The sequence below is a fragment of the Rattus norvegicus genome, chromosome 8 (assembly GCF_021556685.1).
Source record: "Rattus norvegicus strain SHRSP/BbbUtx chromosome 8, alternate assembly SHRSP_T2T, whole genome shotgun sequence".
Taxonomy (NCBI): Eukaryota; Metazoa; Chordata; class Mammalia; order Rodentia; family Muridae; genus Rattus; species Rattus norvegicus.
Window position 1 is genome coordinate 54,258,922 of NC_141541.1, and position 141,080 is coordinate 54,400,001.

A 141,080-nucleotide genomic window follows, 5' to 3' on the forward strand; every position below is an offset into this window, starting at 1 on the left:
GGTCCGGTTCCCTCTGCCCATGCTGTCCCATATGTGACTTTCATATCTACTGGGAACTCCACATCCTGCTCCTCAAAAGACTCTTCTTCCTGGGGCTTCCTTCAGTGATCTTTTAGTCCAAGGGGAAAACCCACTTACACCTATTCTATTCCTCCCCGAACTCCATATTTATCCCTGCTCTTCTCTCTCACTGGCCTGCAGGGGGCGGAGCCTCTTTTCCACCCAGGGATGTGGCCACAGTGAGTGACTTGCACCCAGAGGGTTTACAACCAACTCCAGTTCCAGGGCTCCGATACTCTCTTCTGGTTGCAGATACATGCACAGTGCACTCACGTACATATAGACGAAACACCCATACATATCAAATAAAAGTAAACACATCTTGCCAGGCACCGGTGTGTGCATCTTTAATCCTGCACTCGGGAGGCACAGGCAAGCGGATCTCTGTGAACTTGAGGCCTGCCTGGTTTACAAGTGAGCTCCAGGTCAGCCTGGGCTGCGTGAAATCCTGTCTCAAAATACCAAAGTAATAAATTAATTAAAAATAAATAAAATAAATCTTTGTTTCATTTTTTTTAAAGATTTAATTTATTTATTATATATAAGTACACTGTAGCTGTCGTCAGACACACCAGAAGAGGGCATCAGGTCTCATTACAGATGGTTGTGAGCCACCATGTGGTTGCTGGGATTTGAACTCAGGACCTCCGGAAGAACAGTCACTGCTCTTAACCGCTGAGCCATCTCTCCAGCCCCCGTTTCATTTTTTTCCTTTTATTGGCTATTTTTTTTTTTTAGTATATGTGCTGCCGAAGCGAGCACTTATTGGCTATTTTTTAAATTTACATTTCAAATGTTATCCCCTTTCCTGGTTTCCCCTCCAGAAACCCACTATCCCACCCCCTTCTCCTGCTTCTATGAGGGTGCTCCTCCACCCGCCTGCCTCCCCACTCCCTCCCACCTCCCTGCCCTGACATTCCCCTACACTGGGGCATCAAGCCTTGACAGGACCAAGGACCTCTCCTCCCATTGGTGCCCCACAAGGCCATCTGAGAAGGAAAGCGAAGGGCCATAGGTTTCGTCCCGCATACCTGTGAGACAACTCAAAGGACCAGAGGGCAGAGTGGTGGCTTCTTCCCCTGTCTTCACAGAAATCTCCCCGATGGATGACAGGTCCCTCCCCTACGGGCTCATGGGCAGACAGTCAGATTTAGCTAAACAGCACATGTTGCGCCCAGATTTGCCCTCAAATATGTAAACGTATCCTAATTGGCTGAAAAACAGCATATAAGCTTAGTGTACTAAGCAATAAAGTTAGATCTGGAGCCCGTGCTTGTTTCCAGAGTTCAAACCCCAGGGAATCTTTGTGGGCTCTGCTTTCACTTTGCCCCCGTTTCCCAGCCTCTGTTCCCACACTTGGCTGTCCTGGAACTCGCTCTGTAGAGCAGGCAGGCTGGCCATGAATTTACAGAAATCCACCTGTCTCTGTGTCTCGAGTGCTGGGATTAAAGATGTGCTCCCTGACCACACCAGTTAAAAGGTCTTACCTTCATTTTACAAATGGGGGCAAAGACCTGAGGAGTTGCAACATTCTAACTTTTCAGCTCAGCTCTGTGGCCTCAAACTGTGTAATCTGGCAGTGGTCCGTGCCCAATTTCTGCCAAATCACTCTGCATTTCCTATTGTTCATGGCGTTCCTTTGCTTTTTTTTTTTAATATTAACGTTTTCTTTTTTTTAAGATTTATTTATTATATATAAGTACACTGTAGCTGTCTTCAGATACACCAGATCTCTTTACAGATGGTTGTGAGCCACCATGTGGTTGCTGGGAATTGAACTCATGACCTCTGGAAGAGCAGTCGGGTGCTCTTAACCACTGAGCCACCTCTCCAGCCCGTTCCTTTGCTTCTTATATTCAGTAGCATTCTGTCCTTTGACCGTATTTGTGTTCCCATGTTAGTCAACAGGGCCATATATCCCAGGCTGGCCTTGAACTCACTGCATAGCTGAGGAAGACCTTGAAATTCTGACCCTTCTGCCTCCACTTCCCAAGTTTGAGGACTATAGATGTACACCAGCGTCTCCAGTTTCCGTGGTGCTGGGGATTAAAGGCAAGGGCTTGTGCCTGCTAGTCAAACTCTCCACAGCTGAGCTACACCTCCAGCTTATTAATGAACATGTCTTTTTTGTTGTTTAATCTTTGTGTGCATGTGTGCACATATGTGCATGTTCAGGTATGTGAGTAAGGATGCACATGTACCACACACAGGCAGAGTGAGGATGCACATGTACCACACACAGGCAGAAGTCCCGGAACAATCGCAGTTGTTGGTCCTTGCCTTCTATCTTGTTTGAGACAGCCTGTCTGTTGCTGAGGGCTAGCTGGCCCCTGAGCTAACTTCCAGGGACTCTCCAGTCTCTGCTTTCCGCCTCAGCACTGCTCTGCTGGGACCACAGACATGGGCTACTGGTCCAGGTTTACATGAGTTTTGGGAATCTTCATGTTTACCCGCCTGAGTTATCTCCCCAACCCAATTTGCTTTTTCATTGCTCTGACGAAATGTCCAAGGAAATGGTCTAGGGGAGGGAGGATTGATCTGGGCTCCTGTTTCCAGGATTTCAGTGCCTGGTCAACGGGCTCTATGTCTCTGGGACTCTGGTAAGCAGAGCAATATGGAAAGAAGGAAAGAGGAGTAAGGATGCTCACCTCAGAGGTGCAAGAAGAAGAAAGACAGAGAGAGGAATTGGGGACCAGGTAGACCCTTCACGGGCACAACCCACAACTAAGTCCCACATCCCGAAAATTACAACCGACTGAGAATTGATCCACTGACTCAGTCAGTACCCTGGGACACAGTCACTTCCCAGAAGCCCCACCTCTGCAACGTCTGTACACTGACTGGAGACAAAACATAATTTGGGGAAAAACATTTCATAGTCTGCCCCTAACCTCCCCACAAAGGCCCACAACTCATAACACAAAACGTATTTAGCATCTTTCTTTCTTTTTTGTTGTTTTTATTGCTGCTTGTTTCTTTGTTTCAAGACAGGGTTTCTCTGTGTAACCCTTGCTGTCCTGGAACTTGCTCTGTAGACCAGGCTGGCCTCGAACTCAGAAATTCACTTGTCCCTGCCTCTTGAGTGCTGGGATTAAAGGTGTGATCCACCACCACCCTGCAGAATATTTCCTAAAGTCCTCAAATTCTCACCAGTTCTATGGTACAAGAGCCCAAGTCCAGAGTGTCCTGACACTCTCAGCCAATACCTAGCAATGAGCACTATAAGAATAGAAATAAAAGCTGGAGAGATGGCTCAGGGGTTAAGAGCACTGACTGTTCTTCCAGAGGTCCTGAGTTCAAATCCCAGCAACCACATGGTGGCTCACAACCATCTGTAATGAGATCTGATGCCCTCTTCTGGTGTGTCTGAAGATAGCTACAGTGTACTTATAAACAAACAAATAAATAAATCTTTTAAAAGAAAGAATAGAAATAAAAATAAAAAATATAAGTTACAGACTTCCATGTGATGAGACATAAATATCCCTGTTCCAAAGGGAATGGGAGACACATAAAAATGGAGGCTGGGGTCAAAGCAAGATCCAACACCAGCAGGGGAAACAGCAGATCCTGTACCCTGTGTCTGCTACTGAGGGCATGTGGTGCTATGATGTGGGCTTGGGATGTGGCTTTCCTTGGCAGACATTCCACTGCTGGCATCGCTGACTTCCTGGAGTCACAGCAGCATGGCACCCATTGTCACTGTTTCACCATTGCCCTCCCAGGGGGCTACAAGATTCAGATGCTACCATATACTGTCTCCTGCCTGCACTCCCAGATCTCGAAATCTGTGTGGAAGCATTGGTGACCCCATAACCCTCCCTTCTGTGTGTTGCAAAACTATTATCACATGGCTGACTCCAAGATCTGCCAAAAGCTCTAGCAGGAGCCAGGCCCACTTGGACCACACTGCAGTGGACTCCGGGTGCCTGGATGGCTGTGGGGACAAGTCCCCTGGCAGCCCTGTCTGAGCAGGGGTCCCTGGGGAATCTCTGCTCAAAGAAAAGGTCTTCAACAGAGTTTGTGGCTTTATACTCCAGAGGTAGCTGTGGGATTGTCCAGCCAATCCCTGAGATGTATGTGTGGCTTCTTCTGTATTTTTTTTTCTTTTTTTCTTTTGAGACAGAGACTCATCTACTTCTGCCTCCCGTGTGCTGGAATTAAAAGTTTATGTCACCATTTTTGCTCATGTTTGCCTTTTTTTTTTAAAAGATGGGGTCTCACTATGTAGAGAACAGGCTGGCCTCAAATTCACAGACATTTACATGCATGCATGCCTCTCTGCCTCCTGTGTGCTGGGATTAAAGGCATGTGCCACCACGCCTGGCTATGCCGGGCATCTAGACTATTGCCGCCATTAAAGAAAGCTTCAAGGAGCCCTTCACACTGGTACCTGAGGAAGAAAGTGGGCAATCTCCTTTAACACCAGGAAGCAGTGGGTCTTGTTCTAATTCTGACTCCCAAGTTCAAAATGGTGTAAGGTAAAGTTGATGGCCTAAATACTAAGCAACATTCTATATAACAAACAAACGACAAACAACAAACAACCACATTAAGCAAAGTAAAAGAAAACCTGGCTGGGGAGTTGCCTCAGTCAGGGAGGTGCTTGCTGGCTCCCATGAACTAAATTCCATCCACAGGACCCACGAAGTGGAAGGAGAGAACTGACTCCAAGACTGTCCACGAACCTCCACATCATGGGATGTACACACACACACACACACACACACACACACACACACACACACACACACACAATAAATGGAGAAAAAAAGAGAAGAGACTAAAAGATGATTTGCATCTTTTATCACTGTGGTGGCTGGTTCTGGTTGTCAACTTGACTACAACCGGAATTAACTAAAACCCAAGCAGCTGGCATTTGTGAGAGACTTTTCTCAATTAAGTCATTTGAAACGGGAAGACCCACCTTCAACCTGAGTCACATCTTCTGATGGCCACATATATTAAGGACAAGGAAGGAGAAAGCTTTGCCCTTTGCCTGCTCGCCCTTGCTTGCCAGTCCATCCCTTCACTGGCACTAGAGCCTACTTGTTTGTGATTCCAGCATCTACTGACAACCAGTTGAGACTTCAGCCTCAGGCACTGAACAACTACTGGATGCTTGGCCTTCCATTGGCAGACAGCCATCGTCAGGCCAGTTGGGCCTAAGTCTGTAGGAAATCATACACATCACATACATGGTGCATAAATACTATATTTTTTCATGGTATCAGTTCTTGTCCTCTAGGGAACTGATGCAATCACGCATAAGAGTCAGATCATCACTATATAAAAAATGAACGTCGTGACTATAAAAGAAAAGATTTTCAGTGGAAAATAAAGCAAAGAGATGAGCAAAACAGTCACAGGAAGGTCAAATAACCAGTAAGACAAGAACATATGCCAGTTTTACCCATAGTGGGAGGAACGGCAGAAGTACATAAAAATAGATTTTCTCATGTGTCAGATTGTCAGGCATGCTTTTGTTATATTCATTTAGTGATGTGTGTGTGTGTGTGTGTGTGTGTGTGTGTGTGTGTGTGTGAGAGAGAGAGAGAGAGAGAGAGAGAGAGGTATATGGTATATGTATGTATATGATATGTGTGTGTATGTATATGATATGTGTGTGTGTATGATGTGGGGGGTATGGGTATGTATGGGATGTGTGTGGGTGATGTGTATGTGTGTGTGGTATGTGTATGTATGTGACATGTGTGCATGTGTGTGTGATGTATGTGTGTGTGAGAGAGTGATGTGTATGTACGTATGGTATGTGTATGTATGTGATGTGTGTGTGCATGCATGTGCACATGCCAAGTGTGCATATGTGGAGATCAGGGGACAGCTTGTAGGGGTTGGTTTTCTCCGTCCCCAGGGGGTTCCTGAGGATCAAATTTAGATAGTCAGGCTCCGCAGGAGCACTTTTACCAGCGGAGACATCTTGCCAGCCCAGTTTTTTTTTTTTAAGATTTATTTATTTATTATATATAAGTACACTGTAGCTGTCTTCAGATACACCAGAAGAGGGCATCGGATCTCTTTACAGATGGTTGTGAGCCACCATGTGGTTGCTGGGAATTGAACTCATGACCTCTGAAAGAGCAGTCGGGTGCTCTTAACCGCTGAGCCATCTCTCCAGCCCCGTCCAGCCCAGTTTTGAGGTTGTTTTTTACTGTGTCTGTATGAGACAGACTCACATGGCCCAGGCCTCACACTGGATTTGTAGCTGAGGATGACCCAAATTCCTGAACCCCCCCCCCCCTTCATCTCTCTAGCTCTGGGATTACAGGCATGTGCCACCACTCCAGGCAGGTAAGGCAAAACCAAATGAGCCAAACAGACAAACAAAAGTCACTTTCCTGCAGGGTTTGTAGACTCACAAAACAGAACAGTTCCTTTAGTGAGAAATATCAAACAATATCCAACACTTGTGCTTGATCCAACACTCTGACGTCTAGGCATCTACCCAAAACTAACATCTCCAAACATGAATGAAACAAGAGACTAGGAAAATCACTCACCATGCCATATCATGTCGCTATAACATGGTGGACCTGAGTGGCATATGCCCCGGAAGCCAGTGTGTTGATGGCTTGGTCCTAGTTCCTGCTTTGCTTCTCCTACCATGAATGAGTCTAGATTTTACCACGGGGTAAGGCAATCACAAGCAAATTGTTTTAGTTGGAAAAATTTTATTTTGTCTTTAAATTTTTTTCAATTATAAGTCAGATGTGGTAGCACATGCCTTTAATCCCAGCACTCTGAAGGCAGAGGCAGGTGGATCTTTATGAGTTCAAGGCCAGCCTAGTCTACATAGTGAGCTCCGGGGTCAGCCAGGACTATGTAGAGAGACCTTGTCTTAACTCTTCCTCCCCATCACCATTTAAAAAAAATCACGATTTTATTCTATGCCTGGTAATGTTTTTCCTGCACACATATATGTGCACCTCATGTGTGCCTGGTGCCCGCAGATGCCCAGGGAATGGAGTCACAGACAGTTGTGAGTTACCATGTAGGTGCTGAGAATTGAGCCTGGGTTCTCTGAAGGAGCAGACAGTGTGCTCTTAAGCACTTTGTCATCTCTCCAGCTCCATTGCTGTCTTTAGGAGGTGAAGAGTCACCACTTTTAGTATCCCCAGACTCTTGGCAACTGACGAATTTGGGATGTGAAGAGATATTTGTGGGAGTGGCTCAGCATTTGCTGTCCAGCCTGATGACTTGACTTGGATCCCACGTGATGGAAGAGAGAACCGACTTCTGTCTGTTTAAAGGTGTGTGCCACCACCCTAGGCGTGAGGAGAGACATCTAGAAAACAGGCATCTGGTGTTCCGTTGTCCTAGTGGAGGGGCAGTGACTTTACTAAGGAGAGCCGAAGGAGACAGCTGCTTCTCCCACAGAGTTTGAGCCACGTACTGCTCCTTTGGGGCCACTGTCTCCTGTACCTCCAGAAGGATCTGTTGCTGCTGTCTCTGAACTTTGGGAGGAGTCTGAACAGTAAACCCAACAGGTTCTTGGCCTTCTGGATTGCCGGTTCAAAAATCCATCATTTCATGTGTTTTCAGTAACTACGATTTGGCGGTCTAGAAGTTTCACCGTTTTCCAGAATGTTGCTGCTTTTGTCTCCCTTTCTATCCTCGTGGACTTCTGCTTCTTTAAAGGGAGCCCTTCAATGGTTTTTCATTGGGCTTTCAGGAACAGGTTGAGGTGAGCATCGATCAATCTGTCAATCAATTGGCACCCTTTACTAGTGGCCAGCCCAACACTTAGTCTCTCTCCCCCACTTACCAGTTTGCAAGTTATCCTTTCTTTCTACTCATTTAATGGATCCTCTCTAAAACTTTAATAATGCTGCCTGACGTAAAAAGTAAGGGGCGATCAATGTTCCTATCTTCTCTCTGGACAAAGCAAGGCTGGAGGACGCTCTCACTTTGATCTTTCCTTTCCATTTTCTATATTACTTTGGTTTAATATTTTAGCTCCCCATTGTGCAGTGCCATCATCAATGTGGTGCCTTTTCAGCGACCCCACCTTTGTCATACAGACAGATCCACACACTAAGAATGCTGCGGTGCACTAGACATGCTAAATCACATACGGATGGAACCTGTTAGGTAGAACTACATGAAATTGCCAACATTTGATCATTTTTTTTAGTCATCAGAACTGATTTCATTTGCACAGATCATAAAACAAATATACTTCCAACCATCCTAAACACGTCAACACTAAAGCCATAAGGGGCTGGCAAACAAGAAAGCGTGGCGATGCCTTGCATTCACCCTTCCCAGGTTCATCCAGGAAAACAGAAGCTATTCCATGTGCTTCAAGTGCAAAGTCTTCTGTGCGGAGATGAGGTGTTATAATAGTCAGGGACCCAGGGACTGGCTGAACTGGGTCATGGTAAAGGGTGGAGGGAAGAAGGAGAACTGTAGCTGTAGGAGGCTCTGAATGCAATTGAGGAGAAGAGCGACCGTGACCATGTGTGGATGGAGGCAGGGGTGCTGATTGAAGGTTGGGGGCATTTAAGAGGAAGGACGAAACACTCAGGTATGTGTGTGGGAGCGTGTGGAGGAAGCTTGTAAGAGAAACATTTGGGCTTCCAGGCTTCTCTCCTCAGAAGCCCGGAGAGGAGGGGCGGACAGTGGGGGAGGACTCCTGAGGGGATTAACCCCCTGACACCCAAAGTCCCTGACCCAGATGCAGCTTGCCCGTCCATCTTCAACTGGGCCTGGTTTCTCCAGCTCAATCCAGGAGAGACAGGAGGGTCTGTAACCCTGTAATTACTGACTCTTCTCAGGCTGTCACAGTGGCCATGGTGGGACAGGGAAGGCTAGCCCAGGCTCTAGCCAGCCCTGGACAATGTTCCTCTGGCTGGATGGCTAGTGCAGAAGGGGCTGGGGAGTTGAGTAAAGGCAGGGCCCTTAGTGGACAAACAAGTAGTGTCTATTGGCAGGCCAGTCAGCAAGTAAGTGAGGCGGTTGGTGGTCACAGGATTGTGAGTTCTGCCCACTCTTAGTAAAGGCTCCAGGGAGCCACTTGTCTACTGGGGCAGCCTCCTGAGGTTGGGGGAGCTTATTAACCCCGACAGCACCAGGAAAAGGGAAAAAGGCGAGTGCTAGTAGTCAGCTGAGGTCATCCTTCTTTGAACCTCCACGTGGTGTTTGCTCAGAGGAGTTTTTGTCAGACTCCCTGACGCCTAGCGTATAAAACAGAATGTCTGCTCTCTGTGCCCAGAATTGAGCAGGTGAGCTTGCATGGCATGGGGATGGTGGGGGTGGGGTGAGGGTGGCGGCTAACAGAATGCCCGCCGGGTTATCAGCCCTGAAATGGGCTTGGGAGCAGGAAGACAGGCAAACAAAGGGAACTAGACTGCACTGAGGTGGATGGGTAATCTCTGTAGGGCAGCCTGTGTTCCAGGCTCGCTACTTTGTGACAGAGGTAAGGAGGTTGTCTGAGGAAGACATCTCTTCCCTCCAGTCCCACCCTCCCCTCTCAAGTGCCTAGTTAAGTTCTCTGGAGCTACACACTGGGGAAGGGTTGTCAGGATTTGAGGCAGACAGCCCCAGAACAGGCTTCCCAGATCCAGTCCCTTGCCTTGTCTCTCCTCCTGACCTACCTTCCTTCTCAGAGAGCATCGTGGAAAGCATGGCTGCCGTCATCACCTGGGCACTCGCCCTCCTCTCAGGTGGGTCTTCCGGCTGACTTGGGTGTGGTCTTGGAATGGAGGATGGGCTGAGGGGCCTGGCTCTTAACTGTCTCATCCTCTCTGCAGTGTTTGCAACTGTACAGGCGAGGAAGAGCTTCTGGGAGTACTTCGGCCAGAACAGCCAGGGCAAAGGCATGATGGGCCAGCAGCAGAAGCTGGCACAGGAGTAAGTAGCCTGGGCAACGGTGCTGTGAGGGTACGAGACAGCGCTACTGTGGAATGATTCCTCAGCTCCGTAGTTAACACAGAGCTCCACTGAGGGATAGAATGGCAAGGTGGTGTGACTATTGGCATGCGTATGACACCTTCTTGGATGGGGTGACAGCTTCTTGGATGGTGCTGTAAGGCCAAATGCCTTTTTGTGCCCTGAATGTAATGATGCAGTTGGTTGGGGTCAGGACTAAAGACCCTAGCTCTGGAGCCATTCTTCCTGCCCTGGTTTCTGCAGAGTATTGGTGTCCTACAGCGATAGGGCAAGGGAGATTTCAAGGCTAGCCGTCTAATGGCCTGGTTCTGTCTTTCTCCTTCTCCAGGAGCCTGAAAGGTAGCTTGGAGCAAGACCTCTACAATATGAACAATTTCCTAGAAAAGCTGGGACCCTTGAGAGAGCCTGGGAAGGAGCCTCCTCGGCTGGCACAGGATCCAGAAGGCATTCGGAAGCAGTTGCAGCAAGAGCTGGAGGAAGTGAGCACACGCCTGGAGCCCTACATGGCTGCAAAGCACCAGCAGGTCGGCTGGAACCTGGAGGGCTTGAGGCAGCAGTTGAAACCCTACACGGTCGAGCTGATGGAGCAGGTAGGCCTGAGCGTGCAGGATCTGCAAGAACAGCTGCGCATGGTGGGAAAAGGCACCAAGGCCCAGCTCCTGGGGGGCGTGGATGAGGCGATGAGCCTGCTGCAGGATATGCAAAGTCGAGTGCTGCACCATACGGACCGAGTCAAAGAACTCTTCCACCCTTATGCAGAACGCTTGGTGACTGGAATTGGGCACCATGTGCAGGAGCTGCACCGGAGTGTTGCTCCTCACGCAGTTGCCAGCCCCGCGAGACTCAGTCGCTGCGTGCAGACCCTGTCCCACAAACTCACACGTAAGGCGAAGGACTTGCACACCAGCATCCAACGCAACCTGGATCAGCTGCGAGATGAGCTCAGTACCTTCATCCGTGTCAGCACAGACGGGGCAGACAACAGAGACTCCCTGGACCCTCAAGCTCTCTCTGACGAGGTCCGCCAGAGACTCCAGGCTTTTCGACATGACACCTACCTGCAGATCGCTGCATTCACTCAGGCCATTGACCAGGAGACCGAGGAAATCCAGCACCAGCTGGCACCACCCCCGCCTAGCCACAGCGCCTTCGCTCCAGAGTTGGGACACTCAGACAGTAATAAGGCCCTGAGCAGACTGCAGAGCCGGCTGGACGACCTCTGGGAAGATATTGCCTATGGCCTTCATGACCAGGGCCATAGTCAGAATAACCCTGAGGGTCACTCAGGTTAACTCTGCAGCTCGTTGTCTGGACCCTGAGCCTTCAGCATGGCCTAATAGGCAGAGGGTGGAGGGTCCTGCATACTATTGGCGAGGCCACCAAAGGTGCTGCTGCCCCAACCTGTCCGGCCTCCTCAACTCCCCCACTCAGGTGCATTACACTCAGTAGGTTTGGCAAACACAGCTTCTGGTGCTCATTTGGGATCCTAAGGAGCAAGAGTGGGGTGAAGGGAGTGGGGAGATGGTGTGCGGGGGAGACTGACTGCAAGCCAGTACTTGACCGTTGCTAGAAACCTGTGTCACTACAACCTGGAGCCCGGCTCCTATTACTTCATGCCTGATGGTCGCTGTTATAGTCGGTCTACAGAGGGGAACTCCTGTCTCCCCAGGGTTGTCATGACAGCCTTTGTTGGAAGAGAGCAGGAGAACATGACACGTATGATGGAGTGTGTACATCCCTGCCAGTGGTCCTGCTGGGGGAATCAGTGATGGGATAAATGTGTGCATCCCTGCAGTGGTCCTGCTGGGGGATCAGTGATGGGATGGGGCAGAGCCCCTATTTCCTTAGAGAACTCTAACCCAAATAAGGAACTGAGCCCTCTGCAGTGAGGGCTTCTGAAAACCCTGTACATAGCAAACTGTGTGCCCTCTTCATCATGCAGTCCCCACCTCCTGATTCTCGGGATGGAACTGACTTTTGGTTGGAATGAAATAGACGCTCATGATGGAACTTTGCTGGTCTGGTGTGACTCTCATTGGGCCATGTCTGAGAGCAACTGCCTTCCCTCCGCCCCAGAACATACCCACCATCCACTCATACTCCTTGCTTGCCCTTTCTGTCTCTTTTCCACTCTGGGTGAGTTCTGTCGTAGGACTCCTGGCTATACAATAGCTGTCACGTTTGGCGGGTAGGGTAGGCTGTCTTGTTCCATTAAAGGACAGTGTGCATGCTGTCACTGGAGAAGCATGCCCTGATCCTCTTACCCTTGGTCCTGTGTTCCAGATTCTACATGCCTTCTCTCTCTCTCTCTCTCTCTCTCTCTCTCTCTCTCTCTCTCTCTCTCTCTCTCTCTCACACACACACACACACACACACACACACACACACACACACACGCGCGCGCGCGCGCGCGCGCCTGGGACACATTATATAAATAAGGTTAGTCTTAAATGACTAGAAATCTACTTGCCTCTGTCTCCTAAGTGCTAGGATTAACAACACGCTCAGAGACCTAAAAACTCTTAACTCTCTTGTATACACACTCACTCAGCTATCAAAGATCATCTGGCAAAGACACAAGAATGGTGTTGGGGGAAGGGTGAGAGGGGAGAAAAGCAGGGTCGGGGGTGGAGGGTGTGTGTGGAGCACAAACACTTCTTCCTATATTTCTCTGCCCTGCCCAGCACCCTTTCTTCCCAGCTCAGCCTGCCCTGCACAGGATTCTTGATACCTCCCCACCTCAGATCCAGTATGAAGCTGGGCTCCACGTAACTACACATTATTATCCTCCATATTGGAGATACAGCCAGTTTCAGTCATGGAACTGGGGTGTGGTCCAAGACATGGAGAGGAAGTGCTAGAAAGGAAACATGAAAGAAACCGATAAAGTAGGGTATTTTGTTTGGAAACAAGGAGAGATAAGACAGTGAATACGGTGGGGATGAGAAGCAGTAAAAAGAAGGGCTGTGTGCATTTAGTGTTATGGGACGGTGCTTAAGAGGGCTGAAATGAGGAGCTGGGGGGTGTGGATAAAAGGCAGGGAGGGGAGAAGCTAGATAACAGGAGCGGGGACCCAGGCAAGGTCTGGCCAGTTTTGAGGGTACAGCCAAGGCAAGCCGGTACCCTTGTCCTCGGCCATTTTACATAGACCTGGGGACAAACAGGCTGCCCGTGTGGAGGAACCACAACCAGCAAGCCAAGCACTGAATTGGATCCAAGCGGCCGGGTCTTATCTGGCACGGAAGTACAGCCCAGGAACCGGAAATCTTTGTCAGAGACTGACCTAGGAAGCGCAGGGTCTGCGGCCTCTTTAAGAAGGGGCGGGAACAGCGGCTGAAGGAAGTGAGGCTGCGGGGCCACGGAAGCCGGAAGCTTTCACTCGAGTAGCGCGTGGGGTAATGTCGGCCAGCGGGGCTGTGCAGCCCGGACCTCCGGGGGCTGCCGTCGGCCCCTCGCCCACCGCGGCTGCGTTATCAGACACCGGACCTTTGTTCCGGCCCCTCAGCGCCGAGGATGAGGAGCAGCAGCCCACTGAGATCGAGTCACTGTGCATGAACTGTTACCGGAACGTGAGTCTGAGGCCGAGGGACCACCCAGCCGTGCACCCAGAGGCAGCTCTGGCGTACAGGGTGCAGACTAGTTGAAGTCATTCTCCCCAACTCTGCTTCTGCTTCCTTAGGGCACGACGCGACTTCTGCTCACTAAGATCCCCTTCTTTAGAGAAATAATCGTGAGCTCCTTTTCCTGTGAGCACTGTGGCTGGAACAACACCGAGATCCAGTCAGCAGGAAGGATCCAGGACCAAGGAGTGCGCTACACCTTGACCGTTAAGGGCCAAGAGGTGAGCATAGACCAGAGAAGGTACCCTACGGTTTCAGAGAGAACAATTACTCTAGTCCGGACCATCGGAACTTCATCAGACCTGTGGCCAAGCCCTTAGTGCCCTCCTTTGGCAGTAGTATCGGTGGTGCTGGCCTCTGTTCAGCTGCTTTGAGTGGTGAATGTGCTTTGCGAATTTTGTGGGAGTGATGGAATGAGTGAGCAGGACTTTGTGGGTGGTGTTCTTACCTTGTAGGTAGTCAAGCTGACACGATATGCACTCTCTAGAAGTAGTCTGGCGTCTTCTGAATGGAAGGTGGGAAGGAGAAACATCTGGTTGGCATCTGATGGAGAGATGGTCAGGTTACTTCCCAAGCTATATTGCTGACCTCTTTCACTAGAACGGTTTCCTTTCCGTCCAGGACATGAACAGAGAAGTGGTGAAGACAGACTCAGCCACCACAAGGATCCCCGAGCTGGATTTTGAAATTCCAGCTTTCAGCCAGAAGGGAGGTGAGTTTTAATGTCAGGTATGAGAGCCGTTCACACATGGCTGAAATGTTTCCTACTTTCTTGCAAAGCCTGGTGTCAGGTCAGGCCTAGTGGCTTGTGTTTGACCATGTACTTTTTTATAATGGGTTTTTCATGCTTTAATGTGAGTAGAAAGTTACAGTAAACTCTCGAGTCCCAGTAAGACGGGCCGTGGTGTGCTTGGTTTAGAACTGATGAGGAGCTGGAGAGATGGCTCAGTGGTTAAGAGCACTGACTGCTCTTCCAGAGGTCCTGAGTTCAATTCCCAGCAACCACATGGTGGCTCACAACCATCTGTAAAGGGATTCAATGCCCTCTTCTGGTGTATCTGGAGACAGTGACATGTACTTATATACATAGAACTGATGAGGAAGAGAAGACCTGCGGAGTTGAGGTAAAGTGCTGAGGGTCACGCTAGCATTCACTTGTCGTACATTTCGTTCACAAGCTCTGACCACTGTGGAAGGACTCATAAGCCGCGCAATCTTGGGCCTGGAACAGGACCAGCCGACACGACGGGTGAGCAGGGATGAGCAGGGATGAGCAGGGATTTTTATCCAATCGTAGCAATCAAGGGGTCATTAAAGTTTGTGCCCAAATAGAGTCAGATTTCTATGTAGTTCAAACTGCATCGGACCACATGCTGGGGAACTTTTTGACAGAGCACATACAGGAGCTAGTTCTCCATGTTGTCCTGTCCCGTCCCGTGTCCTGGTACGCACCCCCCACACCCTCCCTTACACTCATGCCTCGCTTCAGATAATGTAAAGTTACCTTAGAAGAGTCTTTGGGTTATCTACAGCTTCCTGAGTATTCTTTTATATCAATACTTATTGTTATAGAAATAATATAATTGCACATACCGACAGTCGTCTCTAACTGGCTAGAGAGGCATAACGGAATTTGGATTTTCGAAGGAATTTATTTCTTGTCATGTGCCTGTGTGGGGTGTGATTCATACGTGATGGCAGATGGGTCTGTAGGCCAGAAGCAACAGCTCCCCATGGAGACAGAGATAACAGTGAAGCGACAGGATAAATAAGAAAATAAGTCCCACCTCCATGGCAGCATCATTTATAAACTTCAGATGTGCTTCTCGTGTCTCACTGTGAAATCTGGGTCCCCGAGCTCCCGTTTTAAGATGGATCTTAAGCATCTGACAGAAGTGACGCAGCTGTCAGAGGGTTGGGGCATGAGGCGTACTGCCCAGTCCTCAGTTTTCATTCTGTTCCTGGTAGGCAATGGAAGGTGCTATAGCCGAAAGAATTGATGAGTTCATTGGCAAACTGAAGGACCTAAAGCAAATGGCTTCCCCGTTCACGCTGGTAAGTACTGAGCGACTGCAGCTGCTCTCAATGTCAGGAGGGAGGGGAGTCCATTGACGCTGACTGGTGCCTGTAACCACGGAGCTTGGCGAGTGGAGGCAAGAAGATCAAGCAAGGGTTTGGACTCATCTTTGACTTCATAGCAAGGTCTAGGCCAGGCTGGGCTACCCTGAAGCCCAGTCTCAAAATACAAAAACCTGACCATTATTTTTCTAGTGTGGTCTGGTACTGGATGGAAGTTCTTTTTTTTTTTTTTTTTCTTTTTTTCGGAGCTGGGGACCGAACCCAGGGCCTTGTGCTCGCTAGGCAAGCGCTCTACCGCTGAGCTAAATCCCCAACCCCTGGATGGAAGTTCTATATAGTTTGCTTTCTCTTTCCTCTCTTATCTGTTAGATCATTGATGATCCCTCGGGAAACAGCTTTGTAGAAAACCCACACGCTCCTCAAAAAGATAGCGCCTTGGTGATCACATACTACGACCGGACCCCACAGCAAGCTGAGATGCTGGGGCTCCAAGTAAGTGGACTGACTGAGTCAGAGGAGTGCTCTGGACTTGTCCTGTGTTCTGGGTTGCCTGAAGTCACTAAAGTCACTTTGCTATTGCTGCCACCACCACCTAGTGCATCCTGTCACGGGCCTCTCATCAAGTTCACCATGAATCGTAAGCTCATATTACGGTTCATGGTGAACGCCGTGTAGCAGGTGTCAGTCACAGGAACCCAGCCTTGAGCCCTGTCTTTCCCTTGACTGGGGATTTGCTTTGGCTTCTCTATCTGTGCATCCTATGAGTTGGTACCTTATAGGGAACAAAGGCATCCTCTCCCTCTTTGGGTATGGCAGGGTGTTGGGGAGGCTGAGGTCTATCTGCCAACTTGTGGTTTGTGCCTCTCTTGTTTTAGGCAGAAGCACCAGAAGAGAAGTCGGAAGAGGAAGACCTTAGAAACGAAGTGCGTGGTGTTGGCTCCCATGGAACACGTAGTGGGGTTATGGGTTGAGTCTGATGAGTATCCAGTGTGTCACTGTCACAGCTCACGTGGGTAACCACCAGCGGAATGTCTCAGCTCGAATGGGCGGGAGTGCTCAGTCTGTGCCCTGTATTATGTTGTAGGTGCTCCAGTTCAACACAAACTGCCCAGAGTGCAACGCCCCCGCTCAGACCAACATGAAGCTTGTCCGTATCTTTCATCAATCAATTGGGTTGTTCTTCAGCCGACTCAGGCATGAGTATTATATTACAGATGGGAGCCTTCCCTTCAGGGAAAGCCAGTGCTTCATCCTCAGTGGTGAGGATGAACCTTTGATGAGACTACATGCTACATGCCTGGGCTTCTGGGTGTGGCCAGGTCTTCATGTTTGTGAACACAAGACCTGTTTATTGTAGTCTTGGGCAACATCTCTTTGTGTGGAAGAGGGAGTGGTTTTGCTCTCCTTGAAGCAGAGACTTCTTTAACTCCATCTTCCAGAAATCCCCCACTTTAAAGAGGTTATCATCATGGCCACCAACTGTGAGAGGTGTGGGCATCGGACTAATGAGGTGGGTGGGCTCCATTGCTGGGGAAGAAGATTGGCATAAGGGCAACGCCTTGGTAGCAGTCCGCCAGCTTCGTGGATCTACTTGAGGATGGGCATAAGCTGTCATTGGGCGTTTGGGCGTGGGGGGTGCTTAGTGTTGGGGAGGAGACACTGAAGGAGCTGAGAATTAGCCTAGAGAGAAGTCGGGAATACAAGATTACAAGATGGATGGAAAGCTGACCTCGTGGAAGGGGCTATGGTTGCTTAGAGACCTGAATGTTAGACGGATCGTGAGTGACTCAGTGAAAAACTGGAGAGCCGTCGGGAATCAATTGGTGGCTGCTGTGTAGGTTGTAAGCCCTCCTTCCCCAAGCGAATTGAGAATAAGCGGATTAGAGTTACTTTTGGTTGGGGGAACAGTGGACAGCAAACCCCCACTTTAAAGAGGTTATCATCATGGCCACCAACTGTGAGAGGTGTGGGCATCGGACTAATGAGGTGGGTGGGCTCCATTGCTGGGGAAGAAGATTGGCATAAGGGCAACGCCTTGGTAGCAGTCCGCCAGCTTCGTGGATCTACTTGAGGATGGGCATAAGCTGTCATGGGGCATCATGCAGACTAGGCAAGTGCTCTGTCAGCGGGCTACGACCTAGCCCTGATTGAATTCTTAGACCAGGACAGCCAACAGTGATGGGCTGGAATGCCTACAAGTTTCCTTCAACCCTGACAGTCCCAGTTTTGTTTTTGTTTTTTTAAGGTATAGTCAGGGTTTCTTGGCAATTCAGCCTCAATTTGGCGTGCTCCCAGGGCTGAGCACGGTGTCCCTGTGGACTCTTGAAGTGTTTTGTTTCCATCACCGATGGATGCCCTTGCTGGATTAGAAGGCTGGCGTGGGAAGCCGAGCAAAGTCTTTCTGGTACCAGGTGAAGCCTGGGGTCTTCTCTGGGGCTGCTCTTGACCGTCATTTCCGCAGGTGAAGTCTGGAGGAGCTGTAGAACCTTTGGGTACCAGGATTACCCTCCACATCACAGATCCCTCAGACATGACCAGAGACCTCCTCAAGGTAGCGGCCTACTTGGAAAATAGCTGTCGTCATACAGCTGCTTCTATCTAGAGGGAATGACCTTCTTAGTGTTTAAGAACACAAGGAACCCCATAACTCCCCTGGGCTCAAGTGACCCTCAGGAGTCCCTCCATGATTGGGATTACAGACGCAGAAGGTGGCCATAATCTTCCTGAGCAATGACTTGGCTGCGTTTAGTTTCCACTGACTGTATAGGCTCCTCTCTGGCCCTAATGACTAGGTCGGGTAGCTTGGACCTGTGACTCAGTTTCAGTTTACTATGCTAGTTTCGTGTTGGTTCAGATGGGGGAGGGAGTTCCTGGCTTTTTAGTAAACTAGCTTTCTAACTTTGTCCTCAAACTGTCACTGGTTTTTAATTTGGTTGGCTTTCTTTGTTCCTAGTTTAAGTCAGTTTGTCTCTGTCCATCTTTCTGGTGCTATGTAATACTAGACAAGGGCTCTTGGATGAAGCTAGACTGCCATCCTGTGATTTAATTCTTAATTTTTCTTATAGTCTGAGACCTGTAGTGTAGAAATCCCAGAGCTCGAGTTTGAACTGGGAATGGCTGTACTTGGGGGCAAGTTCACCACTCTCGAAGGACTGCTGAAAGACATCCGAGAATTGGTGAGTGCAGGGTGTGGAATATAGCTTCTGTAGCATTTTGGCAGGGGAGGATAACACAGTTTCTCCAGTACAATGACACAGACCTCCAGTTCCAGCACTTGAGAAGCTAGGGCAAGAAGATTGAGGCCCTACCTCAGCTGCCCCTACCAAAAGAAAAATTCAGTTTTGCCGCTTATAACTGGGGGTTCTTTGCCTTAAAGCTGGCTCAAGAGATTGAAGTATCGATTATGAAGAGAAGTTGCTTATAGGAATTTTAATGGAAATTCTCAAGGCTAACAGCGGGGCAGTATCGTTATTTTGTGATCTTAAGTCATTTATCTCATTACAAATAGGAGAGGGTCTTTTTGGCATCTATAGTAAATATGTGAAGACTTTTCTTGTCGGTATTTTCTGAACAGTAGTGCATAATTCTATTAGATCTTATAAGTTTATTTTATTTATTTATTTGAGAGATGGCTTTGCCATGTAGTTGAGGCTAGCCTCGAGTTCCCTGTCCACCTGCCTCAGCCTTCCATGTGCTGGTACTGCAGGCTACTGTATAACTGTGCCTGGCTTCTCTTTGTAGGTTGTACATTGTGTTTCTTTTCCACATTGGGATTAGATATTGTAAGAACTCTTCTGGAGTCCATTTTCTATTATTGTCAGTTTCCTTCTTGGCAAAGCCGCCTCAAACATCTTCTATCCTGTTCTCTACCACCTTCCTCCCCTCCCCTAAGTCAGCAAGGCATTGTGGGAAATGGAGACCTGGCTTCTCCGACTGGGCGCCCACTGCTCCCACCCCTGGTTTGTGGTTGAGCATAATGACCCATAGAGTCGGTGTTGTGGTAATTTAATTGTTGTGTGCTGCAGGTAACCAAAAACCCATTCACGCTGGGCGACAGCTCCAATCCTGACCAGTCAGAGAAACTGCAGGAGTTTAGCCAGAAGTTGGGCCAGGTAAGAGGCCCCAGGCCATTTCTGTAATCCTAATTTCCCTAATCTAACCTGGATTGCCTCTGGTCTGGCAGCCTCAGCTCCTTCCTTCTAGGGTCATTGTAAGAGTTACCTGATAAGTCCTCCTCTCTCCTGTAGATCATCGAGGGCAGGATGAAAGCCCACTTTATCATGAATGATCCAGCAGGAAACAGTTACCTGCAGGTATGTTAGTTAGGCCTTCCTCGTGGATCTGTGGAGATGTAGTTTCTGAACTTAATAGAATTTGCATGCGGGGTTGGGGATTTAGCTCAGTGGTAGAGCGCTTGCCTAGGAAGCGCAAGGCCCTGGGTTCGGTCCCCAGCTCCGAGAAAAAAGAACCAAAAAAAAAAAAAAAAAAAGAATTTGCATGCTAGCCCTTAACAAGGAAGGCCTGGCTTCTAAGTCTTTAATTAGGACTTTGGGCAGGACTTGGAAGGTAAGGAAGAAAGGGGAAGGGGGTGGTAGTGGGATTTCAAGTGTGTGTAACAAAGGCAAATAGGCCAGACCTAGTGCCGGCCTGCAATCTTAGGTACTCAGGAGACCATGAGGATGGAAAGTTCAAGACCAGCCTGTGCAATTTATCAGGACTCTGTCTTAAGATAAAATAGTGTGAGTGAAGAAAGAGCCAAGAGTATATGTAGTGTCTGCCTGGTGGCGTGCTCAGCGCCCTAGGCATAAGAAAGTGGGATCTTTTCTTCCTGGGTCTGCTTGTCTTGTTCTTATTCTTGCCCTCAGCATTGGATTTCCGTTCTGCATCTCTGACTATGAAGTAAGGAGCAATAGGGACCTGTCTGGAGGTCAGGACAGGAAAGCTGAGAAGTATTAGGCTGACTGGGCAAGCAGGCATCTAGCAATTGATATATATGAAATACAGCAAAACTTTGTTGTTGGTTGAGGTGTTCGGCTTGAACCTGGGTCCTTACTTTAGTATTAATGAGTGCCGATGGCCATGGCAAAACTGGCCTAATGTATTTACATCATGAAGACTTGTAGTTCTCTCTCTTCCACACCCACCTTTTTTAATTTTCTTTCCTTTTTTCCTTTTTTTTCTCTCTCTCCTTTCTTTCTTTCTTTCTTTCTTTTTTTTTTTTTTTTTTTTTTTTTGAGACAAGTCTTTGTTATGCAGCCTGGCTGGCTTTGAACTTGGAACCTTTCTGCTTCAGTCTCCATAGTGCTGGGATTATAAGCAATCACCAGCTTTGGCTACATTTTTATAGGAAGGCCCGTATATAAAAGTGATTAGAACTGGGGGATTAAATACTTGTATACCATGTACAGTGGCTTGGGTTTGCTACTAGTACACACACACACACACAGACACACACAGACACACACAGACACTCACACTCACACACACTTTTGTAGACTATGTAGTCATGGGCTCTAGAGACCCCACAAATCCTACGTAGTTCTAGGAGATTGAGAGTTAGCAGTGGAGGGGATGGCGGGATGCACGGGCGCTGATTGTCCCCCTTGGCCCTGCAGAACGTGTATGCACCTGAAGATGACCCGGAGATGAAGGTAGAGCGGTACAAGCGCTCCTTTGACCAAAATGAGGAGCTCGGCCTCAATGACATGAAGACAGAGGGCTATGAGGCAGACCTGGCCCCACAGCGGTAGCAGTGGGCAGCCCACAGGCCAGCTGCAGGGCACTCACACTGCAGGGTTCTTTGTTACTGTTGGAGAAGGCTGAGTGTTCAAGCCCTCCTCCGTGGTGAGGAGGAAACCACCTGAGTTAGAAATCTAAGCACACGAGGTTAGCAGCTGACAATGATGCGGCTGCAGGCCTACTGTGCTTCTTGACCTTCCTTTGGCGGTTTTAAGTCAGTGTGAGAAGAACGCCACAAACACCATGCGTCTGCCATCACCTTTTGTCTGTCAGCTCTCTGGCCTCCAGTGCTGGACCTTTGAAGTCTGAAGTGTGGAGAAGCGAAATACAAGTTGCAGCTGGCTTTGGGCTTATGCAGTGCTAACTTTCAGCATAGAAGAATGACTGAGGGCAGGCACAGGTAAAGGAGCTTACATTAAAGTGATGGCTTTTAAACAACACCTGCCTCGGCATTTGTGTCCTTCCTGAATACCATGGTGTTAGAGCCCAGCTGCCTAAGTTGGGTCACACTGAGTCACACACACCTGCAGTCCCAGCATGGAGGATAGCTTGAGCCATAGTGAGATTCTGTCTAAATGAAAAGAAAATAGGAAAAAAAATTAGTTTCCCAAACAAATCTTCAGGTGGCTGCTGTCACTGGGCTGTCAGAGGCAGCATTTCAGTTACTCCAACAGACCATCGTGCCTGCTCTGAGCCCGGCACACGTGTGGAGTCCAGCTGTTCTCATGCATCTTAAAGTAGTCTGGAAAGCAGGGTGGCACATACCTTAATCCCAGCAGAAGCAGGCGGGTCTTTGGGCCAATCTGGTCTACAGAGCAAGTTCCAGGACAGCCTGGGCTACGTGGAGAAACCCTGTTTTGAGACAAAACAAATCAGACTGGATAACCTGCAGCACCCGTGGTTGGCCCCTGCTAGCAAAAACCAGAGCCGGGCAGTATGAAGATGTATGGGTTCCTGTACTTAAACAAACTTAGCATCTATGAAGGAGGCTAATAAAACTGATGGCCATGTCATGGTTTATACATAGTCCTGCTACTTGGGAAACTGGGGAAGAAGGGAAACAAATTTAGGGGCAGCCTGGGCAATTTAATTTAGTAAGGTGTTCAACATTCAAAAAGGGGTGGGGATGAATTTATCCTATAGAACTCTTGCCTACCATGTGTGAAAGGGCTTGGGTTTAATCCTCAGCACCAGATGAAGAAAAAACAGTTGTGAGCGTTAAGTGAGTCACAAACACTTAAGTCTATAGAAGAAAGGCTAGAATCTTCCTAGCTTTCTTTTCTTTGTCGCTGAATCCATGTCGTCTTCACTGGGAAGATTCCACATCATTTTCTTGAGAGACAATACCAAAGGTGAGAAGGTCAGTACAGGTTTGATAAAAACCTATCAAATTTTCATAGTCACAATACTAGGGATGGAGTTTGACTTCCCCTAAGTGGTACCTGGAAGCCTGTTCCAGACTTCCCACCAAAGGTATTTATACCATTAAAAGTGGTTTAGATAAACTAATAAACTGGACACTAGGAACGTTTGGCACAGCATTCATTACTAAGGCACTGATCAAGAATTTGCCACTAGTGGTATAGCTATGATAGTTCCCACAATCATACAGGTGTTCTTTCTTACTCTGGCGCTGAAGCCGCCAGCGCAGGATCTTGTGACATCAGCTTGTGGCTTCTCAGCAGGGGTAGTGTGGGCTGCTGGCTGTTTCACGGATGCGTCGTCACAGGAAAGCCTAACCAGTTTGAGATCCATGCATGTGAGCTCGCCAAAGCTCACACCTAACAACCCAGAAGTTCAAAATGCCACCGTCCTAAAACTTCCGCTGCTGGCTCCACCTCTACCGTTTCGCGTTGAAGAATTTTGTCCCACACGCCGAGCTGTTGCCCCGCCCTCACCGCTGCCATGGCGGCAGCTCCGCCGCTCTCCAAGGCTGAGTATCTGAAGCGTTACTTGTCTGGGACAGATGCTGGCTTGGAAGGAGGTCCAGAGTCCGGTCGCAAGCGGCGCAAAAAACGGCCGAAGCCGGGAGGCGCTGGCGGCAAGGGGTGAGTGGGCCGGTGGGGTGTCGCGCTGCCCGGCTGCGCCCTCGGCCGCAGCTCTTCCTCGTCCTGGCCCGCGCGGTGCTGTGAGAGCTGCTGACCCCGCTCGGAGCCCAGGCCCCGCTCCACTGCCCTGAGGCCGGCCTGAGGCTGCCCCTGGCAGCTCAGACCTCATCCTCTGAGCAGCGTCCTCCTTGTGTTAAAGGCAGCTAGAACTTAACTCACTTTCCCCCCGCATTTGTAGCCTTACGTCGTTCGGGTACAGGTTGAAAGTCGTGCCCCAAGAATAGCAGAGATAATTCAAAACCTTTTTCTTTATTTTATTTCTTTTTCTCGCCCTCCCTCCCTCCCTCCCTTCCTTTCTCTTTTTTTCTCTCTTTTTTCTCCTTCCTTCCTTCCTTCCTTCCTTCCTTCCTTAATTTTAAGATCCAAAAGTCTATTTTTCTGGGGGTTCCAAAGTACCAGGAACTGATCTGGGAATCAAAAGACCCCGTGTCCTGTTACTCAAACCTACTATTATCATTAACAACTAACACGGGGACAGTTCACATCATGTGACTGGCCTCTTTCTAAAAATTTTGACCATGTAACTTTCAGGACATTGTAATAAGGCAGACGTTTGTTTTAAATACTATATACTTTCAGTTTTGAAAGAGCTATGCTGACAGAGTCCAGATGAAATATCCCTGTAGTAACTTGGCCACTGGAATCTGGAAACGTTGGGATAGGATATCTAACATGAACCCACATACAAAGGAAATTTCTGTATTTGTAGACTTTAGAGCAGCAGCCCTAATTTTAGCAGCTTACTGAAGGTACTATTTTGGATATAAAGTTGAAAACTCTGGAGGCTAATTCCATTCTCACCTTCCCCGCCCCCTTGGGTCTGCTAAGAGTTAAAGAAAGTACTGGATAGAATATAACGTGTGGCTCATCCTCTCTATGAGACTGCATCGTGATCTAACAGTATTATTCCCATATGACCCGTTGTACTGGGTAGAATAATTCCCCTATTGCCCAAATTTATCTTCACTGAGAACTTGAACATGACATCATTTATAGGTGGAATCTTCGTGGTGTTATCAGTTAAGATGAGCCTATATTCAGTTAAGGTGGGTGCTAAATTCAGTGTGGCTGATGTCCTTGGGAGAAGGGGCAATGCCAAGCAGGGGGGAGCGTTCACACTTTGGAGCGATACCGATTAGAATTAGAGTCCTAGCTGAGTTACTACAGCCTGAGTGGTCCAGGGCAAGAGGGTTAGTTTATCTCTCTGAGACTCATGTCCTAGTCCTCACAGTGATCTTGTCTATGCTACTTGTCTGAAATGGTTGCTGTGATTAGAGCTGTACCATGTGTGCCTGGCATTTCAAATAACCTCTCTGTAGCACAGTTCATCTAGGCCGCACACATTTATTGGATGTCACCACCTTACAGTAATTAGGGACCGGTTCCTGAAGTCCCCAGGGACTTAAGTGCCTTCACACAATGATACACTGGTTCCTGTAGATGCTTCATGTCCTTTTAAAATCATCTCTAGGTTACTTAAAAGCCCACTACAACTTAGATGGTATGCCAGTAGTTACATTATTTAAGCCACTGTAACCAAAGGAAGCCTGTATCTATTTAATGCATTAGCTATTCTTTTTTCCCCTGAGCGTTTTTTTAATCTGTGGCTGGTTAAGTTTGCAGTTGTAGAGTCCATGGGTATGGAGGGCTGAATACCTCCTGTGACAGTTATGTTGAAGAGGACTTGATGAACAAAAAAAAAAAAAAAAAAAAAAAAAGCATTAGGCAGCAGGGTGTGGTGGTAGATGTCTAAAATCCCAGCCCAGGGGAGGCTGGGCAGGAGCAGAGCTGAAAGCTAGCTATATAGCGAGATGGTCTGGGAACAACAAAAAGGCAGTAAATAACAGAATGCCTTAGCCCTTGGCTGTTGGAGCATAGAAGTTAATGGGAATACGGGCTTATAAACACAAATCAAAGCATTCTAAGCGTGTGTAGAGGTATTTCTACTCCGGGACTAGGAGACAGTGAGCAAGAAAGAGAGGTCCAAGGAAGTTATTCAGGGCTGGGGCCCAAAGGAAATACGATTCGTGGTTAACCGAAGAGTAGGTCTGGCAGAAGGAAGGGGGTCCATCTGTGAAGAGTGATATTGCCAAAAGGTGGACAGTGACAGAGGAGTACACAAACACTGAGCCCATTGTTTAACTTCAAAAGCCAGTGGGAAGCTGGTGACAGTGGCTCTGACATGCCTGACAGCCTGAATTCAATCCCCTGAACCCACATGGTGGAGGGAGAGCACTGACTCCTACAAGTTGTCCTCTAACCTCCATGTGCATGCAGTAGCACATGGATACACCATCACACACACACACACACACACACACACACACACACACACACACACACACACTATACACTAAATGTCAAAGAACAACAGGCAAATGTGCATCGGTGTGTGTCCCAGAATGAATTCCTTTTTGAGCTTTTTATTGTTCTCATCTAGAATGCGGATCGTTGATGATGATGTGGGCTGGGCGGCTATCTCTACCGATAAGCTGGAAAAGGAGGAGGAGGAGGATGGAGATTTGCCTGTGGTATGTATCTTGTGGAGACTCTTGTCAGGACTTGAAATGATCCACGCTTCTTGGCCTTGGTGCTGAGCAAGGGGAGAGGTGACACTTAGAGCTGCTTGGCACTGTTTTCCTTCTATGGTGCTTATACAAATGGTCCCAACTTACTGTTTTGACTATGCAGTGTTGTGAACATGATACATTTTCAGCAGTATGTGGTTTTGAATTTGATTTTTTTGGTATGATATTCTTACGGTGGGTAGTGGAAGTCAGTCAATGTGATCACAAGGAGAAGCAGACAATTCTCTGCATGTAAGAATGACTGATAGAGGGGCTGGAGAGATGGCTCAGCGGTTAAGAGCACCCGACTACTCTTCCAGAGGTCCTGAGTTCAATTCCCAGCAACCACATGGTGGCTCACAACCATCTGTAAAGAGATCCGATGCCCTCTTCTGGTGTATCTGAAGACAGCTACAGTGTACTTATATATAATAAATGAATACATCTTTAAAAAAAAAAAAAAGAAGAAGAATGACTGATAGACCTAGTGATTGAACACCAGCCATGCTAAATAAGCATAGAGGGTCTCACTCGGTTGTCAGCGCAGTCCTCTGAGTCCTGCTTTTAGAAATAAGGGCATTGAGACTTGAGATACTTGCCACAGGACACACAAGTGACAGAGCTATGACCCAGATCTCAGCTCATCTGTGTTTTGGGAAGCCCTCAGTGCCCAGAGAGAGTTGAAGCTTACATGAGGAATGAGCTAGCCTGTGATGTTGAATGCCATTAACTTCTCTGAGGCAGTTTGCTGGTTGATGGCCTTGGTTTGTCCTCAAAGGATTATGGTGAGAATTGAATAAGATAATTGTGAGATAGTGTCTTGCACAGCTGTTCTCTGTGACTACAACCTATTATCCCAGCCATTTTGAAGGTTTCTTCTGTAGAAAGGGATGAGAGGTCAGAGTAAGGGTGGAGGGAAAGAGCTTACATGATGGTAGATGTAAATTAAGAATGTTGTAACACGGGGTTGGGGATTTAGCTCAGTGGTAGAGTGCTTGCCTAGGAAGCGCAAGGCCCTGGGTTCGGTCCCCAGCTCCGAAAAAAAAAAGAACCAAAAAAAAAAAAAAAAAAAGAATGTTGTAACACTGTTCAGAAGCACAGTGGGCTGACTTGAAGGATGAGTTCTCTTGAAGGGACGTTTCTGTGAATGAACATTAGGAAGTTTGGAGGCAGCTATCCTTGAACGTTTTGTAATTTGGTGTATGACCTATCATTGTGCCTGCTCACAGGAAAGGTTTCAAATGGGTCATAAGCTTTGATTGGTGATAGGCACGTTAGGAAGGCTGTGCTCAAACAACATGAAATAATAAAAATGTAAAGGAATGGAGCTTTTTGCTTACAATTGGCAGTTGTATGCCAGCATGTTACTAGAAAGGTTTGTAATGAAAGGAATTTATCTTTGGAGAGAGACTGACTAGTTAGAGAAAGGTCTCCGTCAGTTATCACAGTGACATTGAGATGTTTATGGGACAAGAATTACTGAGGACCACTGCATGTTTCCTTACAGCCACACTGGTGTGTGGGCACTGGGTGTGTTAGGTTAGGAACTGGAATAGCTACAGCTCCAGGCTCTTGGGATGAGTACTCCTTGGCTAGATTCTGTGGTTTTTCCTTACTGTAGTGTCCCTACTCCTGCAGGTGGCCGAGTTTGTGGATGAGCGTCCAGAAGAGGTAAAGCAGATGGAGGCCTTCCGCTCCAGTACCAAGTGGAAGCTTCTGGGAGGTGAGTGTTAGCAGCAAATACAACTGCACGTCTCACTTCCAGTGATTATGAAAAACATGGTGGGAAAAAGATGTCAGGACTTCAGAAGGGCGTGGTCACATGGTCAGAGCCCACAGTTTTATCCATTTATTTTGTGACTGTTTCTCTGTTCTCCTGACTTTTCATAAACAAGGCTCTCCCATCTCCTCCTCCATCCCCCCTGTGTTTTCCTTTCTTGTACTTTAAGCCTCTGAGACAAAGTCTCAGTGTAGCCCAGGCTGCTGTGACTGGATCTTACTTACTGAGATCTGTTTAACTACAGAACATTCCTGGTGCCTGCTCATTTCTCATACATAGGTGACGAAAGAATTGTCTTGTAAGTGGGGTTTGTTACCCTTTATGCCATTAGGCCAGAGCACATTGTGGGAATCTTACCATTTGCTTTTGTGTTTAGGCTACAGTGAAGATGGACATTTTCATAATGATGACCAAGATCCATCTCCTCCCAGGAAGGCCCGTCATGATACCCCAGATGCATCTCCTCCCAGGAGGGTCCGTCATGGCACCCCGGAGCCATCTCCCCCAAGGAGGGTCCGCCATGACACCCCGGATCCTTCTCCCCCAAGGAGGGTCCGCCATGACAGCCCGGATCCATCTCCCACAAGGAGGGGCCATGACAGCCCGGATCCATCTCCCACAAGGAGGGTCCACCATGACAGCCCGGATCCATCTCCCCCAAGGAGGGTCCGCCATGATACCCCGGATCCATCTCCCCCAAGGAGGGTCCGCCATGACACCCCGGATCCTTCTCCCCCAAGGAGGGTCCGCCATGACTCAGATGCTTCTCCCCCCAGGAGGTCTCATCGTAATTCTTCAGCTGTATCTCCTAAGAGAGGCCATCATGGTTCCTCAGGCACCTCATCCCCAAGACAGGCCCATAACCACTCCCCTGCTGCAGCCCAGCATAGAAGGACTCTTGACTCTTCTGGTGCGCAGCACCACAGGAGGGCCCGTCACGATTCCCCTGATTTGGAACTGCCTAAAGCCAAGAGTAGCAAAGCTGCAGAAAGACCCTCTAGCAAGACAGTATCCCAGAGTGGGCTAGGACCCCCACACCCATCACTCTCCATGAACAGCAAGTACGAGCATGACTCTGACCTTTCTCCTCCACGGAAACGGCAAGCAAAGGCCCATTTTGGAGCCAAGAAGCAGCTTGACTCTAAAGGTGAGTGCAACACTGTGCATGAGAGCAGCTTCATCCCTGTGAGGGTCAGGACAGGTTTCTTTTGAAAAGTCCTGAAAAATGAGAGACTACACTAAGAGTTGAAAAATAAAAGGGTTTTGGGGAAAGTTTTGTGTCCTTTTGCTCACTCACCCTGCCCATAACAAGGCACAGATGGGGTGGGCTCAGAGGCTCAGGGATAAAGCATTGTCTTCACCAGTGCAGTAAAAGGAGAAAACTGACTTCTGAAAGTTGTCCTGACTTTCACATGTGGACGCCTGCACTCATATACACACATGTGCACATACAATAATAATAAATACAAATACACTTATGTACAGAAATATATAGACACAAAAGTGTCACAAAATGTGTCCGTTAGACAACATCACTGCTAGTGTTGTAGCCAGTGTCCCTGGGTGGCCTTTGGCATGCAGGTTGGGTGTAGTTGTGCCTGGCTGTGCAGAACATGTCTGTTGCCTGTGTAGTCTTGCCTGCTCTCTCCACTTAACAGTTTTCCCTGGGTTTGCTCTTAGGATATTTGTCAGCCATCCTGTACTGATGGCACAAAAGTGAATTCTTTCTCTCCCTCCCTCCCTCCCTCCCTCCCTCCCTCCCTCCCTCCCTCCCTCTCTCCTCCTCCCTTCCTTCCTTCCTTCCTCCCTCCCTTCCTCCCTTCCTTCCTTCCTTCCTTCCTTCCTTCCTTCCTTCCTTCCTTCCTTCCTTTAGATTTATTATATATACACACACATACACACACACACACACACACACACACACACACACACACACACACACACACACACATTATGAGTACACTATTGGTCTCTTCAGACACACCAGAAGAGGGCATTGGATCCCATTACGGTTGGTTGTGAGCCACCATGTGGTTGCTGGGAATTGAACTCAGGACCTCTGGAAGAGCAGTCGGTGCTCTTAACCACTGAGTCATCTCTCTAGCCCTGGACTGTTTTTTTATCTTAGATCTCCTGGAGATTTAACTGATGGTTCCTGGGAAGCTGAGCAGTTATTTACTAGGTCAGAATGTGTGGCTGTTGCTACAACCTAGTACCCTCTACAGGGAGGCTTTTCAGGCAGTGACCGGTGACACTGTCATCTAGAACAGGCCCATTCAGGAAAGGTTTTTTACTTCATCATTTGTTCTAGCTACAGTTTTAATTTTAAAGTGAAATTACTTTGTTATTCTTGAGTCTGGGGACATCGGCATATACTCCAGGTCTTTCTGACTCTGCCACACTAAAGAGGACACTCAGCTCCTCTGCCAGTTCTGGAGAAGGTGGCAGTGGAGAGAAGATAGCATAGACCAGTGTCTGAGATCTCATATACTTTTCAAAGTGTCCAGACACTGGTGGCCAAGAAACAAAGCCCCTGCCTTTGTTCTCTGTGTCACTTGTGCCTGTGTTTTGGTTAGTCATTTTTTTTTTTTTATAGGATAGCTAAATAGACTGTACCCCAGCTCGGTAAGTTCTCTTAAACATTCTTATAGGGAGATTAATTTATCCTCCCTCTCCTGTGCTGGGGACCAGAACCAGATCTGACACACTAGGTAGGCAGGCACTTCACTACTGATTCATCCCCATCCTTAATTCATTCTTTAATCCCTGGATTCTCTTAGACTCAGGAGATTTCATAGATGCTTTTGACCTAGGAAACATCATAGTCATTCTTTGGTCTTTTCTACCTAGGTGTCTGCCAAAAAGCATCTGATTCAGATCTTTCTCCTCCACGGAAAAACAGTAAGTCAGGGCACCAGGATTCTGATTCAGATCTGTCACCACCACGGAATAGACCAAGACGCCAAAGCTCTGACTCTGACCTCTCTCCACCACGGAGAAGACAGAGGACCAAATCTTCCGACTCTGACCTCTCTCCACCTCGAAGGAGTCCCCGTTCTGGGAAGAAGGTGAGTTTCTAGGAGTCGTGTCTTTGTCACAGTGACTTCTCCCTTCTAGCTTTCCAGACACTGCAGAGGTTCCACAGAGAACGAGAAAAGTGGTACAGGAACTTGGAGTTAGAAGCATTCCTGGAACTTTCTCTGAAGGTGACATGGGTATAACTGGTCTTAGCTGGGCTGGAGCAGAGGCTTGGGGATCCAGAATGTTGGAGGTTTGAAGGCTGTGCAGTTACTGCACCCAAATGGTGCTCAAAATGTTTGATTTTGGACTGTTGCATTTCTGGTTTTGGATCAGGAGTGCGCAACTGGACCAGATTTCCCAGGAGGCCCCTGCCTCTCATCGCCTACAGTGTTCCAGTCCCATCTTAGTGTCTCCAGGAAGTCTCAGTGTCTTGTCTTTGTTGTTTTGAGTGCTCTCCAAGGCTGGCCTTGAACTTCTGACACATCCTCTTCCCACCTGGTGATACACAGGCTGGCACCACCTGTTTTCCTATTAGCAAATTGAGCCTTACAGATTATAGAGTGCAGTTAGTGCAGGACCCAGTGAAACCAACCATAGCTCTAAGGTCTACTCTGCTACGTAGTATCTGTGAGATCGGGCAAGAAACTCTGTTCCTCTAAATCTCAACTTTCTGTGTTTTAAAATGTGCATAACTGTGCTGTAGGGGACTCTATCTTAAAAAAAGAGAAAAGTCATACAAATTTGTAGCTCCTTCAATGTGCCCGATGTTTGCGTTTCTGTTTTCTTTAAAATTTGATACCATAAAGTGTTCTGCGAGATTAGATGTTTCCCACTCTTTGTCGTGAGCTCTGTGGTCAATTAATGAGAATATGAAACTAGAGGTTTTGGTTTGGTTATAGCTGACAGCCAGGCACATGGGCCGCTGTTTGCCTCCTGGCCCACTGGTGTTGCTGTCGCCTCTTATCTTGCACAGACTGCATACATGTCTTCCTCTTGCACAGACTGCATACATGTCTTCCTCTTGCACAGACTGCATACATGTCTTCCTCTTGCACAGACTGCATACATGTCTTCCTCTTGCACAGACTACATACATGTCTTCCTCTTGCACAGACTACATACATGTCTTCCTCTTGCACAGACTGCATACATGTCTTCCTCTTGCACAGACTCCACACATGTATTCCGGAGCAAAAACTGGGTTGGTCGCCGATGTTCAGCGGGAACATCAGGAGCTCAAGAAACAGGACCAAGACGCCACCGACCTCGGAGGTACCATTGTGAGCGTGCATGGGCCTCTTTCGGCTCATGTAGCTCTCTTTTCTCTGTTTTTAATGTGTCTGGTTGTATTTGCTAGCTGAAACGTCCTTGCTTCTATGTCTCTGCCCTGCTTGTGTGTAGTACTTTAACCTCAGTAGTCCAAGCACTTCTTTCCTTCCTAATATGTTAATGTTGGTAGGAGCCACTACAGTCTGTCTGCAGAGTTCTTCCAGCAAAAGACCCCAAGCAGTTGGTTTCTAGTATATGTGCTGCCGAAGCGAGCACAAGCAGTTGGTTTCTAGTGCTAGAATGTTACCTCTGACTGCGATACCTGGTGTTTATCTTTAAAATGTGATTTTCTCTTTCTTTTTTTTCTTTTTTTTGGAGCTGGCGACCGAACCTAGGGCCTTGCACTTGCTAGGCAAGCGCTCTACCACTGAGCTAAATCCCCAACTCGTGACTTTCTCTTTCATAGCTCAGTTTGAATTCACTGAAACTGTATTTCGAGACAAGTCTGGTCGGAAGAGGAATTTGAAGCTGGAGCGCTTGGAACAGAGGAGAAAAGCAGAGAAAGACTCAGAGCGAGATGAGCTGTATGCTCAGTGGGGGAAAGGGTAAGGCGCCCCTAAGCACAAAGCTGGACTGCAGGACCAGAGCCAGCAGTTGCCTTGCTTTTCTGGGAGCTGATACAGTGAGCCTCAGGTGCAGAGTCTCCTGAGATGGTCGGGATTCTGTGGCTGCTACAAAGAGGGAGTTCTGCAAGGCAGCATTGTGGTCTCTCAGTGTCAGAGGGAGTGAGAGTTCTCAACCAGGATGATTCTTTTTTTCCCAGGCTTGCCCAGAGCCGGCAGCAGCAACAGAATGTAGAAGACGCAATGAAGGAGATGCAGAAACCTCTGGCTCGCTACATAGATGATGAAGATCTAGATCGGATGCTGAGAGAGCAAGAAAGAGAAGGGGACCCGATGGCCAACTTCATTAAGAAGAATAAAGCTAAGGAGAACAAGAATAAGAAAGGTGAGACTTGGGGTTGCTGGAGCCTGAGGTAGTTGAGAGAGTTGTCAGAGGGCTGTGAGTAGCTTTTCCCAGAGAAGGCTGCCCCACACTACTGTAATGCCCCAGTGTTGGGAAGTTTGGGTCAAAATAATAGGAACTTTCATGAAGAATTTTCTTCCCTAGCCAGCTATCTCTGAGTTAAATTGTGTCAGTAGCTAATTTCCTTTTTCCCATTCCTGTCTTTAGTGAGGCCTCGCTACAATGGTCCTGCTCCTCCTCCCAATAGATTCAACATTTGGCCGGGGTATCGCTGGGATGGAGTGGACAGGTAGGTCTATTTCCTACATTTTTGTTTTCTCTTCTGCTTAACCTTAACCTTTTCTGTTTTCTTTTCCCTTTTTTTTTTTTTTCTTCTTGATACAGGGTCTCACTACATAGCCAGGCTGACCTCATAGGTACTGGAAATACAGCATGGGAACCACAGTAGGCTTTGTCCATTGTCTTAGATCCCTCTCCATGTGTCCTCTCTCTGCAGTCACAGGGAGTAGTGTGCAATGTGTGCTTCAGTTCCTGAGCTCTAAGTTCCCAGGGCCTGGATTTCTCGTTTCCTTTCCATGTACTGAAAGAGCTCAGGATGAGCACCTGGCACCCAGACACACTGAGTGTGTGTACCTCTGTAAAACTTGGAGACCCCAGGAAGCCTTGCTTATGTTTATTATACACTTAGAGTTATTATATGAAAAATTAAACAATGTTTTAAAAGCATTTATTATATGCTAATATAATTACTATTACTTTTAAGGAAAAGTAATTATTTAAAAAAGAAACCAAAATAATTGGTTTAGCTTTTTTGTAAATATCATTAATGACTAGACTAATAGTAGACAGCTGGGTTCTGAATTTGACTATTGGGCAGTGTTTCTCTGAGATGCAGGAGAAGGACCCAACCTGCCATGTCACTAGCAGAAGAGGAAGGTGTGGCACACAGAAAAGCTGTCTCCTTTAAGGCTGCTATGTGGGTCTGAAGCCATGGAAGGAACTATTGAAACTTTTGAGGCTTTTTTTTTTTTCTTTGAGACAGGGTCTCTGTATAGTCCTGGCTCACCTGGAACTCTAAATAGGCAGGCTGGCCTGGGACTTGTAGATCTACCTACCAAGTTCTGGGATTAAAGGCATGTGCCACCACGCCTGTATAATTCATGGTCCTTTTTTTTTCCTTCTTTAATTTTATTTTTTACGTATGGGTGTTTTTGCCTGCATGTAAATCTGTGCAGGAAGTAATCTTGGCAGCCTGAAGGGTGTGTCAGATCTTTTGAGACAGGAATTACAGTTAGGTGCTAGGAATTGAACCCAGGTCCTCTGGAAGAGCAGCTCCTGAGCCACCTTTCCAGTCATGGTCTTTTTATACTTTACGTCTTTTACTGGTGCACACTGTGAGTCATATATTGGTCATGTAGCATGAAGGTTTGCTGAGTTTTACAGACCTTCCAGATGTTGACGTTTTTAATTCTACAGCATCAGAAAAATCACTTGGTATGTTGAGAAGGTTCTCTGAGACACATACTGGGCTTTGTTCAGATTATTTTCACATTCTTCTGATTCTGCCTCGTGACTGATGCCTTAGTGTACACTAAGCAATGACGTGGGATGGTGGATCAGTTAGGCCAAGGTGGCTCGAGTTTACAGAACTGTCCTGATATCTCAGTTGTGTTCTGTCAGTTGCTAGGACGACGCTCCAGCTGCTCTGAGTCCAGAATTCCCATTTGATGGCTTTCAGGTCTCCCTTGAGATTTCCCATCTGCTCACCCACTTGGAGACAGTTTTTTCTTTTTGGAAAATATTTGTAAATGGTTTTTGAAGTTTTGCCTGCTGATTGCAAATTCTGTTCACCATAGAATTGCTTTCTGTTTATAACCTGTCTCCTGCCTCCCCTTCCTCTTTGGGACAGGGTCTCTGTAGGCCAATCTGGTTTAGAGCTGGCAATGTAGCCCAAACTGACCTTGAACTCAGACCCTCCGGCCATAGCCTCCTGACTATTGAAATTATATGTGGGTGACACTGTAACTAGCTAACTGTTTTTGAGTACACGTTATTTTCCTGTGGTTTATTTATTAGCTCTTTTATTTGTGAGAGATACACAGTGGAATTTTGGGTCCTGCTGCATTTCTCTGTTGGTTTTTGTCTGTAGAATTTTACTCTACCTCGAACCCCTGTCTCCCTTGCAGTGGGCAGCAGCTAATATCTCGGCTCAGGTCTTGCTCTGGTGCTGCACTCTTAACAGGGCTGGTAGTGGTCCTCTGGGCATGCATAGTGAGTCACCAAAGCTTGGGGTGACGTTGCTTTAGATAACCAGGGCTTCTCCCCTTTGCAGTACCTCGCTCCCAGAACTTAATTTTGTAGCCACTCTTCCACTGCCACTAACACCTCAACCCAGTCAGCCCATGGTTCTGCCTGTGGTCTACTTGAGCTGTGTGGACTGAGAACTTACCCTCTGGCAAATCCACTCCTATTGGATTTTTTCCTGCTTTAACACTCACCCATTTAAACCACTCACAGTTTAAACCACTATTTATTTTGTCCAGGTTTTATAGTTGCTACTTAAGGGTCAGAATCCACTTCCCACTACCCAGCCTAAGTCATAGTCCTCTGTCCCTCAGGCTGCTTCTAGATCTGACTCCAGCTCTTCCTGAGGTCAAAGCCTTGGAGGGACTGCTGTTGCTGGCTGCTGTGCTTGCTGGTCACCCTGCAGAATCCCTGCCAGCAGGGTTTTCCTGAACTCCCACTTGCTCTGTAGCCACAGGTAGATCTGGTCAGAGTAGTGCCTGCCTGTCAGCAGAGTGCCTGCTGCGCAGTTCATTTCTTTGGCTTTATTGGAGTCCCAAATGTAAACTCTATCTGACCTAGCTTTGTTTTTTTTTTTTTTTTTTTTTTTGGTTTGTTTCATTTTTGTTTTTAACTTTAATAATTGTCCATCATCATCCTACATCATCTGAGTACATTTACATTTTTAGTATTCTTGAAATGAATATATCATTTCACCAGGTTTCTCATCTATATACATAAACACAACATTTATATGTGCACAATGTTTTGTCTCACAGGAAAATAAATGAATAAGATGATAAATAATAAAAAAGGAGGGGTTGGGGATTTAGCTCAGTGGTAGAGCGCTTGCCTAGGAAGCGCAAGGCCCTGGGTTCGATCCCCAGCTCCGAAAAAAAGAACCAAAAAAAATAAATAAATAAAAAAGGAGGGGGTGGCAATTCAGAGAGAGAAAAGTGTGAGGTGGGGAAGGAATTTGAAGTTTGTGGTCTGCTCACCATTTACTTGAACCTCACCCAGAATTGGCTTCCATAATGACCCGTTCCTGTTCTTTGTTCTGTCTTGGCCCCTGTGAATGCCTTCCTCTGTTACCCTGCAGTGTTTTTCAGTTCTCCTTCTGGAACCCTCACTGCCCTCACTCCTGCTTCTTCTGGTTGCCTCTTTCCGAGCCAGGCCTTCAGCCATTGCCTGTGTAGTTCAGCTCTGTAGTCCATCCTCTGTGCAGTTCACACGTGCAGAGCATCCCTGCCTGGGAGGTGTCATTGTCATTCATCTGGTCTCTCAGACTGCTCACCCTGAGGCACACTGACCCCTCAGTTACCCAGTCCTACTGTTCTTACCTCAGGTGGCCCCTGTTGCATCCCTGCCTGGCATCACTGTCTGATCACTGCCTGCATTCATCTGTCTCACAGGCTGCTGTGCTGACTTTCTTACTGCTCTTCTCTAGACATGTCTCTGAAATGGCGTTTTAAGTCCATATTCCCTGGGCGAAATCTTTATTTGTCTGTTTTTATGATGTCTTAAACTCACTGGGATTTGGCTTCTGCCTGTCTTTGCAGTGTTGACTCATGGCCACACCCTTTGTCACAATGTGGGCTCTGGCCACACCAAAGAAACCCCCCACCCCTTACCCCTTGCAGACCAGGGCTCTTGTTTCTGTGCCTGTGTGTTTGTTATTTTCACGCATAGCTTGCGGGCCACTCCCACAAAGGCCCTCGCTCAGTCCTTCCCAATCCTTTTACCGTCCACTATCCCCACCCCCACTCCCATGAGCTCATTCTGTTTTCTTTGATATCCCACACACATTCCTAACACAGTTTTTCCTTTTATTTGTTTCAGTTTTTAATTTAACTTTATTTTATTTATTTATTTATTTTTTTTTTTGGTTCTTTTTTTCGGAGCTGGGGACCGAACCCAGGGCCTTGCGCTTCCTAGGTAAGCGCTCTACCACTGAGCTAAATCCCCAGCCCCTTAACTTTAATTTTTTGTTTGTTTTTGTGGGTGCTTTAGCTGTATGTCTGTGCACCACCCCCAGGGCAGAGCAGTTTTGGATTCCTGGGACTAGAGTTGCAGATGGTAGTGAGCTGACATAGGGGTTCTCTAGAGGAACCCCAGTGTTCTTAATCGCTGAGCCATCTCTGCAATCTTGTGTGTGTGTGTGTGTGTGTGTGTGTGTGTGTGTGTGTGTACACTTGTGTGTCAGAGTCTGTAATCCAGAAGTGGGTCTTGGATCCCCTGGAGCTGGAGTTAAAGATGATTGTGAGCCCATGCAATAATGCTGGGGATGAAAGTTTGGTTTTGCAAGAGCAGCAAATGCTTTTAATGCCTGATCCTTTTCTTCAGCCCTGGCTTTTGCTTATTAGTTACTTGTTTAACTGTCTGTGTCACTTGTCTGAGTTTGTCAGGACAGGGGCTGTGTCATTCACTTTCCTGCCCTGATCCTTCCATAGCACCTAATGTCCAGTGAGAACCTGGTACGTATGTAAGCAGTGGTTAAATTGTGGTGCCTATCGGTGTCGGCCACGAGTGAGTTGTGCTTTGTTTTTGTACGGTGTATTGAGCTATGGCTCTGTCTCTACCACTGAGTTACACCCCAGCCTTCTTTACTATTTATTCTGAGGCAGGGCTTCATGAAGTTGTCCAGGTTAACCAGGAGCTAACTCTGTAGCCATGCAGGCCTTGAATTTGTGATCTTCTTTCCTTTGGAGTATCTGGAATTTAAGGCCAAGCTGTGTTGAGTCTCTGTAGAGAGTGTGAAGGTTTGAAATAGTTGTCCAAGAGTCTGATAGTTGTCTAATAAGCCTGATCCAGGACTGAGAAAGAGGGCTAATTTGTGGGCTGGAGAGATGGCTCAGAGGTTAAGAGCACCCGACTGCCCTTCCAGAGGTCCTGAGTTCAATTCCCAGCAACCACATGGTGGCTCACAACCATCTGTAAAGAGATCCGATGCCCTCTTCTGGTGTATCTGAAGACAGCTACAGTGTACTTATATATAATAAATAAATAAATCAAAAAAAAAAAAAGAGGGCTAATTTGTGTGTATTGTTGCTTTGGTTTTTTAGCATATGGTTTAAATATTTTCCCATGAACAGCTTTTCCTTTCTTTTTGTTTGTTTATTTGAGACAGAGTTTCTCTGTGTAGCTCTGGCAGTTCTGGAACTCTCTGTAGTCCAGGCTGGCTTCAAACTCAAATCTGCCTGCCTCAGCCTCCTGAGTGCTGGGATCAAAGGCGTGTGCAACCACTGCCTGTCTCCTCTCCACTTTTAAAATGAACGTTGAGAGTTTTGGCTGACTAGAATTTTTCTTTTGATTGCAGATCCAATGGCTTTGAACAGAAGCGCTTTGCCAGGCTTGCCAGCAAGAAAGCTGTGGAGGAGCTTGCCTACAAGTGGAGTGTTGAGGACATGTGACCTCCTGAGGCCGTGCGATGCTGAGGTGCCTGTAGCAGCACCTCGCACCCAGCTCTAATGGAGTCTTGCTAAGAGACACGGACAGCAACTTGCTGTCACTCTGACCTTTGGGCTAGACACCTAATCTTGGCTGTGTCCTATGTGTCTGTTGTTTTGGCAGGACACGGTGACTTCTTTATCCCAGTGTTTGTTCTTGGCCAGTGCTTTTCTTTTTCTTAAAAATAAACACATATTTATTTTTTGTAATCATTTCCTAACTGGGTATTCTGCTTGGGAAAGAATTCCAGCTAATATCAAAGTTCTGGGGGTCATGGGAGTAATGAGTGATTGGAGTTTTCATTAACTGTGTGAGTAAAAGCACACACTGTGTGTGAAAATCAGAATTTGGCGTTAAACCAGGTTCAGGAGTATTGGACCTTATGTGTGATACATGTTAGTGGGAAAGGTGGCTACTGAGGCCCAGAAAATTTGGTTATATGGACAAAAATGAAGTGGGATCCCTTTCTCATATCACGTCAGCAGTCCTAAAGCAATTAAGGACCCAGATGAACTGAACAGTGAAGCTAGAACGTGGCTCATATGGGGCCCTGGGTTCTGAGCCCCAAAAAGAAATGATAAAATCTGGTAGGAACACATTGATGGTAGTACCACAGGGTAAAGGCAGCTCACACAGACTGATCACTCTGGCTACCGCATAAAGAGGCTTCTCTGTGCAGCAGAGCAGGTCCTGTCAGAGTTAAGGATGACTACAGTCGCCCAGAAGACACTGGCAATGTTTAACAGTGAGGGATTGCGGACATGAAGGATCGACTGCGTGACAGAACTCTACAAATCAACTGAAATAGAATAGAGAAACACAACTGAAAATACAATAGAGGAAACGAAACCTAGACATCAGGTCAGCACAGTCTCACTCCCAGTTAACTATCCTAGATAGCTAGTCAGCACAGTCTAACTCCCAGTTAACTATCCTAGATAGCTAGTGAGCACAGTCTCACTCCCAGTTAACTATCCTAGACATCTAGTCAGCATAGTCTAACTCCCAGTTAACTATCCTAGATAGCTAGTGAGCACAGACTCACTCCCAATTAACTAAACCTAGATAGCTAGTCAGCACAGTCTAACTCCCAGTTAACTAAACCTAGATAGCTAGTCAGCACAGTCTAACTCCCAGTTAACTATCCTAGACAGCTAGTCAGCACAGTCTTACTCCCAGTTAACTATCCTAGACATCTAGTCAGCACAGTCTCACTCCCAGTTAACTAAACCTAGATAGCTAGTGAGCACAGTCTAACTCCCAGTTAACTAAACCTAGATAGCTAGTCAACACAGTCTAACTCCCAGTTAACTATCCTAGACAGCTAGTCAGCACAGTCTCACTCCCAGTTAACTAAACCTATATAGCTAGTCAGCACAGTCTAACTCCCAGTTAACTAAACCTAGATAGCTAGTCAGCACAGTCTAACTCCCAGTTAACTATCCTAGATAGCTAGTCAGCACAGTCTCACTCCCAGTTAACTAAACCTAGATAGCTAGTCAGCACAGTCTCACTCCCAGTTAACTATCCTAGATAGCTAGTCAGCACAGTCTCACTCCCAGTTAACTATCCTAGATAGCTAGTCAGCACAGTCTCACTCCCAGTTAACTAAACCTAGATAGCTAGTCAGCACAGTTTCACTCCCAGTTAACTAAACCTAGATAGCTAGTCAGCACAGTCTCACTCCCAGTTAACTATCCTAGACATCTAGTCAGCACAGTCTCACTCCCAGTTAACTATCCTAGACATCTAGTCAGCACAGTCTCACTCCCAGTTAACTAAACCTAGATAGCTAGTGAGCACAGTCTAACTCCCAGTTAACTATCCTAGATAGCTAGTCAGCACAGTCTCACTCCCAGTTAACTAAACGCACATAAAAACATTTTCTATTCTGCAGCTGTTAGTACGGCAAAACCGGCTCTCATGGAGGAGGGAAACTCCGTTTCAGCTGGTGTCTGTTGGATGCAGATGAGCAGGACATCTGGGAAGTAAGATTGGGAAGCCGTCCTGTGTGGTCGGTCGTTGAGAGTGGGCACTGGGGCATGCTGCGAGAAACAGCCTCAGCCACATCATTCGCTAACTGAGCCTGTGAGCTATTCAACTTCTCTGAGCCTTAGCTACCTCTGTGAACCAGAAGAGTGCACCTCATGTTTACCGTGAGTTTAAAACTGCCTGGCCTACAGTGACTGACTGTCCTTAGCTGTCAGCATCCTTGTATCAAGTGTGGTAAGCATCTTCCAGGGTGGCTCTCTAGCACCCAAGCCCTTGGGTGCTCCCCTGCCAGAGTGAATAGGGCTGGCTTGTCATCATGAATGATGTGTCAGAACTATGAGACTCCTGAAAGGTCATGAAAGACAAGTATACTCCGCTCTGTCTTGGATGGCTTGGTGTGAAGAAAGATCTCCCTGTTGAACACTCCAGCCCTCCAGGGGGTCATGTGAAGACTGAGGCTTTCCCCCCTGGGCAGCAGCAGGCAGAAGCCAAAGTTAGGTGCCTACAGCCCTCATCTGTAACTTGACCCAAGCCTTTATGGGTAGAGCCACTGGCTCCAGCTCTGTGACTCATAAAAGCTACGACAATAGATGTTTTACATCTTCTTAAAAACAGAACAAGTCCATAACATTATTGAGTTAAATTACAGTGTATGATCCTTTGAGCGTAGACTCAGTGGGTTTTGATAAATCATGGAGATGTGCAACCGTCAGCATAATGAATCTGAGACGTTGCGTTGTGTTCCTTCCTGGTCAGTCTGGACAACCCTGGCCCACTTCCTACCTCCCCAAGAAGATTTGCTGCTCTGAGACTGATGTGATGTGAGTGCGACCGTCATCTAATCTGTGGCCTTTGTGTCTCTGGCTTCCACAATGCCGAATGTGTCCCAGTCCCATCCACGTCTCTCCTTTTGACTGAATAGCTCCACGTGTATGCTCATCACACATATTTTATTCATGTGGTCCACACTCTTGATTGTTACGAATACTGCTGCTATGTCTAATTGATATACACGGTTTGGGGTGGATGCTTTTATTTTCTCTAGTGATGTGTGTGTGTGTGTGTGTGTGTGTGTGTGTGTGTGTGTGCACAGACTTAGGAGTGGGATCATGGAGTCACATAGAACTCAATGTTTTGACTTGTTGAGTCAAACGTGTATGAGAGAGAGTTCTGGCTTCCCTGCAACCTTGCCCGTACTTCCTGTTTTTACTGCAGCTATCCTCATGGATGGATGGTAGTAAGTCTGTGATACTGAGCTCCACAATGGATGACAGTGTTGAGCATCTTAACATATCTTCATGTTTATTCAGGGACTTCACCCATTGTTCATGTATCTATAAGGACCCTGTATATGTATACACACATGTACATCATATGCATAAATATATGTATATGCACATTTTTCTTTTTTTTTTTTTGTAGACAGGGTGTTAGAACCAATGCTGGTGTTTAAGCCTCACACGGGGCACAGCACTAGATACGTAAGCAGAGCATGGTGACCCATGACACATCCTAGCACTCGTGAGGTGGACGGAGAAAGACCAGGATCATGGATCAGCCTGGACCTCGGGAGACCCTGTCTCAAAAACAAGCAAACGTATACATGAGAGTGGTTTCCTAGCTGTGTCCTTCAGAGGAACCTGTCTGAACTAGTTCCATGATGAATATCTCTATGTAGTTTGGATAGCAGGAATCAAGAAGGGAAGTGATGCAGGTACTATTTTTTAAAGATTTGTTTATTTTATGCATACAAGTACACCATATCTGTCTTCAGACACACAGAAGAGGGCATCAGATCTCATTGCAGATGGCTGTGAGCCACCATGTGGTTGCTGGGAATTGAACTCAGGACCTCTGGAAGAGCAGTCAGTGCTCTTAACCGCTGAGCCATCTCTCCAGCCCATGGGTACTATTGCTAAGGGAGTTGGTAAACAGATGAAGTTCTATGGTGGAATGTTATTTAAAGTCGGGGCCAGGGGTTGGGGATTTAGCTCAGCTGTAGAGCGCTTGCCTATCGAGCACAAGGCCCTGGGTTCGGTCCCCAGCTCCGAAAAAAAGAGAAAAAAAAAAAAGTCGGGGCCAGTGAAGTGGTCCGGTGGATAAAGGCACTTGCTGCCACACCTGACAGCCTGAGTTCGTTCCTGGGGATCCACACAGTGGAAGGAGCCTTCACACACTCACGGGTGTACATGCTCACAAACACAAAATTAAGGGTAATTTTTTTTTTTTTTTTGGTTCTTTTTTTCGGAGCTGGGGACCGAACCCAGGGCCTTGCGCTTCCTAGGTAAGTGCTCTACCACTGAGCTAAATCCCCAGCCCAAGGGTAATTTTAAAAAGAACAATGAAGGCAGAAGCAGGGCATGGTGACATGTTTGTAATTCCAGACTTTGGGAGACAGACAGGAAGATGAGGGGTTTCAAGGCCAAGTTAGGCCACCTTCTCAAAAAACAAGTCAGTGCTCTGTCTCCAGGGAATAATGGAGGGCCCCTCCCCAACCTTGGCCCCCATGAGAAGTTAGCACAGGCTTCTCACAGCAGCTGTGTCGTCCTTGGGCTTCCGTTACTCCTGTAAGAAGATTATACCTGTAAATCCCCACAGCCGGCAGCCTGGTACTGTGTTATTTAGGAAGGTGAGGGAGGAACAAGGAGGGGGAGGGGGCGGGGAGAGGGAAGGAGGGGGAGGAGGAAAGAAAGAAAATGATTATGTATAAAATCAATATTTATCAGATGAAAAATTCTGCAGTTAGACTGTGGCCCCTGGGACCAGAAGCTCTTGCTCATCTTGTCCTCTGAGAAGCCAAGGGGATAGGGATGCAACTCAGTTGCTAGAGAAACCAATGTTCAATCCCAGCACGGCATATCCCAGATGTGGCTGTGTACTCATCACTCGGGAGGTATAGGCAGGAGGCTCAGAAGTCCAAGGTTTTCTTGGACTTGAAGGTCAGTCTAGGGGCTACCTGAAACCCTGTCTTTAAAAGAACCCCCCCCCAAAAAAAAACCAGCCAAAACAGATTATTAGTGGAAAAGTCTAATGGTAAAGCCTATAGTTTTTGTTCATAGAGATTACCAGTGTCCTGTGTCTCAGTTTTCTAATGTCCTTTAGTTACTTAAGCTGTTACATTCTACTGTCTCTACAAATATCTTTCAGTGTAAAATTATCCTCTGCCCCTAAAAAAAGAAGAGACCTTTAGGACCAGCAAGATGGTTCAGTGAAAAAGGCACGTGCTACCAAGTCAGATGAGTTCAAGCCCCAGTTCCACGTGGTAGAGGGAAAGAACCAACTGCAAATTGTCCTGGAACCTCCATATAGGCAACATGGCGTGCACCCTACCTGCCCACGTATAACAAGGAAATAGAGGTATAATTTTAAAAACTGTTTTTAAAAAGTGTTAAAAATGCCTCCAAGAGACTACAGGAGGAATCTTCAGGCCGCCAATCCAGCCCCTTTCCTTGGACACAGGCGGAGGCCAGCACGTTCAATTCCTAGCCCATCGTCACAGCCCTTCCGTGCAGGGTCTTCTCGATGTACGAGTTCACGTTCTAACTGCAGTTTTAAGGGTTTCACAATTTCCTTGGGGTTTATTATGTTTTCAAGCAGAGATTGAAGTGTAGGAAGAGAATAAAGATTCTATTCTGGGTGTGCTCTGTGGCTAGTTGGCCTTGATTAAGATGTATGCCGGTTCTCTGCCTTAGAAGAATGCGGGAGACCACAGTCTGCCTTGGCTGCAGCAGGCTGTCATTCCCTAGGGTGGTCACTAGAGGGCAGTGTGGCATGCCTTTTCTCAATCGAAGCTAGCAGTGCGGTGGTTCGCATAAACTTCAAAATATTAGGTGTAGCAGTGCACACCTTTAATCCCGGTACTTGCAAGGCAGAAGCAGGTAGATCTCTGTGAGTTTGAGGCCGGTCTAGTCGGCACTGTGAGTTGCAGGTCCGCTAGGGCTATGTATAGAGAACCTGTCTTAATGAAAATGGGGGTGGGGGTGGGGTTTGCACAGTTTCAAGGCTATTGAGGCTAAATTTACTTCCTGTACCTTGACTTCCCAATCACACCTAAGATCATATTTTCAAGATGGTCACCTAGTAGTAGTTATATTTTAATCAGAGTCTTTCTTGGGTTTGGGGGACCTTTCTTCTGTACCTGGAAGACATTTGAAAATTTTTCTTTATTGTTATTCTGTGGTAGTGTGTGTGTGTGTGTGTGTGTGTGTGTGTGTGTGTGTGTGTGTGTGTGTGTGTGTGAATGCAGGGATGGACATGTCATATATATATGTGGAGATCAGAGGACATCTTTGGGTAATCAGGTCTCTCCTTCCACCATGGTTTTCAGGGCTTACACTCAGATGACCAGGTTTGTGCAGCCAAGCCCCTCACCCCGGAGCTCCCTTCCCCCACTGTTGTTTCCCTTTGATAAAATTCAGACCCTTTTTCCCTCTACTTCATCTCGTGCCTTCTCCTCTACCCTCAGGTTTAGGCTTAATTTTTTTTTTTTAATTTAATCTTGTTTTGTTTGAGACAGGGTTTCACTGTGTAGCCCAGGCTGTCCTTGGAGTCACAGAAATCCTCCTGCTTCAGCCTCCCAAACACTGGAATTATAAGTGGGTACCACTACCACACTGATTTAAGCAATGAACCACAGAGCTGTACGTGCTAAATGGGTCATGGCGTGTGGATGTTTAAACCTTGGTTTAAAAGGAAAAACAGAACAGGGGCAGCCACTCTCGTGGCTTGAACGGAGGATAATTCACGGGTAGGGCTGACTTTCAAAGCCTGGGTGCTTCGCCACTGCCTCAGTGATTACAAAAATTACTGACCCTTCTTCTCAGGTCTTCTGGGACACATGAGACAGCATTCCTTCCCAAAAGAAACGATTCATTCTCGTTCTGCTACGTCACAGGACACTGCATAAAAGCTGAAAGCTGAGTCTAGGATGGGGTAGTTCTTTTAAAGACTTTGGGTTTGTTTGCTTTCCTCCGTCCCTCCCTCCCTCCCTCCCTCCCTCCCTCCCTCCCCCCCTCCTGCCCCCTCCCTCCAGGGTTTCACGTAGCCCAGGCTTTCTTCAAACTCCCTAAGTAGTACAGGGATCCTCCTGCTTCCGCCTCCTAAGGGCTGTGATTACAGTTGTGTCCCGTCATGCCTGGGATTTCTGTCTGCGTGACAGCATCTCACACTACAGCCCACGCTGGCCTAGAACTCACAGCAGCCCTGCCTCAGCCGAGTGCTGGGATTGCAGGCTTCTGTTAGGATTTCCCAGATTTATTCAGGCAGTCCTTTTTCCAGATGTTCTCTTCCTGAGGTCCAGTTCCTGAACTGACCTGGGAAAGCTGGCAGAGAGATTGTGGGTCCAAGACGGGAGCTGAGTGGCTAAGGTGCTGTGCCTGGGGATGACTGGGTCTCACCCTCATACCTGGTTGATTTGTCCTACTCAGTTGAGAATGTGTTTGTTTTGGGTTTGACACAGCTGTCTTGGGGCTTACAAACTTCACTTTTTCAGTAAACAAGGGCATATATGTGACCCTCGTGTTGACTTGATCTTCAAATGGCGCCTGTGAAGCCAGGGACAGAGCAGTCAGCTGATGGAGGACTAAGTCCCCTCCTCTGCATCACAGGCTGAGCCCACATCTTAGTTAAGGGACCACAAGGATTGTATTGTGCCCCAGGTAAAAATGGGATCTCGGGTCTGGGGATTTAGCTCAGTGGTAGAGCGCTTACCTAGGAAGCGCAAGGCCCTGGGTTCGGTCCCCAGCTCCGAAAAAAAGAACCAAAAAAAAAAAAAAAAAAATGGGATCTCTAGGGCTGGACAGATGCTCAGTGGTTAAGAGTATCTGTGCCTTTTGCAGAGGGCATGAGCTTGGGTCCCAGCACCCACATCAAACAGCTTACAAACCATCCAACTCCGGCTCCTGAGGATCAGACATCTCTGGCCTCTGAGGTCACCTGCACTCAAATGTACATATCCCCACACAGACACAGACGCATAGACACACATGTATAATAATAATAATAACAATAACAATAATAATGATGATAATAGACACACATGTGTAATAATAATAGTAGACACACATGTGTAGTAATAATAATAATAATAATAATAATAATAATAATAATAATAAATGTAAAAATTGGGTCTCCAGTACTTATAAGCAGGGTTAGGAAATAGTCTTGTTCACAATTGCTCTGATGGCAAATGAGACATTAGCTCAGTTGGCAAAGCCACCCACTCCCTGGCAATGGGTCTGGAGAGATGGTTCAGTGGTTAAGAGCGACAGCTGCCAGCTCACAACCATCTGTAACTCCAGTCCCAGGTGATCTGGTGCCTCCACAGGCACCAGGCACACGTTGCACAGACATACATACACGCAGGCAAACACCCATGCATATAGAATAAAATAGTTATACACAACGTATTATTTGTGTGTGTGTGTGTGTGTGTGTGTGTGTGTGTGTGTGTGTGTGTGTGTAAGATTAGCTTCAACTGCTTTGCAGTTCCTACCAGGAGTCTTTCGTCACTTCCATAGAGCCCTTGGGGCTGAGCTCTCCAGTCTTGGAAGATCCCAGGTGTGTTGGGGGGACACCTACTCTTCACTTTTTTCTCCAGGAGCTTGAGAGGCGGCAGACAGGACATCTGGGAAAGAGTGACAATTTGAACTGCAGTTGTCGGCTGGGCGGCATGGGGTGCTTGTGGACTAGAGAAAGCCAGAAACGTATTTCTGCATTTCCCAAGATAATCGAAGTGGTGGCAGGCTCCACTGCTCTCTTTCCCCTGAAGTAGGAATTAGGACCCCATCCCTCCTAGACAGGGCATCTCTGGGTGGCCCTGGCTGTCCTGGTACTAGCTCTGGTGACCAGGCTGGTGTCAAACTCACAGAGATCTGCCTGCCAAGTTCTGGGATTAAAGGGGTGTGCCATCACCACCTGGCCTTTAAAAAAAAATAATAACAAACACAGAAACAGTATCTTGTAACTTAAGCAAGCCAATATGTAGTCAAAGATGACTTTGAACTTCCGACTCTCCTGCTTCTGCCTTCCAAGGGCTGAGACCACAGACACGTACCGCACCACTATGCCCAGCTTTTATAGTACTGGAAATCGAGCCTTGGGCTTCATGCTTGCTGAGTAAACACTCTGCCAATGGAGCCCCAGCCCTGGTTACCTCTCCACGGAAAGCTTGAGCACGTTACCCTGGCTGTTGTAGCAACATTAAACTTGGCGGTTCCCTTCGTCTTCAGGAAGGCTGGTCCTTGCTTTGCCTGGCCCATCTCTTGAGGTGCATGGGTCATGGACCAACCAGATACCATTTCCCTCTCCCTCGACACATGCTGGGTGCATTGGCTGCACAGGGAACAAAAGATTCTACTGGCGGTGATCGCTCCCCCTGAGCCAACCCGGGTGACCTAAGGTGACAGAAAGGTCCTGTGATATGGATTCCCCTCTTTGCCTTCTGTTTGTGGGTCTGCCTAAGTGAGACAGTATCTTATCAGCTACTTTCAAAGGAAAGATTTCTTTATTGCTTCTCTAGAAAGAAAAAAAAATAAGTCATTTATGTTTCCTTTTCATATTTCTCAGTTATGCTGTGACTTAGCAGGGAAGGTGAGTCACCTGCTGCCACAGGGTTGGGCCACAGGGAGTAGACCTCCTCCCCCAACCCCCAGCAGGTAGCTAGGGGCTGCAGTTTGAGACTGGGGGGTTGGGAAGAAGGGAGCTTGGAAGTTTGTAGCTCCTTTTGTTACTGGGCTTGTGACTGGGTCACTTCGAGATGAACATCATCTCTTCAATCTACAGCCGTGGGACATTTGCAAGGCACATGGTGGCGTCTCTGGGTTCAAGTTGGGCTTCCTAACTGGGTAGGGATGAGGAAAAGGACTGTCAGGAGCCATAGAGGACCACAGAGGGACAAAGATACTCTGTACTCCAGTGAGACTGGAAGGCCTGGGCCTTCCTAACTTACATGGAGGCCTTGTGTCTTCCAAGAATGCACAGGGGACAGGGTTGACCATGAACTTGGGACCCTCACTCCCCTACCAGTTTGTCCTTACTCAAATCTCAGGTGATGTCATCAAAGGTCAGGTTAAAGCTGAACTAGAAGGAGGAAGTCTAAGATTCCCTTTGCTCTACTACTTAACAGCTGTCCCCGCGATGACAGACGTTGGACTTCTGATAGTAACTATGCCTTGGGAAATAGCCCCTCCTTGCCCCACCCCCGCCCACACAGCGCTGCCTCCTGGGCATGGGTTTGGTTTCAGCTCTGCCTACTCACATGACTCCCTGACTGCTCTTGTCTAGACCAGGGAAGAGGGCTTGACTCCACACTGGGGATTGGGTGTCCTGGTCCTGGCTGTCATATTCCACATGTCTCCACTGTGCTCTTGGTGTCATCCTTCTGCCCTGGGTATGACCTGGAAGTATTGTGTATGTAGCTGAGGAAGGACTTGAACTTCTGACCCTTCTTCTTCTACCTCTCAAGCGTCGGGATTACAGATGTGCATCACCATGCCTGCTTTATGCAATGTCAGGTCTGGCATGGCCCTGGTGGGGACAGAATGACATGGTTCTTGCCCCTGGGACAGGGCCAGCAGGCATGGGCCTCTGTGAGTGTATGCATAGAGCTTTCTGTATAATAATGTACATATTTTATATTTCTCCTTCAAGGATTGTCCTCTCTGTTGACGTTAATGACTCCGTGATAATCAGACAGCATGAGTCTGGAAGGCAAAAGTGTGGTTAATGTCTCAGTAACATGGTAGACGCTGGGACCTTCAGGACAGACCTTAAGGCTGGATTCCAGAGCTCCTGAGTTCAATTCCCAGCAACCACATGGTGGCTCACAACCATCTGTAATGGGATCCAGTGCCCTCTTCTGGTGTGTCTGAAGAGAGCTACAGTGTACTCATGTACATAAAATAAATAAATAATTCATATATGTGCATTTATTTTTTTTCTCCAAAAAGCAAGGACACAATATAAATTATATAAGGGGCTTCATGAGTCTAAAGGAACAAAAACAGCTGTATGGTGAGCCAGCTTGTTAGAAAAAAGATACTAAGACAGAGAAAAAGAGATTTAGGGAGTGGTAATTGGGGTCCCATCCAACTAGTTTATGCTAGTCTGTGCTTAACCGAGGCAGGCAGATCTCTGAATTCTTTCACAGCGTTAAAAGAAATTGTGTGCTTGCTGTCTCCTAAGAATTTAGCAGCTGGGGTTGTAGGGTGCTGGTTCATAGGATAATCAAAAGGGAACCTGGGGTAAATGAATGGATTGGTATGTAAAAGACAGGGCTTATGATCTGCAGATGAGCTATCCAGAGAATTGTTTAGAATAGCAAGAGAGATCTGCTAGAACTGTCTGTAGCAGGAGAGAGAGAGACAGAGAGACAGAGACGAGACAGAGAGAGACAAAGAGCTGTCTGGAGATCTCCAGAGAAAGCAGAATGGAGAGAAAGCAGGCTGGAAAGCTGACTTGAGCAGAGCATAGGCTGCTAGCTTTGACCCACAGCGTCATTTTCATCACTCCCAGAAACCCCTTCTCTCCGAACCTTTCTCCAAGCCAAGGCTGGGCCTTATCAATGCAATAATGGGGCTCGAACCCAGGACTTCACACATAGTAGACAATCAATGTGCCACTAAGCTACATTGGAGCCTCAGTCAGTCCCTTCATTACAAAAGCCCGGACTGCGGGGCTGCCATCAGGCCCAGCCAAACAAGAAGGAGGGGAGGCAAAGAGGGATGGTGGGCAGAATGACACCTTCCAGAGAGATCCTGGCTGACCTTGTAGCCAGGCAATGCCTGGAGGACTACTGAAGGGAAAGATCCAAGTGTTTGCTTTGTGCTGTACTCTACTGGGTTGGTGGCCCCAGCATTGGGATCTGACTGGGACAGGGATCTTGTATAGGATTAGACTAGGGGTCTGGGGACCAGGGGCTCAGACTTTGCTTTAAGTTCAGTGCCATCTCCTGCCCTGCCCCCACCCATAAATCCTACCTGAATGGGAACGCTCATTCTCGGGATATGTCATATCCATTTTCCAGGGTTTGAACCACTCTCTGTGGGTTTTGCTGGATGGGATCCATCCAGGCTTGTGGCCCTGGCTTTGTACACTGGAACTCTTGCTCCGCAATGGGGCCTCATCGAGCAGCTGCAGGCGGTATTTCACATCTGTCGGGGCGATTTCCTGCTCTTCCAGATCCTCAAGGACAGCCCCGGGCTGCTGCTGCTTCTGCTAGGGGGTTCACTCAGTCAGAGGGGTCATTCCTGGGTTCAGTATGGGAAGTGAGTGTGGATATGTGTGTATGTGGTGGGGAGGGCGGTTCGTCTCCTAAACACTTGCCGCCGTCCCCTAGAAAGTTACTCGTCTGAGCTACAATGTCCTTACTTGCGAAATCAGTAAAATGTGTCCCTTTCTGGGTTGTCAAGAAGATCAGCGCTTTGGGTTTGGCATCGTGCTTGGCATGACAGAGCTACACTGGTGGCATGTGTTGAGGCTTGACTGGAGTCCTTAACTTTACCTGACCCCTGGAGCCACTGTCCTCAAGCCCCATGGGGACAGCCAGGGACTCTCGCTGGATGGAATTGGATAAAGAGTCATCAAGCAGGTAGGATCTTCTGTCTCCAGGAGAAAAAATCTCTAGAGTAGGGAAAAGAACTGAGGACCATCTCAGCCCTCCTACCCATGGGCAGTTTCCTCACCCTCCAACGGGAGAGGAAGGGAGGGAGGACGGAGAGGACGATGTCTGGACGGGTCCAGTTCTAATTTATTTGAGACTAGATCAGTGTGAGGACAGGAGTGGAAAGGTTGGAGTGGAATGGGGCTGGCGCTCTCCATTAGGGCCACATGGTAAAGGCCATCTGTCTCCCTTCCTTTCTTCCTTCCCTCTTCTCTCTATCCTTCCCTCTTCCCTCTGTCCTTCCCTTCTCCCTCTATCCTTCCCTCCTCCCTCTGTCCTTCCCTTCTCCCTCTATCCTTCCCTCCTCCCTCTGTCCTTCCCTTCTCCCTCTACCCCATTTTCTACTCCTCTTCCTCCTCCCTTCTTCTTTCCTTCCTTTTCCCCTCTATCTCTTCCTCTCTCCTTTTCTTCCTCCCTCCCTCCCTCCCTTCTTTCCTCCCTCCCTTCCCTTCCCTTTCCTCCCTCCCCCTTCCTTCCTTCCTTCCTTCCTTCCTTCCTTCCTTCCTTCCTTCCTTCCTTCCTCCTTTTTTCCTTTTCTTTCAAGAGAGTCTTTTGTAGCTAAGGTAAGCCAAGAGCTTCATACATAGCCAAAGACAGCCTTGAGTTTCTGATCTTCCAGCCTCCACTTCCCAAGGGATGGGACTACAGGCCTGGTGTGTTCAACAAATGTAACCCAGCACTCCGTGCATGCTGGATGATTGCTCTAAAAGCTGAGCTACATCCCAAGCTACCAAAACAGTTAGGCATTCCAGGATTGTTTTGGTTCTTTGTTTTGGCCTCCAATTTTGCAGCCGTTGAGAACGGGTGGCTTACGGTAAAGATGGCTGACACTGGGCTCCTGGAGAGTCAAGCAAGACAGCCTTTCAGAGATGTTGGAGTAGGCACGGCGGTGTCCATGTCTCCTAAGGGGTACAGAAAGGAGAACATCGGGGCTTTTGTTCCTTGCTTTCGTCAAAGTCACAAATGTATATGCCCCAGGACCCTGAAGAGGCCACTCTGGTTCCACAGGGACAGGAAGGAAGGAAGGGTCTGTGAGCTGAGTTTTGTGGTCAGATGTCAGACCTAAGGGGAAGGCCAGGTGTTTGGTGCTCGAGAGAGACCTGCAAAGAAAGGACAGACAGCCTTTAGCTGTTAAAGAAAGGGGCATTTTTGATTGGAGTGTGTCAAGCAGTGTCCATCGATTGTGTGGGCAGACAAGGTGAGAGTGAGCGAATCCTCAGACAGAACCAGATGCCTTAGGCTGTTAGCTGCCAGCATGTGGGCAACTTCTGCTGTAGTGGGGACAGGACAAAAGCCTGTGTCCTCTGCCAGCATTAGAGGGGGTAGGAATTTTGGGGGTGGAGAAGGGTTGAAGAGGTGGGATATCAGGTTGGGAGAGGGCCAGAGGACAGCCACCCACAGCCACAGATCGTTCATAGACGGCTGAGGGGAGGGCTGTGACCCACTATCAGCTCACTTTGTGCTCTGTTCCCCAGCTCTTGAGTGATACACAGACGTTAGCTCTGAGGTTAGTGTCTTAGCTGCCGTGTAACTTCTCTGTATGTTAAGACCACTGCACTGGCTTCAGGAGAGGAGCAGGAGGGAGCCATGTCCCCAACAATAGCCTGTTATGACCAGCATCTAGGGGAATGGGTGATTGTGGAAATAATCAGGCCTTGAGCTTGCTGAACTTGAGATCTGAGTCTCAGATCTAGCTGTGAGTTCTTACTGTGTGTGTGTGTGTGTGTGTGTGTGTGTGTGAGAGAGAGAGAGAGAGAGAGAGACTATAGTGAGTCATAGTTTTTACTATACATATGCTCAGAACCATAGGTGTGTGTGTGTGTGTGCTCAGTAAAGTATGCATGCATGTGTGTGTATGTGACTGTCCTCTGTGTGTGTGTGTGTGTGTGTGTCTGTCTGTCTAGGAGGATGTACAGCATATCCAAGCTCTGACCCTTCAAATATATTTCCTGTCCTTATTTTCCTGTCCAGTCCGCCCGGCCCTGCACACCCACCAAGTGTCCTGAGAGAAAGGGTTGAACTGCATTCGGCCGGTTGTGTTGGTTAGCCAGTACCTGGCTCCTTTTCAGAACCTGCAATCACAAAATAGGACCTTGAATCTGGAAGATGACTTACGAGGCTGATTCATTCAGCCTTCCTACCCAGTGAATCTAAAGCATTTGCTGCTCTCTCCTAGCTCAAAGTGCGTGGCATGGCAGTGTTAACTACACTAATCCTACATGCAGAGTTGGAGAGGGACTACAGTCTGAGTCCTCACACTGACTCCAGAGCAGTATCTGTTCATTGCTACTCCCCCGAATCTGAGCACTTCCCACTCGGTCGCCCCTCTTGGGACAAATGTATATTCCACTCTGGAGCAACATTAGCCATTTTCAATTGTCTTTCCCTGTGACTTCACCATTTGTCTGAATTATCCATCCAAGGCTTATAAAAACAGACTATCTCTTTTTTAGTAGAATCTTCCAGCTGAGCTAACACTTCTGCGAGCCAGGATGTTTGCAAGCTCAGGGGTCCTTGATTGGAGTATGATCTGGGTAACGTCTCACAGGGTCAGAGTTTAATCAGTGTTTTTTTTTTTTTGTTTTTTGTTTTTTTTTCTTTTTTCTTTTTTTCGGAGCTGGGGACTGAACCCAGGGCCTTGCGCTTGCTAGGCAAGCGCTCTACCGCTGAGCTAAATCCCCAGCCCCTTAATCAGTGTTTTTAAAATTTAAATTTTATCATTATTGTGCATGTATGTATGATGTGGAACATGCATGCCACGTGTGTAGAGGTGGGGGGGGGACAGCTTTGTTGAGTTGGTGTGTGTGTGTGTGTGTTTGTGTGTGTGTGTGTGTGTGAAATATATGTGTGGCCAGAGGACAACTTATAGAATCTATCCTTCCGCCATATGGTTCCAGGCATGCAACTCAGGTTATCAGGCTTGGCCACAGGTACCTTTCTTTATGTGGCTTTGAACTTGCTATGTAGCCAAGAACAATCTTGAACCCCTGACCCTCTTGCCTCCACAGCCCATGTGCTGAGATTAAGGGCAGAAACCATCATGCCTGGCCAGCGCTTAGCTTCTGAGTCACAGTTTGGAGCCTCCTTGTGAAAGTGTGGCAAAGTCACCACTCAAGCTGCCCCCTGGGTTACTAGGTGATGTCCAGCTTGTCAGGGATACAGAGGAGTCCTGTCATCCAGTGCTACTTAAGAAATTTGCGCTTTCTGTGTTCTCCGTAGACCCATGAGCAGGGACAGCCTCGGTATGCAGAACGACGCCGGCGAGTTTGTGGACCTGTACATGCCGTGGAAATGCTCCGCGAGCAACCGCATCATTGCTGCCAAGGACCACGCGTCCATCCAGATGAATGTGGCCGAGGTTGACAGGAGTACAGGCCGATTTAATGGTCAGTTTAAAACCTACGGCATCTGCGGGGCCATTTGCAGGATGGGCGAGTCAGATGATTCTATTCTCCGATTGGCTAAGGCTGATGGAATTGTCTCAAAGAACTTTTGAGCCAGAAGAAATCGGGAATAATTTGTTATAAATAAAAGTGATAATAAGTAAAAAAAAAAAAAAAAGAAATTTGCAATGTCCCCAGCACAGGATCTGCTGAAAGATTGAGTCTTTCCTGAGTTTCAAGGGACTGTGAAGGCAACATTTATCCTGCTTGAGGATTGTGGGGCCCTTGGGTTCATAACCAGCGGGGTGGGAGGAGACCAGGGTGCATACAGATCTTTGCTCTCCAGTTCCTTAGAGGAGATCTCATTAGCTAGGCTAACTGATGGTCCTATGGCTGGGTCACATAACTGCCACATTAGCACACGGAACTGCCCAATCAGATATTGATGGGATAGCTTCGCCAGGCCCAGAGGCAGGGACTCTGTGGCATTTTGTGAGAACCGGGAGGGAGAAGCAGGAACGCAGACACCAGAGAGAAGGCAGTAGTTTCCGAATGACCTGCTGGAAGCAGATTCTGGGCGAAGCCCTTACGTAAGGTTCAGCATCGTCAGTCTTTCTCCAGAGCCTCCACAGCCTGTGGGGCTTCTCTACTTCCTCCCGACATTCTCTGGACTACACACCCTGAGCGAGCATCACTTCCAGGCCTCTACTTCCCCCAATCCTCCCTCTCGTAGCCTGCTCAAATGTCATTTCCTTCCTGGAGATTCTCCCCGACCCCTGCTGCTGACACAGTAGCATCAAGGGCTCGCTCTCACAGTGAGTTATATTCCCGACTCTAGTAGAGGTCTCTGTAGCACAGTGAACTTCATGTTTTCCTTTGCCCGTGGACTTAGAGTTTATTAAAGATAGAGGCCGCAATCTCCAGCAACCAGAACAAAGCCTGGCCCATATGGGGCATTTAATATTTGTTCAATTCAACCCGAGGCTAGAGTAAGGTTTCTCTGTAGGTAAGAACAGGGTAAGCAAGGGTGAGCTTGCAACCTGGGCATGGTGGCCTTTGCTTGTAATCTCTGCAAGTTGGGAAGCTGACTCAGGAGGATTATTGGGAGTTTGAGGCCAGCTGGGGCTAACATCCGGGGTTTGAGGCCGACCTTCAATACAAAGCGAGATTAACCAGCTAACCAGCCAACTAACCGAGCGTGAACTTGAAGACTTAGTGACTGGTTCATGAAGTGCGGATGTGGGCTGAACATCTCTGAAAGGCATCAGATCTTCCTGGGATTTGGAGATCTTTATTATTCCTTTTCTGAAAAACCCCCTTCTGCCTAGGGAACAGAAGACTCCAAATTTTCTCAACCCACGTGCCTAGGATGGAGAGTGGCCTGGGACTGGGGCCCTAGGGCAGCAACCTCCTCTGTCGTAATATGCGTGTGTAGTGGGGTGTGCCGTCTGGGACTTCTCCTTGGAGGGAACTCAGGAGGAGGAAACGCTGGAGATCTGTGGGTAGCAGCTCAGGTTCTCTCTGCCGGACAGACAGACGCTCTATGAAACTGTGGCTGCTGTTCCCAGATCCTCAAATTCTGCAGGTCCTGATGCTAAGTGGCTATCACCCATCACCGTGCTGCTAATCTGCACGAACATCTCTGAATGGCAGGACACGGAGACGGTCCTCAGACGGCACCTGTCTCCTCACTCCTGTACTCAGAATCCCTGACCCAGCGCGTGAAGGGAAGAAGGGTTCCCTCAGAGATTTTGCCTCATCCAGGCACAGGTAAAGGATGGAGGACTCCAGAAATCTGGCCTCTCTTCCACTTTTCCTCTCCTGGGGAGGGGAGGCACATGGGGCTTGCGAAATGTATTCTTTAGCAATTTTGTAGTTTAGCCATTTTAGCCTAAGGACTCATCTGGGGGAAAGTGGACCAAGAACACACACACACACACACAGAGAGAGAGAGAGAGAGAGAGAGAGAGAGAGAGAGAGAGAGAGAGAGAGAGAGAGAGAGAGAGAGAGAGAGAGAGAGAGAGAGAGAGAGAGAGAGAGCGCACTGCAGGACACCAAGGACATCAGGCTCAGAAGCCAGAAGCCAGTCCTGGCTCAGGCAGGTCCCTTTCCACAGGCCGATGCAGACTGCTCAATGTTGCCATCTGCTGGACACATGCGTCAATAGCATGTCACACCCTTGGCGCTTCTGCCCTCTGGATACTCCTGGTCTCATCCCTTCTGCCTTCTCTAGGCTCTTCTGCCAAGGTCCCTCCCTCCTACTCAACACACACCTGCTTTCCATCTTCTCTGCGGTGGGTGGGACAGTCAAGGAGCCTTAGTCCTGGCCCAGGACAGAGGACTCTGAATTATTCACTCCTGTGGTCTGATGAGAGAGATGCTTTGCCTCCGGGGTCAGAGATCTTCTTAATGTGCCACCTATTTCTCTGTGCTCTTGCAGGCATTTTGGGACCTGGGGCTTGGCTGTGATTGTAGGCTACTGAAATTGTGTCTGAACTGGGATACTTCTGAGAACGAGTCCCCGGCGTTAACAGTGATGCTGAGGCAACAGGACCATCCCACAGGACTGGGATTCAGGGCTCCTGGCACAGCGCGGGACGCTAAGGTGACCAGCAGAGACTGCTGTAGCACTAGTGATGGGCCTTACTACTTCTAAAAGCTCCTTTCTTACTCCAGGGTGTGAAGACACAGAAACAGGGCTGTACTGGTTAGAGTTGATTATACAAGTCTGGGTTTTCCTTAGTGCTGATGTCCCCGAGTGATGTTCTGCCTTCCCCTAGTCTGCCTGGGGCTGAGGGGCTGAGTGCTTTCTTTGGCTTGGCCTGGGGACACAGTTCACAGCCCCAAGCCTGGCTTCTCACTGCTTCCCTGTCCATCCTGGATTGGGCTGTGTCTTCCCTAAATCCCAGTGGCTCTTATTGCTTTTGCTTTCCCTTTGGGCAGACGCTAGGTGTGTGGGCTCCTAGATCGACCAGCTCTGAGGCCATTGTCTTCCAAGTGTATCAACAGGAATTAGTAAGGGGGCCACGTATGCTCAGGTCCTGAGCTGAAGCGGATCCAAAGAAGGCTGTCCCCTCTGCCTGGCCTGACCCACTGACTGTAGGGGGCTTCAGAGCCACTTGGAGGAGAAGGGTGCTGGCAAACTCTTCCTGCCTAGCCAGACCCTTTTTCTTCTTTCCCTTCTGGGGAGACTTTCCCTATTCTAGTCCCCGTGTGCAGAGTTGAAAGCCCTAGTCTGCTGTGGGGGAAGAGCTTGGTGGCTGTGTTAGAGAGTGTGGTTTCCAGCCCCGTGGCTGTGATGGCTGGCCTGACTCGTTTGCGCAAAGCCCATCTCTGGGATCCGTTGTCTCTCCTGACTCACCTGTGTGGACAAACCGCCGTTGGGTTTTGCAGAACTTGAGCTTATCATAGTAAAAAGGAAGGTGTTCTAAACCGGCTGAAGGGAGAGCTGCTCCGCTCAAGCAGAGAATTCTGGAGCAGCAATGGGTATCCTGGGTAGCCTAGGGATCACCATGGCAACACGAAAGGCAATCCAAAGGGAGGTAGTGATGGAACAGGCCCTCCTCCAGGCCGAGGCTGAATCCCTGGCGTGATTAGAAGGCGGATTTAGGGTTAGAAAGTGATCTGTAGACCCACAGCTGCCTCTAATTTAAGGTACACGTGGCCTGTCTGCTGTCCCTTGTCGGTGGAAATCCCTTACTCCCTGTTCCCCACCCATGAGGCACCCAACTTGGGCAGAGGACCTGTTGGTGTGTGGAGAAGCGGGGTGGTAGAAGACTCCGGAGTCAGCCCCGGAGAATTGTCTTGCACCTTGAAAGAGATGCAATGAATGGGTTTTCGGCTGCTCCAGTCTCCTTCCCTACCTGTGGGACTCAGAGCCATCAAAGTTAACCTAGCTTAACTGGGGATCAATGGCTGGCCTATAATGTCCCCTCTGGTGTTCCCTTACAAAAAGCAGACTATTTGGGAAAGGAAAGTAAATGAAAAGCACTTTTCTGGCTCTCTGGTGCTCCTGAGCCTGTGGCCCTCCTCCCTCCCTGGCTGCCCCTACCCACTCCTCACTCATTACCTCTGCTCAATTAGCTTCGGTTGGGTTAACCCCTTCAGCCTCAGCTTTGAGTAAGGGTGTTTGCTCGTTGCCTTCTCCACAGGCCCCTCTCTCAGCACGGTTCTCAGGAGCACAGAACGGGCCAAGTCCAGTGCCTGCCAACCTCCTCCGTACCCTCCCTCTGGCTGCCAAATCTGACTTTGATTAGCGCGTGGAGGGGAAGAAAGCAGGAAAATAGAATATTAAAATCTTAATTCAATTTAAAACACTGTCATTCACAGGCATGCCAAACAGTGAGATGACTAATTATTATGCAAATGAGGGAGATAGAAAAGTGATTAATAATTGCACAAATTAAAAATTATTGTAAACATCCTGTGACGAGCGATAAGTCCGATGAAGAGGCAAGGGCGGTGGGCCGGGGAGGCCATGGAGGAGCCAGCTCCTGCATCCGGTTTTCCTCATTAGGGGGATTTAATTAGCACTCATTGATGGGGCTTGTGCTGCCAGGGTTGGGGAGGACGTGGCCAGCACCCCAGCTGTCTGCTGGTTCCTCATTTCCTCTCCAGTTGCTTCTCACTACCCTGGGGTCCTCACTGGAATAGGCTGAGCAGGAAGAGGAAGAAAGGTTGGCCACCATGTGGGGCAGATGCTGTGCAAGCAGTCCCACTGCTTTTCTCAAGCCGCGACCACTGACCGCCTGTCTCTTACACCTTCTGGCCTGGGTCAGGAGAGAAAAGAGGCTCCTTGACACAGAAATGTGGAGATATCCTGGTCCAACAAGCAAGTAGTTCTAGTGAAGGGACAGAGGGGGTCCTATTATGTGCATGCGTGCGTGTGTGTGTGTGCGAGTGTGCATGTGTGTATACACACCTGTGAACACATGTGCTTGTGTGTGTAGGCTGGAGGACAATCTTGGTGTCATCTCAGAGAACTTGTCCACCTCCTTTGAGACAACATCTCTCACTGGCTTAGAACTCACTAATTAAACTAGACAGACTGGCCAGCCAGCCCCAAGGACCCTCCTTTATTTGTCTCTTATGCTGACTTATACAAGTGCCACACTCAAGCCGTTTTTACTGATTGCAGGGTTTGAACGCAGGTCCCTGTGCATATAAGGCAACTTCTTTGCGAACTGAGTCTTCGCTTCAGTCCAACTGACATACTTTTATCAAAATTTTACCAGCCACAGCTTCCTCCTACCTTGATCCCTGGTCTCTGGCAGATGGGGCTGGGACCGGGTGAATGGCTGCTATCTTTGCTCTCCTATGTAAATCCCTGGGCCTTAGGGGAATGGCTCCAAGGCTAGACCTGGAGCTCTGTGTGTGTGTGTGTGTGTGTGTGTGTGTGTGTGTGTGTGTGTGTGTGTAAGCCGTTTAAGCGCAGCTGCTAGCTGAGTTTTCCTTCTCTAGAGCCTAGTACTGGCCATTGCTTACTCTTGCCCCTGCTGGTTGGACTCCTCCTGGGTTCTCAGTCCATCCTTGACTTCTGCCTTAGTGTCTTCCTGGGCTCTTCTGAGACAGCTAAGGATGATGGGATGTGGTATAAATCTCATCCTTGGCTGAGTTGTCGCAGCTCTCTGGGTCTGTTCATTTTTTACAAAAGTTGGGTTGGGGATAGCCCAGGGTTTTGCCTAATCTGTGTAAGGCAAGGGTTTGAATGGAATTGCCACAGGTAAATAAATAAGATGGGGAAGTGCCTACAATTCCATGGGACGTTCCTACCCCCTTTCCTCATTCTCATCCATTCTATTTGCTAGGTAAGACCTCATTTCTCTGTATCGCATGCTAGAGGTGCAGTCAGTACTTGGTGTCCAGGACCTTGGAGCACTGGGATGAAGGATGACCCTACCTTCATCCCAGAGATGAAGGATGGCACAAGCCTAGGCCCTGGGGTGAGAGAATAAAAGAAGTTCAGAGATGGTCAAGGGGCTGGGGGAAGGCTACACTGGGGAGTGGAGGGGCCTGTGCTTTATTATGGGAGATTTTGGTCTGTGTTGAGGACCTGGGCAGTAAAGAGAGGACTTAATGTTGTGGAAGGCATAATTAGAATTGGCTTTGAAAGCTCACATCAACTTCGTTGTGAAGACAGACAAAGTGGGAGGTGGGGTCTCCACTGGTCCTCACCCAGACGTCATAGCCATCTGCAAGAAAGACATGAGCTCTGACCACTGAAGGAGAGACGGCAGGAGAGGGAGGATCTGAACCGTGTGCATGTGAGGGTGTAAGGTGACACTGGCCACGGCCTTCTGCGGGAAAGGAGGGGTGACCACCTCGTGACACCTGGTATCTTTCCCTCAGGAGTGGTAGGTGCTGGATTAGAATGTCAGCTAAAGGTAGGGTCTTGCCTTCCACACCCTCTCTGCTCCAACTCCTCAGGGAGGGGCCAAGGGAGGTGAAAGCAAGAAGAGTTGTAAACACTGAGCACAAAGTCTCTCTGGGGACAGTGAACTTGGGACTAGAAATTCACAAGCTGATGCGTGTGAGCCGGGCTTGGCTGTGGAATGACACCACGGTGAACGTTAAGAATCCACAGACGAGGGAGTGTGGGGCCTAGGATCTGTCCCTCCCGTCTCATACACTCAAACATGAAATACACTTCTCTCACTGTCGCTGAACCTCTCTTGTAGAGTCTGCAGACTTGTGGGCAGCTTGCTCCATGGGGGTGACTTAGCCCCAGATATCACCCTTGAGTTGTGTATATGGTGTGGGTGTGTGGAGAAAAGCTGAGTGAGAAGACCTGGCTGGCCTTGTGAGTAGACGGAAGTCTTGTTCCTTCCATCCCTCAGGGATGGGAGGCAGGAAGGGGAGCCAAAATAGCCACATGACTGTTGCTCTTTTTCAATTACAGTGAAACCCCAGGTAATCGACTGCTAATATCCTTGTTAACTGAGTGTCTTAGTTAGGGTTCTACTGCTGTGAACAGACACCATGACTGAGACAACTCTTATAAGGACAACATCTAATTGGGGCTGACTTACAGGTTCGAAGGTTCAGCCCATTATCATCAAGGCGGGAACATGGCAGCATCCAGGCAGGCATGGTGCAGGAGGAGCTGAGAGTTCTACATCTTCATCTGAAGGCTGCTAGCAGAATACTGACTTCCAGGCAGCTAGGATGAAGGTCTTAAAGCCCACGCCCACAGTGACACATCTTTTCCAACAAGGTCATACCTCAAAATAGTGCCACTCCCTGGGCCAAGCATATTCAAACCATAACCCTGAGTTTATGGCCACCCCAGGAAAACTGGAAAACAAGGGCCAGAAGTTTAAGAGGAGCGCTCTATGGTGCTATGGCTGCCTTGTGCCTGGTTCGAGCTGGAGAGGAGAAATTGCGGGAGCTTGGGGTGGGAGGGCATGTGAAGGATTCTGATGGGTCAAAGAGGTTGAGAGGCACATGGGTCCTTTTAGCTGCTTCAGCTCTTAGGAACAATGGAGAGGTTTGTGCTAGCTAGCCTAGGGTGTTATCCTGCTGGGACTGGCCATTTGTTGGTTCCTCATAACCTCAGTCCTATTGAGGGGCCCTTTCCCAACTCTATTCGTTCTCCAGTGAAGGGATATGACATAGATTTAGTGAGGAAATCAACTTCTGAATGGTTGAAATGTTAAGAGTTAAGGACCTGTAACAGGTGTCTTCAACTTAAAAGATTTATTACTTACTCATCTGGCAAACTTTTGAAGTGTAGCCCAGGACTTAATGATGCAGAGACACGGAAGATACAGTCTCTGCCCTCAAGGGGTGAGACGCTCATGGTCAGAGTCAATCAAGTAAAATAATAATTACGGCATATGCTATGCAGAAAAGAGGGAAGAAAATAGCTAGCTTTGTAGGGGATGGAGGAGTAGGGAGGGTGTGTTAAGGAAGGCTCTCCAGAGGAGGGGGCATCTACGCTGAACTCTGAAAGATGTAGAGGAGTCTGCAGGCAGGTGAGAAGGGGCAAGAGGACCCATCATAACGGAATGAGTAGCAGAGACATGAGAGGCCACTCATGCTAGGGAATGGGGGTAGTCAGATGTGGATACAACCCAGGCTGAATGTGGGGTGCCGAGGTGGTCCCAGAAAGGGGAGCGGAGGCAGGTCCTGAAGGTTTGCAAGGATTCCTTCTGAGAGATAATGCTCTTTGTCCGTGTAACTCGGCTGGTTAGGTTTTTGTTCTGCTTCTTCCCAACTCGACTCGAGCTAGGGTCATCTGAGAAGAGGGACCCTCAACAGAGAAGGTGCCTCTACCAGATTGCCTGTAGGCAAGGCTGTGTGTGGGGATGGTTTCTTGATTGGTGACTGACATGAGGGGGCCCAGCCCACTGGCGGTGTGGTACCACCCCTTGGCAGGTAGTCTTGGGGTGTACAAGAAAGCAAACAGAGCAGGTCATGGGGAGCAAACCAGTAAGAGCGTTCTTTCACGGCCGCCTCTTCAGTTCCTGCCTCCATGTGCTTGCTTTGAGCTCCTGTCCTCATGACCCTGAATGGTGGAATGTGAAATAAAAGTTTAAGCCCCCTTTTCCCCCAAATTGTTTTTTGTCAGAGTTTATCACAGCAACAGGAAAGCAAACTAGAATGGAATTGGGGTGAGGGGCACACCCACATTAGGTCCCAGAAGGCTTAGCAAGGAGCTGCCCAGTCCCCTACTTTCCTGAGTTTTTTTTAGAAAAACATTAGTTGTTCAGGGAGGGACATACAGTGTCCCACAGTTCTTAGAGACCATTCTGGAAACAAGGTGTCTGTTCTCAGAGTAGAGAAGACTGACCCTTCTCCAGGGTATGGGAGGGTGTGGTGGTGGTGGGAAGCCAAAACTCAGATTGAGGCTGGTACTCCGCTACAGGGGCATTCTCCTTTCGCTCTCTGAGGTGCCCACCTCCCTTCCCACACCAAAGCCTGGGTGAGGCCTGAGCAGAGGGGACTTGTGTGACAACCATAGGCTCATCATCCCAGGTAAGAAGCCGTCCAGGAAAACCCATTCTAAGATAGGACCAAAGTTGCCCTGGGCAACCTCTCCTAGCAACAAGCATTGCCCCCAGCAGCGGAGGTGGGCAGCACCTCTAGCTTTAGGAAGGCTGGAACCGTGCTAGATCGTATTCTCTGAACCAAGACAAACAGCCGCCAAGCTCCATCTCCTAATGAAACTGTTGGATGTTAATTATGCAGCTGTCTCATTTGCATGCACGGGCTGTAGCTCCCGGCTTCCCTCCCCCCCTTCTTCTGTCAGGAGCCCTGTTTGCATGGGGGTGGGGGGTGGGGAGCAGGTACTTGGTACCATAGGTGTGGCTTCCCTCCCCCCCTTCTTCTGTCAGGAGCCCTGTTTGCATGGGGGTGGGGGGTGGGGAGCAGATACTTGGTACCATAGGTGTGTGCCTGCCGGTTGGTTCCATCAGGAGGCTGATTTGAAAGGGTGCTGATGAAGTCACAAAGTGAAGCGCACATTGCAAGCTCTTGAACCAACCCAAGAAGCTACAACCCTTGAGTTCTGTCTTATTCTTTTCCTTGACTGACCAATTAATTGTTAAATTACTGACAGGGGTTAACTGTGGACTTCAGTGGTCTCTCCTATATACTGGGAAGAACCCTAGTACTTCAGAGGACTATATCTTATCTATCTTTCTATCTCTCATGTTGGATACACAGGACACATAAAGAGGGTTGGATTGAATGACTGACTGAATCAAAAGATGTTAACAAGATTCCGTGGGAGCTCACTTTTCCAAGGTCCCCAGTTCTGCCTGCTACGGTTACAGACCCACTGACCTCCCACTGGTCATAGCTTGATAACATCTAGTGTGTGTGGTGTCCAGAGGTCATCGTGGATACCTGCAAAGCCATGGTGGCCCCAGGCTCTGACCTTAAGAGGAGACTGGCTAGAAAGAGGACTGGTTCTGGTATCATGCTAAGCCCTGGGGAAGGAACCCAAAGTCTGTGGTGCTGTGGTGACTTCTGTGGTAAAGGTTGCATGATTCTGGGTAGAAGGTGGTGTGAGGGCTCTGGGAAGCTAGTTGTAAGCTTTTTAGGGAGGAGGGCAAGAATACCTTTAGCAATGGGCTGTTTTCTCTCAAATGTACACAAGTTCCTGAAATCCCAAAATGGTGTTGAAGACCCACTTAGGATTGGAGATAAAAGGATTCTGGGCCAAGAAACCAGAAGCTTTAGAGAGAACAGAGAGAAAAAGAAAGGATTCCAGGCATAGGGGGAGCCAAATGCTTGCCCAGAGCCATGAGATCTTGGCTGAATAGAGGTGATGCCAGGAACTGGTGCTTAAGGAAGGGCTTTCAGTGGAAGGCAAAGGGGCCTCAACTCGGTGGGAGGCTCTCATAGTTCAGGGACAGGAGCAGGAGTGCAGGAGGCACGGCGGGCCCGTAGGAAGTGAGACAGGTGAGAGGTGAGACAGGGATGTCAGTGAGGTTGTCCCTGCAGGTTCATACAGGGCAGTGAAACACACCAAAAGATAAGAATGAAGACCTGGTGCAGATCGTTTTCCTCAACCCGGATCAGGCTTCAGGGAGTCTAACAGGCGGTTATCCCCAACATACTTAAGCACAATATAATTTGGACAAAAGTTTCCTGGCGTAATACCATCCCCACTGCACAAGGACACATAATTACATTGAAACTCAATGCAGGGTCCATGTCATTTCTTCCGAGAAGATGGGCTCTAGAGATAGGTGACCTGTGCCAGCTTAAGGGCCTCAGAGTCTGGCCTGGGCTCAGTCATAGAGATAGCACAGAGGTCACTTGGATTGTTAGCCACCCTGGGCCTGGCTATAAGAGTCATTTAAATTACTAGCCACCTCTGGTTCTGGTTGTAGAAGCTTCACATGGCCTGGTCCAACAGAGGACACAGATCACCAGGCTGTTAAATCACCTCCAGGCCTCAGCTTTGTAGATGGGAGAACAAATGGGTTTTTGGTCCTTCCTACTGGAAGGACAGTCCTGTGTGCTTAATATTCCTGGTTTCTCTGGAGATCTGTGATCTCAAGGACCTTCATGCTATGGCCCCCATGTGAGCCCTCGGGTTTCAGTGAGGGAGGAACATGGAGTCTGGGGCTTCCCTCATCACCTCAGCCTTCAGAGAGATGGGTGTCATAGCAGCCAGCCTGAGATTGAAGAGGTGGGAGCTAGCTTCTGGGAATGTAGTGAACAGAAGGGTGGGTGAGTGGGGACTTGCTCCTGACCTGCCTCTAGATGTCTAGTTTGGGGTAAACCATGTTTCCTCTGTCTCAGTTTCTCTTCTCTTCTCTTCTCTCTCTCTCTCTCTCTCTCTCTCTCTCTCTCTCTCTCTCTCTCTCTCTCTCTCTCTCCTCCCAGAGTTCTCTGTGTAGCCCTGGCTATCCTGGAACTCACTCTATAGACCAGGCTGGCCTTGAACTAAGAGACCCAGCTGCCTCTGCTTTCCAAGTGCACCATTAAAAAAACGTGAACCACCACTGCCCGACTTTATTTCTTCTCTTTCTCTCCCTTCTTCCTTTCCTCCTTCCCTCACTTTTTTCCTTTACATTTTAAAATATTTGAGACAGTCTGTGGAGCCTAGGTTGACCTCAAACCCATACTAATCCTCCTGCCTCAGCCACCCGAGTGTTTGGAGTTCAGGTGTCAGTCATCATTCCTGGCTGACCTCGGTTTCTTGTTCTGTAAAATGGGATAACTCACCTCCTATCCCTTGACCTACTCATTGACCTATATTCATCTATATTTCCACCCACTCGTCTATTTGCTGAATGTCACCTCTATGCCCTGTGTGAGCTGCTGAGCATACATGACCGTGCCTTCCTTAGAGTGAGAGTTGGCCAAGGAAGAGAGATAGTCGTTAAATGATGGTTGTTGATGGACTGTGTGAAGACCAAACGGATGGCACTCCGTGTGAAAGGCAAAAGCTCCACCTAGCTAGAAATATGTTATCCCAGACGCTCGGCTAGATGGGTGCTAGAGAGATCTCCAGTTTGTTGGGTTTATAACTCAATATTGAGCGGAACACCTCTTGCCCCATCCCTATTGTCTACCTCAGCCCACTCTGCCATCTGCCCCCAGCCTGCAGCACGGCTGAGCCTTCTCCACAGGCGGGAAAGGAAGTCAGTCAGGGTCTGGTGAGGGGTAGGGTTGGGGGTAGCTGAGTTGATTGCTGCTAATCAGCAGCATTGAACCTTAGCCCGGCTGAGGAGGTGTGGAAGAGGGGGACACTAGGTGGGCATGTGGGTGCTCTTGCTAAGGGTGTTTTAGGCCCAAGGGTCTCCATGTGTCCCCTTGGCTGGGCCACTCTCTGGCTGTGCCCAGATGACATCAGAGTAGAGGAGGTTGTGCTATGGCAGAGGAGGAAGATGGCTCAGATGGGAAGGCCTGGCAGCTGTGTTTTCCCTAGATCCACGGAGGCTGCTTCCCATCCTCAGTGGCTTCGTCTCCAGGCTTCTGTTTGGGCTACTCCATGCAGGAGACACCCCCCCCCAAGCCCCCACCACCTTCATCCCATATGTCATCGTCTTCTCAGACTCAGGTGGCCATCTCCTCCCCCAGTCTACTCATGCTTGTGTGGAAGTAGTCTCTTCCTAATGCTCATAGCATGGACAGGCAACCTCTAGGCCAGGATCCCTCTTGCCTGGCATGCACCTGTAGGATTTTCACGTCTCTCTCGTCTCTCTCGCAGCAAATGGCTAATCTCTTTTGTAATACAACTTCTGGTCTCTCAGGCATCCTTAGGGAGGTCCCCAGTTAAGTCCTTTCTGCATATACTGCATCTCAAATAATGCTCTGTAGTTACTAAAACACACAGGGGTGTTATGTTTTTGGGGATTTGCAAAGGCCATGGAAGTACGGTCCCATTCTACAGATGAAGAAATGGAGGCTTTGACAGGCTAATGCTTTTCTCAGAACCAGACAGACAGGTTGGAGGAATAGCTCAGTGGTTGAGTGCTTGTCGCTTTCAGAGGACCTGAATTTTATTCCGAGATCACACATCTAGCTCACATGTCTAGCACCCACCTCTAGCAGACACCCACGTCTAGCACCCACATTGTGTGGCTCACGACCACTTGTAATTCCAGGGGCTCTGACACCCTCTTCTGACCCCAGCTGGCATCTGCATGCATGTGTGCATACACATATACATAAATAAAAATAAATATGTATATAAAAACAAACAAAAACCCCAAAACAAAAAGCCAGGGATCAGTAGACAGACTTCAAACTCAGAATCTTTTGTTCTACTAGACGAAGTAGAGAATTATTTGGGGGAATTGTTGCGAAGAACATATTCAAGGAACTAAATAATACTAATTAAATAATAATGAGTGATAGAAATAATTAAGCTGGGTGATGGTGGTCCACATCTTTAATCCCAGCACTCAGGAGGAGGTAGCGGGTAGATCTCTGTGAGTTCAAGGCCAGCCTGGTCTACAGAGTGAGTTTCAGGACAGCCAGAGCTACAGAGAGAAAGGCTGTCTTGAAAACCAAAACAAAACCAACCAACCAAACAAACAAACAAAAAAACAAATGAAAAAGGCAGGACTTAACTGCTGTTGTTTCTTAACTCTTTCTGTCTGCTATATACCACTGTGTAGAACCAGGGATGTACTTGGTCTCAACGTGTTGAAAAAGGAAAAGGGGCTGTCGAGGAAGCTCGGCAGGTAAAGAGACTTCCATGCAGTCCTGACAACCTGAGTTTGATCCAGGATCCCATAAGGGGACAGAAGAGAAGTAACTCCTGGTGTTGTTTCTTTTCCTTCCAGTCGGAATCCATCTTTTGTACATAAAAAGACATATAAGTTCACACACACACACACACACACACACACACACACACACACACACACACACACACACACACACAGGGAGACGATCTTTGCTTTGAGAATATCATAAAAAAGTCGAGTGCATTTATCCTTATGAAACTATCACCAGGGATAATGGAGATGGCTCAGTAGGTAAGGGTCCTTGCTGCCTACCGTGATGGTTCTTGCCTGCAAAGCCTGATGACTTCAGTTCAATCCCTTGACCCCTCAAGGTGGAAGGAAAGAATTGACTCTTGTAAGTCGTCCTCTGATCTTCATGAGTCCAGTCTTTTCACTGGTGGGAACCTGTTTCAGGGCTTGCATCTGATTGTAACCTTCTGCTTGGGTGCCATAGATTCATCCAAGCGTTTCTAGCTGAATGGATTGAAGGGGAAGGACTCAAGGGCACATTGTGGTGTTCTGGCTTTAGTGGCAAACTTGGCTTCAGTGTTTTGTTCCATGAGGTTGTCTCGTCCAAGTGACTGCTGTATAGGACTCACGTTTGAGAAAGATGGAAGGTTCCCCCAGGCCCAGCACCTCCAGGAAAGTGTTTGACTCTTTTTCTTCCCAGAAGAGCCAGGGTGCTTGGGCGAGCGCCCCCTGGAGCATGGGCGTAGGTTCGTGAGCAGAGAGTCGGCAGCAGGTTCCTAGGCTTGGCCTGGTGTGAGCCACGGGGGCCTTATCTCGCCATTAATGGTTTTCTAAATTGGTGGCAGTGGAGCAAAAAACCCAATTTGCGCCTGGAGCACGCATGATTACTATTGTAATAACCTCAGCTAATAAGAATATGATGTGGGGCTAGGCTGCGAGAGAAAACACATTTCTCATTAGCTCTTGATTAATTACTCTACATAATTCTTAGTTGTGGTGGCCAAGGGGGTGGGTGTCGCCATCTCTTAGCCTCACTTTAACCCCAGCATCTATGGGGTGTGGGGTTCTCGTGATTGCTAGCAGCCACCAGGAGGGGCATTTCCTACTTCTCTCTGCTCTTTCTCTGCTCACCTACCTTCCCTGTCTTCTCTCACTGCTCCTTCTCCAGCACTGTTTCCTTCTCCTGTTTCTCTTTTAATGCCCCCTCCCCCCCCCCGCACCCGCACGCACTTTCTTTTTCTTTCCCACCCTCCTTTTTTTGAGGTCTCCTATATCTTAGGCTGGCTTCGAACTCACTATACAGGTGGCCAAGGATGATCTTGAACTCCCCCTACCTCCTCTGGGGTTGCATGTGTGTATCATCATGATTGGTTTTATTCGATGAAAGCACTCTACAGATCTACACCTGGGGTTCACCATCTACACTCTAGCTTCCCCTTAGCCTTCCCTTATCCTCATAGGAGTCTGGGTGGGCACTGGGGAGAAAGGTCATTTGCGTGTTCCCTCTGTCAAAGGGGCCTTGCGGGAGCAAGCAAGAACTGTCTCCGGGGCTCCTGGCGCCATCCTTACGTGGTTACCCGGCAGTTCCACCACGACCCTTCCCTGCCACTTCTGACGTTTCACGGGCCATTGTTTGAGGCCTAATTGCCTGCTAGTACGATCGGCTCGCACCTCCTTCCAGCCATCTGGTCCGTGGCTCCTGCTGTTCGCCGCGACAGCTAGGCCGAGAACAAACAGCGAGCCCCGGGCGGTGCTGCAGCTCTTTGTGCGCGCGCGCCAAACTGCCGCAGTGTATTGTCTCGGCCGGGGACAACAGGCCTGTTACTAAGATGGGTCCGGTGGGCAGAGGGACACACAGAGTTCGCCTGGTGACGGGGCTGGAACCGGTAGGCGAGCGCCCGTGGATGTAGGAAAACCGGGAAGACCAGCATTCTGCACGGTCTTCTCCCAGTCCTCCATCGGGTCCCCGCAACTCTCTCCGCTCATCCTCTGACTCCTTCCACGGCCTCCTACGCCTCCGGGCAAGAGGAACTCTCGCTAGAGAGCCATGTAAAAATAGATGTATTTCTGGATACGCAGCGAGCCTGAAAAACGGCTGAGCCAGAGTCTGCTCCGCTGACAGAAGATCTATGTACCGAATTCCTCTTCAAAATCTATTTCTCCGGAGATTTATTTTTGCAGGGCTCTGGTGAGCCAGGGGAAGTTCACACAAGCACCAGGCCGCTGTGCGGCCACTGCTTCCTGCCTGCACCCGGGACCTCCTTCCTGGTGACTGTTTCCCAGCGTGAGCAGTGATCGAATTAGGAGGCTGCTGATAGGCCTGGGCAGGAGTTGAAAAGTCAGGGCTGAAATGCAAGAGAGATTTGAATGGCAAAAAGGTCATTCTCTTGCCGTACCCTGGCGGGGTCGGAAGCCTGTGAGACACCGCACGACACCCATCCCTGCGGCTTGGGAGAATAAGTGATCGCTATATTTATGTCTCCATCTAAATGCATGGATCAAAGCAGACACTTTAATCTATTCAACAACAGCCGGAGGATTAAAAAGTTGCAGGCAAATCACACTCTTAAATTGGTAATATATTTTTGCTTGTCACTTCACAAATCATTTTACAGAGTGACTCCAGGCCTGATGGAAGATCTGAGGACTTGAACTTAGCTCGTGAATCTGGAGAGACTCAGCCCCCTCCCAGGTGTGGCAGGAACCACCTCGTTTGCTCCAGTTTCTTGGGCTCCAGCTGCAGTGGATTAACGTGGGTCATCGAGCTCAGGGTCACCCTGGCAAATCTCTCTCTTTATTTAAAGACTTATTTTTAATTCATGTGTACTGTGTATCGATGTGGGTTCACAACATGCATGCAGTTTCCCAAGAAGGCCAGAAGAGGGCATCTGATCCCCCCCCCCCCAGCTGCCCCATGTGGCTGTGGGGAATTGAACTCATGTCCTCTGGAAGAGCAGCAACCACTCAACTACTAAGCCATCTTTCTCTTCTTAGACAAATGCGTCTCAATTCCCCCCCCCCGCCCCCGTTATGACATAGAAGCTGGGAGACAGCGTGGTCCTCACTTTTACCCATCAGGAGACAGACAAATGGCTTGCCCAGGCAATAGCATGTGGGAGTGGGTGCAAACTCAGATGTTTGGACTCCAAAGAGCAGTGGCACTAGTTCCTGCCCTTCTGCTGGAGCAGCCAGGAGAGAGAGCACAAATCCTTCTCTCTCCTCAGGAGCTCAGGCAGGGTAGCAGAGGGGAGCAATGTCCCTTTGTCACAGGTCCTTTGCTTCCCAGCTTCATCTGTCAAATGGGGCTACAGAGTAGCCACCTCCTGGGGTGAGCAGAGAGATGGGGAGGGAGCAACTTAGCACACTCCTTGACACATGCTAGCTAAGAACTCAAATTTGCACTGAACCCTGAAACTCAAGATGGAGAAGAACTCACAGCAGGAGGGATGGGTGGGTGGGGGTGGGGGAGCTTAACCATTCTGTCAGAAAGAAAGTTGCCTCCTTCAACAGCCTGGGTTGTGAAAAGAGCTGACCTAGACAGCCCAGCTGCATTTCTCCTGTGCTCTGTGGCTGAACCCGTTACTTGTGGCTGCTACAAACATAACGAACAAAAACAACTTAGAAAGGGAAGGGTATGTTTTCGCTCAGGGTTCTAGGGGAGACAGTCCATCATGGTAGGAAAGCTGTACCAGCAGGGGCTGAAGGCAACGGTCACGTTGTGTCTACAGTTAAGAAGCAGAAAGAGAAAGTTTGTGTTCACCCATGTTCTCTCTTGTTTTCATTCAATCCCAGAACTCCATCACAGAATGACCCCAGCCCATGGAACAAGTGGTGTTGCCCACACTTAGAGTGGGTCTTCTAACTCCCCTAACCTATTGTAGATAGTCCCTCACTTATGTGACCAGAGACTTGTTTCCATGGTGATTCTAAATCCTGTCAAGTAGACAATCGAGATTAGCCACCGCAGTCTCTGAGGACAAGAAGTCTGTAGGCAGGAAGTGTCTCTTCTATGCCTCTAAGATGGCTGCCAGATAACTGTGAACTTAATTATAATGTCATCCTCACACGAAATGACATACTCCAGTGTCCTGACAGTTGATGATTGCTACGATGGCAACTAGAAAAACCATCAAAGGAGCCAAAAGAAGTGGCCCCAGAATTCCTGGGAAACCTCTATCCACTCCCAGAAAGAACGCACAATTCTGTTCATTACCAGTCTGTTGCTAACCCCCCCCAGTTTTCTTACCCTGTAGCCATAACTTCTGGAGCCCCTGCATCTAGAGAAGTTGATTCTAGAGTATGTTGCCTGCTTCTCCTGCTCTTGGCCAAGAGTTGGTCTCCTTTGGTCTCATGCTTGGTCTTTAGTTGGTTCTGAAAGGTGAAAAGGAACTGGTGACATTTGACCCAGTTGGGAACTGGTGACATTTGAATTGGTTTAGGTAGTTCCAATAGGGACACCTGGATATTTGAATTTCTTGTCTATATAGAGATATGTGTGTGTGTGTGTGTGTGTGTGTGTACCCACATGTATGTGTGCTCACGCACAGGTGCACACACGGGTCAAAGGTGGATGCCCAGTGTCCTCTAGCACTCTGCCCTATTCCTTTGAGGCAGGATTTCTCCTTGAACCCGGAGCTTGTGTTTTTCAGTTAGTGTGGCAGTCAGCAAGCCCCATGATTCTTCTGCGTCTGCCTCACCACCCTCACGGTTTGGGATGGCAGGCACCCAGCCTGGCTTGTTATGGGTGGGTGATGAGATCTAAACTCAGGGCCTCATGTCTGTTCGGCAAGTGCTCTGAGAGACTGAACCCCCTCTCCAACTTCCAATTGGATCTGTAAGGAGGCAGATAGGTGTGTGTGTAAGAGGAGACAGGTATCGGCATTGGATGTTATTTCGTGCATGTGTTTTCGATTTATTTTTTTATTTACTTGTATGTGTGTGCACCCGCATACGTTTATGTGTATTCTGTGTGTGCGGGTGCCCAAGGGGGTCAGAAAAATGGCATAGGGTCCCCTGGAATTGGAGTTACAAGTGTGTCAGTCACGGTATGAGTGTTCCAGCTGAACCCTGATTCTCTCTACAAGAGCCTTAAGCATTCTTAGCTACGGAGTGGCCTCTCCAGCCCCACCACCTTGCTTTTTGAGATCTCCCTGACCTGGACCTCACCAATTAGGCTACGATGGCTGGCTAGTGAGTGAACCTCAGGGACCCACCTCGTTCCGCTCTTCCTAGTGTTGGCATTAGAAATATGTCACCGTGCCCTGTTTTCTCTGTGGCTTCTGGGAGTCAAACGCAAGTTCTCTTTCTTGTAGGGCATGGCTTTTATTGACCGTGTATCTCTCTAGCGTTGTTTGTCGTTTTAGACACAGGGTCTATTTACACATCCCTGGCTGTCCAGGAACTAATTCTGTAGACCAGGCTAGCCTGAATCATAAGCTCTGCCTGCCTCTGCCTTCTAAGTGCTGAGACAGCGACCTGGTCTATTTAATTTTCATCCTTCCTTCCTTCCTTCCTTCCTTCCTTCTCCCTTCCTTCCTTCCTTCCTTCCTTCCTTCCTTCCTTCCTTCCTTTCTTTCTGAGTCAGTTTCAATAAATACCATAGACTATGGGGCTGGAGAGATGGCTCAGTGGTTAAGAGCACTGACTGCTCTTCCACAGGTCCTGAGTTCAAATCCCAGCAACCACATGGTGGCTCACAACCACCTGTAATGGGATCCGTCCGATGCCTTCTTCTGGTGTGTCTGGAGAGAGTGACAGTGAGAACAGTAGGCTGACCTTGAACTTACAGCAATCCTCCCAGCTCAGTCTGTGTGTGGAGATTATAGACCATGTCTGTAATCCCCACCTTTACTCACTGAGCCATCATGCCGGGCCTCTTTTAACGCTTTTTAAAAATAGGATTTTGTATATAACTGTATATCATCATTGTATCCTGATTTAGGCTTGACTCAGATCACCACTAACCTTGAATTATTTGGAAGGCACAAATTGTGTGTGTGTGTGTGTGTGTGTTTGTGTGTGTGTCCGCGTGTGCAAACCATCCCCAGTCCCCAAGCAACACTTAGACCCCTTTGCCAGAGTAGTCCTTGGAACTATTGTAGCTCCAGATAGAGTAGCAGTGACCTGGGAGAGACTTAGATGTATCCTTTTGCAAACCACCTCATTTCTCTGAGTCTCAGTTTCTCTACAAGAAAAGCAGGGGGCCCAGCTAGCTCTCTTACCTGTTCACAGTTGAGAGGCCTAGTGAGGAGCTGAAGCTGGAGGCCTGCAATGAGCAGGGGTTTACTACTCTTGTCCTCCATCTTCGGGCTGTGCTCTGAGGCTCTGGTGCTGGAGTCTTGGACTGGCTACACAAGAGCGCACGGTGGCTGCGCGTTTGGTCTAGGCAGGCATCAGGAAGTGGGGCGGTGCTGGGAGGTTGCACCATCTGCCCACTCCAAAGTGGAGCGCAGGTGTTGGGTGGGGGCGCAGGTAATTGCTGATGGCTGAGCCAGCTCTCCTCGCATCTGGTCCCCGAGCAAGGTGAGTCCTGGGCGCTGGAGGGATCGGCCAGCATGACTCCAGCCTGGCGGAGTCCAGCATTCTGCTGCAGCCCCGCAGCAGCTAAGCCGTGTAGGTCAGGGCATTATCGGATTCGCTTTACCAGCGTGGAAATCGAGAACAAGAGAGGTTAAATCTCCGGCCGAGGTCCAGGAACCAGTCAATACCAGGCCTGAACTAGCCCTTCGGGTCACCCGACTCTTAATTCCATTTTCCTCGCGTGACCCCGCGGCGCCGCGCAGTTCAGGAAACATTTATGTAGAGCCTTTGGTGGGTCAGGCTCTGAGCTAGATGTGTGTGGTGTCACCGGTTCTCTGGCTCTGTTCATGTCTGGACAAAAATCTACTGTCCCTGTGGACACATGAGGTTCCTGGGTGGGCCCCGCTTCGATGTCTACTGTCTGGCTACCTGGGATATTTTCATTATCTGATTTCCTTTCTCTCCTTGATTGATTTTGAGATAGGGTATCATGTAGCCCAGGCTAACCTTAAAGTCACGTTGTATCTAAAGAAGACCTTGAATTTATCATCCTCCTGCCTCCACCTCTCTGACAGCTGAGATTTATAGCCCTGCCCCTCCATGCCAAATTTCTCAGGTCCTGGGGATGAACGCCAGAGCTTAGACAAGCACTCTACCGCCGGAGCTATACTACCAGCCCAAAAGCAAGTCATTACCTATTTCCACAGCTGGTGATTCCCTAGTGACAAAACCCTTGACTTGTGGCGGGAGAGAGACCTTGGTTCACTGTTGCTCTTGCCTGCCCTCTGCCCAGGAGCCTAGCTGCATAGGCCTGCCCCCTCTGCTCTACACAGTTCCTTGGACATCAGTATCTGACTACATTGACTTGTGCTTTCAGGCCTAGCTCCCTTAAGAATCCTCTCTCCCTTTCCTGGGCTGCCATCTTTCCAAGTTCCAAAGCTGCTCTCCAAACCTTCTTCCTGGGTGGCGGCTCCTCAGACTTGGGGCTTGCTAAGCTCTGCACTGTCTCCTCCTCTTGCATCCTGCTTAGGGACACAAATGAGGTAGATCGGAAACTGTGTTGTCCAGCACCCCACGATGCTAATACTGTTACTGACAAACCCAAAAAGTAACTACTAAATTGTAACCTGTGGGATAGACTGTCTATCCCAATAACTCTGAGAATTAAAACAATATATATTTTCTTTTGAGATTATTATTTTTTATAATTATTAATTTATGTATTTTTATGTATGTGAGTACACCATCTCTGTCTTCAGACACACCAGAAGAGGGCATCAGATCTCATTACAGATGGTTGTGAGCCACCATGTGGTTGCTGGGAATTGAACTCAGGTCCTCTGGAAGAGCAGTCAGTGCTCTTAACCACTGAGCCATCTCTCCAGCCCCCTCTTTCTTCATCTTTGTTATGTAATTGTGTGTTGTGCTCCAAAATACATAAATGAAACCCGTGCAGTCCGTGTAACGTTACCTCTGTGGAGGTTTACAGGGCTGACCGTTTGGTACTGGATAACCGGTTGGTGTGCTCTTCCCTGGGGAAGAACTTCCTGTTCTTGACTTTCTGTAGCTGCCTGCATGGTTGAGGCTGCACAGGGTTGAGGCTTCATGGGCTTTCCCCAGTGCACATTAGCAACCATCCTTGTTCAGTTCATGTCTAGGCAGCCATGTTGGCGAGCCTTAATGGGTGCAGCTTCTGACATTTCTAGGAGACCCAGTGTCACAGCAAACTCCCCGACATGCTGGCTCTTACAACCTTACTGCCCCTTCTCCCCGAGCAGTGGTCCCCCAGCCTTAGCTGCAGGAGTTGTCTTAGAGACGTATCTGTTTTGACTGTGCTCCACAAGTGCATTTGGATTGGTTGTGGTTTTCTGTGGTATCCTTGAGAATTTTAAGTTCTAGATTATTTGAGGACATCGTCCTACAATTATTTCCCTCACCAGTTCGAGAGTACGCAAGCAACACAGCCAACACTCCTGGCAATCGTGACTACGACTAACGTTGCTGTAAAAACACACGGGCACACGGGTGTGCTACGCGCTCGTTCAGTGTGCCACTGATTCACACGTTACCGCCGGGATGAGGCTGAGATGGCGCCAGCAGTCCTTGCATTTTCAGAGTTTTACCCAAATGAACGAAACGTCCCTCCGCGAAGCTTCTGTGACCTCGGGCTCTCAATGGCCTCTGTAGACAGAGGCTATGTCTGTCAGATGTTACAAGTGGGTCAGGAGAGGACCTGCGGTCTAGGAATCTACTCCATGCTCTGGGCATTGCCCTCCTTTTTAGGGTGCAAAGCGGCAGGCCCCACCTTGCATTTTGGAGCAAGTCTATGGGAGTGCGGGGTACACTAAGTGTTTTAAAGAGCTGTGGCTCTGTGAGACTGTCAGCCTGCTTCTATTAGTACTAATTTTTAAATAGACCAGGCTGGCCTTGAACTCTCAGCGATCCACCTGCCCCTGCCTCCACAGTGCCAGGATCAAAGGCACGTGCCGCCATACCCTGCTTCAGCACACTGTTTATTTTTAATTCTTTTTTTTTTTTTTTTTTGGTTCTTTTTTTCGGAGCTGGGGATCGAACCCAGGGCCTTGCGCTTCCTAGGTAAGCGCTCTACCACTGAGCTAAATCCCCAGCCCCTTATTTTTAATTCTTAACAACAGGAGCTGAGATGTCTGTCCTTTTAGCATTTCTGGAGGAACCGTGCACCACACTAACAACACTAACAAACACTAACAAACAGAGGATTAAGGGCTGCCTCCGTGGGGGACATGGCTCCGAAGCAGAAGGAGGGTGTGTGCCCATGTGTCGTTTGTTGGACTCTGTCTTTCAGCTATAGCCGTGGGAACAGCAATCTTGTTTCTGAGTTGGTTCAGAAAGGACGGGCTCATGTGCTTCATGTCGGCACTTGGAGGACATGTCCTGTATCTGGATATACGTCTCTGAGAGTGTCCTCGTGAAGGCCTAGGTGACGTCGAAGCTTGGTACAACGGGTTTCTGTGTACCAGGATAAAGTGAACTTCCTGGGCGTGTCACCTGTGTAAATGGGCGTGTGCATCTTGAGTGTGTGCCTGGATCCTCTCTGTCTGTGCTTCTTTTGATCCAGGTGTGAACGAACACTTCATGCAGGGGGCTGTATTTGTGTAGGGGGAGGTGGGTCTGGGGTACAAGTCTGTTATGCTTTTTTTTTAGGTGCGAGTGTGTGTTCACACTGGTGTGTAGATGTGCTTTGCTCCGAGTGTGTCTGTCCGGGTGGGTAGGTGAAGGATGGTGACAGGTGAGTGGCTGAGCTGTGTAGACAGGTCCCTGAGGATTGTGCAGGCCCAGACTCGGAGGCTCCTTTTTGGCTCGGTAGCTGCTGGTCCCTAGCGGTTCTGCCTTGCTGGTCCTCAGAGAGATCAACACCCTTCAAACCAGCTGCCTTGTTGGCTGCGGCTCACTTGGTCCGCCTCCTGATGCCTGCAGTTGTCATGGAAACCAAAGTAGGTCTGCTTCTGTCTGCCATTGGGTCCCTGGGCTAGGGCAGCTATGGGCCAAAGCCACCTCAGAAAGGGCTGGTCAGGGAGAAGAGGGGGAGGGGTTTGTGAGGTCCTCGGAGCCTGTTTTCTCTTGAACTCTCCCGGGGCCTCTTTTCAGCCTCCAAACACAAGGTCAGATCACCTGCTGTCAGACAACTGGAATCAAAACAGCCCTGTCAGAAGAGGGCCTGAACAAGTTGACTTTTCGAACACATACAAAATTCTTTCCTGGAAAAAAAAAAAAAAGAAGACATATGCTAATTCCACATTACTGTGGATGTCATTTGTACGCTATTAACTCAGTGCCTAAAATAAAGTGGCTTTCAGGAGAGGGCTGGTGCTTTCTGATGGGGGGGACTCCACCTGCTTTTGTGGTTGGCTTTTCTATAAGCAGCTGCTCTGGGTTCACTGGCCAGGGAAGATGAGCAAGAATGGTAAACAGGGACGAGATCATGGACTCTGGATCATGGAAATGGAGTAGCAAACACACAGCTCACCACAAGCAAAGGACAATAAATAACATTGTTAGGGAGTCTCAGAAAAAGGATACAAACATGAAGCAGAAAGGCAGTGCTTGACACAGAGCGGGGGTGGGGGTGGGTGGTGGGTGGTGGTGGGGTGGGTGGATGGGTGGGGAGTAGGGGGTTGAGGTGGGGTGGTGGTGGTGGTTAACTTGCGATAGGGGAAGGGGTTAGGCTTGGGGGCGGGGCTTAGGCAGGTCATTCGCTGGTGTTCTTTTCAGCCTGCATCTATATTCCTATGTTCTTCTGGGTGTGTGGTACATGCTGTGCTTAATAAAAGTACTGAGTTGGGTGTGGTAGTTCACCCCCATAAATCCCTGTACTTGAGAGGTGGAGACAAGAAGATGTTTAAAGTCACCCTCAGCTACATAGTGAGTTTAGACTCTGAACTAGCCAAGATCTTGCCACAAAGATACAAAGAAACAAGCAAACCAACAACAATGACAACAACAAAGTAACAAAACAACAACAAAAGTTACCAGCACGGAGCTTGTGGCTTCTGGCTTGATTTAGTGGTGGTAGTGAGGTATGGGGTCAGTGAGAGAATCCAGGGTGGGGAGCACAGTTGGATCATTCTCTGGCCTTGCCTCTTATACTGACTGGTAATGGCCTTATGGAAGCTAAGGGTCTTTCCCCAACTGCAGTTTCTGATCCAGAACACGACAGTACATTGCATTTCTTCATTTGATGCTAAGTTTTCTGTGTGCCAGGAAGAGCCAGGGACACATCACCCAGGTGCACCGTTATAACATGAATGTTCCTGGGGAAGATGGAGACTCTGGCTGGGTAGGAGCTAGGAGAGAGGTTTATGGCAGTGAGCAGGGATGAGGCAGGTTTGTCTGGGTTTTGAAGGCTGGCTCATAGTCTGACATGGTGGTTCATTCCTTTAATCTTAGCACTTGAGAGGCAGAGAGGCAGAGGCAGAGGCTCAGAGAGGCAGAGGCAGAGAGGCAGAGAGGCAGAGGCAGAGAGGCAGAGAGGCAGAGAGGCAGAGGCAGAGAGGCAGAGAGGCAGAGAGGCAGAGAGGCAGAGGCAGAGGCAGAGGCAGAGGCAGAGGCAGAGAAGTAGAGGCAGAGGCAGAGAGGCAGAGAGGCAGAGGCAGAGGCTCAGAGAGGCAGGCAGAGAGGCAGAGAGGCAGAGGCAGAGGCTCAGAGAGGCAGAGGCAGAGGCAGAGAGGCAGAGAGGCAGAGAGGCAGAGGCAGAGGCAGAGGCAGAGAAGTAGAGGCAGAGGCAGAGAGGCAGAGAGGCAGAGGCAGAGAAGTAGAGGCAGAGGCAGAGAGGCAGAGAGGCAGAGGCAGAGGCTCAGAGAGGCAGGCAGAGGCTCAGAGAGGCAGAGGCAGAGGCTCAGAGAGGCAGAGGAAGAGAGGCAGAGGCAGAGGCTCAGAGAGGCAGGCAGAGAGGCAGAGAGGCAGAGGCAGAGGCAGAGGCTCAGAGAGGCAGAGAGGCAGAGGCAGAGGCAGAGAGGCAGAGGCAGAGGCAGAGGCTCAGAGAGGCAGGCAGAGAGGCAGAGAGGCAGAGGCAGAGGCAGAGGATCATTTTTCTGTGATTCCTGGACAGCCTGGTCTACATAGTGAGTTCAGGCCACCCGCCCGAAAGAGATGAAATAAACGTTAACTGGGTGAGATGCAGACAGAAATACAGATACAGTGCCAAGGACGGAGATGTCTCCCCTCCCAGCAATATCTCACTACAGAGGAAGATGGAGTTAAAGACAGATGCGGCTCATTGTTAGGGGAGGGGTTTCCTCTTTTTTTTTGTCTTTATTGAAAATAGATTTCCCCCTCACGGGTATATTTAGTTATTGTTTCCCTTCTCTCTGCTCCTCCCAGGTTCTCTCCCCGGCCCTCCCATCCAGATCCACCCCTTTCTTCTCCTAAGTGATACTAATAAGATAAAATAAGGAAACTAAAACTAACACATCGGAGTAAGACAAAACAAACAGATGGGAAAGAACCCAAGAAAAGACACAAGAAACAGATACAGATGCAGAGACCCTCTTGCTGGCACACTCAGGAATCCCATAAAAACACTAGACTGGAAGTCATAATGTACATGAGAAGGAGAGAAAAATATAAATAAAATAAAAAGTAAGATGAAATTAAGAAGAAGAAAGGAGAGGCCATGACTCTCACATGACGTTATGACTGGTTGGTGTTTATAATTCTCTTTGGTAGCCTGTAGTGTACCCTCCTGGACCAAAAGAAGACTGAAACGTAGGGGTAAAGGCTCCGTGTGGGCACCAGCTTGACTTCTTCATGTTTTATGAGTTGTGTGGGCTTCAGCAATGGGGCCTTGCTGTCAGTTTGTGGAGAAAATCCTGTAGTCTTGGCAACAGCTTGGGTTATTGAAGGGTTCCCATAGGGAGTCCTTTGGACAATAACTCAGATGTAGAAGCTTCATGTGGTGACAAGGGATGTCTAGTTAGGGCCTTGTCTCTTCCGTTGTTTGGCGATTTCATTTAGACTACCTTAATATATTGATATATTTTAGGAAGCTTCTACTGTATTAGGTTTCTGCAATCTCTTCAAAGAGTTCTTAATTTGAGTTGTTTCTCCTCATATTCCCTCCACTGTCTTCTTCTCCCTCTCCTACAACTTGATCTCCTTGTTTTAGTCAGCCACCCAACCATAACTGTCTATTAAATTTCCCTTTCCTATGGAGAGCTGTCTGTTCCCTCAAGTTTTTTACTCTATGCCTAACCTTTGTGGTTCTGTGTATTGTAGCTTGGTCATCACTGTAACCATGTAGTAGGATACTGCTAATATCCACATAGGAGAGCATACATACCATATTTGTCTTTCTCAGCCTGGAATATCTCACTCAATGATATTTTATTCCATTCATTCATTTACCTGTGATTGCCATCATTTAACTATTTAAATGACTAATATTCCATTGTGTAAATAAGTACACATTTTTAAAAATCCATTCGCCAGTCGAGGGACATCTAGGTGGTTTCCAGTTTCTAGCTATTATGAATAGAGCAGCAATGAACACAGTTAAGCAAGTGTCTCTGTGGTAGGATAAAGGGAGCATCCCTTGGGCGTATGTCCAAGAGTGGTAGAGCTGGATCTTGATGTGGATTGATTCCCATCTTCCTGAGGAAACACTACACTGATTTCCATAGTGACTGCACAAGCTGGCACTCCTACCAGCAATGGATGAGTGCTCCCATCATCCCCACGTCTCACCAGCACGAGCTGCCATTTGTTTTACTGATCTTAAGACATTCCGATGGATGTAAAATGACATCTTAAAGCAGTTTTGATTGGCATTTTCCTGATAGCTAAGGATGTTGGACATTTCTTTAAATTCTCCTCAGCCATTTGAATTTTCCCTTGAGAATTCTGTTTAAAATGATACCCCCTTTTAATTGAGTTATTTGCTTTCTTGATGTAAAGTTTCTGAGTTCTTTATATATTTTAGATATGAGGCCCCTATTGGTATGTCATTGATAACAATCTTTTCCCATTCTGTAGGGTGCTGCTTTGTCTAATTGGCGGTGTCCTTTGCCTTACTGAAGCCTGTCAGTTTCATGAGATCCCATCCATTACTTGTGGGTGTTAGTGTCTGTGCTAATGGTGTTCTGTTCAGAGAGTTGTCAGCTGTGCCAATGCCTTCATGGCTATTCCCCACTTTCTCTTCTATCAGGTTCAGTCTATCTGGTTTTGCTGAGGTCTTTGATCCATTTGGAGTTAATTTTTGTACAGGTCGATAACTATGGACCTATTTAGATTCTTCTATATGAAGCAGTCCAGTTTGACAACACATTTTGTTGAAGATGCTGTCCCCCACCCCCAGTGTGTATTTCTGGCTTCTTTAAAAAAAAAAATCAGGGGATAGAGAGATGGCTCAACAGTTTAGAGCACTTAGTGCTCTTCCAGAGGTTCTGAGTTCAATTCCCAGCAACCACATGGGAAGACAGTGAGAGTGTAGTCTATACATAAAATAAATCTTTAAAAAAAATCAGATGTCCATAAGTATGCAGATTTATGTCTGGGTTTTCAATTATATTCCATTGATCAATGTGTTTGCTTTTGTGACAATACCGTGCTGTTTTTATTACTATAGTTCTGTAACATGGTTTGAGGTCAAGAATGGTGATATCCCTAGCAGTTCTTTAATTTTTCAGGATCATTTTAGCTATCTTGAGCTTTTTTGTGTTTCCATATTGTCTTAGGGTTTCCACTGCTGTGAAGAGACACCATGACCAAGGCAACTCTTTTTTTAAAGAATTATTTATTTTCTGTATTGAGTACACTGTAGCTGTCTTCAGACACACCAGAAGAGGGCATCAGATCTCATTACAGATGGTTGTGAGCCACCACGTGGTTGCTGGGAATTGAACTCAGGACCTCTGGAAGAGCAGTCAGTGCTCTTAACTGCTGAGCCATCTCTCCAGCCCCCGATGCACTTCTTCCAACAAGGTCACACTTCCTCCAATAATGTCACCTTCTAATTGTGCCACTTCTTCTGGGCCAACCATATTCAAACCACTACACATATGAAGATGAAAACTGTCCTTTCACGATCTGTGAAGAACAGTGTTGGAATTTTGATGGGGATTGCTCGAACTGTACATTGCTTTTGATAGGATAGCCAATGTTACTATATTAATCCTACTGATCCAATAATTTAGATCTTTCCATTTTCTGACATTTTTTATTTCTTTCTTCAAAGTCTTAAAATGTTTATCAAACAAGTCTTTCACTTGCTGGGTTAGTGTTACCCCAAGATATTGTATATTACTTGAATCTACTTGTGAAAGGTTTTATTTCCCTGATTTATTTCTCAGAAATATAAAAGAGGATTATTGATTTTTTTGGAGTTAATTTTGTATCCAGCTACTTTGCTGAAGGTGTTTATCAGCTATTGAAGGTTGGTTCCTGGTGGAATTTTTAGGGTCACTTACATATACAATCATATCATTTGCAAATAAAGGTATTCTGACTTCTTCCTTTCTAATTTGTATCCCCTTGATCTCCTTCGGTTGTCTTATTAATCTGGCTAAGACTTCAAGTACTGTATTGAATAGGTATGGAGAGAGTGAGTGGACAGCTTTGTCTTGTTCTTTTTTTTTTTGGTTCTTTTTTTTTCGGAGCTGGGGACCGAACCCAGGGCCTTGTGCTTCCTAGGTAAGCGCTCTACCACTGAGCTAAATCCCCAGCCCGCTTTGTCTTGTTCTTGATTTTAGTGGATTTGCTTTGAGTTTCTCTCAATTTAAGTTGATGCTGGCTATGGGCTTGCTGTAAACTGCCTTTATTATGTTTAGGTGTGCCCCTTGTATCCCTAATCCCTCCAGACTTTTATCATGAAGGGGTGTTAGATGTTGTTTAAGGCCTTTTTCGTGTCTAATAAGATGACCATTTGTGTGTGTGTGTGTGTGTGTGTGTGTGTGTGTTTCTTTCAGTTTGTTTATGTGGTAAATTACATTTATTAATTTATGTATGTCAAACCACCCCTGAAACTGGGATGAAGACTACTTGGTAATGGTGGGTGACGTTTTTGCTGTGTCCTTGGATTCAGTTTGTAAGTATTTTATTGAGAAAGTTTGCATCTATGTTCAAGGGAAATCACTCTGCAGTTCTCTTTTTCTGTTGGATCTTTATATGGTTTGGATAGCGAGTAACTGTAGCCTAATAAAATGAATTGAGCAATATTTATTCTGTTTCTATTTTGTGGAGTAATTTGAGGAATATTTGGCATTAACTCCTTTTTGCAAGCCTGGTAGAGCACTCTGAAGTCTCAGAGTGAGTTCCAGGACAGCCTGGGAAACACAGAGTAACCTGTCTTGAAAAACAACAAAACAACTAAACCAACCAACCAACCAAACAAACAAATAAACAAGACAAACAACACAAAAAAGAAAGTCTGGTAGAATTCTTCACTAAATTCATCTGTCCCTGGACTTTCTTCCAGTTGAGAAACTTTTTATTATTGCTTCTAGCTCACTAGGGAGTTATAGGTCTGTCTAAAGTGTTTATCTGATCTTGATTTAACTTTGGCAAGTGATATGCATTGAGAAAATTATCCATTTCTTTTCGAATTTGGTACAGCAAAGACTTTAAAAGTATATCCCTATAAGTCCCTGGATTCCCTGGTGTTTGCTGATATGCCCCCCTTCTTCAACTCTAATTTTATTAATTTGGATCTTCTCTCTTTGCCTTTTAGTTAATTTGAATAACAGTTTGTCAATCTTATTGATTTTTGGAAAGAACCAACTCTTCATTTCATTGACCTTTTCTATTTTTTTTTTGTTTCTATTTTATTGAATTCATTCCTGAGTTGATTATTTCCTGCTGTCTACTCCTTTTGGATGTGACTTCTTTTTGTTCTAGAGCTTTCAAGAGTGCCATTAATTTCTATGAGATCTCTCCAATTTTTTTTTTTTAGGTAGGCACTTAGTGCTATGAACTCTTAAACTGTCTTTATTGTGTCCCAGAAGTTTGGGCTGGCTGTGTATTCATGTTCATTTGATTCTAGAAAGTCTTTAATTTCTTTCTTAATTTTTGTTCTGACACATTTTTCATTTAGTAGTGAGTTGTTCAGTTCCCGGGAGTTTGTAAGCTTTCTGTTGTTGATATCCAGCTTTAACCCATGATGGTCAGATAGGATGCAGGGAGTTATTTCAAGTTCCTTGTATCTGTTGAGACTTGCTTTGTGTCCAAGACTATGATCAAATTTGGAGAATGTTCCAAGGGTTGCTAAAAAGAAAGTATGTTTCATTTGTGTGTTTGAATTAAATGTTCTGTAAATATCTGTTAGGTTCATTTGGTTTATAATGTCAGCTCCAGCATTTCTCTGTTTCCTTTTGTCTGGATGGCCTATCTATTCGTGAGAGCAGAAGATTGAAGTCTCCCACTATGGGCGGTGTGTGAGGGTCAATATGTGAATTAAGCTTGGTAGTGTTTCCTTTATGAATGTGGGTGCTCTTGTGTTTGGTGAATAGATGTGAAGAATTATAATGTCCTCTTGGTGGATTTTTCTTTTGATGAGCTACAGTGACTTTATCTCTTCTGATTAGGTTTAGTTTTGAGGCTGCACTAGCCTGCTTTTTAGGTCTATTTGGAAAATCTTTTTGCATCCTTTTACTTTTCCTACCCTTGATGTTAATGTGTGTTTCCTGGGTGCACTAGAAGGATGCATCCTGTTTTCACATCCATTTTGCTAGTCTGTGTCTTTTTACTAGGAAGTTGAGATCATTGATGTTGAGAGTTATCAATGAGCAGTGCTTGTTGATTCCTGTTATTCTGTGTGTGTGTGTGTGTGTGTGTGTGTGTGTGTGTGTGTGTGTGTGTGTGTTTCCCCTCCTTTGATTTGCTGGTCTGGGATCATTTATTCCTTGTGTTTTCTTGGGCATAATTTAACCTCTTTAGGTTGGAAGTTTCCTTCTAATGCCCTGTGTAAGGCTGGATTTGTAAATAGATATTGCTTAAATTTGGTTTTATCACAGAACATCTTATTTTCTCCATCTATTGTGATTGAAAGTTTTGCTGGGTATAGTAGTCTTGGTCTGGCATCTATGGTCTCAGAGTCTGTAATGCTTCTGGGTTTTGCAGTCTCCATTGAAACGTCAGGTATTATTCTAGCAGGTCTCCCTTTATACGTCACTTTGTCTTTTCCCCTTGCAGTCTTTAATATTTTTCCTTTGTTTTCCTTTATGGTCCATTCTATATGGTGTTTTGTATGCTTCTTCCTAGGTGTCTCTTTAGTTAGGGATTTTTTTTCTATGATTTTGTTGAAAATATTTTCTGTGATTTTGACCTGTCTTTTTTTTTCTTCTTCTATTCCCATCATTCTTAGACTTGGCCTTTTCACAGTGTCCCAAATTTTCTGGATGTTTTGTGCCAGGATTTTTGTGTTTTTAGACTTAAGAGTTTCTTTGACCGGGATATTAATGTCTTCTACTGTGCCTTTAATGCCCGAGATTCTGTCTTCTATTTCTTGTATTCTATTGCTGAAGCTTACTTCGGAGGATCCTGTTCAAATTTCTAAATTTTCAATTTCAGATTTCCCTTGGTTTAGTTTTCTTATTTGTTCTGTTTCCACTTTCAGGTCTTGAACTGTTTTTTTTTCTTTCTTTCTACTATTTGTGTTTTTTGTAAGGATTTATTAATTTCTTCAAGAGATGTGTTCACTTCCTTTTAAAGGATCTCTATCATAATCATAAAGGCCAGTTTTTTAAAGATTTATTTATTATATATGAGTACACTGTAGCTGTCTTCAGACACACCAGAAGAGGGCATCAGATCCCATTACAGATGGTTGTGAGCCACCATGTGGTTGCTGGGATTTGAACTCAGGACCTCTGGAAGAGCAGTCAGTGCTCTTAACCACTGACTCACCTCTCCAGCCCCATAAAAACCATTTTAAGGTCTTTGTCTTATGCTTCAGCCATGCTGCAAGTCTCAGGGCCTGATGTGGTAAGGTTTGGGTTCCAGTGGAGACGTTTCCTAACTATTGTTGATTGTGTTTCTACACTGGCATCTGAATATCTGGATTTATGAGGATTGTAAGTCTAGGTGCTGATATCTGGTCTTGTCTTTGCTGGGTGAGTGTTTTGTTCCTTGATTTTGGCTGTCCTCTCTCATTCTTAGGAGGGTTTGGTGGTTGTGTGTTGCTCAGTAGAGAATTGACCTGAGATTTTTTTAGGTGTGGCCTCTGGGGGCTGCGTGTAAAATGCATCTCTAGGTGTTAGGAGCTGACACTTAGGAATGAGGATAGGCTGGGGAGGGATACTGGGGGGTGGTCAACAGAAGGAAGGGAAGCAGGGTGTTTCACTAGGATCTGCTTAGTTCTGGAAATAGAGGAGGAGTTTGGAGACCACAGGGCTACAGAGCTGGAGATGAAACTGGGAGCTTGGGTTTGGTGGAGAGGAGAGTGAGTGAAGGTCTGAAGTTCACCTACCTGCCTTACTGGCCTATTTCTTGCTCTGGCAGGTTTGGTTGGTGGCTTCCCAGGGAATGGCTGCTGTTGTTGGGGGCTGAGATAATAGGATGAGCGAGAGGGGGAACTTTAGAGAGGAAGATCTGTGTGATTCTCTGGAGCTGGGGGTGGAGGACAAGGGGAGGCTGCAGTAGGTGGTCTGCAACAGAGCTGGGGATGGGGTGGGGAGACACTGAAGGATCAAATTTGGAGGAGAGGTGAAACTCTACAGTTAGCCTACCTGCTTTCCTGGTAGGGAAAAGAGAAGCACAGGCTTCCCTTTCAATGCCCAAACAAGAAACTCCCCAAGAAGATGTATGACTCAGGAAAGCATGGCATGGGGGCGTGGAAGGAAGGTTCCAGTGTGTCATTGCCAATGTCCTGGGAATAGGTGACAATTTGGCTTTCAGGGATTAGAAGCTTAAGACCTTGGTTTGACCATTTAGGATGCCCAGCTTCTAAATTGGGAGGCCATGGAGAAAGAAGCCCACATTAGAATGAACATACTTATGGTTTGGATACACTTGGCCAATGGGAATTGACACTATTAGGAGGTGTGGCCTTTTTGGAGTGGGTGTGGCCTTTTGGGAGAAAGTGTGTCACTCACCGTGGGGGTGGGCTTTGAGGCCCTATGCTCAAGCTTCTCCCAGTGTGGAAGAGAGTCTCTTTCTGGCTGCCTTCGGATCAAGGTGCAGAACTCTCAGCTCCTTCTTCAGTCTCAGGCCTGCCGGGATGCTGTCACACTTCCTGCCGTGATAATGGACTGAATCTCTGAAACTGTGAGCAAGCCCCAGTTAAATGTTGTTCTTATAAGCGTTGCCTTGGTCATGGTGTCTGTTCATAGCAACGACATCCTATGACAATGTGTTAGCCTCAGCTGTAGCTCTCACAGATCCAGCAAATGAGCCCTGAATTAGCCAACTTGGGGCCTATTTGGAGGAAACATTCTCTTGAAGTTTGGTTAGTGCCCATACAGCCCTGGCTGGGGTCCCTGGATGCTGCTGCAATGTCACTTGACATCAGGCCTGGCCTCACCGTGGTCTGTACCCATACCAACCTCATGTCTTGTGGTAATAAAGGACTTGACTTGGGGCCTGTGCTGGCTAGTTTTTGTCAACTCAACATTCACCTGGGACGAGGGAACCTCAATGGAGGAACTGATTTCTTTTAGAATGGCCTATGGGTATGTGTGGGAGGGGCTTTTAAAATTGCTAATTTATGGAGGGAATAGGGAGGCAAAGTTTAGAACAGAGGCTGAAAGAATGCCCATTCAGAGCCTGCCCCACATGTGGCCCATACATATACAGCCATCAAACTAGATAAGATGGATGAAGCAAAGAAGTGCAGGCTGACAGGAACCGGATGTAGATCTCTCCTGAGAGACACAGCCAGAATATGGCAAATACATAGGCAAACGCCAGCAGCAAACCACTGAACTGAGAACAGGACCCCTGCTGAAGGAATCAGAGAAAGGACTGAAAGAACTTGAAGGGGCTCAAGACCCCATATGAACAACAATGCCAACCAAGCAGAGCTTCCAGGGACTAAGCCACTACCTAAAGACTATACATGGACTGACCCTGGACTCTGACCTCATAGGTAGTAATGAATAACCTAGTAAGAGCACCAGTGGAAGGGGAAGCCCTTGGTCCTGCCAAGACTGAACTCCCAGTGAATGTGATTGTTGGGGAGAAGGCAGTAATGCAGGGAGGATGGGGAGGGGAACAACCGTATAGAAGGAGAGGGGGGAGGGGTTAGGGGGGATGTTTGCTTGGAAACTGGGAAGGGGAATAACAATCGAAATGTAAATAAGAAATAATCAATTTAATAAAGATGGAGAAAAGGAAAAAAATTGCTAATTTATGTAGGAAGGCCCAGTCTACTGTGGACAGTGCCATGTCTAGGCGGCAAGGCCCGGGTTGTGTAAGAAAACTGGCTGAGTGTGCCAGTAAGAGAAGCCAGTAAGCAGGGCTCCTCTACGGGTTCTGCCTCCCTTCCTGCCTCCATGTTCCTGCCTTGGCTTCTCCTGATGGTGCAGTGTAAGCTGTAAGCTGTGATAAAACCTTTACTCCCCCACGTTGCTTTGGGTCAGTGTTTTGCCTCAGCAACAGAGAGCAAACTAGAACAGGACCCCAAAACTGTGAACACAGCCATCCCTCAGGAGGTAGGATAAGTGTCTAGTGACCTCGGGAAGGTCTGGTAGCCTTCTCTCAAAAGCAGCAGTTCTTAACCTGTGGGCATGACCTTTGGCGGGGGCGGGGGTCAAATGACCCTTTCATAGGGGTCACATATCAGGTATTTACACTATAATTCACAACAGTAGCAAAATCATAGCTATGAAATAGCAGTGAAAATGGTTTCACGGTTGGGGGTCACCACCACATGGAGCACTGTATAAAAGGGTCGCAGTCACAGTATTAGGAGGGTTGAAGACACTGCTGTAAAGTATGTGGGTGGGGGGTTGGAGCCAGAACCACTTAGGAACTCCGGGCTGATCTCTTGCTCCTCCCATGTGGAACGACTTGCTCAGCTCTGACCCTCACTTGCTGGGCACTATTGTTCGGAAACTATTCTTCTCCGCTTGGTGGGACGGTGTTTCTCGCTGCTGAAGTGTAAAAAGTGGTTTTGATTTGGCAGGAGTGTAGCATTCAGGTTCCCGAAAATCTTCTCTCTGGGAGACTCCTGAGCCATTACTCATCCGAGAGACTCCTGTGTGTGGAGGAAGTCTGCATTTAGTTATTCTGGGAGTGCAGGACCTATGGGCAGGCCAACTCTGCACGCAAGCTGGGAGCTGAAGGCTGCCCAAGTTGGGCCGACGAAACCAAACACCACTGGATAGAATCAAGGAAGAGATGTAAGGACCCAGGCAGAACCATGGACGCAGGTAAGCAAGCTGTGATGACTCCTAGGGACAGAGCTGATGCCTGTCGTCTATACATCATTGAATATGTAATGCTTAATTGTCTTTGGGATAAATCAATAATGGCACTGATAGTTTTGAATACGGCAACTTGTGAAGACCCTAGGAGGCACCTCTGGGCACTCATGCTCACTGTCCCTTTTAGTGGTGGGTTTGGGAAACAGGGTCTAGATACCTGTGTACAGAAAGCACCATGGAGATTGAATGACGTCATCCAGGTGGTGGGCTGTCAGGTGACAGGTATCTGCCATGGTAGCAAGTCCTGGTGTGGTAAAGCCAGAGGGTGGGAAGGAGAAGTGTAGAACTGAGGGGGTAGAAAGAGTCTGGGTCAGAAAGGGATTCACAGGGAACCTTGTGTGTGAGGTGTGCTTCGTGGGGGCAGCCGGAAGTCTTGTGTGGTCTGAGGTGTTTGTGATGTGTGCATGTTTGAGAGAAGAGCTTTGGTGTGCCTCCCTCACACCAGACAGGACTTTCCCCTGACTTGGTCATCCGTTTATCACAAAGATCCATGTGCTGGGCCACCAAAGGGAAAGCAGGGGACAAAAGGTCAAAAGCCCTGTCCCCAAGGGCATCACTAGGGGGATTTAGTATGTGCTAATTATGTCCTTAAACAAGCATGTCTGGCACACTTGCCTCTTGTATGATTTTTTTTTAAATAAAAACAATTACCTATAGGTTCTTCTAATCTCACTTGGGTAGACTAACGAGGAAAATACATCCATGCTGACATCGGGAAAAGATGGGAAGAATGGGACCGATGGGCATCATGGAACTAAAGTAGTGACATCATCAGGGTGCCCCCGTGGTGACTGTGCTGGAGAACTCAGCCCTGGGATTCATTGTCTCTTGGCTGGGCTCTGTCTTTTCCTGGTAGCTCCTGCTGCCCGAGAGCTGGTGTATCTCATGGACACTGTGGCCCTGGTTTGGCTAATATGAGCCCCCGCGCCCCAACCCCTAGTTCTAGACTGCCACCCACCCTTTCCACATCCTGTAGCTCTTGTTCTAAGCCCCCTCCCTTCTTTGCCAGGAAAGGAACAATAGCTTTAGGGTCAGAAGGAACTCCACACAGCCTCTTCTTCACAACCGGTAGAATCGTCAGTGGTGAACCGGCAGGATGATGTGCTGGTGAATTCTTGCTCTAGGAGAAAGCTTTCTGTCCTGGGTGGTTCGAGCAATCCGGCTGTGGCGTGCCTATCAGGCAGGGTCAGAGACCTACAGTAGGGGCCCCGTGTAGAGGTTCTGGGGTGTGCTGGTTCATGTCCAACTGAAGGTGGTAGAGTTGCGGGCATTCTCCTCCTTTCTCTTACACTTGGCCCTTAGACCTTGCTAGTTCCATGGGCTCCTCTCCTTTCAGCACCATCTCTTCTCATGCCCTGCCCACCTCTGAGTTGGGAAGAACATAGGCTATGGAGAAAGACAGCCCTAATGCAGCTCCCAGCTCTGGTGTTTTCCAGTGGATGGATGTGAATGGGTTGCTTTGCACACCAACCACCCAGCCTCTGTCCCTTCCAGGGACATAGGTGACATAGGGATGACTTCCAGAACCTGGCAAGGGACTCTGTCAAATTCAGCCGTTCACTCCCCCCCCCCCCCAGTAAACATCGGGGTATACATACTATTTTATTATTTGGGGGCATGTAATTATTTGGCCTCATATAGTCTAGGCTGACCTTGAGTTCACTACAGAGTTGAGGATGACCTTAAACGTCTGATCTTTTTGGACCCTCGAAGTGCTGGGATTATGAGTGTGTGCTGTCATACCTGCTTATGGGGGGCTGGGGTTGAAAGTGGGGCTTAGAACATGCTGGGTTTGCTCTCTGCTAACTGAGCTACAACCCCAACTCTACGTTCTGTATTTAAATGTCAGCCCTAACAGACTGTTTTCTTTTCAGAGGCTCTCAACACTCTAATGTCCTCTAACCGCCTCCCCATCCCTGTGTTCTTCCCAGGGCCTTGGGCACAGCTTCCTGAGAGGCCAGCACTTGGCAGACAAGTGAGTCTGATGTCTGCTGGTGGGTGTGTGGGTGGATGCCTCTTATTGGGGAGAAGAGGATGAGCCCTGGTCTTAGGCAAGTGGCCTTCTAGAGTCTCAGGGGCTGGGGTGGGGTAGGAAGGGGTCTGAGGCCATTTCCCCTGACACAATCCCCACCTCATCCGTGTCTGGGGGCTCTCATCCCCTTCTCCCTGACCTTGTATCTCCTTGGCTCAGTCTGTCCTGCTAACGAGCTGAGGCAGCCGCCTGGCGCCTGCCTCTCCAATGTGCTGACTCAGTCCCATGCCTCCTGCTTCCTCTGCCCTTGTTTGAAAACGCCAAGTTAATTGCTTCTAGCTCCAGGCTGCCCTAGTGGGGCCCAGCTCTCCTTTCCTTCCCTTCCCTTTCCTTTCCCCTTCTACCTGAAGGGAAGCAGGTGAGCACCCTTCAGCCCCAGACCCTCCATCTGTGTGTGCGTGAGAGTGCAAGCTAGAATAGGCTTCCAGTGACCACTAGGAAGGAGGGGCACGTGGAGGGGGCTAGGTTGGTACCCTGGGGGCAGACCTCCATGTTTCCCAGCCCTTGGGATATAAGTTACCAGCTTCTGTCAAGATGATGAGATCCGCCCTGAGAGCACTTGCCAATGGTCTCTCAGATCTATGGCTAGATCCAGGGCTGAGAGAGGACATATTGGGGGGGAGGCCTGGGGCCTCAAAAAGAAAGAAAGGAAAGAGGGAGGGGGAGATGGAAGGGAGAAATGGAGGGAAGGGAGAAAAGAAGGAAGAGAGGAGAGAATGAGGGAAGGAGGAAGCCAGGACAAAAGGAGAGAAGGAAGAGAAGGAAAGAAGAGAGGGAGGAGGGAGGATGGCAGGGTGAGAGAGCCAACAGAATTTCTTACAGAGTAATGCTCACAGAATTCCCACAGGACGGGCGTACAGATGTGCTACTGGGGTGAGAGTCAAAATATTTAACAACAGAATGGTATCAGCTCTGACTAATGCGATGGAAACAGAACAAGAGCTGGGCAGGGTCCTAGAGGCCTTCTGAACTGTGTCAGACGTTAACCCTTCAGTTGCTGGCCTCAGGGAGTTAGGGCAGGGGAGAGCTGATGGAAGCTAGGGAAGTGTCTCCATGTACCATGAGCCCAATAATGGTGGTCTTTCACCTCTGCTTTCTAGAATGTACCCAGTGCCAAGTTTGGGCCTGGTGTCTGATAGGGCCTTTACCCTGTGTTGAAGGAATGGTGACTGTCATTCTGGAACACTAAAGTAATTGGGAAGAAATAGACTAGATGATCAGGTGCATGGAGGCTCGGGGCTGGGCAAGGCAAGAGGAGGGCCAAAACTCCAGGAGCACTCCTTTGAGGTGCTGGATGTTGGCCATCCTGCCTGGAGATTGGTACCTGGCTCTGGGTGCTCATGGACAGGCAAATCTCTGGGAGATGAGTGTGTGGGGTGCCGTAATGACACGTATCAGTTCGGTTATTTTTATTACTGTGTCAAAAAGGAGGAAGGCAGAGACAGGGTTGGGGGAGCTGTCTATCAGGAATCACTAAGGAACAGGAGAGCCCCGCCCACCGTGGGTCTGCCGTAGGTGGAAGCCTCTGAGTCAAGTGCTTCCAGGTGGGTAGGTGGGTTTCCCTTTATTTTTTTTTCTTTTTTTTTTAAATTTAGAGAATACTTTATTAGTTTTTGTAATCAAACCCACGTTGATAAGACCTTACATATTTAATACAGTGTGTTACCCCTGTACAAATGGAAAAAACTTAAGTTCAACATTTCTAGACCAATATGGCTGTTAATTTCTGTACAGTGCCAACTCAACACAGTAAACGGGGATAATTTTTTCCAAAGTTGACAGCACAGCTAAAGTTTCAAAAAATTCAAATTATATATCTGTATATATATATTTATATTTATATAAAAAGACCAATAATAGCAGTGTGTTATGCATCAACAGCAGCAACAGCTTTTCCAGGTTCTGCAGTCATCTGAACAAAACTGTAGAGACATCCAGCACACTCCATTAAAAAAAAAAAAGTAAAAAAACAAAACCCGAGAAAACAGCACAGTTCTGTTACTCTTGTGGTACCTGGCACCATTTTTTTTAAAATTAGCTTCTCAATCATCATCTGGAAAGAAAACATTCTGAGCAACATCATTAAAAACAGCTCTGTCACTACTACTAGCACGGTCACTACTACGTATCATAAAGCAGGTACAAGCTATTTTACATCCACAGAGGTATGATACAGTACTGTCCTACATCTATAATACTAGAGGATACAATTTAAAAGGCATTATTTGAGACTTGATTCTACTTTTCCAGCAGAGGGCCCAAAGGATGGTGTGACACAGCTTTGTAAAGAAACATACTCTAGACAGGATTTCCTTTCACTAGTGGCACACTTCTAAGGATTCATTCTCTCCATGAATGTCAGCTAAAACCGTTATTAAAAAAATGAAATATCCCTAGAACAAAACCGTATAACCACCGGATTCACATGAAGATGACCTAGTGGAGACAAGCTGGACTTCACCTTACCAACAAGCTATCAAATCTGTTATTTTTAAACAGTGAGACCTCCAAGGAAGGAAATGCCAAGTAGTGCTTCAAAGCTTCGGACCACAATCAAACACAGCATCCTTTTCAACAGAAGCAGAAGCTCATCTGAATATGCTCAAGGATGCTGACATCAACATTTAATCATCTCCTCACTCATCCAGGAAGAAGGGGAGATCAGTTACTACTGTACTTTATTGTGTTCAACCAAATCACCATGTTACAAAAATAGCAAGCTGCCATAATAAAAAATAAGGCTCCTCTATCCAGCACCAGATAGCATCATTTTACTTTCAAGCCTAGAAATTGCACACTTGTATATAAACCAACCGAAGATGAGGATTGAGAGTTCATCCTGGTGGATTTTTCCTTTGATGAATATGAAGTGTCCTTCCTTATCTTTTTTGATGACTTTTAATTGAAAATTGATTTTATTTGATATTAGAATGGCTACTCCAGCTTGCTTCTTCTGACCATTTGCTTGGAAAGTTGTTTTCCAGCCTTTCACTCTGAGGTAGTGTCTGTCTTTGTCTCTGAGGTGTGTTTCCTGTAGGCAGCAGAATGCAGGGTCCTCGTTGCGTATCCAGTTTGTTAATCTATGTCTTTTTATTGGGGAGTTGAGGCCATTGATGTTGAGAGATGTTAAGGAATAGTGATTATTGCTTCCTGTTATATTCATATTTGGACGAGAGGTTATGTTTGTGTGCTTTTCTTCTCTTTGTTTTGTTGCCAAGATGATTAGTTTCTTGCTTCTTCTAGGGTATAGCTTGCCTCCTTATGTTGGGCTTTACCCTTTATTATCCTTTGTAGTGCTGGATTTGTAGAAAGATATTGTGTAAATTTGGTTTTGTCATAGAATATCTTGGTTTCTCCATCTATGGTAATTGAGAGTTTTGCAGGATACAGTAACCTGGGCTGGCATTTGTGTTCTCTTAGGGTCTGTATGACATCTGTCCAGGATCTTCTGGCCTTCATAGTTTCTGGCGAAAAGTCTGGTGTGATTCTGATAGGTCTGCCTTTATATGTTACTTGACCTTTTTCCCTTACTGCTTTTAATATTCTTTCTTTATTTTGTGCGTTTGGTGTTTTGACTATTATGTGACGGGAGGTGTTTCTTTTCTGGTCCAATCTATTTGGAGTTCTGTAGGCTTCTTGTATGCCTATGGGTATCTCTTTTTTTAGGTTAGGGAAGTTTTCTTCTATGATTTTGTTGAAGATATTTACTGGTCCTTTGAGCTGGGAGTCTTCACTCTCTTCTATACCTATTATCCTTAGGTTTGATCTTCTCATTGAGTCCTGGATTTCCTGTATGTTTTGGACCAGTAGCTTTTTCTGCTTTACATTATCTTTGACAGTTGAGTCAATGATTTCTATGGAATCTTCTGCTCCTGAGATTCTCTCTTCCATCTCTTGTATTCTGTTGGTGAAGCTTGTATCTACAGCTCCTTGTCTTTTCTTCTGATTTTCTATGTCCAGGGTTGTTTCCATGTGTTCTTTCTTGATTGCTTCTATTTCCATTTTTAATTCCTTCAACTGTTTGATTGTGTTTTCCTGGAATTCTTTCAGGGATTTTTGCGATTCCTCTCTGTAGGCTTCTACTTGTTCTCTAAGGGAGCTCTTTATGTCTTTCTTGAAGTCCTCCAGCATCATGATCAAATATGATTTTGAAACTAGATCTTGCTTTTCTGGTGTGTTTGGATATTCCGTGTTTGTTTTGGTGGGAGAATTGGGCTCTGATGATGCCATGTAGTCTTGGTTTCTGTTGCTTGGGTTCCTGCGCTTGCCTCTCGCCATCAGATTATCTCTAGTGTTACTTTGTTCTGCTATTTCTGACAGTGGCTAGACTGTCCTATAAGCCTGTGTGTCAGGAGTGCTGTAGACCTGTTTTCCTGTTTTCTTTCAGCCAGTTATGGGGACAGAGTGTTCTGCTTTCGGGCGTGTAGTTTTTCCTCTCTACAGGTCTTCAGCTGTTCCTGTGGGCCTGTGTCTTGAGTTCACCAGGCAGGTTTCCTGCAGGGGAAAAGTTGGTCCCACCTGTGGATCCAAGGCTCAAGTTTGCTCGTAGGGTACTGCTCGTGGGGTCCTCTCCGCTGTGGCAGCAACCGGGAAGATCTGCGCCGCTCTTTCCGGGAGCCTCCGCACACCAGGGCTCCAGATGACGCCTGGTGTTCTCCTCTGGCATCTGGACGTGCACAGAGTGCAGCCTCCCCTGGTCTTCCAGGCGTGTCTGCCTCTCTGAATGTTCAGCTCTCCCTCCCACGGGATCTGGGTGCAGAAACTGTTTATCCGGTCTGTTTCCTTCTGGTTCCGGGGGTGTCTCAGGCGCAGGGGTCCTGCCGCTCCTGGGCCCTCCCCTACGGGAACCCAGAGGCCTTACGCAGCTGCCTCTTGGGCCAGGGACGTGGGCAGGGGTGGGCAGTGTTGGTGGTCTCCTCCACTCTGCAGCCTCAGGAGTGCCCACCTGATCAGGCGGTGAGGTCTCTCTCCCACGGGGTTTGGGAGCAGAGAGCTGCTGTGGGCCGGGATCCGCGGGTGTGGGACTTCCGGTAAACACAGGAAGTGCCCGGTCCCAGAGGAATTTTGCCTCTGTGTGTCCTGAGTTCACCAGGCAGGTTTCTTGCAGGGGAAAAGTTGGTCCTACCTGCGGTTCCAAGGCTCAAGTTTGCTCGTGGGGTACTGCCCAAGTCCTCTCCGCTGTGGCAGCAACCGGGAAGATCTGCGCCGCTCTTTCTGGGAGCCTCCACACACCAGGGTTCCAGATGGTGTTTGGTGTTTTCCTCTGGCGTCTGGACGTGCACAGAGTGCAGCCTCCCCTGGTCTCCCAGGCGTGTCTGCCTCTCTGAAGGTTCAGCTCTCCCTCCCACGGGATTTGGGTGCAGAGAACTGTTTATCCGGTCTGTTTCCTTCTGGTTCTGGCGGTGTCTCAGGCGCAGGGGTCCTGCCGCTCCTGGGCCCTCCCCTACGGGAACCCAGAGGCCTTACGCAGCTGCCTCTTGGGCCAGGGACGTGGGCAGGGGTGGGCAGTGTTGGTGGTCTCCTCCACTCTGCAGCCTCAGGAGTGCCCACCTGATCAGGCGGTGAGGTCTCTCTCCCACGGGGTTTGGGAGCAGAGAGCTGCTGTGGGCCGGGATCCGCGGGTGTGGGACTTCCCTTCCCTTTATTTTTAAGCTTATATATCTTTTCTTTCTCTCTTTTTCCTTTTTCCTTCACTTTAGCATTCTTGGAATGAACTTTTGCCATGCTGTCATTCAGAGGACAGGGGGCAGGGCCAAGGCAGTGGGAGGAGACAGAGGTCAGCTGATTCCCTTCCAGGTTGGGGGTCACTCACCTTCCTGGTCTCCAAACCCGGAGCTTCGCGCAGACTGCCGTCCGATCAACCCCAGGACAGGCAGTCGCAGGGCTTGCCGGGGCCCTGGTGAGCTTCCAGTGGCCCACGCAGACCACACGGGTTCCCATCCTTCCTCTGGGTCACTAGTGGTCACGTGTTTCTCCCTCCTGGCTTTCCTCCCTGGGTCTCCAGCCAGCCCGCTGGCTTGATGAATTAGCCCCATAGATATTCCGTCGGGAAAGCAAACACATATCATATATATCTTTGACAAGTTATTATTCTCCCTTATCAGGATTCGGGTGGATCTGTGCCCGCCATTACTCAAGCTGCACACTCGCTCTGCTTGGGACCAGGCTCCAGCCACAGGAGGAAGTAGTATCCAGCCAGCCTAGTCCAGCCCAGGCCCTGCCCTGCCTGCAGGCTGTGCTGTGTGTGTGTAAGTTTAGGAGTATGGGTAGGGGAGCCTGGATATCTTGCCATTGTCATAGTCCAATGGATGACAGATCCTTTCCATGTGTAGGCTAGGTGTGGCCAAAATGAACTGGAGTTGTTTCAACCTTCGATCCTTTCATTTGAGACTCGGGCTTGGAGTTGTGTCCCAAGGAATGAGGTCTGGTTTGGGACTCACTCTTGTCTACTTTGTGGGGCCGGAGGGGTCTTCCGTTATCTGTTGCATGGGCCTTTTAGTGACCTGCTGGCAGGAGAGGTCACCCTGCCACATTCCACCAGTGCCCAGGGGCTCCTGGAAGCTATCCCTCAGCCCTGTGGTAGCCAAGGCTCGCTGACCAGCGAGGGTTAATGAATGAGCCGTAAGTGGGTATTAGTGCTCTCAGCCTGGCCGCGGGGCTGCGATTTGTCACATCTCACCCCTCACATTCCCATTTCCCCAGAGGCAGGCTCCATATTAACAAGTCCTCTACTTAGGAATATAAATGGGGTGTCGGCAACTACTCCTGACAGCCTGCAGGCTCTTAATGCACTCTGGCCTTGTGGGGAGGGCCACACTAGCTTCTGAAGTAAGAATGGTGGAGGGGAGGCTGGCTGCCTTCACTGGAGAGGCACTGCCCATGACTCCACACTGCCCGACTCTCAGACTTGATGGAACTAGCTTGGCTGCCATCTGCCATCTCAGGACACAAGACAGACCCCACAGGGTTTATGTGCTGTTTGCTGTCTGTTGGCAGGTGGCTTCCTCCAGATCTGACATTCCACAGAAGTACGTTGTCCTGTTCTGGGACTGACAGCCGGTTTCTTAGGTCCAAAGAAGTCAGGGCGGGAGGTGTTATTGAAAGTAGACGTGACCCCACCCCTGAATAAAGAATTTCACGTAGCCCAGGCTGGCCTCCAACTCGCTCTGTAGCTGAAGAGAACCTTGAACTTCTGTTCTACCTGCCTTTCCTCCCTTAGTGCTAGAATTATAGACTTGTGCTACCGTGCCTGGTTTTATCTGATGCTGGGAATCAAAATCTGGGCTTTGCCCATGATATGTAATCACCATCACCTGAGCATCCATGAGACCTGATTCTGACATCCTGTCAGCTGGTGGGTGTGGTTTGGCCTTTGGGCTCAGTGTTCAGCCTCAGCTCCAGCACGGGTTGGAGCTTTGGTTTCTCAGTTAGGTGTGCCTGTAGAAAGTCATCCACTGAGATGAAGGTGTTGGATGCAATTATCATCACAGCCACTAGAGGGCAACCCAGGCCTGTGTTTCTTTCTTTCTAGGGGGCAGAAGGAGGGATAAGAAGACATAAGGCTATCTGTCTCTACTGGTGTCCAGGCTGAGGTCCTTTGCTCTGGGAATGTTTTTGGTTCCTCTATTCTTTTAATTCCAGGTAAAGGAAGAAAGATCTTAAAAAAATTTAAACCCATGGTAGTGTGGAAGAGTAAGCATTTTGTTTGATCAAGTAGTATGTCTAACATTTATTTTTCTGCCATTTAAAAAAGTCAGCAAGAATTTCAAAGGTTAAAAGGCTTTGTAGAGTGGTCAACCAATGACTGGTCTAACTTGAGGTCCAGACAATGAGAGGGAGCTCATGCCCAGTACTGCCTGGATGACCAGGAACCAGAGGCTGAAGAGCTCACGGACCTAGAATAGAAAAAAGCCAACAAAATGATTCCTAAGGCTATCCTTATATTCTCATAGATTGTTGCCTAGACTAGTCATCATCAGAGAGACTTCCTTCAGTGGCTGATAGGAGCAGATGCAGACTACAGTCAAACATTAGGCAGAGAGAACACAAATTGGAGATCTCCAGTGGGTCCCTCTCCTTGGAGCTCAGGGAACCCCGCAGAAGATGGGGAGGAAAAATCTGGGAGCCAGAAGGATCGAAGACATCAGGAGAGCATGGCCTCCAAAACCAACTAAGCACGGCTCATAGGTGCTCACAGAGACTGAACCAACAATCAGGACGCTTGCATGGGTCCTCTGCATATACGTTATTAGATATGTTGTTGGCTTGGTGGCTTTGTGGGACTCCTAACGCCGGGAGGAGGGGCTGTCTCTGACTTTTTTGTCTGCTCTGGGGACCCTTCTCCTCCTATTGGGTTCTTCTCTCAGCCCTGATATGAGGGTTTGTGCCTAGTCTTACTGAAGCCGGTTATACCATGGTTGGTTGATATCCCTGGGAGGCCTGCTCTTTTTGGAAGGGAAATGGAGAAGCGGCGGGCTGGGGAGAAGAAAGGTTGGGGCGGTGCTGGGAGGAGTGAAGAGAGGGGAAACTGTGGTCAGGATGTATTGTATGAGAAAGAAAGAAAAAAGGCTTTGTAGATGATGCAGTTGGTGGTCAGAATCCCAGGTCTGTGCTAGAGGGTCCGGTTGGCATCCCAGCTCCTCTGTTTAGATGTCTGAGCCTAAGTTGTCTAATCTGAGATTATAGCACATACTCCCGAGGGCTGTGGTATGAGTAAATGTTGTAAGGACTGTGTAAGTGTTCTGTGTAACTCTCTAAAACTATTATTTTATCTGTAGTATGTGCATGCCCATGTATGTGTGTGTGTGCCCATGTACATGCACATGTGCTCCCTTGCAGAGGTCAGAGGATAACTTTTAGAACTAGTTTGCTCCTTCTACAGTGGATTCTGGGGATCTAACTCAGGTTGGCTCATGGTTTAAAGGTATAGCCATCTAAGCTGTGGCTGCATCAGGTTAAGCTGTACCCTCAGTCATGAAGCAGAAAGATGAATGCAGAACTTTATAGTTTCATATTTATATTATATGTAACATATATATATATACATATATACACATATATACATATATATATAATTTACATTACAATAAGCAACCATATCATATTTTGATGACGGGTAAGGGTCAAATTGAAAACCAAACACTATTTTTCTTTTTGCATAGATTTTTTAGACTTTATTTTTAGACTTTACTTTTATACATTTTGTGTACATGAGTACACTGCCGCTGTCCTCAGACACACCAGAAGAGGGCATCAGATCCCATTACAGATGGTTGTGAGCTACCATGTGGTTGCTGGGAATTGAACTCAGGACCTCTGGAAGATCAGCCAGTGCTCCCTTAACCACTGAGCCATCTCTCCAGCCCCCTTGCATGGATATTTCAGAGATCACTTGTCCACCAGTAAAGGAACGGAAGAAACGTTCCCACCATTGGCACTTTCTAGGTCTTTGTACAGAGTGAGTGGGTGCCAGTTTGCACCCACATTTATACTTCACGTTTCTGAGGAGAGATTGCCTGCTGGGCCTGTGTTCTCTGGCATGGGGTGAGGGCACCTATACCTTCCTCGTGTGAAGGCTGGTACTGCGATGGTACTATGAGCTAACCTGTCACAGAGCCACCGTGGTACTTTCCGGTTCATGATCCTCCCTCACACTTGTACATTGGCCCTTATAGAGGAGCTGCCGAACTGGCCAGAGCGAAGCTCCGCCCCCAGAGAGGGCTTCACTTGGTCTGGACCTGGGGCCCAGCTATGGGGCTGACTGGGAGCTGCCTGATGCTTTCACTCACTGTTCTCGTTCATCCTCTGACTTGATTGGATTTAGAATCTTCCCGGAGTCACACCTCTGGGCTGTGTCTGAGGTGAGGGTGAGGCAGTGCTTCCAGAGGTTTAACTGAGGAGGGCAAATATGGCGTCCCAAGATGATACAATGGAGAGAAAGCTGACTCCCAGCACTCACTCCTGCGTTCATCTTTCTGCTTCATGACTGAGGGTACAGCTTAACCTGACGCAGCCACAGCTTAGAGCTGCGTCAGTACCATGCATCCCTGCCATGATGGCTATACCTTTAAACCGTGAGCCACAATCAACCTTTCCTTCAGTTGCTTTCCTCTGGCATTTTGTCAAAGCAGTGAGAAATATGATTAATAAATTGACCTTGGTCTGAAACTTTTCCCTGGGGAAGAAGGGGAGGGTGGAGGGTTCCTCAGACTCCCCCAGTCCCAGGGCCTCACAGAAGAATCATGCATATATTTGAGAAGAGTGGTTTCACTATGCAATACTCTTGGCCTCTCAGTGAGGGAGACTTTGCTTTTAGGCATGGCTCCACGATTAACTTGGTGGTGCACTTTTTAGTGAGCGTTCTGAATCTCTGTTTCACCCAAAGCCCGCCTCGAGTGACTTCCTCCAGCAAGGCCATACCTCCTAATCCCTGTCAAGTAGTGCCACTTCCTATTCATCAAGCATTCAACTCTATGAGCCTATGGGGGCCATTTCTATCCAAACCACCACAGTTTCCTTATCTGTCTGAGGGGACAAGCAGCATCTGTTGGGCCTGAGCAGGCCTCTGCTATGAGGATCAGTGGAGCAGAATCAATGCTGCAGCTTTGGGAAGACCTTGAAACTGAGTTGCCCCGAGTGTGTCTCCCAGTTCCTTCACAGAGAGCATGTGTTGGCCAACAGGGCTGCTGCAGAGCACTACCAGCAACACTGTCTCACAGCAATGGGCGCCTGTCTTAGTCAGTTCTATTACGGTGAAGAGACGCCATGACCACAGCAACTTTTATAAAAGAAAACATATACCTGGGGCTCGTTTATAGTTTCGGAGGTTTAGTCCATTATCATCATGGCAGGAAGCGTGGCGGTGTGAAGGCAGATGTGGTAGCTGAGAGTTCTACATCCAGATCTGAAGTCAACAGGAAGAGAGAGAGACACTGGGTCTGGCTTGAGCATTTCTGGTTGGAGCACTTCCTCCAGCAAGGCCATATCTCCTAATCCCTGTCAGATATCACCACTTCCTGATTACCAAGCATTCAACTATGAGAGCCTATTGGGGGCCATTTCTATTCAAACCACCACAATGCTGAAATGCCCCATGGTCCACTGGTGCAGTCGACTCCTAGGACTGTTAAGATGACCTGCTTAGTAAGACCTTCTTGACTGTTCATGGTGTCTCTTGCCCTGTTTCACATTGTCCTCCCTCAGAGTTTGTCTTGGGGCCCAAACTCTTGCTTTTCATAAAGATACCAGTTAGCTGGTATGGTGGCTTGTCATCTTGTCACACTAGAATGACCTAGAAGGGAGTCTTAACGAGAGATCGTTTAGATTAAGTTGACCTGTCTGCCTGAAGTTGCTTGATTAGTAGGAAGATCTGTCCACTGTGGGCAGCACCATTCCCTCTGCTGGGGATTCTGGATTGCACAAATAGAGAAATAGAGCTGAGCACTAGTGTGCATGCTTTGCTCTCTGCTCTGGATGTGATGTTGACTGTAACATCCCTCTCAGCCTAAGTTTCCACCACCTTAACTTCCTCACAGTGATGGGCTGCAACCTGGAATTGTGAAGCAAATAGATTTTTGTTAGGGTATATTATCATAACAACAGGCAGGGAAACCAAGCCAGTTGGATGTGGTGTTTTATGCTTGTAATACCAGAGCTTGGGAAGCTGGAATAGGAAGATTAAAGTTCAAGGCCAGCCTGGGCATCTAGACAGTTTGAAGCTAGCCTGGGCTCTTTGGTAAACACCCTGGCAGGCCTGGAACTTGCCATGGAGACCAGACTGTCTTTATGTTCACAGAGATCCATCTGTCTCTACCTCCCAAGTGTTAGTGTTAAAGACTTGCCCAACACATCTGGCCAGACTGTTTTCTTTTAAAAAGATACCAATCTTTGTAGGGCCATTTTAATGACTTTTAAAACGTGTGGCTGGTTTTTCTCTAGGATATTCAAGGTCATATTGTCAAGTTTTAAACTGGAAACTTCTGCAGAGCACACTGGGAGGGAGAGGGAGGTACTTGAGTGTGTGATTGGGAAGACAGCAACATCAGACAAAACCACAGCATGGAGAGCAATAGTCTGGCCCAGACCCCTTCCCCAGAGCAGCCCTCCCTATCTCTCAGACAACCCCTCACCTGGCCTCAGTGGAGAGGTCACCTAGGTTATGGGATGTGCGAGGACAGAGGAGGCACTGCCATGTGGACTAGCTTCAGTGAGCATCAGGCCCTAAGTCTAAGTGGCAGAGATGCCCCAAACACAACTGTTATAGACTGAACGTCTGGGGATGGGTGTGTCATAATGACAGGGGTTAGGGCCAGCATGGCGGTGCTCTTCAGTGACAGTCTTGGGATGCTGGAGGTTTGATCTTACTGTGGCTGGGGTGGCGGAGTAGGGATACAAGGGAAGAGTGTTGGGTAACACTCAGGACTCAGGGGCTCAGAGCTTGTTCTTGTAATTGATGAGCGCAGGGGGCCGTCTCCTTCCCTCCTCTGACTATGTCCAGGGATACACTAGACAGGATGTGTGGGTACACTCATGCGCATGAGCGCTGATATGCGGGTTGCGGCCTGCTGCTGGCCAGATGTGCATCCATATTAATTAGGGGTGAGTCCCTGGAAAGCAGCCGGATGCTGAGCTTGCCGGACAATCTGCTTCAGCCAGCTGCTCAGTTCCTGGCCACTGGAAGGAGGATTGGATTGTTAGCTCAAGCAGTGGGACCCTGATTTGTCCTGTTTGCCAATTTCTGTGGTGTAAATAGCCCCACCGTGGCTGATCTCACGCTACCAACACGAAGCTGACAGCTGTAGATACTGCTGAGAATTGAACACCATGGTCCCTCCCCTCATGATGGAGGACTCCGGCCCAGCAATGGGGTAGCTCCAGGTTGTGCTGCAGGATGACTGGAAGCTCAGCACGATTATGCTGCCAGATTGCTTTGGAGTGTGTGTGTGTGTGTGTGTGTGTGTGTGTATGTGTGTGTGTGTGTATGCGTGTGTGTGTGTGTGTCTGTCTGTCTGTCTGTCCTCTTCATTGGTAAGGCATTCTCTGTGACAGTGGGGCAAGAAAACAAGGTGTGGACTGACCATTTAGAGGGTAGTGGTAGGAGCTCTGCCATGGAGCCAGCAGGATGCACCACAGAGTTTCTTGTGGTTCACCAAGGGCCCTCTTTTTTTTTATTTTTTTTTTATTTTTTTATTAGATATTTTTCTTTACTTACATGTCAAACCTTATGCGCTTCCCACTTACTTGTCCATAAACAACCTTCCCTCCCCTCCCTTGCCCCCCACCAGTTATTGAACACTGTAGATCCCCATTACTGCCCCTGCTCCATACTCTGCTGCACTGGTTGTCCACCCTTGGCAGGACCAAGGGTTTCCCCTTCCCCTAGTGCCCCAACAAGTCTATTCATTGCTAGGTATGCAGTTGGAGCCCTGGGTCAGTCTATGTATAGTCTTTGAGTAGTGGTTTATTCACTGGAAGCTCTGGTTTGTTGGCGTTGTTTTTTTTTTTTTTTTTTTTTTTTATTATTATTAACTTGAGTATTTCTTATATACATTTCGAGTGTTATTCCCTTTCCCGGTTTCCGGGCAAACATCCCCCTCCCCCCTCCCCTTCCTTATGGGTATTCCCCTCCCAACCCTCCCCCCATTGCCGCCCTCCCCCCAACAATCTAGTTCACTGGGGGTTCAGTCTTAGCAGGACCCAGGGCTTCCCCTTCCACTGGTGCTCTTACTAGGATATTCATTGCTACCTATGAGGTCAGAGTCCAGGGTCAGTCCATGTATAGTCTTTAGGTAGTGCCTTAGTCCCTGGAAGCTCTGGTTGCTTGGCAATGTTGTACATATGGGGTCTCGAGCCCCTTCAAGCTCTTCCAGTTCTTTCTCTGATTCCTTCAACGGGGGGTCCTATTCTCAGTTCAGTGGTTTGCTGCTGGCATTCGCCTCTGTATTTGCTGTATTCTGGCTGTGTCTCTCAGGAGCGATCTACATCCGGCTCCTGTCGGTCTGCACTTCTTTGCTTCATCCATCTTGTCTAATTGGGTGGCTGTATATGTATGGGCCACATGTGGGGCAGGCTCTGAATGGGTGTTACTTCAGTCTCTGTTTTAATCTTTGCCTCTCTCTTCCCTGCCAAGGGTATTCTTGTTCCCCTTTTAAAGAAGGCATGAAACATTCACATTTTGATCATCCGTCTTGAGTTTCATTTGTTCTAGGCATCTAGGGTAATTCAAGCATTTGGGCTAATAGCCACTTATCAATGAGTGCATACCATGTATGTCTTTCTGTGATTGGGTTAGCTCACTCAGAATGATATTTTCCAGTTCCAACCATTTGCCTACGAATTTCATAAAGTCGTTGTTTTTGATAGCTGAGTAATATTCCATTGTGTAGATGTACCACATTTTCTGTATCCATTCCTCTGTTGAAGGGCATCTGGGTTCTTTCCAGCTTCTGGCTATTATAAATAAGGCTGCGATGAACATAGTGGAGCACGTGTCTTTTTTATATGTTGGGGCATCTTTTGGGTATATGCCCAAGAGAGGTATAGCTGGATCCTCAGGCAGTTCAATGTCCAATTTTCTGAGGAACCTCCAGACTGATTTCCAGAATGGTTGTACCAGTCTGCAATCCCACCAACAATGGAGGAGTGTTCCTCTTTCTCCGCATCCTCGCCAGCATCTGCTGTCACCTGAGTTTTTGATCTTAGCCATTCTCACTGGTGTGAGGTGAAATCTCAGGGTTGTTTTGATTTGCATTTCCCTTATGACTAAAGATGTTGAACATTTCTTTAGGTGTTTCTCAGCCATTTGGCATTCCTCAGCTGTGAATTGTTTGTTTAGCTCTGAACCCCATTTTTTAAAAGGGTTATTTGTCTCCCTGCGGTCTAACTTCTTGAGTTCTTTGTATATTTTGGATATAAGGCCTCTATCTGTTGTAGGATTGGTAAAGATCTTTTCCCAATCTGTTGGTTGCCGTTTTGTCCTAACCACAGTGTCCTTTGCCTTACAGAAGCTTTGCAGTTTTATGAGATCCCATTTGTTGATTCTTGATCTTAGAGTATAAGCCATTGGTGTTTTGTTCAGGAAATTTTTTCCAGTGCCCATGTGTTCCAGATGCTTCCCTAGTTTTTCTTCTATTAGTTTGAGTGTGTCTGGTTTGATGTGGAGGTCCTTGATCCACTTGGACTTAAGCTTTGTACAGGGTGATAAGCATGGATCGATCTGCATTCTTCTACATATTGACCTCCAGTTGAACCAGCACCATTTGCTGAAAATGCTATCTTTTTTCCATTGGATGGTTTTGGCTCCTTTGTCAAAAATCAAGTGACCATAGCTGTGTGGGTTCATTTCTGGGTCTTCAATTCTATTCCATTGGTCTATCTGTCTGTCTCTGTACCAATACCATGCAGTTTTTATTACTATTGCTCTGTAATACTGCTTGAGTTCAGGGATAGTGATTCCCCCTGAAGTCCTTTTATTGTTGAGGATAGTTTTAGCTATCCTGGGTTTTTTGTTATTCCAGATGAATTTGCAAATTGTTCTGTCTAACTCTTTGAAGAATTGGATTGGTATTTTGATGGGGATTGCATTGAATCTGTAGATCGCTTTTGGTAAAATGGCCATTTTTACTATATTAATCCTGCCAATCCATGAGCATGGGAGATCTTTCCATCTTCTGAGGTCTTCTTCAATTTCTTTCTTCAGTGTCTTGAAGTTCTTATTGTACAGATCTTTTACTTGCTTGGTTAAAGTCACACCGAGGTACTTTATATTATTTGGGTCTATTATGAAGGGTGTCGTTTCCCTAATTTCTTTCTCTGCTTGTTTCTCTTTTGTGTAGAGGAAGGCTACTGATTTATTTGAGTTAATTTTATACCCAGCCACTTTGCTGAAGTTGTTTATCAGCTTTAGTAGTTCTCTGGTGGAACTTTTGGGATCACTTAAATATACTATCATATCATCTGCAAATAGTGATATTTTGACTTCTTCTTTTCCGACCTGTATCCCCTTGACTTCCTTTTGTTGTCTGATTACTCTGGCTAGAACTTCAAGAACTATATTGAATAAGTAGGGAGAGAGTGGGCAGCCTTGTCTAGTCCCTGATTTTAGTGGGATTGCTTCCAGTTTCTCTCCATTTAGTTTAATGTTAGCAACTGGTTTGCTGTATATGGCTTTTACTATGTTTAGGTATGGGCCTTGAATTCCTATTCTTTCCAGGACTTTTATCATGAAGGGGTGTTGAATTTTGTCAAATGCTTTCTCAGCATCTAATGAAATAAATGATCATGTGGTTTTGTTCTTTCAGTTTGTTTATATAATGGATCACGTTGATGGTTTTCCGTATATTAAACCATCCCTGCATGCCTGGGATGAAGCCTACTTGATCATGGTGGATGATTGCTTTGATGTGCTCTTGGATTCAGTTTGCCAGAATTTTATTGAGTATTTTTGCGTCGATATTCATAAGGGAAATTGGTCTGAAGTTCTCTTTCTTTGTTTGGTCTTTGTGTGGTTTAGGTATAAGAGTAATTGTGGCTTCGTAGAAGGAATTCGGTAGTGCTCCATCTGTTTCAATTTTGTGGAATATTTTGGATAATATTGGTATGAGGTCTTCTATGAAGGTCTGATAGAATTCTGCACTAAACCCGTCTGGACCTGGGCTCTTTTTGGTTGGGAGACCTTTAATGACTGCTTCTATTTCCTTAGGAGTTATGGGGTTGTTTAACTGGTTTATCTGTTCCTGATTTAACTTCGGTACCTGGTATCTGTCTAGGAAATTGTCCATTTCCTGCAGATTTTTAAGTATTGTTGAATATAGGCTTTTATAGTAAGATCTGATGATTTTTTGAATTTCCTCTGAATCTGTAGTTATGTCTCCCTTTTCATTTCTGATTTTGTTAATTTGGACACACTCTCTGTGTCCTCTCGTTAGTCTGGCTAAGGGTTTATCTATCTTGTTGATTTTCTCAAAGAACCAACTTTTGGTTCTGTTGATTCTTTCTATGGTCCTTTTTGTTTCTACTTGGTTAATTTCAGCTCTGAGTTTGATCATTTCCTGCCTTCTACTCCTCCTGGGTGTATTTGCTTCTTTTTGTTCTAGAGCTTTTCGGTGTGCTGTCAAACTGCTGACATATGCTCTTTCCTGTTTCTTTCTGCAGGCACTCAGTGCTATGAATTTTCCTCTTAGCACAGCTTTCATTGTGTCCCATAAGTTTGGGTATGTTGTACCTTCATTTTCATTAAATTCTAAAAAGTCTTTAATTTCTTTCTTTATTTCTTCCTTGACCAGGTTATCATTGAGTAGAGCATTGTTCAATTTCCACGTATATGTGGGCATTCTTCCCTTATTGTTATTGAAGACCAGTTTTAGGCCGTGGTGGTCCGATAGCACGCATGGGATTATTTCTATCTTTCTGTACCTGTTGAGGCCCGGTTTTTGACCAATTATATGGTCAATTTTGGAGAAAGTACCATGAGGAGCTGAGAAGAAGGTATATCCTTTTGCTTTAGGATAGAATGTTCTATAAATATCCGTTAAGTCCATTTGGCTCATGACTTCTCTTAGTCTGTCTAGTCTCTGTTTAATTTCTGTTTCCATGATCTGTCCATTGATGAGAGTGGGGTGTTGAAATCTCCCACTATTATTGTGTGAGGTGCAATGTGTGTTTTGAGCTTTAGTAAGGTTTCTTTTACGTATGTAGGTGCCCTTGTATTTGGGGCATAGATATTTAGGATTGAGAGTTCATCTTGGTGGATTTTTCCTTTGATGAATATGAAGTGTCCTTCACCAAGGGCCCTCTTTCTTGCCATCTTTAAACTAAATGTTCACAGCCACTAGCAGGGCATTTTAGAACCACAGTGTTTCATAACCAAGGAAAGGGAAGCTCATAGGATGTCACATGACTGCTCTCCGGTGGTCACTGTGCATTGGCTGGATGCCAGGTTTTCTGTGCCCATTGCCTTGCCTAGGATGTGGAGACCCAAGACTTTCCTCGTGTCTGATGTCAACCTGCTTATGGGCCCAGAGTTGGGTCTCTTTGACTTTGGTCTGGCATATGGGAGTCCCTCAGCAAATCCTGCCACAGGCATCTGTCTTGGCAAATGACTAAGTGTCATTCTCTGTACTCCAAGGGCCAGGTCTTTTGGTGTATGGCTGCTGGCTACTCTCAGCCACCCATATCCTTCTTGTCTAGGATTAGATTGGGTATGTCTCTACCATTCAGCTGTAGTGCTCCCTCACAGATTTCCATGTCTCTCTTCTAACTGCTGCTGGATCATGGAAGTCCTGTCTGCCTTGCCTGGGACCTTGTTTGGGCTATAGGCAGAAAGAGAGAAAGACAGATTCACCAATAGGTAACTGGACACACCAATATGGGGGTCACACAGCTAGGGGAGAGACAGCAAAACGCAGATGTCCAAAGCACATACTCCTGCTAGATCCTTAGCTAGCTTTTTTGGGGTGAGTACTGTTTGATCCCCACTTTAAAGAAGAGGTTCAGAGAAATACATTGCTCAATATCACACAGCCAGGTTAGGAGTTTGATTCAAATCTGTTATGTCTGCTCTTATCATAGCACCATCTGGCCTGCCCATTAAGGAAGGGAGGCCAGACAGGAGGGGGCAGGAGACTGAAGGGCAAGAGTGGGTGGGAGGGGCCAGGTGTCCACTAGCACCCCTCTGTGCTGGGGCTAAGTTGGGCTGTTGTGGTTGAGAAGTGGATCAGCATACATGGAGAAAAGGCACCAGGTGAGGAGTCCGCATTGTTTCTGTCAGCCTGTGGCCTTGGGCAACTTCTCTCACTTCCCTGGGCCTTAGATTTTTCATTTGCAAAAAGGAATGAAACTCCCTTGCTGTCATCTCTCAGGCTGGTCCTGGCAGTACCAGAAGCCTGTGACAGTTGCTTACCTAGTAAGCGTGTCCTGCCCCTGTCAGCGTCAGAATCAGTGAGGGCAAGCCAGACGCTGCCCTACCTTGCTATCTGCCACAGGGATAAACACTGGCCAAACAACCCTGGGAGGAAAGGGTTTATTTCCTCTTACACTTCCAGGTTTCAGGCCCTCATTGTGGGAAGTCAGGGCAGGAGCTCAAGGCCGGACCTTAGAGGCAGGAAGTGAAACGGGCCATGGAGGAGTGTTGCTGTACATTCCAGGACTACCTGCCCAGGGTTAGCACTCCCCACAGTGGGCTGGGCTTTCCCACGTCAATCATTAATAAAGAAAATGCCCAGACACACCAGGGGCCAGTCTGATGGAGGCAGTTCCTCAGCTGAGGCTCCCCCTTCCCTGTGACCCCAGCTTGTGTGGAGCTAATGCAGACTAAGCAGCACAGATCCTGTCCCAGCTCCCAGTGGACTTGCTTGTTGTTCTTTGACTTTTGTACATACCATGGCACATTTGCCTCTGTACACACACACATGCTCACACACACACACTCATACATACATACACATACCTACACACATAGACATACACACACTCACACATAGACATATATACATGCACATATTCACACACACATACACACAAACATACACACACTCACACTTACCTATACACACACATACACCTACACGCACACACATACACCTACACGCACACACATACACACACTCACACTTACGTATACATATACACACACATACTCACACATACACACACACACTCAGACATACATATACACACCTACACACACAGACATACACACACTCACACATACATATAAACATGCATATACTCATACACATACACACATAACACATACATATACACACATAACACATACATATACACACATATACACAGACACAAACAAACACATGCTCACATACACACACTAACACACAAACGTACACAGAAACACAGACACACATATAGACACACACTCATACACACATACACACATGCACAGACACACACAGACACACAGACACATACATATACACTTAGACATACACACACTCATGAACATATATACACATATGCACATTCACACATTCACACACAAACACACACACATACATACATAGAGACATACACACACAACAACTCCCATACCCATTCACTAACACACACACACACACACACACACACACACACACACACACTACTCATATCCACAGACATACTCATTTCAGACAGACAGACAGAGAGACAGACACACATACACACAGAGGGGGTGGGGAGAGAGAATAAGTTGGTTATTTTGAGAGCTTGGGTTAGGAAGATGAAGGTGCTCCAAGAGCCCGTGTGTAGGAATGGACAGGAGATGGGACTCTCCTTAAATACACCTCGACAGCTTGCCTGTTCTCTCTCTCTTGCCCTCCCTCTTACAATGTAGCCCAGAACTTAGAGTTCTAGATCTTTCTACCTTAGCTTCCTGAATTCAGGAATGGTAAACCTGATTCCTTGGCCTTGTTTTAAAGGTGATCTTGAGAGACAGTGTTTAGTTTTTGTGCCCTAAAAACTCTTAGCCTAATTGAAGGTAATAAAAATTTACTCTTGCTCCCTTCCAGAATTTTATAGTTCCAAAACCAGGCCTTATGCTTACATTTATGGTTCATTTCAGGGTAAAGCTTGAAAAATTATTTACTTTTACATGCATGCGTGCTTTGTCTGTTTGTACATCTATGTACCACATGCATGCCTGGTGCCAACAGAGGTCAGAAGAGGGCCCCCAGGATGCAGGTGTAATCTACCCTGTGGGTGCTGGGAATCGAACTGGGGTCCTCTGGAAAGCAGCCAGTGCTCTTAGCTGCTGAGCCGTCTCTCCAGCCCCTCAAGTTAAATTTTACGTAAAGCATCCCCGCCTCTCACCACATGAAGATATACAGTTTCCCACCACCGTTTGTTACAGATGCCGCCCGCCCCCTTTCATTGGATTACATGGATCTTGTGTCTGAAATCCGATGGCGTGTTAGGCAGCCTTCTGGCCCGTCAGCTTCCCGGATTTATGTGTTCATCCTCACCTTAAGCCACACTCTGTGAGCACTTGGCTTTGCTGTAAGTCATAAAATCAAGGCGTGCAAGACCTCCGCCCTGGGCCCTCCGTCTTATTTCATTTCCTTTGGAAGCCGAATGTCAGTTTATGACAGGGGACCACGGGCCCTTGACTAGGGTTTTCATTGTCTGTCTGTAGATTGCGGGGGAGCCTCAGCATCTCCACATCGAGCCGGCTGCTACGGCCATGGCGCGTCTCTAGTCTCTGTGTTTTTCTCTGCAATGCTTTGTAAGCTTTCAATGTGAATGTCTTATGCAAATTCTGTTAAATGTGTTCCTTATTTTTAGTACCACTGCTATTGCTATTCTGCATGTCATTTGTGTGGGATGCATAGCGGTACGTCTGTTTGTGTACTTGCATGTGTATGTGGAGGCTTGGAGTTGATGCTGAAGGCCTTCCTTGATTGCTTTCCATTAAATAGTCTTAAGATTTATTTACTCCCCCTCTCTGCCTCCTCCTCATGTGTGTGCACACATATGCCCGTCACAACACATGTGGAGTACATAGGACAATTTAATTGCAGGAGCTGGTTCCATTCAGGTCTTCAGGCTTCGGAGCAAGTGCCTTTATCCAATGGGCCATCTCACTAACTCTCTCCACGTTATTTATTGAGGTGTGGTCTCTCACTGAACCTGGGATTGGCCAGTTCTGGTTAGTCCAGCTAGTCAGCCTGTCACAGGGATCCCCTGTCTGTCTCCTATGTTGGGGTTGCCAACAGCTGCTGCTGTACCTGCCTGGCTTTTAAATGTGGGTTCTAGAAATCTGAACTCTGGTCTTTACACTTACATGGTAGGCGCTGTTTTGAGGTCGGTTTAGGTCGGACATGACTTAAACACCAGGTCAATGCAGATGATAAAATGTACTGTACTCAGGATACCACTGATCAGTCGGGGCCACAGAACAGACTTGGGAGCTGAACCCAGAGCCAGAATGTTACAGAGCTTTTAAGCTTGAACACCACAAACAACTGTGCCAAGTTATAATTATGTTTTCCCACCAGTCAGGATTTATGGAAAGGAGACTTCATTAGGAGCAAGTCTTTGTGGTATGCATGTCCTGTTCTCATTGGTTGCTTTATTCAGTGGTTGCAGGGTAACTTGCCTTGCATTCATGTCTCAACGTGCCACCCGGGGAGTCAGTTACCCCCGTACACGTCTCTCTCTGCTAAGCAGGATGTCAGTTACCCAGGTCTTGGGAACTTATACTTTATTTGACCCCTATTCAAAATGGAAGTTTTATTCAAAATGGCTTCAGTTTGGTTCCCTGGGCTATCACTTCAACCTTAGAACTATTGTTTTCTAGATTTTTGTTTTCAATTTTGTTAGTATGAGGAAGTGCAATTTAAAACATTAACCTTGTGTTCTGAGTTTGTTAATCTCACTTTTTAGTTCTAGTGAGATTTTTTTTTTGGCAGGTTTGTTGGAATTTTTCTATAAATTTATCTTTATCTGTGAAGACAATTTTGCCACCCTTTTCAAGTGGACTTATGCCTTTTTCTTGTCCTATTGCATTGGCTATATGACACTAAACCAATGTCATAGAAGAAAACAGAAACACTTTTTCCTCAATATTAAAGAAAAGCATCCAGTCTTTTAACACTAAATATAATGTTAGTAACAAGAGTTTTAAAATGCACTTTATGGGATCTGGAGACATGGCTAAGTAAAGAGCATACGCTGCTCTTACGAAGGCCTGGAGTTCAAATCCCAGCATCCACATTGTGTGGTTCACAACCACCTGTAACTTCAGCTCTAGGAGACTGGAGGCCTCATCAGGCACTTCATTGCCATTTACACACAATTTAAAAGGTACCCTTTATAGGGTTAAAGTTGTGTTTAATCTGCTGAGATTAAAACAAATCACATGTGGGCATTGCATCTTTAAAAACAATTTTTCTGTATTTATTGACTATATATTTTTTGGTTTTAGCCTACTAGTACAGTGAATCACAGGGTTTTTTTTTTCATGTAAATGTTCTGTTATCATGCACAAACACATTTAGTAATACTTTTTTTTTCTTGAATAACTGACCTTTTTTGTCACTGTGAAATTTTTCTCTTTCAACATCTTTGAGATCACTGTATTTTTTGTGGTTCCAGGATCTGAACCCAGGGCCTCGCTCACACTAGACAATGCTGTGTCTATAAATTATGTTCCCAGATTTCACTACTTTTTCCTTAAAGATAGCGTGTATGTGTGCATGTGTGTGTGTTCATGTGTGCATGCATATGTGTGCATGTGTGTGTTTGTGTGTGTACCTGTGTGTATGCATGTGTGCACATGTTTGTGTGCCTGTGTGTGTGCATGCTTGTGTGTATGCATGTGTGCGTGTGTTTGTGTGCCTGTGGGTGTGCATGTGTATGTGTGAGTGAGCGTGTGTGAACATGGGCACATGTACATGCATTCCACAGAGCATATGCACAGCACAAAGCATTGTTTTTCTTCTACCTGGTGTGAGACAGTCTCTTGTTCACTGCTGTGTATACCAGACTAGCTGGGAGCTGCTGGGACTCACCTGTCTCTTCCTCTCCTCTTGTTGCAGATGTGCTATGATCATTGTTTTTTAAAGACTTATTTATGTATTTTAAGTATGTGAGTACACTTATGTAGCTGTCTTCAGACACACCAGAAGAGGGCATCGGATCCCATTACGGATGGTTGTGAGCCACCATGTGGTTGCTGGGAATTGAACTCAGGACCTCTGGCAGAGCAGTCAGTACTCTTAACCACATAGCTATCTCTTCAGCCTGTGCTTGGATTATTGACTTGTGCAACTGTGTCTGGTTTTATCTGGAGTCTGAAGACCTCATCTCAGACTCTCATGTTTGTGTGGCAAATGTTTTACCCTCTCTAAGCCACTTCCTCAGCACAGTTGATTGCTTTTGAAAAGTATTTGTTATTTTCCATTATTAAACAATACATTATTTTATGTGTGTGTGTCTCTGTGTGGGTATGTGGACAGGTGTGCAGGTGCCCTTGAAAGCCAGAAGAGGGTGCTGAGTCCCTTGGGGTTACAGTTGTTGAGTTCCTGATGTAGCTCAGGTCCTCTGCAAGAGCAGCAAATGCTCTCAACCGCTGAGCCATCTCTCCAGCCCCTAATTCTATACTTCTAATCTTGATGCCTCTTGTATGTTTTAACCATTTGGTCTGATTTTTAATCCAGTTTGATGATCTCTGTATTTTAAGTAGCATGTTTAGAAATATTTACCTGGGATGTGGTTATTGACATCCTTGGATTTCAATTGAAATAATTTTTAAAATGATTTGATCTTTGATAATTTCATACATGTATGTAATACACTCTGGTTATACTCACCTACTTCCTCTTACTCTCCTTCCCCCACTACCAGCCTCCTTCCCCCCCCCCCCCAAAAAACGAATTCTCTTCACTGTCATGTCCTTTTGTTTTGTGATCCACTCACTGAGTTTAACCAGGATCACTCACAGGTCATGGGTGTGAAGTCATCCATTAAACACTAACTAGTTTGTACACCATCGAAGACAACACCTCTCCCTCCCCAGTGCCATTGACTACCAATAGCTTGCTTAGAAGAGGCCGGTTGGGGCTGGAGAGATGACTCAGTGGTTAAGAGCACCCGACTACTCTTCCAGAGGTCCTGAGTTCAATTCCCAGCAACCACATGGTGGCTCACAGCCATCTGTAAAGAGATCCGATGCCCTCTTCTGGTGTATCTGAAGTCAGCTACAGTGTACTTATATATAATAAATGAATAAATCTTAAAAAAAAACTAGTTATATATTAAAAAAAAAAGAAGAAGAGGCCGGTCCCTGTGAGCCCCTGTCCTATCCATGGCTGAATGTTGATGGGCCCAGTGTAGGCACGAGTGAGTTCATGGGAGCAGACGATGTGCCATGCTCTAAAGACAGCATGACACAGCCCTCTTCCTCATCCTCTGACTCCATGTACTTTCCATCCCCTCTTTCATTGGAAAGAATAATATGGCTGTCCCATTGTGGGCTAAGAACTCGATGGTCACTTATTCTCAGCTCCTTGACCAGTTATAAGTCTCTGCATTATAACCACCCTTTCCTATAAGTGAAAAAAGCCTCCGACTAAGGCTGAAGTGAACGCTGGTCTATGTGTTTAAATAAACATAAATGTCTGGGAGGTAGTTTCACAACACTCCCATTTCATAAAGCAGAGGCATTGGGTTCACTTACAGGGTCTATAACCTCCCCAGCCATGGGCCTCTGACCAGGTCCACAGCATCACATGTGAATTCCCTCTGTGGGGTAGGCCTCAGAGCCAATCAGAACACAGAAAACACACAAACAAAAAAACAACAGCAAAACCCAAACAACACCAACACCAACACACACACACACACACACACACACACACACACACACACACACACACACACACACAGCTGGCTCCCCCTCACCAGCCATATTAATTATACGAGTGAACGTGTCTTGACTGGCAGGCTGACATTTTAACGTGAAAAGGTCCACCACAAGGTCAGACCATTGGTGGTCTTTCTCTCCTGTTGGTTGCATAGACAGCATCTTCTGACATCACAAAAGCTAGCCAGTGGTGAGGAAGCTCCAGCTTGATTTTTTTCCTGTGTCCAGCTACCAATGTGTACGGTGTCTTCAACAATTCTGTTTTCCATCTAGTTTGTATGGGCAACCAAGAGCACTGGCATTAACATCTGTTGCTCGGGGGGCCTCTGGGTAGCTTTTCAGGTCAGCAAATCGTAATGACCCATGATTTTCAGGATTGGCCTTACCTATTCATACAAGGTACCTTAAAAAATACACACACACACACACACACACACACACACCACACACACACACACACACACACACACACACACACACACACACACACACACTCTTTTGGCAGACAGATCAGTTCAGTGGGTAATGATATATACTGCCAAACCTGATGATCTGATTCTATTCCTGTATCTACATAATGGAGAGGACTGACTTCTACAAATTGTTCTCTGAACGCCACACGTGTACCATGGCATGCATATGCATGTGTGTGTGCGCATGCTTGTGCATATGAGTGCACACACAAAGTAAATAAACTACCTTAAAAATTATTAACCCAGATTATAAAGTGGTAGGTTTCTATATGACACCTTTCTATGCTCTTTGCTTCTCCAAGGACTTAATGTGCATCATTAAGTTATTTATTTGTGTCCTCAAATTTATTTTAATTTAGGTATTTAAAGCACTTACTTATTTAAAAGATTATTGATTTAATTAATTAATTTATTTATGTGCAAGGATGTTTCACATGTGTGTGCTGCGTGTGCCTGCTTGGTGCCTAATGAAGTCAGAAGAGGGCTTTGAGTCACCTAAGTCTGGGGTTCTGGAGGGCTGTTGTGGAAGCCCACATGTGGTTGCTAGCGATTAAGCCTGGTTCTCTGCAAGAGCAATAAATGCTCTTAACCACTGTGCTATCTCTCTTCTTTACTTAAAGAACTTAGAATGACAACTCCGCATGCGACAGTCTATGGTACCAGCAATGTTAAGACATGGGTGGAATTGGATTGCTCAGGGACTCGAAGATTCCTTCTGCACCTGTAACTCCTGCTTGGGAGACAGAGGATCACTGGGCTTGGCTGTCAGCCTAGCTGTAGCGAGAGACTCTGTTTCATGATGTCCTCCTCCTGCCTCTGCACTCTGCATGTAGATAGGTGCATGTATGTACCCATGGATCTGTCCACACACCACACACACACACACACACACACACACACACACACACACACACATATATATATATCAAGCTTACATACATGCTCTTTCTGTCACACACACACATGCACATGTACATGCATGCATACACACATGCATACACACACAATGGAGTGGGGAGGACTGTCATACACACATGCACATGTATGTGTACACACACACACACACACACACACACACACACACACACAATGAAGCAAGGGAGGAAGCAGAAGGAGACCAGATTGAGTGCTCAGGAGTCATTTACCTGAGAAGAGATGAGGCTGAGAGGTATGAAGGAGAGAAAAGCTGGTGTGGAGAATAGAACAGACCAGGGAAGGGCCTTCTCCCCAAGGACCCTGCATCTCCTCAGCCAGGCGGTGAGAACCCCAGCCTTTGAGCTCAGGTGCAGCAGCCTAGGTTGTTTTTTTAAATTTATTTACTTATTATATATAAGTATACTGTAACTGTCTTCAGACACACCAGAAGAGGGGACCAGATCTCATTACAGATGGTTGTGAGCCACCATGTAGTTGCTGGGATTTGAACTCAGGACCTTTGGAAGAGCAGTCAACACTCTTAACCACTGAGCCATCTCTTCAGCCCCCAGCCTAGGTTTTCATAGTTGTTGTTTCTACCATGGTTCCCATGGTAAAATCTATACCACAGAGCAAAAATGGTCTTCCCCAGACTAATCATTTATTGTTGGTGTGTGTATGTGTGTGTGTGTGTGTATGTGTGTGTGTATGTGTGTATATGTGTGTGTTTGTGTGTGTGTGTGTGTGTGTGCACTAGCATGTGAGTGTAGATGCCCTCACAGACTAGAGAAGGTTGTCTAATACTCTGGGAGTTAGAACTACGTGTGAGTGTAAGCCTCTGGACACGGGCGCTGGGAACCAAGCTCGGATCTCTTCCAGAGCAGCACGCACACTAAATTGCTGAGCCGTCCCTTGAGATTTTTGTGTTTTCCGATGTGAAATATGGTTTTATTCAGATTCTTAGTGTGAAGGAGCAGGAGTGACAGTGACAGGCAAAGATTTCCCTGTTGCACAAAGCCATGTGACTGGAGCTGTCTTATCTCAGAAGCCCAAGAAGGGAACAAGGGCATTCCAGGTCTGGAACTCCATATGTGGAAAGAGAACTTCAGATTTGCCCTCAGCTGCCTCAGCCTCCCAAGTGCTGGGATTTCAGAGGTGCACGCCATACTAGGTGTCTTAGAGTTTTATTGCTGTGAAGAGACATCATGACTAAGGCAACTCTTGTAAACGCAAACATTTAATTGGACTGGCTTATAGTTTCACAGGTTCAGTCCTTTTCTTCATGGTGGAAAGCATGGCAGTGTCCAGGCAGACATGGTAGGCCCAGAGTTTGCATCTTGATATGAAGGCAGCCAGGGAGAGAGTTTAGATCACACTGACTAAACTTGAGCATATTTCCGAGACCTCAAAGTCCCACCTCCACAGCGACACACTTCCTCCAACAAGGCCACACCTCCTAATAGTGTCACTTTTCATGGGCCAAGCATATTAAATCCACCATACCAGGTCGATCCATACTTCCCTTTTTGAATTTAAAATTTATTTATTAATTTCTTTCTTTCTCTGGGGCCAGATGGCATTTCCTCTAGGGTGTGAACCTGCCCATACACATGCTGCCTCTGTGTGCTTTTTGAGAAAGTTACAGAAATACTGGAGGGAAAGGGACAGGAGCACGCCTCTTGGTGGTCTGGTAAGACATGGCGGGTGATAGTGGAACTAGAAAAACCAAAGGAGATGATGCCCAGAGGCACCTGGGTGGCTGACATGGTAAGGCTCATTGCTATCTTGCTGTGAGATCAGCAAGACTGGACCCAAGGGGATTGGCAGCATGTTCCCTGGGTGAGAGGTGGATGGTGGACTCATTCTCCAAGAAAAGGAAGACACATTAGGAAGCAGAGGATGATCACTGCTGCTGAGGAGAGGCTGAGCTTGTGGGCAGCTGAGGAGAGGCTGAGCTTGTGGGTAGCTGAGGAGAGGCTGAGCTTGTGGGCTGCTGGGGAGAGGCTGAGCTTCTGGGCTGCTGGGGAGAGGCTAAGCTTGTGGGCAGCAGGTGTTAACAATGCATGCCTTCTGTCTCTCTAGCACTTAGGTCACTGACCATGGCAAGCCAATACCTGAGGCGCAGTACAGGCAAGACAGGGTAAAGATGAAGAGAAAGGAGTGGATAGAGGTGGTGGGGGAACATCATTAAGGAGTGAGGGAAGGAGCCCTGTCAGGCACAACGAGGGAAGGTAGAAGACAGGACAGTGTGGAGAGCACAAGGTCATGAGGCTGGGACAAAAGAGTGCTTTAGGAAGTATACTAAGGTCAAATACCCCAGAAAGGCTAGGTAAGCAAGATGTAAGTGTATTGTTTTGGGCAGTTTAATAGTTCTTGATGACTTCTAGATTTTCTGAATGTCTTGACTGTGAGGGACTGAAGGGGACATTTTACTCACTTCTTGACAGGTGGCTTTGAGAAGTCACTGTGTTTCTAGCATCTGCTGTGTCCCTGGCTACTCGTCTCTATCAGGTCCTAGGTAAAGCAAAGACTGAGGTAAGGAAGATTCTCTTCATGAAAAACCCCATGTACTGTCCATTTCCTGGCCTTTCCTACAGTTCACTGTGGTCCCTAACTAAATCCTTGCCATGACTGGGCTATGAGCAGAGGAGTCATAGACTTCCAGCCATGCCCTGTTAGGACATTCCTACATAATCAAGAATCTCTTCACTCATGGATACAGAAAATGTGTTACATCTACACAATGGAATACTACTCAGCTATCAAAAACAATAACTTTATGAAATTTATAGGCAAATGGATGGAACTGGAAAATATCATCCTGAGTGAGGCAACCCAATCACAGAAAAACACACATGGTATGCACTCATTGATAAGTGGACATTAGCCCAAATGCTCGAATTCCCTAAATGCACAGAACACATGAAACTCAAGAAGGATGACCAAAATGTGGATGCTTCACTCCTTCTTTAAAAGGGGAACAAAGGGTTAGGATTTAGCTCAGTGGTAGAGCGCTTGCCTAGCAAGCGCAAGGCCCTGGGTTCAGTCCCCAGCTCTGAAAAAAAGAAAAGAAAAAAAAAGGGGGGGGACAAGAATACCCTTGGGAGGGGATAGGGAGGCAAAGATTAGAACAGAGACTGAAGGAACGCCCATTCAGAGCCTGCCCCACATGTGGCCCATACATATACAGCCACCAAACTAGATAAGATGAATGAAGCAAAGAAGTGCAGGCTGACAGGAACCGGATGTAGATCTCTCCTGAGAGACACAGCCAGAATATGGCAAATACATAGGCGAATGCCAGCAGCAAACCACGGAACTGAGAACGGGACCCCCATTGAAGGAATCAGAGAAAGGACTGAAAGAGCTTGAAGGGGCTCAAGACCCCATATGAACAACAATGCCAACCAACCAGAGCTTCCAGGGACTAAGCCACTACCCAAAGACTATACATGGACTGACCCTGGGCTCCAACTGCATAGGTAGCAATGAATATCCTAGTAAGAGCACCAGTGGAAGGGGAAGCCCTTGGTCCTGCCAAGACTGAACCCCCAATGAACATGATTGTTGGGGGGAAGGTGGTAATGGGGGGAGGATAGGGAGGGGAACACCCATGTAGAAGGGGAGGGGGAGGGATTGGAGGGATGTTGGCCAGGAAACCGGGAAAGGGAATAACAATTGAAGTGTAAATAAGAAAAACCCAATTTAATAAAGATGGAGAAAAAAAGAAGAAAACTTGAGAGATTCTTTCTTAATAATAATAATAACAATAACAATAATAATAATAAAAAGAATGTCTTCGCTCTCTCCACTGTTCCCCCTCTGGGGTCCTAGAGAGGGGTGGAGCCATGAGTCAGGAGACTGGGTTTATGAATGACTTTGGGAAGCCGACTCCCCATCTGTTTGTATCATGAGAGAGAAAAGTCTGTTGAGTTTATTCAATGAGATTTAGATGTCTGTAAAACAGCTAAGATCTCAGTAGACACAGAACTTTCCTTCCTTGGCTACAAGCTGTTATGCAGATGTAGCATTTCAAGTCTCCAGAGAAGGGCTGGCTCTGGTCAGGTGGAGGAGGCCACCGTGAAGGTTTCCAGGAGAAATGTTTGTGCTCTGACAGAGGTGTGGTAGCTGCTGAATGTCTTTTCCCCCTCGAGCAGAAGAATTCCACTTCTGGGGATGGTGAGAAACAGCACAGCCCTCTGAGGGTTGTCCTGGAGTTGGAGTGGGCAGAGGGATTGTTATTCTGTGCTGTGCTTTGATTAAAGTGTCTAATAGAATAGTGCCCAGTGTACAGTAAATACCAGTCCAGCGATGTGACAACGGAAACCAGTGATGCTGTGTACTTTTTCTGTGTCTTCGCCTCCTGCCACTCTTTTATCCTGCTGTGCTGTAGGACACAGGCGTCAAGCCATGATGGAGGCTTGGGAACATATTCGCAGACCATTTATTTCCAGCTATGTTGTGTGCGGATCTGGAAATGGGCAGTGTAATATCGATGGTTCCAGATCTGGCTGTAGAGTTAGGCTGTGTGCTTGTACAATGCTTGGTCCCAATTTAAATCTCCTGCCTTCCCAGCCAGGGGTCTCAACAATAGAAAATTCATAAAACTGTTATTTAAGAAGGAAAAGGAGAAAGAAAAGATATTACCTATATTCCTAGTACCTAGAGAGACAACCACTCTTAAAAAAGTTTGTAGGCCTAATGTTTCTGCGCACTGTATAAAGGTTATCCTTGTGTTATTCAAATGCGGCTTTCTCTGCCCTCGTGTCCTGTTTGAATCCGGACATGGCGCTGTAATGTGTAGGTCTAGAATCTCCCGTCTCAGGTTTGTGTAAACAGTCCTTACCATTTATTCTCTGCCTTGTCGATAAACACTGATCACCCAGTGGCTGGGCAGAAGAGAGAAGAGGACAGAAGCGTCTGCCAGTCAGTGGGAGGAGGGGAGAGAAATTTAGATTGCTCCAAGAGGAGAGGGTCAGTGAGGACACAACGAGAAAAAAAACCATCTGAAGCCACAAAAGCTAGATCAATAATAATATGCAGGTATCGTGGGATGGGGGGCTGGGAGGGGGCCAGATTAGCATAGGGGTTATTATAGATCATTTAAGTGCCCAGTGTGGAGGTGCGGCTAGAGGTAAATCTTGGTTTCTCTGTGTCGTTGTTGGGGACGAGCAAAGGTAAAGAATATAGCCATTGGATTAATCTACTATTTACATTTATACATACAACAATTCATTTTACAGAATTTATTTTCTTTTTAATTGTGTATACCTGGGTATGCAAATGCAGTGACTACAGCGGCCAGAAGAGGGGGCTGGATTCCACAGAGCTAGAATTAATGTGATTTCGAGTGGCCGGATGTGGGTGCCAGAAACCAAACTTAGGTCACCTGCTAGAGCAAGCAGTGAGCGCTCTTAACTGCTGAGCCATCCATCCAGTTCCAATGGCCACTTTTAATCATTAGTGTAAATCTTTTCAGTCACTTTCTCCTCCTGTGTGCATGCCCACATTACATACCTAGAATAAATGTGTGGCATTTATAGTGCATATAGAATATATAACACACACCGTATATGCATACAAACATCAGCTTACTACATATACGTGTAGAATATACACTGTAGGGGTTCTGGATGTGGCTCATTGGTAAGAGTACTGGCTATTCTTGTAGTGGACTCTGGTTCGAGTCCCAGTGCCTACATGGTGATTCATAACCATCTGTAACTTCAGATCCAGGGCATCCGATGCTTCTTCTGCCTTCTGCAAGCACCAGACCTGGTGCAGACATGCATGCATGCAAGGCCCTCGTGCATATAAATGAATAAATAGGTCATAAGAGGGAATATATATTACATAAAGACATATATTTGTATGAATATGATTCCATGTATATCCATGAAATACTAACCAGGAAAATGAACAAAATGAACTCATATATGTTGTGCTGTATCTTGCTTTTCCCACTAGAATTACAAGCTTGTTTTCATGGGATATGTTACATCTGATATCTGATTTAACTACAATCCCTTATGGTTGAATAAGTTCCCGGCTACTCCCTCTGCCCGAGTCGTTTCTGGTTCTTGTTGTTGGGTCATGTTTGCCTCTGTCATAGATGACTCTTTTTCTTTTAATTACGTGCTCCCATATGTGGAATTTTGGTATCTAGACGTAATATATTTTCTCCTGTCATGTTACAGATTGAACCCACAGACCTCACATGAATTAGGCAAGCCACACTCCCCAGCCCCTAAAAACAAATAGGACAAGACAAACAAAACCTTCTCTAGGGTCTAGAGAGACAGCTTAGCAGTTAAGAGCACTGGCTGCTCTTCCAGAGGACCCAGAGTCAACTCCCAGTTCCTACATTGTGGTTCACATCTGTCTGTGACTCCAGTTCCAGGGCATCTGTCACCCTCACACAGACTTACTTTTAGGCAAAACACCAATGCACATGTAAAAATAAATCTTAAAATAAATCTTAAAAAAACTTATATCTAGAGACAAGATCGTGATAAGTTACCTCGGTTGGCCTTGAACTCACTCTGTAACTTGGAAAGACCATCCTTGAACTGGTGATCTTCTTGCCTCAACATTCTGAGTGACTGGGATCCCAGGTATGGGCCAATGCCTGCTTAAAACCAAGAGAAATGCTAAAACATTTGTTGTGTCCTGACAAGCCAGTCTCTCAGAGGCTGTGCTGATTGACGGCTTCATCTTGGGTGAGGGAGGAAACCCTTTTGCTCCCGGGTCTAGGGCAGAACTAGGCAGTATCATTTCCTGTGGAGAGTCCTTTCCTCTTGAGTTGTACCTGGGCTTCAGACCAAGCCTGTCCAAGTCATAGCTGCCTGGAGTGTTCAGGAATCATGAGGTCGGCTGAACTCAGGCTGGGGGCGGAGCGGTAGCAGTTGCTGGCTTGGGTGGAGGGTTATGCCCAGAGCCCTCCCTGGCCTCTGATTGCTTTACTGAATACTTTGGTTTTGGAGCCCCGTGGCGTGATCACGTGAGCCTCATTCTGGCCAGATGAGTTACGTCAATGAGGTACCAGGGATGGGTCTGGGAGATGAGGCGGCCCGGGGGGGTGGAGCAAAGGCAGACTCCACCAGTCAGTCCTGTCTCCAGGAGCTGTACCAAAAGCAAATATTTGGAGGCCCGGATTGCTTAGCTCTCTCCTTGGAATCAGCAGACTCTCTGAGGCTGGGATTAATTTGAAGAAATTTACTAGCAGAGTTTGTGGCAGATAAAGCAGTTTGCTTATTTCACACTTGTATGGCCACCTGCTAGGAACTGTTTGTTCAGTTTCGAATTCTTTAATTAAAATCAACATAAAACAGATTGAAAACATCCCAAGAAGGGATGCTTGGTTTGCTGGAGGATATTGCAGAAAGATGGAGCAAAGTGGTTAAAAAAAAAAAAACCAAAAAACAAAAAAAAAAAGCCAAAAAATGCTTTGCCACCAAACAAGCCGACAGGTAGGAAAGCATGGGTGGGTGGCTTGTGTGTGTGTGTGTGTGTGTGTGTGTGTGTATGTGTGTGTGTATGTGTGTGTGCGTGCGTGTGCATGTGTGTGTCTGTGTGTGCACACGTGTGTGTGCGTGTGTGTACGTGCGTGTGCGCGTGTGTGTCTGTGTGTGTGCGTGTGCGTGCGTGTGTGTCTGTGTGTGCATGTGTGCACGCGTGCGCGTGTATGTGTGTGTATGTGTATGTATATGTGTGTGCACATGCGTGTGCATGTGTGTGTCTGTGTGTGTGTGCGTGTGTGTGCGTGTGTGTGTATGTGTGTGCCTGAGCACAAGGACCACTCACAAGACCTCAGAAGTTTCTGTGATAGCTGAGGGTTGGGGAGAAAAGTGAGATGGCTTCTGCTTCAATACCTCGGACAGGATGGACTTCACATGTTTTCCAACAAACACCATGGTTGCTCCGCCCCCGACATCGTGATCAGATGAAGTCCTTGCTCTCTGAAAGCTCGGAATCCAATAAGCTGGACACTGAGGTAGTGTCCACCACCTGGGTGGTCATAACACTGCAGGAAGGGACTGGATCTGGCAGCTGTGGGAGCCAGCGCATCAGAGGAAGATGGCAGGGGCTCTGGCCAGACTTCCAAGATGCGATAAATTCTGCTTCAGCTGAAATCTGATGAGCGGATGGAAAGTATTCATGTCCAACAGGAAGGGGAGAAAGCAAGCCAATGAAAGGAGGGACTAGGAAGGTAATGGGTGGATAAACATGAGCTAAGAATTATATATATGTGCACATCTCATCACGAAACCCATTATTTTGTTTTGTTTCTTTTTAAATTAGTCTAGGTCTAAGTATAAGGGTACTTTGCCTGCATGCAGTACTGGCAGAGGCCAGAAGAGGGAGTCAAATCCCTTGGCTCTGGAGTTACAAATGGTTGTGAGTCTCCCTGCCCTCTCATGGGTGCTGGGAACCAAACATGTGTCTCCTGGAACACTAACAAGCACTGTTAATTGCTGAGCCATCTCTCCACTGCCCGTGGCCCAGGATTTCTTTCTTTCTTTCTTTTTTTAAATAAATGTTTTCCGGTTCTTCATTCTTGATATGCTTGCTTGCTATAGCAAAAAGGCCCTTCTCTGTAAGGGCAAACAGAGTTGGCTGTTCTGGTTAAGACAGGAAGAGGCTTATGTATCTTGAGGCATTTCACCCATTTGGGCCTTGACTCAGTAATTGGTCCCCAGACCTGATCGTCATCTTTCCTCAGGCCTTCCTGGCTTCTAGAAGGTGGAAGCAGAGGCAGCTGCCCTTGTGGGAACAGCTCAGCCACTCAGCTGCCTCTGTTCCTTTCCTTCTTTTAGGGTCAGACTCTTGCCAAGACTGCAGACACAGCTGGGTACAGGTATTGGCTGCTGGATGTCCTGGGCGTGGCGAGCTGTGGGAAGGCCAGCCACACTGGCTGTGTCCAGTACTTGCTCCTAGACACCTGCTTTGAACTCCTGATTTTGAATTACATTTGGTTCCCCTAAACCTATCTGCTTAAGGTACTGGAAAAGGTGCTGGTCTCAGATTCGGTGATCTGGGATCGGTTCTGATTTGGCTCTTTGAAGGGGAAACCTGTTGTTAATTGGCCGTCTAAGTTCCAGTTTCTACATCTAGAAAACGGGGAGGAAGCTGTCAGTTCTTCTGCGGGCAGCTCGTGTTGTTAGTTTCAGCCTTGTGGCTACAGTGATCATCACGTGTTGGCCACTCCCCAAGGACTCTGTGGATCCCAACCTGCTCATCTGCCTGTAAAGTCCCATACCTTGTCCCCAGGTGCTTACCTTACACCTCAGAGGCTGCTGGGAGGAACTGCATGATTCAGACATGCATGTAGAAGGTTAGCCCAGATGTAGAGAACTGGAAGGTCACTCTCCTCTCCTGGCTTCTGAAAGAGCAGCTTGGGTTAGAGAAAGTGCTTTGGACTCTAGAGTCCGAGAGAGAGAGCAGGGTTGAATACCAGCTTGGCTGCCCCACTCCCTTCTCTCCCTTCTTTCCCGTTTCCTCCTTCTTCCTTCTCTCCTCACCATCAGTCTCCCTTCCAGTTTCTCAGGATGGCTTCGAACTTGTGACCCTCCCGCTTGGTTGCTGAGGTTGCAGGTGTGTATCATTAGGTGTGCCCAGCTCCCCTGTTTATTTTCCTTCTTTTAATTTGCTTTGTGTATGTGTGTGCACACACATATATACGTGTTCACGAGTGAATCTGGATAGATGCATGCCACAGTGTATGTGTAGGGGTCAGAGGACAAACTCGGCTGTCAGTTTTTGCTTTCCAGCTTGTTTGAGACGCTCTTGACTCTACCACTCATCGTGCCACAGGGGACTGGATTTACATGTATGCAGCTGGGTCCAGCTTTTTTGGGGATTCCGAACTCATGATAACTCATGCTGGGTGAGCCATCTCCAGGGCCCTGTCCCTTTTTTTGCTGTGAGATGTAAAGCGAGTCACTTAGCAGCTCTGATCTAAGTTCCTTGAAGACAAAGTGAGAGGGGAAGTACTACGAAGCCTCCAGAACAAACACTGTACATTTGGTCACAGTGCTGTACAGACCGGTCAGCTCAGCTCCTAGAATATTCTCCAAAGCGAAACTTCGTGTTCTTGATTTTTTTTTTTTTTGTCTTCTTTTGTTTGTTTGCCTGTCACCAAATGACCTCTCAGGGAGGCAGCAAGAGTGTGGTTGCCTAGAGGAAATTGAGGCATCCACTCTCAAGTGTCATCAAAGGCCACACTGTGAGTATCTGAGCAGTAAATCCCGATTCCAGGCCTGTCTGACATGGGGTCTGTCTCACGTCTAGATTCTTGGCCTTCTGATCCAGCCCCCTGCCTCCCTGACATTTTTGTGCTTGGCTGGGACCCCCATAATGTGGGACAGCCAGCTTGAGCCCTCAGTCGTAGCCAGAGTCCTGGCTCCCAGTTCCCCATTTCTGCTCCCCAGTGTCTGCTCCTTGGCCGAGGGGCTCACTCAGGAGCCCGTCTCTTTGTGGCGTTGATTAGAGGCCTCTTCCCACAACATCAAAGCTTCAATTAACGCGGGCCGCTCGCAACCCTCTTGCAAAACTCTGATAAGAATAGAATTTTCTCTTGGAAAATGGATTTTTATTTAGTTGTGTGTACTGTTGGTTAAATGACCTACTCTATACACCAGCGCTGAGATTCTGGGGACAATTAGGGGGCTCGTCAGGAACTGGTTATCTGAAGGAAACAGGCACAGGCTGTTTAGCTGTCTAATATCCTGATGGGGGTGGGGGGCAGAGGCAAATTAAAAACAGGCTGCCCCTCTTCTCCAGATGTGGGGATGGGGTGCTGGGCTGAGATGGGACTCTGTGGGAGGTGTGTATGTGGCTAGATGGTGGCTTCCAGCCTTGTGTCTAGATGGACGCTCTTGTTCTCTGCCCCAGCTCCGTGTGTGTGTGTGTGTGTGTGTGTGTGTGTGTGTGTGTAAATGCATGTGTGCCATATAGGTACTGTCTAGAGTATAATTTGGCTTGCAGAGGATAAGGTTCAACATAGAGCAGAGATGGGGCCCTGGGGTCAGGGGCAAGGCTTGCTAAGGATGGCAGCTCCTTATTTCCTTAAGAATTTTTTGGGGTTGGGGATTTAGCTCAGTGGTAGAGCGCTTGCCTAGGAAGCGCAAGGCCCTGGGTTCGGTCCCCAGCTCCGAAAAAAAGAAAAAGAATTTTTCTTTTTCTTTTTCTTTTCTTTTTTTAGGGGCTGGAGAGATGGCTCAGTGGTTAAGAGCACTGACTGCTTTTCCAGAGGTCCTGAGTTCAAATCCCACCAACCACCTCACAGCCATCTGTAATGGGATCTGATGCCCTCTTCTGGTGTCTCTGAAGACAGCTACAGTGCACTCATATATAATACATAAATAAATACACCTTTAAAAAAAGAATTTTTTAAAAAGATTTATTCATCTTATTCTATGTGAGTGTTTTACACGATGTCTTGCTGTGTACCACATTTATGCCTGGTGCTTACCAAGGTCAAAAGAAGGTATTAGGTCTCCTGGAACTGCTTATGAATCACCGTGTGGGTGCCAGGCATGGAACCTGGTTCTCTAGCAAGAACCAGTACTCTTCACTGCCGAGCCCTCTCTCCAGCCCTCTCTCGTTGAGTGTCACTCTTCAGCTTGATCCCTTCAGAAAGAATGGATGGGATAACTTAGGAATACCCATGTCCTCAATTCCGTTTCTTCTGGGAAGGAAAAGAAACTACCCTCCCCCAGTCTTCATTCCCCACTCCCCACTCCACTCCTAGATCCCCACCAAGGATCCCGGAGAAGCCACTGAGTAGGCATTGGGTATAATCCTCTCTTGGGTTTGAATATTTTGTTCATAAGTCAAATCCTTGATTCCATAGTACATGCCATCCAGCTAATAAAGGCCCGCCTATTCTCTGACCATGACATACATATTCTTTAAGTATGAAATGAAGCGGATGCATTGGAGAAAGGTATTGGGGGGCTTAAAGTTAGGGGACTGCACAGGTTGGAAGGGGGTGCCTGGGCTGGGAGTGGAGGCTGGCCCGGAAGGCTAACGGACAAGAGTAGGAAGAAGGGCAGCTTGCAGGCCAGCCTCTTCCTGGAGTAGAGAGGCCTGGTGTGGCATGCTTATATTGATTCAATTATTCCCTGCTATGTAATACTCTGCATTCGTGTGATAGCAACAAACAGAGTTGAAAGATGTACAAAAATAAATGATCTGGAAGTTAATATGGCTGAATGGGCATCTACGAATTCGAGGAGCAAGGTTTTGTTTTACATTGTAAAATCAATAACGGGCAGAACAATGTCCTAACTTCCCCGGGGGACCCCAGCAAACCCGCCGGTATCGATCGCCATGCAAATTAATTGAATTCATGAAATCCACATTGCTGGGTAATTGATGCTTCTTATAATTACCTCCGAGTTATGAGCTTTTAGGGGATTGCATTGATTCCTGGGCAGTGGGGAGGGGACAGAGGCAGCTTCCTGGAACTGTAGGCAGCGCTGCCCAGGTGGCCGCTGGGCAGGTGGGGGATGGCTGAGGAAGGGCATTTGCCTGCTGGTGGTGGAGGCAGGGAGGGGGACAGCTTAAAATTCAGTTAACTCACCCAGCCTAGGAAAGACTGGAGCAGGCATACCCCAAGATCCCTAAGACTCCTTCCCTTCCAGCCACTGGTTCCCTGAACTGTGAAGAGTACACGGGCGTCTGGACCTGCTACATTTCCTCACTGTCCCTCAGCTCAGGAGAGCAGCCCAGCCTCACTTAGCATCCTCCAGGGTGGAGATGGTGCTAGGAGTTAGGTGAAGCTAACAAATGCCTCAGGAATGGGTATAAGTAGAATGGAGGACTAACTGCAGAATGGTCAGTGTCCCCCTTTCTTGTTTCTCTACAGGAGAGGAATTTTCTCTGTCCATGTTGAATCCCAAGAAAGGCCTAGGCAAGGTCTGGCACAATCCTGGGAACAAAGGACACACTCAGATCATCCACTTATCCTGAATTTGTCCATCCATCCATCCATCCATCCATCCATCCATCCATTTATCTGCATTCACTCATTCATCATCCCTCATTCATTAATTCACCCATCTACTCCCATCCTGTTCCTATCCATCACCAATCAATCGATCATCCATCCATCCATCCATCCATCCATCCATCTGTTGATTTTGTGTATCAACTTGACACAAGCTGACGTTATCACAGAGAAAGGGGCCTCCCTTGAGGAAATGCCTCCATGAGATCCAGCTGTTAAGCATTTTCTCAATTAGTGATCAAGGAGGGGAGCGGCCATGGTGGACCCTTGGCTGGTAGTCCTGTGTTCTATAAGAAAGCAAGCTGAGCAAGCCAGGGGAAGCAAGCCAGTAAAGTGACATCCCTCCAGGCCTCTGCATCAGCTCCTCTTCCTGATCTGCCTGAGTTCCAGTCCTGACTTCCTTTGGTGATGAGCAGCAATGTGGAGGTGTAAGCTGAATAAACCCTTTCCTTCCCAACTTGCTTCTTGATCATAACGTTTGTGTAGAAATAGAAACCCTGACAAAGACACCATCCATCCATCCACCCATCCACTCGTCCATCCATCCATCCATCCATCCATCCATCCATCCATCCATCCATCCATCCATCCATCCATCCTCATTCACCATTCATGCATCTACCCACCCATCCACCCATTCATTCATTCATCTATTCATCAACCATCCATCCATCCATCCTCCATCCATCCATCCATCATCCATCCATCCATCCATCCATCCATCCATCCATCCATCCATCCATCCATTCGTCCATCCATCCATCCATCCATCCATTCGTCCATCCATCCATCTATCCATTCACTCACCTATCCATCCATTCTTCTACCCATCCATCCAACATGTTTGTGCTAGTTACTTTTCTCATTGCCCTGACAAAATATCTGACAAGCAATTTAAGAAAGGAAGGATTCATTCTGTCTTATCGTCCAAGGGGATGCATTCCATCACAGCAGGGAATGTGGTGACAGAATACGGTTGGCTGGCCATAATTATCTTCAGTCAGGAGACAGAGTGGTAGACACTTGTTCATTCCACTTTCCCCTTTGTATTTTAATCCACTTATTACTTAAAATAATGTGTGTGTGTGTGTGTGTGTGTGTGTGTGTGTGTGTGTGTGTAAGTGTAGATGCCCTGGGAGGCCAGAAGACCTTATAGGATCTTCAGAGCTCGGTTTGTAGATGAGCTGCCTCATGTGAGTGCTGGGAATTGAGCTCAGGTCTTCTGTAAGAGCACTACACACTCCCAACCTAACCGTGAGCTGTCTCTACAGCCCAACTTAGTATTCAGTCTGCGACTCTAGCCCACGAAACATTGCCACTCACATTTAAGGTGTTCTTCTCCACATCAGTTAACACAATCTAATAATGCTCACTGACATGCCCAGAAGCTTGTCTCTGGGTGATTCTAGATTCTATGGGCAACCATCACGTTGTTTTTCTCACCCAGATACTTGTGTGAGAGATGTAGTGGTGAGCACAGAACTGCAGAATGTTGGAGGGAGCGAGGGAACAGATGTGCAGAGAGGAGGGAAGATTGCTGCCCTATGTTGGAGTTTCCTGAGATTTCCAACAAGTAACTCCTGTGGAGACTTCAGAAAGTGAGTGAATTTCTGTGGTGGCCAGAGTCATTCAGAAAGAAGGAACTTCACCCGAGAAAGTGCGTCTACCAGTATGGTAAGCCTATTGGTGCATTTTCTTTATTGAGGGTTTATTTATTGGTGATTAATATGAGACGGCCTAGCCTACTGTGGGCAGTGTACCCTAGGCTAGTGGTCCTGGGTGCAGTAAGAAAGCAGGCTAAGTAAGCCACGGGAGTGAGCCAGTAAGCAGCATCCCTTCTGGCCTCCGCATCAGCTCCTGCCTCTGGGTTCCTGACGTGAGTTTCTGCCCTCACTTCCCTGGATGACTGACTTTACAACATTTGTGAGCTGAAATAAACCACGTTCACCCTAAGTTGCTTTGGTCATGGTGTTTTGTCACAGCAATAGAAACACCAGTGAAGGCCTTCTATGAAAGGGGTCTGAATCCTTGAGCTAAAGTTTGTACTGCGGGACTGGAGAGATGGATCAGGGCCATGTATTGCTCTTGTAAAGGACTTGAATTTGGTTCCCAGCACTGACATTGGGCAGCTCACGACTCCCTGCAACTCCAGCTCCAGGGGATCTAGGGCCCCTGGCTTCCACAGACTCATACACTTGTATACACAGACCTGGCCACAGACACATACATATACACAATTAAAAACAATAAAAATATATCTCAAAAAAGTTCTGTTCTGTTGAGTACCTTCTGTGCTGTAGACCTGCGTGAGAGAATTGCCACTGTCAGAGTCATCACAATCACTAAGGAAGGTCTACGAGTTCCTTGTCCCGGACTCCTCTAATGTTCCCAGCCACTGCAGTGACCCAGGCTAGCCCTGTCAAAAGGATGAAGAGCCTGAGGCCAGGAGAGGTAGCAGAGGGAACGCTTTCTTTACTTTGTAGTCACTGCAACCAAATGCCCGTTAGAGCAACTTAGAGGACAAAGGGCTTACTTTGTTTCCAGATGTGAGGTATAGTACACTGTGGCAGAGAAGTGTGCCTTTAGGAGTAGAGGCTGAGACTGTTCACCTCCTTATATCTTCACAAAACAGGAAGCAGAACTAGACAGTAAGTAGAGTTTGCCTCGGACCTCTTGGTCTACCCTCCATGACCCACTTCCTCCAGTGAGGGTCCAATCGCTTAGAGGTTATATATTTTCTCAAAATAGCACCACCTGCTGGTGACTCAGTGTTAAAACACCCGAGCCTGCAGGAGACACTCCCTGTGGAAACCATAATTGTGAGGTGAATGGAAGCTGTGGAAGTCAAGATCAGCTCCATGAACCAAGCCAGGAGATTGAGAAGACGTATGTTACAGAAACACAATTCCCTTTTTCTTTCTTTTCCCCAAATGCTGAGAATTAAACTCAGAGACACTAGCATGCTAAGCAAGTGCTACCATTGAGTACAAGCTTCTTCCCCCACTGCCCTCCCCTCCCCTCCCCTGTCAGGCCCTCTCTTTCCCCCTCCTCTCCTTCCTTCTCCCACTCTTCTGTCCTTCCCCCTTTTTTCTCCTTCCCATCTCCCTCTCTTGTCTCTCTCCTCTTCTCTTCATTTTAAAATTGAATTCCAAGCCTACAGCATGTAGGCCATGTTCTAGGGCAATGAAGAAAGGAACGAGGCCTAAGCCCCTGGTGTCCAGGGCTGGGAGCCTAGTGTGCTGCAGAGGCCCAACTTGTCCTTATGCTGTGGGTTTTCCCCCCCTTTGATTTTATGTAGCTCTGCAAACCATGTGGACACTACCCCACAGGGCAGGCCATCCATACTGTTTACAGTTGAGAACCTGAAGCTGAGATATTATGGGGAAGACACGGGTTTGAGTCCGGGTAACTAAAAGCCGCCCTGTACTCTTTTACCTTGGCCTGCACATGCGCATTACACAGCTAGACCCCTCAGCACTGCGCATAGACCAGGTTCAGTTCGTTCAAGCCCAGACCTATTACCGCCACTGCCTGGGGTGAGGTGGCTCCAGATCCCGCTCCCCAGCCTCAAATTAGCTAGCCGTTGCTGTGTAACAAACGACCCCAGCGTAAAGGTTCTCAGCATAGCCCAGGTATCTGTCACCTACATAATCGGGCCAGGAACCGGCTTGGCTAGGAGGGTTTAGCTGGCAGTTCTTGTGTGGTTGTAGACAAGATGCTGGCCAGGGCTGTGGTGTCCTCTGCAAGCTTGACTATGACTGGCCTCCAAGATGATCTTTCCTTGGTTGCATGTTTGTCCTGGTCAGTGGCAAGAGGTTCTAGTTTGTTGTAACACAGACCTCTAGGATACCTGTCTCCATGACATGACTTCTCCTGAAGTGCAGGAGTCCAAGAGAGGGAGCTGTGATTTTTTTTTAAACTAATTAATTTATTTTATGTATATGAGTATACTGTAGCTGTCTTTAGACACACCAGAAGAGGGCATCAGATCCCATTTCAGATGGTTGTGAGCCACCATGTGGTTGCTGGGAATCAAACTCAGGACCTCTGGAAGAGCAGTCAGTGCTCTTAACTGCTGAGCCATCTCTCCAGACCCTGTAACTTTTTTTTTTAAAACGAATAAATTGTTGTTGGTTGTGCTAGAGACAGGATTAAACCCAGGGCCATGCATGCCACCAAGTATCCAGTCCTTGCAATGTCTTGGACTTTCCGGGGTTAGAGGCCACCTTCTCCATTCTTCCACATGCTTTTTATTATAAAGTAAAGTGGCCAAGACTTGTTACATTCAATTGGAGGGGAGCTAAGCTTCATTAAAAATATTTTCATTCCTGTATATTCTAATGGACATTTAATAACTGTACAGCTTGTGGGGTGGACCCGATGCTTAGATGTGTGTGTGTGTGTGTGTGTGTGTGTGTGTGTGTGTGTGTGTGTTTATTGTACAGTGTTCAGATAGTCTCACTGCCCCAAACATTGATTGATAGGCTAGAGAGTAACACCTGGTCTCTAAAATGAACAAACAATAAATAAATAAACAATAAGTAAACAAACTGTGGGTGTGATCCGAAAACACCACCTTCCAAATATTTTACTGGGAGAGATAAGCCCAGAAGCCTTTGTTGAAATACCAGACGGGCCTCTTGCAAGTGCTTCTGGGAAGGCTCCTCTGGGCTGTAGCTCTGAGTCCACGTGGGCTTGCTTGTCTCAGCCTGCTCTAACCCAGTCTCTGCCATTGTTCGGGCCTCTTTGAAGGCTGACCTCAGGTTCCACCTCATTTCTAACTACTTCCTGTTACTGTAGGTCAGTATTTTCTGCTTATTTTACCTTAGACGGGGTCTCCCCATGTAGCTCTGACTGTCCTGAGGCTCATCTATTTATCCCTTAGAATCACAGCCATTTACTGAGTGTCCCTTACAGAGCCAGGCCAGGTACATGTACCCTTAAATAGTTCTTTGAAACGAAGGGAGGGACCTGCCCAAGGTCATGGAGCTGGTCCTAGCAGCCCCTGGTCTCAAAATGCTTCCCCTCTCCTGTCTGCTGCTGGGCTACCTCCTCTAAACACCCCCTGGTCCCAGTCTGTCCCTGAGCCTGGCTCAAGCCTGATCCCTGGGGGAAGATTGGTTTCTCTCATTGGCCATTGTCACCTTGCCATTCTTGTGTGTGTGCTCACCTCAGCTTCCATAGCAGTCCACAAATGTCGGAAGTGACATGTGTTATTGTTCCCACACCCCTTCCCCCAAAGTACCCACACATCAGCACCCACTGGGGGCACCAGCGAATGTGAAGTGTCAGGCTGGGGCTCCGTGTCGCCAGCTGGGGCTGGGGGCTGCAGGAACGCGTTCAGAGGGTCTCAGGCAAAGATCTCAGCTCTCCTGCCAGCCCACCCTGACCATTTCTCTGCTGTGTCCCTTGGCCCAATGCTGACCCCCTGCCCCTCCTCACTTCAGCCCTGCCACCTGAGGCGGCTCCTCCTCTCTTCCTGCTTTGTCGTCTAAAACGCTCTGCTCTTTCTTCCTTAAATTGATTCTCAGTAAAAAACCTCTCTCTATTCTGACTCCTGGGCTTCTTTAGGTTTTCCTGGAATCTTTTGTCTCTTTCCCCTCCCCCAGCTCAGCTAAACCACTCTCATGGGTCTGTCTGTCACCCACCACCCTTCCTGGTAGAGGGACTTGTTGCAGGGCTGTAGCCCTCTTCCTTTCAGTCTCCCCTCACCCATCTCCCTGGCTCTGTCTCCAAGGTTACTGCTGCCTCTGCCTCCTCTCTTGCCTCTCTTCCTTTTTCCTCAGCCATTGCTGAGGGAGGGTGAGAGAGGGTGGAAGGACTGGGGGCTGTCTGGAGCGATGGAGCCTTACCCCTTTCTCCCAGATTCCGTGATCTTCCCTCTTTCAGGCTCCTTTCTCCCCGCTTTGGACTGTAAACGGTCCTGTAGCCCCATCTCTTTGTCTCTCTTAATCACCCCCCCCCCCAACCCCCCGTGCTTCCTCTTTCTTTTTCCTCCGTGTCTCTCTTGGTTTTACCTCTCCGATTTCTCTGGGCTTGCCTTGTATCTTTTTCTCTTTGTGATCTTCCGGTTTGAATTCACGTTTCTCCTTCATAAAGCAGAGACAAAGATTCTGTCTCAGGTTCCCGGCCCCGCCCTTCCCAGCAAGCCCACTCTTTAGGGTTTGGTGCTGGCAGGCTTTTTGTAGCCTAGCAACAGGTACTAAGTTCAGAGACCAAAGCAAGGTGCAAAGCAAGCTCGGTTCTGGTCGCGTGTGACTGAACACGAGGTACTGGAGAGAAGAGAGAGCAGGGCACCAGGCTAGCTTGTGTACCCCACTTTCCAAAGACATAGCAGACCTAAGGATGTCCCCACAAGCCCAACAAAAGCAGAGGCGAGGGCCAAGAGATGAGCTACTATGGACCTGTTGGCATAAGTTTCCTGTAGCTGTCCCTGCCTGTGATCTACAGGTGGCCCTGCCAGTGTCACACTAGACAATGTACCCCAGGACCCCAGTACAGGGTTTGGCATATAGCAGGTACACAGTATGGGTGTGTTTCTTTTCTGTCTGTGCTCGAAGGGAGGTGCGCGGGGGTTTCTGGACTCCTTGACGGATAGTGTTTGGTAATGCACTGGGCAACAGAGAACTTCTTTTAGGAACCCTTTGAGGGAATTTCCCAGGCAAATTATTAATATTTTTCTTTCAGGAATTATTTAGCTATCCCGCTTGTTGAAAAAATTCATTTTTCTTTTAGGCATTGATGTCTGTACTTAGACACAGTAGGTGCATTCCATTGTTCAGTGTGGTCATTACAGCTGAATGCAGCCGTTCTCAGCCTGCGCAGGTTGCAACCCCTTCGGCAAACCTCTGTCTCTAGAAATATTTACATTATGATTCATAACAGTAGCAAAATCACCGTTATGAAGTAGCAACAAAAATAATTTTATGGTTGGGGGTCGCCACAGCACGAGGAACTGTATTCAAGGGTTGTGGCATTGGAAAGGTTAGGAATTATTAGCTTGATGAATTTTTTATGTTTCTGAAGTAATAGTGATATTTCAGGTCTGGTTCTAGAGAGGGCTTTCCTTAGCTGCTGTCCCATTCTCAGGACAGACACAGAACCAGAACCAGAGGTTGTTCTGTGCTCAGAAATCTCCATAGAGAGGAGGATGGGCCACGCCATTCTGCTGATCTTGTCTCCTTTGCAAGTACTCGAGCACACATGTGTACTGCATCAACCCTGGGCCGTCTCTCTACCCCTGATGCTACCTGGCTTCTCATCACAATGGTCATTTCTCTTTCCTTTCTTTCCTTTTTCCTTTCCTCCCCGCCTCTTTCTTTCTTTAGAGTTTCATGTAGCTCAGGCTGGTCTCGAATTTACTGTGCAGCCAAGGTTGACCCCAAACTTCTAATCTTCTCTCCTCCACTTCCCAAGTGCTGGGATTACAGGAATGTGCCACCATGTCTGGTTTATGCAAAGCCTGGGGTTGAGTCATGTTCAGGGTTTTGTGCATGAAAGCACATCTTTTAAAAAAGATTTATTTATTTATTTTATATAAGCACACTGTAGCTGTCTTCAGACACACCAGAAGAGGGCATCAGATCCCATGACAGATGGTTGTGAGCCACCATGTGGATGCTGGGATTTGAACTCAGGACCTCTGGAAGAGCAGTCAGTGCTCTAACCACTGAGCCATCTCTCCAGCCCGCAGTACTGCTTTTTAAAAAGGGATGCCTGCCTCACATCCTCCAGGGAGCACTCCCAAGTCATTCCATTCACTCATTCAATGCGTGTTCACAGACAAGTTTACTGCGTATCTATCAGAGACACTAAGACTACTTTAGCACACAGGACTGCAAACTTCCTGCAACACTTAATGTAGGAGACAGACTACAAGCAGAAAACCAGGTGCTGTGGGTGACAGTTCCAGCCTTAGAGTCAGGGAGAGCCCTGCTGTTCTCTCAAGAGAGGCTCCTTCTTCCCAGGAAGTTCTAGTTCATTTCGGCCACCAGCTACTGCTGTCACATTGGAGATGTCTCTGAGGCAATTCTTCTCATCTGGGCAAGAACGTGTCCCTTTCTATTCTAAGATGATTATGTCTCCACTTAAAAGCAAATTTGCCTTCAGACAGATTTACAAACAGAAATTATATTTCCAGATGGGCATTGTAGAAAAGTAGGGAATTTTAATTAAGCTTAAAGAAAAGGAAGAGGCAGGGAGATGGCTCAGTGAGTAAAGCGCTTGCTGTGCAAGCCTGAAGACCAGAGTTCAGATCTCCAGCACCCAC

The 141,080-nt window shown here is 47.4% G+C and overlaps 4 protein-coding genes, 1 long non-coding RNA gene, 1 other non-coding gene and 1 pseudogene across 43 annotated transcripts; 5 read left to right on the forward strand and 2 right to left on the reverse strand.

The window, feature by feature from the left end:
- Positions 1-8,767: 8,767 nt before the first annotated feature.
- On the forward strand, positions 8,768-11,982 carry Apoa5 (apolipoprotein A5). 6 transcript variants are annotated; one of them, XR_015626333.1, is made up of 5 exons: positions 9,294-9,499; positions 9,690-9,746; positions 9,834-9,933; positions 10,301-11,716; positions 11,768-11,982. XR_015626333.1 is itself a non-coding variant. In XM_087560237.1 (5 exons), the coding sequence occupies exons 1-5, from the start codon at positions 9,445-9,447 to the stop codon at positions 10,741-10,743; spliced, it is 486 nt and encodes a 161-aa protein (XP_087416363.1). In that variant the 5' UTR covers positions 9,294-9,444; the 3' UTR covers positions 10,744-11,982.
- Positions 11,983-13,337: 1,355 nt separating this feature from the next.
- Zpr1 (ZPR1 zinc finger) lies at positions 13,338-22,904 on the forward strand. Its single transcript, NM_001137646.1, is given in 14 exon segments — positions 13,338-13,541; positions 13,652-13,813; positions 14,214-14,304; positions 14,771-14,841; positions 15,561-15,647; positions 16,041-16,163; positions 16,547-16,594; positions 16,756-16,822; positions 17,111-17,181; positions 18,133-18,222; positions 18,737-18,847; positions 19,697-19,783; positions 19,919-19,984; positions 21,287-22,904. Coding segments are annotated over 14 exon segments (1,380 nt in total). The 5' UTR covers positions 13,338-13,370; the 3' UTR covers positions 21,422-22,904.
- On the reverse strand, positions 15,225-23,246 carry LOC134480162 (uncharacterized). 3 transcript variants are annotated; one of them, XR_015627630.1, is made up of 5 exons: positions 23,037-23,246; positions 22,567-22,742; positions 22,176-22,262; positions 21,935-21,981; positions 15,225-18,269 (listed from the first exon to the last, which is right to left on the reverse strand). It is a non-coding gene; the product is annotated as an uncharacterized LOC134480162 (transcript). The 3 variants fall into 3 exon arrangements; XR_015627629.1 differs by lacking the exon at positions 22,567-22,742; XR_015627628.1 differs by lacking the exon at positions 15,225-18,269 and having other exon boundaries at positions 19,086-21,981.
- A 46-nt stretch (positions 23,247-23,292) lies between these two features.
- On the forward strand, positions 23,293-39,120 carry Bud13 (BUD13 spliceosome associated protein). 2 transcript variants are annotated; one of them, NM_001025277.1, is given in 10 exon segments: positions 23,309-23,458; positions 25,959-26,049; positions 27,724-27,808; positions 28,242-29,012; positions 30,716-30,933; positions 32,056-32,158; positions 32,622-32,760; positions 32,979-33,163; positions 33,389-33,470; positions 38,781-39,120. In NM_001025277.1, coding segments are annotated over 10 exon segments (1,911 nt in total). In that variant the 5' UTR covers positions 23,309-23,315; the 3' UTR covers positions 38,875-39,120.
- Positions 39,121-43,256: 4,136 nt separating this feature from the next.
- 4931429L15Rikl (RIKEN cDNA 4931429L15 gene like) lies at positions 43,257-58,443 on the reverse strand. 28 transcript variants are annotated; one of them, XM_087563309.1, is made up of 12 exons: positions 58,308-58,443; positions 53,558-53,635; positions 52,377-52,465; positions 51,405-51,523; positions 50,881-51,118; positions 49,161-49,299; positions 48,085-48,235; positions 47,397-47,528; positions 46,308-46,446; positions 46,099-46,224; positions 45,715-45,801; positions 43,257-43,468 (listed from the first exon to the last, which is right to left on the reverse strand). In XM_087563309.1, exons 2-10 carry the CDS (start codon positions 53,587-53,589, stop codon positions 46,157-46,159), a joined length of 1,107 nt encoding a protein of 368 aa, XP_087419435.1. In that variant the 5' UTR covers positions 53,590-53,635; positions 58,308-58,443; the 3' UTR covers positions 43,257-43,468; positions 45,715-45,801; positions 46,099-46,156. The 28 variants fall into 28 exon arrangements, 27 of the variants coding, with proteins under 27 accessions (XP_087419435.1, XP_087419437.1, XP_087419436.1 ...); XM_087563311.1 differs by having other exon boundaries at positions 43,257-43,515; XM_087563310.1 differs by having other exon boundaries at positions 45,715-45,825.
- Positions 54,763-55,128, forward strand: LOC148004107 (small ribosomal subunit protein eS21 pseudogene; annotated as a pseudogene). The gene has a single exon (XR_015627631.1). The product of XR_015627631.1 is annotated as a small ribosomal subunit protein eS21 pseudogene (transcript).
- A 32-nt stretch (positions 58,444-58,475) lies between the features above and the next one.
- On the forward strand, positions 58,476-95,810 carry LOC134480043 (uncharacterized). Of its 2 annotated transcripts, XR_015627632.1 has the most exons (4): positions 58,486-58,600; positions 90,722-90,968; positions 92,954-92,997; positions 95,554-95,810. It is a non-coding gene; the product is annotated as an uncharacterized LOC134480043 (long non-coding RNA). The 2 variants fall into 2 exon arrangements; XR_015627633.1 differs by lacking the exons at positions 90,722-90,968; positions 92,954-92,997; positions 95,554-95,810 and adding an exon at positions 59,098-59,370 and having other exon boundaries at positions 58,476-58,600.
- The last annotated feature ends 45,270 nt before the right edge of the window (positions 95,811-141,080 follow it).

Bases quoted from the DNA above. Each gene is read 5' to 3' on its own strand.
- Apoa5 (XM_087560235.1), top strand. From the start codon at position 9,445: ATGGGTAATCTCTGTAGGGCAGCCTGTGTTCCAGGCTCGCTACTTTGT. The intron at 9,747-9,833 runs GTGGGTCTTCCG...TCCTCTCTGCAG, and splicing joins GGCACTCGCCCTCCTCTCAG to TGTTTGCAACTGTACAGGCG. The intron at 9,934-10,300 runs GTAAGTAGCCTG...CTCCTTCTCCAG, and splicing joins CAGCAGAAGCTGGCACAGGA to GAGCCTGAAAGGTAGCTTGG.
- Bud13 (XM_087560974.1), top strand. From the start codon at position 27,766: ATGGAGGCCTTCCGCTCCAGTACCAAGTGGAAGCTTCTGGGAG. The intron at 30,934-32,055 runs GTGAGTTTCTAG...CCTCTTGCACAG, and splicing joins GTCCCCGTTCTGGGAAGAAG to ACTCCACACATGTATTCCGG. The intron at 33,471-38,780 runs GTAGGTCTATTT...TTTTGATTGCAG, and splicing joins CGCTGGGATGGAGTGGACAG to ATCCAATGGCTTTGAACAGA.
- 4931429L15Rikl (XM_087563309.1), bottom strand. From the start codon at position 53,589: ATGCAGTTCAACCCTTTCTCTCAGGACACTTG. The intron at 48,236-49,160 runs GTGAGTAGGCAG...TTCCCTGTGCAG, and splicing joins AAGAGCAGTCAGGGAGTCAT to CCAATGCACCCAGCATGTGT. The intron at 46,447-47,396 runs GTAGGAACTGCA...CTGGCTTCACAG, and splicing joins GAAGTGACGAAAGACTCCTG to GCGCCATTTGAAGATCAAGT.